This window comes from Gadus macrocephalus, chromosome 6 (genome assembly GCF_031168955.1).
Source record: "Gadus macrocephalus chromosome 6, ASM3116895v1".
Classification (NCBI taxonomy): domain Eukaryota; kingdom Metazoa; phylum Chordata; class Actinopteri; order Gadiformes; family Gadidae; genus Gadus; species Gadus macrocephalus.
Window position 1 is genome coordinate 4,957,892 of NC_082387.1, and position 144,179 is coordinate 5,102,070.

At 44.4% G+C, this 144,179-nt stretch overlaps 4 protein-coding genes and 3 long non-coding RNA genes across 13 annotated transcripts in view; 5 read left to right on the top strand and 2 right to left on the bottom strand.

Annotated features, from left to right (window-relative positions):
- Positions 1 to 42,604: 42,604 nt before the first annotated feature.
- On the top strand, positions 42,605 to 70,394 carry rbm12bb (RNA binding motif protein 12Bb). 2 transcript variants are annotated; one of them, XR_009526176.1, is made up of 8 exons: positions 42,605 to 42,632; positions 42,743 to 42,885; positions 44,986 to 48,236; positions 52,945 to 53,027; positions 54,818 to 54,873; positions 54,981 to 55,035; positions 55,483 to 55,589; positions 69,364 to 70,394. XR_009526176.1 is itself a non-coding variant. In XM_060053650.1 (2 exons), the coding sequence occupies exon 2, from the start codon at positions 45,008 to 45,010 to the stop codon at positions 46,925 to 46,927; it is 1,920 nt and encodes a 639-aa protein (XP_059909633.1). In that variant the 5' UTR covers positions 42,743 to 42,885; positions 44,986 to 45,007; the 3' UTR covers positions 46,928 to 47,301. The 2 variants fall into 2 exon arrangements, 1 of the variants encoding a protein (XP_059909633.1); XM_060053650.1 differs by lacking the exons at positions 42,605 to 42,632; positions 52,945 to 53,027; positions 54,818 to 54,873; ... (1 more) ...; positions 55,483 to 55,589; positions 69,364 to 70,394 and having other exon boundaries at positions 44,986 to 47,301.
- A 5,523-nt stretch (positions 70,395 to 75,917) lies between these two features.
- upp1 (uridine phosphorylase 1) lies at positions 75,918 to 108,129 on the top strand. Of its 2 annotated transcripts, none has more exons than XM_060053022.1 (8): positions 75,918 to 76,051; positions 76,304 to 76,395; positions 76,593 to 76,704; positions 76,795 to 76,953; positions 77,155 to 77,269; positions 107,234 to 107,443; positions 107,533 to 107,679; positions 107,938 to 108,129. In XM_060053022.1, the coding sequence occupies exons 2-8, from the start codon at positions 76,358 to 76,360 to the stop codon at positions 108,084 to 108,086; spliced, it is 930 nt and encodes a 309-aa protein (XP_059909005.1). In that variant the 5' UTR covers positions 75,918 to 76,051; positions 76,304 to 76,357; the 3' UTR covers positions 108,087 to 108,129. The 2 variants fall into 2 exon arrangements, with proteins under 2 accessions (XP_059909005.1, XP_059909004.1); XM_060053021.1 differs by having other exon boundaries at positions 76,003 to 76,135.
- LOC132458767 (uncharacterized) lies at positions 86,770 to 107,234 on the bottom strand. Its single transcript, XR_009525943.1, has 3 exons — positions 106,498 to 107,234; positions 87,501 to 87,587; positions 86,770 to 86,891 (listed from the first exon to the last, which is right to left on the bottom strand). It is a non-coding gene; the product is annotated as an uncharacterized LOC132458767 (long non-coding RNA).
- On the top strand, positions 101,136 to 103,939 carry LOC132458775 (uncharacterized). The gene is made up of 2 exons (XR_009525951.1): positions 101,136 to 101,986; positions 102,243 to 103,939. It is a non-coding gene; the product is annotated as an uncharacterized LOC132458775 (long non-coding RNA).
- An 8,389-nt stretch (positions 108,130 to 116,518) lies between the features above and the next one.
- On the top strand, positions 116,519 to 120,147 carry LOC132458764 (uncharacterized). Of its 4 annotated transcripts, XR_009525940.1 has the most exons (4): positions 116,519 to 117,220; positions 117,307 to 117,414; positions 119,835 to 119,905; positions 120,028 to 120,147. It is a non-coding gene; the product is annotated as an uncharacterized LOC132458764 (long non-coding RNA). The 4 variants fall into 4 exon arrangements; XR_009525938.1 differs by having other exon boundaries at positions 116,523 to 117,414; XR_009525939.1 differs by having other exon boundaries at positions 116,523 to 117,220; positions 117,307 to 119,905.
- A 17,529-nt stretch (positions 120,148 to 137,676) lies between these two features.
- Positions 137,677 to 142,090, top strand: stmn2a (stathmin 2a). Of its 2 annotated transcripts, XM_060053043.1 has the most exons (6): positions 137,714 to 137,820; positions 139,370 to 139,449; positions 139,578 to 139,673; positions 140,036 to 140,208; positions 140,297 to 140,488; positions 140,589 to 142,090. In XM_060053043.1, exons 3-6 carry the CDS (start codon positions 139,592 to 139,594, stop codon positions 140,646 to 140,648), a joined length of 507 nt encoding a protein of 168 aa, XP_059909026.1. In that variant the 5' UTR covers positions 137,714 to 137,820; positions 139,370 to 139,449; positions 139,578 to 139,591; the 3' UTR covers positions 140,649 to 142,090. The 2 variants fall into 2 exon arrangements, with proteins under 2 accessions (XP_059909025.1, XP_059909026.1); XM_060053042.1 differs by lacking the exon at positions 139,370 to 139,449 and having other exon boundaries at positions 137,677 to 137,820.
- Positions 142,091 to 143,955: 1,865 nt separating this feature from the next.
- hey1 (hes-related family bHLH transcription factor with YRPW motif 1) overlaps positions 143,956 to 144,179 on the bottom strand; it is a 1,836-nt gene continuing 1,612 nt past the window's right edge. Inside the window, exon 5 of the mRNA XM_060053651.1 lies at positions 143,956 to 144,179. This exon is cut by the window's right edge and continues 662 nt beyond it. The gene's annotated coding sequence lies outside the window, so the exon portion shown is untranslated.

Sequence of the window (144,179 nt, forward strand, 5' to 3'; positions counted from 1 at the left end):
GTGTGTGTGTCTGTGTGTTAAAGGGGAACTATGCAACTTTGGCCACTTCGCTGTTTTTTTGGTTTGCGCTCGCATTGAGCTCGCCCTGCAACTTCGGAGGAGATATTTTACAACACTGTCGTAACAACTCGTTGACGAACCTTCCCCATCCACTTCTACGCTAGCCATGTGCATTTGTTTTCAAAGAAGCCAGCGAATGCGTGGAGCCAGTGGTGGTTTTAGGCACGGGCGAACCAGGCAGCCGCCCGGGGCGGCATATTTGTGGGGGGCGCCAAATCACATGGGGGGCACCACGAGCAGTACAAAAAAAAAAAACGCGCTGCGTAGCGGTTATCAATGAAGTACGACATAACATTGTGTGGGGAATAGGTATTTTGGCGCCCCCTCTGGCTGCAGGCGCACACCTGCTCATTGAGAAGGTGCCGTGCACAGACGGAATGAAACCCCCACTGAAGTCCGTAGGTTCACGATACAACACCACCCCCCCCCCTTGTAGGAAGTCTTGCCCGGGGCGTAACTGGACGTAGAACCGCCACTGCGTGGAGCCATGTCTGAGATAGATGTTCATAAAGAGTAGACAAGGTTATAGCCTACATTTTGAAAGGGTGTATGTGTTACAATAAACCCATCCTTTTGTATAGTTGAGCGGGAGATATTACATCCTAGATTAGAATTGTTTTATCTTTGGTTGTTGAACAAAACGATCAGTCTAAGGGTGTTGGACAACATAATACATAACGATAGCATGAACAATTTGCACAGCAATTGTACATTTATATACCTGCTCAAGTACGTCCCTTGTGTACGGATATACAGGGAAATGGATTCAGAGATCGAGACGGTATGCTGTTGCTAATCCCCGCAGGAGAGTTGTCATATATGGAACAGCCTGTCCTCCTAGAAAATACGACCACATAGGTCGTTTGTACCGCCCCAAATTACGACCCACTGGAGCGTATCAAAATGTAGCGCCTCTAGCGATCATGCAAATGACGACATTCTGAAGTCTCGGGGCCGCTCGTGGACGCTCGTGGTTGCTCGGGACGCGCCTAGCTAACCCTCTCCCGGTATCATGCCAAGGCGTAAAATAGATACGTCTGTCCACATCGCAAGGCGTGTTCATATGGCGAGTGGATAGTGCCAGGATTCCCTGGAGAAGGATAACAACGTGTGAAATGCATGTGTGGAGAAGCTATGCCGCCGCCGTGGGGAGAGGATACACACGGCGCCGCCGTTGAGAGAGGATACGCACGCCGTCGCCATTATTTATTTATTTTTGACTGTCACGCGAGAGACTGGGGTTCGATTCCCAGTCTACATATTTTTTTTTTTCTTTTTTATTATTATTATTTTCTGGTATTAATATATCCAATGACTTGTTGATGAATAAGTTGATGACATTTTATAATAATCGTCAAAAAGACCAAAACTGTTTTAAAACAGATCTCAAAAATGTTTTGATGATTGTATGGGCATGATGTCACTTCATAGGGCAGGCCTATGACATTTTCTGTTTTCTATCTAGGCTATATTATTCACTTTCTTTTTCAAAAGTTGTAGTTAATATATAAATCAATGTAACAATGTAAATGATCACAATGGAATTTCTTTGATGAAACAGAAAACATTTGTGAATTAACAACCGCATTTATCTGTATTTCAAAGTAAATTTTAAGCATTCATCATTCAACAGAATCTGTGCTTTGACAGCAGATAATTAACCATACAAATGTTGAATTTGAGAAGGCAAGAAAGAAGAAAAACATTATTGGGCGGATAGAAGACTTCATTGTAGAGTCACTAGTTGTAAGCCAACATGTATTATTTTGGTAGACGGCCAAACAAAAGCTTTGATTGTAGTCATCCAATTAGGGCTGCCCCGAATTATTCGAATATTCGAATACTCGTTCGGAAAATTAGTATTCAAAGCTTAAATCAGTATTCGGAGCTTCGTTTTTTTTTTTTTTTTCACGTACGTGACGTTACCAGAGCGAGGGAGGCAAACTATAAGCGTCAGCGACACCAAGCAGAGAAGCGAGAGAGGTGGAGGAAGAATAGATATCTTGTTTCCCTTTACTTTATAACACAACATTAGCGGGATCTCTGGAGGAAAAGTAATACTTAAAACCTCAGCTTAGTTGTTTCTTGCTGCAGAGCGTGAGCGTCTTGGGAATACCCGGTCAATATAATGGATATAATATGGACACATAAGACAATCAATATTCGGTATTTGTTATGGATTTATTGTACAAATTCCCTGAAAAGATGCACGTTCCAGGATGAATTGAAAAGCTCCCGTAAGGGCTGAGATGGCAGAGAACAGCTGATTTGGAACGGAGCAACAGCTGTTCGCTTTCACGGGGAAAAACTAAGGAACTTCAACCTACTTAGGCCTACTAATTAATGTTCAAAAACTATTCAATCTTCAACAAAATATGCAGATACTGTCAAAATCGGTTCCAGGGAGTATATAAGGATTATTAATGTTGTTTTTGATGGTGTTTTTTTCTGGAACGAGTATTCGAATATTCGCTCGGAAAAACCAACGAGTATTCGAAACCTGAAAAATGGTATTCGGGCCAGCCCTACATCCAATAAGGGTCTGGCAAAGCATAAAAACGTGGAACTAGAACATTCTTTATTTAAAGAAGATGCAAAACATTAGCAAGAACATGCAAAAAAAAAGTGTTTAAATTGTGCTTCAATTAAGCATAACCAAAACAGGGGGACTGGATGATTCCTGATATCATTGAATCACTGAATGATTCAAAGGTGGTGTGAAGCGGCAACTTTAGAATCAGTGCACACGTGTTTGCTTCCGGGAAGACAGTGCCAGTGTGCAAAAAGTTTAAAGTTGGCTTTCCTGGGAATCCCAGGGGAGGAACTCTGTCTGCCCCAGTGACGAACATGAGGAGATGGTTCAGCGTCACTCTGTTCTCCGTGTCCTCCACCACCAATACAGCATCTCCACCTGCAATGTAAAAGATAGGACTTCAGTCAATATAATGACTCAAGGCAAATGTTTTTGCACACTTCACCTAGCCGAAAATAATCATTACAGATTAATATATCAACCTAAAAATTCTAAACAACACTTTCAATCAAATTAATGCACAATGTTTCAAATAGTTTACCGCAGGGGTGCTTTGTTGGGGCCTGCAAAATCCTTTCTGCGATATTGGGATCTTACATGAATGTCACATATTTTTGAACAAACCATAAATGATAAAAAATCCCAGAAATCCCACCAAAAATGGGAGTAATGTGACCTACATTTTTTTTTATGGACCAAAATGTCTGACGGGATAAAAGAAGGACAGAAGTCTGTACACCGCTAGGCTCCCTATGAACAACTCAGTTAAGAAGGCAATCTATCGGGCGTAGTGGATAGAGCGTGTACCATATTGGCTCCGGTGTTCGTTGAAGTGGGCGCAACGTTTGATGAAACTTAAACGTCCTCAGGCACAGTTGGTTGCCAAGCCCTATTTCATCAATTCACATTTTTCATTTCAAGTTACCAAAGTATGTATACCTTCCACATCGATGAGCCAGTCCCTCCAGTAGCCAACTGCCCGCTCCTCCTCTGACCGGCGTGAGGTTGTTGTAAGGGACATCAGAGACGCTTCTTCAGGTTTAGAACCGGAACCACAGGAACCAGAATCTGGGAGGCAGGCAGGAGAAGTGGAGGTGTGGGCAAGTGGTTGAAGAGCTGGTTTGGTTGACTCGAGAGGAAGCTCAGGAGCAGGCCTCAGAACAGAAGATGGAGCCTCTCTGGGCTCACGACAGTTCTCCCGTGCTTGTTCCCCTGTGCAGTGCCTAAAAGTATTACCTTTTTTGTATAACAAATCATTATATCAGATGACAACATGGCTACACAGGAAATGGCACAGATACTAGGTTATTATTGGCTGGGTAAAGTGTTTATAAACTCAACATCTTGTGATTGTTGCAGTATTTATCACTTGGAGCCGGGTGGTGCTTTTCTCCATCACCATGATATTAATAATAATGACTTGCCGGATGTGGGGGTATGGCTCAAACACTGGTGCCTGACTCCATATACGCGCCTTGATCCACAGTATTGCGTGTAGAGTTGGATGAAAAGTGCCTCAATCACACGATTGCAGTCAGGCCACTGTGCTGGGCTTCTCCCTCCTGCAAAGTATTTGCAAAGGTATTGAGTAGCATTAGTGTAGTACAAGACATGATGAAATGGCTTGCAGTATTGTCATGCTTGCTCAGAGTATTCATTTAGAATATATTTGTTTGTGAATGTGAGCTTAATTCAAATTTTATTCATGATTGTAATCATATACTCGTGAAAATCTGTTGATTCTTGGTATTGTACGGATAATAAATTGTTGTGTTGGTAGATCTATAGTCTCCTGTGTGTACAAGGAAATATGAAAACAGGCTAGAGAGGAGATTTAACGCTGGTTATGTTGGCTGCCATTGTCATCTTTTATTTTACACCACATCAGATATTCTTAGCATTGTTATCAAAATAAACTACTCAATCAATAAATAATCTTTGAATATAAATGTGACTCTTTACAGATATACTGTAGTAAAAGATAACACTTTTCAGTGGTGTTTAATGCCAAGTCTGTATACCTACCCATTTTAATTACAGTAAATTACCCAAACAAATTAGCAATTCATTATCTCAACTAAAACAATAATAGGTCTACTTTGAGAGTGAATAACAGTATCAAAACAGGCACCATCAAAATAGCCTACATTTAAACAACACTTTATCTGTCCTACACCATTATACATTGCTGTTCCAAGTGATATAAATGTGCTGGTTGTATAAAACACTAGTAAATCCTAAACTAAGTAAAAAAATCACACTGAAGCGCTTTGTGGCCACATACCTAGTTAAGGCGATCTCACGGCGACGTAGGGCAGCAGGCGTCTTTGTGGCGACAAACTTATCCAGACGTCGAGAGTAGACGTACATTTTTGTCTGAATTTCAGTATGTACGTCGCCGTGACACCGCCGCCGGTGGGCGGAACTTCCATGCCGTAGCCGTGGCGTTGCTGCTGGTCTCTCGTCTGCAGTCCCAATCAATCCCATTCAAAATTTCACACGTTCCCACGGCGACGTAGGGTAGAGAAGCCTGATTCTCAGATATGCGTGTTGGATGGCTAGGGTGTAGGTCTGGGAAGAACTTCAGGCCAAAATCTTGCAAATGAGCCGCTGGGTGCAGGTGCAACGAGATGGAGCACTTGCTGAGTCATTTCCTGTAGGGCTGGAGCCACAGGTTGAAGCGTATGCGTCCTTTGAGACCCCCGCCTTTGATATATAAGAGACCTCAAAGTACAGCTTACTTAAATGTTGTCGACCTGCAGTCACCTATTGCATCACTTCCTTTAGGGCTTCGGCCTCCTGATTGATCATTGTAGTATAATTGAATGCCCTCTTTCATATATATGATACCTCCACCACTGGGACGTGGCAACAATTCTCCAAATCCATATGGGGAGGGGGGGGGGGGGTGTGATGCTTGTGGACAGTAGGGTTGTACACTAGACATAAATAGGAAGCAAACTCAGGAGAAGGAATGACCTCTCACAAATATATATTGAATAAATTGTTTCAAATAACCCTGCCTCGTTAAATCATTGAGCTTGGTGTTTTGCTTTAAAAAATAGGTTATAGAAGAAGTCTAAACTGCAGAAAATAAAAACATCCAAGCTGCCTTTTAAGGATACCTTGGAATATCTGTCTATTTTTTAACCATCGGACCCTAGTTTACGACAAAAACAACACAATGGACGGCAGCTCCTTTGCCGCGTGGTTTTTAGAGCCATGTAAGGATTAGAGGGGCTGGTCGATAGCAACCACCATAGCAACCATGACGGTCAAGTGACTGGATGCAACCCCGTTGAAAAAAATAGAATACCACCCTACACACTGAGGAGAATAATGATATTCAAATTATTATGACCATGAAGTCTTTATTTGCATGGGTTTACATTTCGTTCTGTGTAGCATGGAAAAATCTGAGAAACACTCCCATTCAGAATGCATTGGGTTACATTTCGTTCTTTGGAGCACAGTTATTTTTATTTATTTATTTATTTTCAGTTTTTGTGGAGGTGCTTCAAAGATGCTAATGCAATAATCCAAAATCCAATGGAAAAACCCGTTGGCTTTTTGTCAAGGGAAACCCAGGTCGACGCTTACTTCCGGGTTGGCCAACATACGTCATCCCTCCACCACTCTATACTGTAAAAACACATGTTCAAGTTGAATGATAATGCATGAATCTATTCATGCTATTGATGACAATTAATTTGGCCATGGTGGATCCAGATCCGCTCCGGAGCATTTCTGCACCTCGGGCAACAGCACAGGGTTGCCAGGTCCTGCCTGCAAAAAACGTCCTGCCCACATACCGTTCAAAATCCACCCAAAATGTCCTAGAAGCAGCCCAAGTTGTTGTTTTAGCAGCGAAATGCATTGTGTGTGTGTGTGTGTGTGTGTGTGTGTGTGTGTGTGTGTGTGTGTGTGTGTGTGTGTGTGTGTGTGTGTGTGTGTGTGTGTGTGTGTGTGTGTGTGTGTGTGTGTGTGTGTGTGTGTGCGCGCGCGTGCGTGCGTGCGTGTATGTGTGCTTAGCACGCTATTTTATGTTGAAATGCGACGTAATCCAGTGTTCACGAAAACGTACACTGTCAACGTATGCTTTTGGCGCCTGGGTTGGCTCTCAGATAAACGGGTTTCTAACAAGATGATATTGTAGCGTCAAAGGGTTTGGGAGGAAGGGGCGGGCCTTCTGAGAGGAGGGTTCCGGGGGTTTCCTTCCGGGCGGGAGTTTTCCGGTGGAGCTGTGCCTGCCTGTCCGATTGTGGAATCCAATAAACCTGCTATCAAGCATACTTCGCTCAATACCTCGCCTGTGGTTATTACAATATCATTAAAAGTTACATAAAGTAACGGTTTAATAACACAAACGCAGGAAACACGTGAGCTGCTAGTTTAGCGAAAGCAGCGTCCCTAGCAACCTGACGTCGTTGAAACATGCGAGCGAGCCGATTAAATCTTCCTAATAACTATAAAACTAAAGATCAGACACAATCACTGACTGAAGATTATGCAAGTAAAAAGTATATTTCTCGCTAGAAATGTTATTAGAAACACGTTTAACGGTGAATCGATCCTAAAATATTGCATTTCCCATTCAGATAATAAAGATTAATAAAGATCATACACATTCACTGACTGAAGATTATGCAAGGAAAATGTAAATTTCTCGCTAGAAATGTCATTAGAAACACGTTTAATGGTGTATCTGTCCTAAAATATTGCATTTCCCATTCAGATAATAACGATTAATATGGCTACGTAACAATTTCACCAAATGCTAGGAGAACGTATCGCTGTTGGTGCTATTCCCCCATTCATTTCGAATGGAGAAGGACGCGTGTTCAGGGTGACGCTTTGGTCAGGCAAAGCGTGACCCTGAACACGCCTTGCGATGTGGACAGACGTATCTATTTTACGCCTTGGCGTGATACCGGGTATGTAATGTAAGTATAATAAAGTGTATGGGCGTTGTCCTTATACCGGGTTGTATCCTTATATCCTTATAGCCTACTCATCAAATGAATAGATTTAGCAAAAAATGTGAGTTATTTTTTCCAACCGTTGATTTGAGTTTTGATCTTAAATCATTTACACCTGAATAAAATGGCTAAAACCCTAAATGCACAGAGCAAAAACATATATGTGGCATACTTACCTCCCGCGACCTGTAGAGGCGCTCGTTTTTGATACGCTCCAGTGGGTCGTAATCCGTGGCAGTACAAACGACCCATACAGTCGTAAAATTTTGCGGACTTGTTGATGTGGAAGCATATATGTAGCAAAATTCAAATGGCAATGCAATTTGCAATTCAATAAGTCATTACATTATGCAATTGAAAATTCATTATGCAATTTAATAATGTAATTTGTAAATACATTATGCAAAGTGTATTTTAATATGCAAAGTGACATTGAAATCCTCAATAAAATTTGCAAAAGTTAAATGCAAAATTCAAATGACATTTCAATCCGCAAAACACTTTGCAAAAGATTTTGCAAAACTTTTTGCAAAAGATTTTGCAAAACTTTTTGCAAAAGATGATGCAAAACGCTTTACCAAAGATTTTGCGGATTGAAATGTCATTTGAATTTGGCAAAACACAGAGCGTGGTGAAGTGCAATGCAATCAAGGGGACGCTATAGCTTTTCAATTTGAATAAAGGAACTCAAAAGATTTGACAAAATGTTATTCTATTTTTTATTGTTATAACTTTTTCAAATTTTATTAGGGATTTCATTGTCACTTTGCATAGCCTATTAAAAATAAAATACACTTTGAATAAAAAAGAAAATCAAAATTTCTTACTTAACAAAACAAATTTACAACTCAATATCTGGTTTCCGTCGGTGGGCGGGTCCTCTTATTGGCTAGTGTGCTTCGTTGCCCTGTGCTCTTCAAACTAATTATTAATTAAGTGTGCACTCACACTAGGCCATCTGGCCGTGGTCGTTGGCCGTTTTCACACCTAACCGTGCTCAACTGGCCCCATTGTTCTCTGGCCTGCACTCACACTAGGCCATCTGGCCGTGGCATGGGCTGTGGCCGTTGGCCGTCGCAACTGTGGCCTGGGGGTATACCACGAACCTCGCTGAACATACCTTGGGAAAACCTGGCTCGACAGAGCAGCAACTCGCAATCAGAGTTAAATGGTACCACGACGCTCACTTAAGATTCAATTAGTTGAACCAGGTTTTCCGCTTTAGGTTCAATGCGCGTTCACATAAAAGGGGCATTTATCACGTCATTTGACTCACCCTTACGCAAAATGAATCGAGCGAGAGCGGTGTATTTCACCCAAGGCGAGCAGTGAATTATTATGAACTCCTACGAGGAATTCAAAGTTCAAATCAAAGCCAAGGGGAACACGGTTGCTCATAATATGGCTAGGGTGGCGTGCTGGCAAAAAATAGCCGACCGTGTTAATAGTAAGTGAAATTAATCTGCATATTGTCTAAAAAATATCATGTATTATCATGCGTTTTACCCCCATATGTGGTGCCAGCACGCTCCTACGAACATGGGGCCAAGTCAAAAATAAATATAAAAATATTGAATGTGGTAAGTTGTAAGCATCTATTTGAATAATTTCAGGTGAATCTAGCCTATGATTTGCAATGGCCTAGGCTCCAACCTTTAATCTCATGTTGATTACCTGTAGCAAATAAAAAGAAAACCCAAATTAATACTGCTCCACCGCCCTTCACCACTTCGGAGGAGCTGGCTCTCGCCAGTATCAAAGGTTGGCCGATGATGGTGGAAGGGGGGATGTCCTCTGACCCCACTGCCTCGACATCCAAGGCGTTTGTAATGAGTATTCATGTATTGGCAATGAACATAAATAATTGTCTTGCTAATCAAATGTGAAATGATTGAGGGTAAAATAATTGTGTCATTTTTAGTTGAAGGTTGAATTTTTCAAGAAGGGTTTCTGGCGTCTCCCTTAGGGATAGGGTGAGAGGCTCAGCCATCCGTGAGGAACTCGGATTAGAGCCGCTGCTCCTTTACTTAGAAAGGAGTCAGCTGAGGTGGTTCGGGCATCTGGCAAGGATGCCCACTGGGCGCCTCCCTTGGGAGGTGTTTCAGGCACGTCCAGTGGGGAGGAGACCTCGGGGAAGACCCAGGACTAGGTGGAGAGATTATATCTCAACACTGGCCTGGGAACGCCTCGGGATCCCCCCGTCAGAGCTGGTCAATGTGGCCCGGGAAAGGGAAGTCTGGGGCCCCCTGCTTGAGCTGCTCCCCGGACCCGACCCCGGATAAGCGGATGAGGATGAGGATGAGGGTAACATTATTTTGGAGGAGCCGCCGACAATCAATCTCCAATCAGAGGTATATAACTATCAAAGCAAAGTATCACGTATTCTTCTAAATGTTTAATTTTTGGAAAGAATGTCTAGGTTTCCCTGATTCTTGCAGGAGACTCTGTCGCCCTGTGACTCCAGGGTTAGGGTTAGGTGATTTTTTTTTAACAATTCTCACAGCTATAATATGAATTTGTAGAATAAAAAATGGCTAGGCCTACATAGCGGTTATATAAGGGATAATGGACAACACAGCACTTGACTATAGGTTAATGTACGTTGAACGTGCGGGGCCACCTTCGAACTTGAAACACAGACACACTGCGCAACAGTAAGTGAACGGCTTCTTTGTGTAGCATTGCCTACATACGGTCCAACAAGGACGATCAAATAACGAATACCCTCTGATGAGAATCTGTATCCCTCATAAAGAATATCGGGTTCTGTCGGTTCTGTCCCGAAAAACCCTCTGTCTCCGGAGAGACGCCTGTACGATAAGTGCGCCGTGGCGCTGTCACGTTAAAATTGTACCGGGGGCGAAAATTGTACCGGGTACATAATCAGTTGTCCAGATTACGTAAGGGGTTGTCCGTTGCCAGGCAGGTTTCAATCGCGCTCATGTTGCCGAAGACGAAATAATATAACACAGATAACGGATCGCTAGATAACACTTGTTATTACTTTATATTTGTCTCGCATTTAATTGTTTAATCGAATTTAGAGTGTTTAATGTGTATCACAGTCTAGCTAGCTTGTGGTAATTGAATTTCCTTAATTTAATTTAGAGAATAGATTATAGGTAATAGATAGATAGATAGATAGATAATAGATAGATAGATGGGTAGATAGGTGAGCAGGCATTTACTAACAGGTAAATGTTTTTTATTACTGTGTAGGGAAATAGATAAATACAATGCAATACAATACAAATATAAAGTTAGGAACGCTAATAAATGTAATTTGTAAAATAAGTGTTATTTGTCTTGTCGCGCTCAATGAACGTGTTCGCGAATGTTCAAGAACCTTCCCTCGTCGACGCGATCGCCTGTTGCCAGGCAACGGGCGACGCGATCGTCTGTTGCCAGGCAGGTTTGGAATGGATTACTATGGATGACGTAGGCCGGTACAATTTTCGCCCCCGGTACAATTTTAACGTGACAGAAGCGCTGTTGCGCCATGTCTGTGACCATATACTGTAAGGGAATGTCACAGACATTTCCCTCTCTCTGCACTTGGCTCTAGGAGTACGTGCGTCTGTTCGCGATTCACAAATAAACTACGCCAGTACAGCCAAAGAGAGAAATGTATTAGAATTATTATTCCGCCCTGAGAGTGTGACTCTGCTAACAGGTTATGGGCCCAGTGACAGCGAGATTCTAATAGTTTGACGACGGACACGTGGGATGGCAAGACGTCTGCCTGCCAGCACGCTGAGAGATAGCTAGTTAGCTGGAAGTTGTAGCTAGTTTAGCGGCGGGAGAACCGGGAAGCTAAAGCTAGGCTAAAAGGGAGCTAAGCTGAGCTACGGACACAAAAAGCCATGGCAAACGGAAGCCAATGCCGTGTTCCAATACCCGTACTTCCATGAGTATACTTAAAGATCCCATGCCATGCTATTTATGGATGCTTTAATATAGGTATTAGTGGGCCACAAACACAGTATTCAAAGACGTCCCCGAAATTCAGCCGTGGTGCAGAGTTACAGCCACTCCGAACCAGTCGCACATTGAGCTTCCCCCAAACGCGCTGTTTCGGTGGGCGTGTCAAGGCAGGTCAAGGAGGGGGGTGGGGGTGTGGCCCTGAGCAGCTTGTAGCCACAGTACCATGCGGTCTGGTTACGGTGGGCGTGTCAAGGCAGGTCAAGGAGGGGGGTGGGGGTGTGGCCCTGAGCAGCTTGTAGCCACAGTACCATGCGCTCTGTTTACGGCGGATGTATCGCAATGGCTCGTAGAAACCCATATTATACATAGATATCTATATAATATAATATAATATAATATATAATATATATTATCACCTGGCCCTGAGCAGCCCACGGTACCATGCGCTCTGTTTACGGTGGATGTATCGCAATGGCTCTTAGAAACCCATATTATACATAGATATCTATATCATATAATATATAATAAATATTATCACGGCCAAAAGCTGTGTGAGCCTCCAGACGATAGGCTATTATGAATCTCAAACGACCGCGTCTTCTTCAGATTGATGTGGAAGTGGAAGAACCAGAGACGTCGGAGAACCCGACGAAGTCCTTTGTGATTCATTATATCGTCTGGAGGTGCACACAGCTTTTGGCCGTGATAATATGTATTATTTGATATAGATATCTATGTATTATATGATATTATTTAGATGTAGAGCCCCAGGACTGTAACGCAAGTGTTGTACACTTCCTTGTTATTTGGATAACCGTTCTGCTGTTGGTGTGATGGCGCATAACACGTCGGACTCTCGTCTCTGGTATTTCTACAACGAGACTCGTAGTGGGGGTTATCTCAGCCATGGTTGAGAATGAATTGGGGGAAAGGAACTTTGGCTTTGACTCCCTAAAGTACATGAACCACGACATGGAGGAGAAGGGGATTGTTGGCCGCGAATGTATCCCGCTTGAGCCCTGCTTCCCGCCGCCTCGGCAGCGGTCGACCGCGGTCAACAATCCCTTTCTCCTCCATGTCGTGGTTCATGCCTACTTCAGGGAGTCAAAGCCAAAGTTCCTTTCCCCCAATTCATTCTCAACCATGGCTGAGATAACCCCCACTACGAGTCTCGTTGTAGAAATACCAGAGACGAGAGTCCGACGTGTTATGCGCCATCACACCAACAGCAGAACGGTTATCCAAATAACAAGGAAGTGTACAACACTTGCGTTACAGTCCTGGAGCTCTACATCTAAATAATATCATATAATACATAGATATCTATATCAAATAATACATATTATCACGGCCAAAAGCTGTGTGCACGTCCAGACGATATAATGAATCACAAAGGACTTCGTCGGGTTCTCCGACGTCTCTGGTTCTTCCACTTCCACATCAATCTGTAGTAGACAGAACCGCGCGCTGCCTGCTGCCTGCGCGAGGCACCACCGCCCGGCTGCCCGCTGCCGGGCGGTGGTGCTTCGCGGCGGTGGTGCCTCGCGGCAACCGGCGGCAGGCAGCATGTCGCAGTTCATGTACTTTGATGTCGTTCTGCCATTGCATTCAAAATTCTGTAACTAGCCTGTTACTACGATCTAAGCAACTACCATACACGTATTAGCATTAAGCACTAGCTCAATCACGACTCCTTCAGAATTATTGTGGGTGGTTACGAACCAACCAAGTGGGCAGGGCCATGAATAATAGTTTGACAACGCTACGTCACAGTGTCACCTTATCCAGATCGGCTCATTTCTTCTGCCTTTTTCCTTTCATTGCCTATTGCATTCAGCAGACAAACTGCATAGATTTCAAACTTACCACAGCTCACAAACTTATTCAGACCTATGTTATTTAACAAACAATAGGAAAAATGTGATTTTAATGGCATGGGCTCTTTAAAGGAAGTACACTATCTGCACTATCCGTACTCACTTGAGTACGCTCATTTTTTAGATGTGAGTGCTGTTCCAAATCGAGTACTCTGTGGTGCACTTACCGGAAATGACGATCACGACTGCCGCCGTGGCTCCCCCCCCCCGCAATAAACATCCCGCTTTGAACGGTGAACTCTTTACGCCTAGCAGCTATAAAAAGCTATAAAAACTACAAAATGACTCTATTAATGCAGGCTATGTGGAAAATGCGCCGACTTTGGCTCAGCCTGGCTCCGCCTCTTCCGCTACGTAGCTAAGATGGCTGCCGTTGAGTACGTTGAGTGTCCTTCGATCCACACTTCACGATTAGCCCGTTTTGAGTACGGCATCCGGGTCCTTGAAGTATACTTATTTTCGCCGGATCTGAATTGGAACGTACTGTGTACTCAAATTTTGGCTAGTAAGTGCGGACAGTACGGGTATTGGAACACGGCACATGTGGCCCACGTTCGACGGGAGAGCAGAGGAGTATGAGCTATGGGAAGAAAGGATGTTGTGCTGAATGCACGGAGTAGGACTGAAGCAGACAATCCTGAACGAGCCTCCCGGACCTCTATCAGCGGACGAACAGGCCGAAGATGACAAGCTTAAAGGGACACTATGTAATATTTTGAGTAATTTATTACCTCAAATCAACATATTCATTCATAAATAAGTCCTCATTGGTGTAAAATTATCTCTGCCAAAAATCTCACTTATCCTCCTGAGCGAAGAATAATTAATATTAATATCAATATGGTTACATAGGCTTTGACTTTGGCTTTGACTCCCTAAAGTACATGAACCACGACATGGAGGAGAAGGGGATTGTTGGCCGCGAATGTATCCCGCTTGAGCCCTGCTTCCCGCCGCCTCGGCAGCGGTCGACCGCGGTCAACAATCCCTTTCTCCTCCATGTCGTGGTTCATGCCTACTTCAGGGAGTCAAAGCCAAAGTTCCTTTCCCCCAATTCATTCTCAACCATGGCTGAGATAACCCCCACTACGAGTCTCGTTGTAGAAATACCAGAGACGAGAGTCCGACGTGTTATGCGCCATCACAGCAACAGCAGAACGGTTATCCAAATAACAAGGAAGTGTACAACACTTGCGTTACAGTCCTGGAGCTCTACATCTAAATAATATCATATAATACATAGATATCTATATCAAATAATACATATTATCACGGCCAAAAGCTGTGTGCACGTCCAGACGATATAATGAATCACAAAGGACTTCGTCGGGTTCTCCGACGTCTCTGGTTCTTCCACTTCCACATCAATCTGTAGTAGACAGAACCGCGCGCTGCCTGCTGCCTGCGCGAGGCACCACCGCCCGGCTGCCCGCTGCCGGGCGGTGGTGCTTCGCGGCGGCAAATCAACATATTCATTCATAAATAAGTCCTCATTGGTGTAAAATTATCTCTGCCAAAAATCTCACTTATCCTCCTGAGCGAAGAATAATTAATATTAATATCAATATGGTTACATAGGACGGGTAAGCTTCATGGACGCTTCCAATTTCTTCCGGTCTATGAGCTGCCGAGAGGGTCAAAAAGCACTACGTCGTACAGGAATTGCAAACGCGTTTTCACTCTGAGCCAGCGTGACGGTGGAACAGAGCTTAGTTTAGCGAGACGAGTTTTACCGGCAAATTTGAACATGCACCGCATTTTTTTGAAAGACCATAGTAATGCCACGCCACAGAAGGAATCATCGTCGCCAAAAAAACGACGATGTGTAAGCAAAGCATGTATAACATGGTTTTTCATGGCAACGAGATGCGGGGCGCTATGTTTGAGCGACTCGTCATTGAAAGGCTACTTTATTACATATTTAATTTACTTTTTCACATTTTTGTCGAGTTTAAATCGTGACAATATTCTTATGACTTATGGATACTGTCAAATGCGTTGGAGGAATTCAAAAGCCATTCTTCATCAAGTTATGGAGGTTTATTCTCTGCTGTGGTCACCACGTATCCAAATCCACCGAGACGCACTTAGGCTAGAGCGGACCTTCTGGAGCTTCAACTCGCTTGCGAAACAGTTGATTTATCACCCGAACAACTGGATTTCATACCAACAACTCTGATAAAGAAGACAATACGGAGGAAAAGAAGATCGAGAGGAGGAATTAGGAACAGGATAGGAGACGAGGAAGTAAACTCGTTGCCAGGGCGACTAACTGGCGGCGCGCACAGTCGCAGCGGCCCCTCTTGAGATCTGTGAGATTGAGATTGAATGTTTGAGTGTGAGACGTCCTACGACGAACGTAGTTTATGACAGGGAAACAATAGTAAACATTAGGACATTGAGAGCGAGTAACATCACTGGCATTCGCTGGCATCTGGACATACTACGCAAACACAGGATACTAACGGACACTGTGACACCGTGCCCGCAACTGCCCGGAGGAGGAAGCAGCAGAGACGGGGTGGACGTAAACAAACTGAACAGCTTCTCTCAGCTCCTACCCTCCAAGAAACGCTATCGCAGCTTAAGATGCTCCACCACCAGGCTGCGGAACAGCTTCCTACCTCAAGCTGTCAGGATGCTCAATGCACCAGCGTCCCAGATCTTCTCACTGGACTTTATTTATTATTTATTTATTTATTCATCATTGGGACGTTTGTTTGTTTGTTTGTTTGAAATGTATGTTGATCTTGATCCGTGAGAAACGCCTTCTCGTTTTGTTGTTCAATCAACAAAATGACAATAAATTTGATTTGATTTGATTTGATTTTGATTTGATTCCGTTAGTTACAATGTAAATTGTTGGTATTTAGAATACTGTTACATTGTTGAAATCAACGGGTTACAATGCGTTGATTAGGATGCGTGCTCAGCCGCACGCATTATGGGAATTATTGTTTTTGTTCTGGACCCTATTCGTCGCTGTTTTTTATGCTGAGGCTTTTAGTTTATCGAGCCGTCTTTATTTGTTAGTACTTCCGGTTGGACCGGAAGTGACCTTTCCGGAAATGATTCCGCCGACTACTACTTGCGTTAACACCAGAGAAATCGCATCTTCCTCCTTCTTAGTCTTGCTAGCTGTATAATCGCAATGTTTGTAAGTACTGCAGCTCGTTAGGTCATTAGCAGCATTATATTGTGTTTATGCAGTTTGAGTGCATCCCGTTTTGTAACTGATATATATTTATGCTTGTGTTTCAGTTTCACTCTTTGAATTTGAGTAAACCTTCTTAATCGGCACCACGCTTCTTGGAGTTATTCATCATCAATTAGTTTAGCTGAACTGGATAGTGGGATTGCTGCTCAGATCCACCCAGACCAGTACAGTGAAAAAACAGCATAACATTAAGCTGTAAGAAAGGAACGGCTGGAAGAAAGACTAAAGGACCTCCGTCATACTGGCCCCGAGCAAGCCTACATGACAACCTGTCCCGACGTCTTCACCTCAGTGAACACACACATCTCCTCTCACCATGGCAGAAGGGGGTTCTGAATATACCACTGTGCCCGAAGAACGTTTTGAAGAAGAGGACCACAAGTCAATACGGTCTCGTTCCTCAAAAGCATCAAGCAGTTCTTCTGCAACCCAGACCGCCATCAAAGCCAGAGCAAAGGCAGAAGCTGGTCGCTCCAACTTTGCCTACGTTCAGAGGGAAATAGAACTCAAAGTAGAGAAGGCCCGCCTCGAACTAGAAAAGGTCAGACTGGACGCCACCCTAGAAGCTCTACAAACAGAAAAGGAAATGGACGCTGCACTGATAGAAGCAGAAATACTGGAGTCAGGTTTGATAGACTCAGACCATCAGTCACACCGCAGTAGAGCTTCTAAATCTCTCTCACCCCAGACACGACTCCAGCGTACAGAGCACTATGTACGGGACCAATCCAGCCTGAAGTCTTACTCACACAATACACATGCCTCATCTTATCAGGAGTTAACACTAGCTACAAGTGACATAAAGAAGCCTGTTGCGCCCATTCTTCACACACCCCTGCCTTTGGAAACAGAGGCGCTCTGGCAGAACGATATTGGGATGGACGGGAGAGGCCGACAGCGACCCCTCAACGATCCTCATGGCAACCAGGGCAGAACGGTCAACCAAAGCAACCCCGACACCTCCACCGCCAACGACCTCGCCAGGTATCTTGCACGGAGTCAGTTGGTGACCTCAGGGCTAACCAATTTCGACGACAAGCCAGAGAATTTCTGGGCATGGAAGTCCACCTTTTATGGAGCCACCAAAGGCCTGGGCCTGTCAGCTGGAGAAGAGCTTGATCTCCTCATCAAATGGCTTGGCAAGGAGTCCTCAGAACAGGCAAGAAGGCTCAAAGCAGTAAACATCAGGCACCCCCAGGTCGGATTGATGATGGTTTGGCAGAGGCTGGAAGAGTATTATGGCTCACCAGAGGCAATCGAAAGGGCTCTGTTTGATAAACTGGAGGACTTTCCGAAGGTGACGTACAAAGACCCTCACAAGCTCCGCGACCTCGGTGACCTGCTCCTAGAACTAGAAGCTGCAAAGATGGACGGCTACTTACCTGGCCTGTCTTACCTAGACACTTCCAGAGGAGTGGCTCCCATCGTCGACAAGCTTCCATTCAACCTCCAGGATAAATGGGCTTCATTTGGGTCCAAATACAAGGTAAAAAACAATGTGGCTTTTCCCCCCTTTGCTGTGTTTGCTGACTTCATCCGCAGGGAAGCCAGAGTTAAAACGGATCCCAGCTTCAACCTCCCACCTTCCCGCACAGCAGCCGAAAAGAAAGAGAGGTTTGACAGACAGATGAAGACAGCCATATCAGTGCACAAGACACAAGTGTCCCCCACAGAGAGCCCTAGAAACATTGACCCTGGGAAGCACTGCCCCATCCACGACAAAGACCACCCACTGAGGAAATGTAGAGGCTTCAGGGAGAAGACCCTCGAAGAGCGCAAGCAGTTTCTAAAAGACAATCACATATGTTTCCAGTGCTGCTCCTCAACAACCCACTTAGCTCGGGACTGCATCACAGAGGTGGACTGCAAGGAATGTGGCAGCAACCGTCACACCTCAGCACTCCACCCAGGACTAGCTCCCTGGAAGTCCAAGTCCCCCCCCCCTGCTTCAGAGAACGGGGAGGGAGGAGAACAAGCGGACAATCAGGAAGTCACCTCCAAGTGCACGGAAGTATGCGGAGATGGAATGAGTCTCAGAGCATGTTCCAAGATCTGTCTCGTCAGCGTCTTTCCCGAAGGACGAAGGGAGGAGTCCAGAAGGATGTACGCTATCTTGGATGAGCAAAGCAACCGTTCCTTGGCGACGTCAGAGTTCTTCAACATCTTCAACGTGGCGTGTAGTCCATCGCCATACACACTCAGGACATGTTCAGGTCTCAAGGAGACAGCTGGCAGAAAGGCCCGTGGTTACGTTGTGGAGTCAGCTGATGAGAAAGCCAGTTTCCCTCTTCCCACACTCCTCGAATGCAACCAAATCCCAAACAACCGTTCAGAGATCCCAACCCCCGATGCTGCTCGGCACCACGGACACCTGAGACGCATCGCAGACGAGATCCCACCCCTGGTTCCAGACACACACATACTCCTGTTGCTCGGTAGAGACATTCTGAGAGTACACAAAGTAAGAAGCCAAATAAACGGTCCACATGACGCCCCATTCGCCCAAAAGCTGGACCTTGGATGGGTCGTCGTCGGCGACGTGTGCCTCGGGGGAGCGCACAAGCCACCCCACGTCGGAACATTCAAAACCTCCATTCTGGAAAATGGACGGCCCACTTTCCTCAGCCCATGCAGCAGCAAAATCCAGGTGAAAGAGACGTTCGCCCACGGCTACTCAGCGTTGGACAACACAGACAGCACACAGACGCTCAATGGAGAAAACCTGGGTCAGTCAGTCTTCCTTCACACAGCCAACGACAACAAGCTCGCTCCTTCAATGGATGACCTGAGGTTGCTGCAGATCATGGAGGACGAGTATCGACAAGACGAGTCGAAAAGTTGGGTCGCACCCCTTCCTTTCCAGTCCCCACGAAAACAACTGCCCAACAACAGGGAGTACGCCAAAAGCCGCCTCAACTCTCTCCGCCGCACTCTAAGCAAGCAGCCACAGATGAAAGCCCACTACCTAGAGTTTGTCGAGAAGATGCTTACCAACAAACATGCAGAGATCGCTCCACCTTTACAGGAAGGCCAAGAGTGTTGGTATCTTCCATCATTCGGAGTATATCACCCAAAGAAGCCAGGACAGATCCGTGTGGTGTTCGACTCCAGTGCACCTTACAAGGGAGTCTCTCTCAACGACGTGCTCCTCACAGGCCCTGATCTCAACAATACCCTCTTGGGGGTGCTCATGAGATTCCGGAAGGAACCTGTTGCCATCACCGCCGACATTCAGCACATGTTTCACTGCTTCATAGTGCGTGAAGACCACAGAGACTTCCTCCGCTTCCTGTGGTTCCGCAACAACGACCCGGACAGTGACATTGTGGATTACAGAATGTGCGTTCATGTCTTCGGCAACAGCCCATCCCCCGCCGTCGCCATATACGGCCTGAGAAGAGCAGCCAAGGAAGAAGAAAAGAACTTTGGCAGCGACGTGAGAAGGTTCGTCGAACGAGAGTTCTATGTAGATGACGCACTTAAGTCCTTCCCTACCGAAGCGGAGGCCATCAGTGTCCTCAGACGTGCACAAACGATGCTTGCAGCGTCAAACCTCAGGCTGCATAAAATAGCCTCCAATAGACCTGCTGTGCTAGAAGCATTCCCTCCAGAAGATCGTGCCAAGGATATCAAGGATCTCAACCTCCTCACCGATGACCTCCCTCTACAACGCAGCCTTGGAGTGTCCTGGAACATTGCTTCGGACACTTTCACATTCCAGGCCATGGACGACAACAAACCTTTCACCCGTAGAGGAGTGTTGTCCACGGTGAACAGCCTGTATGACCCCCTTGGCTTCTTAGCCCCCGTCACAATACAAGGCAGGCTGCTCCTCAGAGACCTCACCAAGCAAGCCGAGGACTGGGACTCACCCCTCCCCGGAAACAGGGAAGCTGAGTGGACCAGGTGGAGAGACTCATTAAAAGACCTACAAGAGCTTCAGATACCCCGCACCTACACGTCTTTCTCTCCCTCTAGTACTCTCCTCAAGGAGCTTTGTGTCTTCGCGGACGCGTCTACTACGGCCATCGCAGCAGTAGCTTATCTGAAAGCCACCACCGAAGAGGGACAGACTGAGGTCGGTTTCGTCTTTGGAAAAGCCAAGCTGGCGCCTCAACCAGACCTCTCTATCCCTAGACTGGAATTGTGCGCAGCAGTGCTTGCAGTCGAGATTGCAGAGTTGATCGTGGGAGAGTTGGACCTGGAGGTCGACCGTATCACATACTACTCAGACAGCAAGGTAGTCCTTGGGTACATTCATAATCAAGCAAGGCGGTTCTTCGTCTACGTGAACAACAGAGTTCAACGGATACGACAGTCCACATCCCCAGACCAATGGAGGCATGTGCCTACCGACCACAACCCAGCCGACCACGGGTCTAGGTCTATCCCAGCGGCCCTCTTAAGCAGCACAACATGGCTCTCCGGACCAGCTTTTCTTCGGAATCCACCTCCCCACCCTCTCGAAGCCCAAGAGACATTCAACCTTGTTAACCCCGCTTCCGACTCCGACTTACGCCCCGAGATTGCTGTGAACCTCACCGTAGTCTCTCGACACCTTATTGACCCCACACGCTTTGAGCGTTTCTCAAAATGGACCTCTCTCACCACCACAGTCGCACGTCTGATCCATATTGCCCGTTCTTTTGCCCTGCCGGCACAGAAGGGCAGCTGCAGAGGATGGCACATCTGTCCAAGGGGCCCCTCAGAGGAGGAGATGGATGGAGCCAGGATCTTCGTGATGAAGACCGTCCAGCATGAGCTTTATGCAGAAGAGCTGAAGAGCATAGCCTCCAAACAAAGTCTCCCCCCTCGTAGCAGTCTATTGAAGCTACACCCTTTCCTCGACAGCAATGGGCTTCTCAGAGTCGGAGGCCGCATAGCTCAGTCTAAGCTAGCAACAGAAGAAACAAACCCCATCATCATCCCGGGCCGCCATCACCTCGCAAACCTGCTTGTGCGTCATCACCATGAGGCCGTGAAACATCAAGGGAGGCACTTTACAGAGGGTGCTGTCAGAGCAGCCGGACTCTGGGTGGTTGGAGCTAAAAGATGCATCAGCAGCATTCTCTTCAAGTGCGTCACCTGCAAGAAGCTTCGTGGGAAGACAGAACACCAGCAAATGGCAGATCTGCCGGCCGAGCGTCTACAAGTAGCCCCTCCATTCACCTATGTCGGTGTAGATGTCTTCGGACCATGGGAGGTCACTTCACGTCGTACCAGAGGAGGACACGCCAACAGCAAAAGATGGGCTGTCATGTTCTCATGTATGTGCACAAGAGCCGTGCACATCGAAGTAATAGAAGCCATGAGCTCCAGCAGTTGCATTAATGCCCTGAGAAGGTTCTTCGCCATCAGAGGCCCAGCAAAACAATTACGCTCGGACCAAGGCACCAATTTCATCGGTGCCTGCAGAGAACTCAATATGGATAAACCAAGCCCCAGCTCAGAGACCGTGGAGAAATATCTCCAGGAGCACAACTGCACCTGGGTATTCAACCCACCCCACTCATCTCACATGGGGGGCGCATGGGAGCGCATGATTGGCATCGCCCGTCGCATCCTCGACTGCATGCTCCTTCAACGTGGATCATCGCGTCTCACACACGAAGTCCTGACTACTCTTATGGCTGAGATTACTGCGGTGATGAATGCAAGACCCCTTGTCCCAGTGTCTTCAGACCCGGAGTCTCCTCTCATCCTTACTCCAGCTATGCTCTTGACCCAGAAGACCTGCACAGCCCCTCCTCCCCCAGGTGACTTTGGGGAAGGAGGCCTCTTCAAGGAAGAATGGAAACAGGTTCAGAGTCTAGCGGACACCTTTTGGAAAAGGTGGCGACGAGAGTATCTCCACACACTTCAAAGCCGTCGTAAGTGGCAGGAAAAGAAGCCCAACCTCCAAGTAGGAGACATCGTCCTAATGAAGGACAATCAAGCCAAGAGAAACCAGTGGCCTATGGCTATTGTCGTGGAGGCCTTTCCAAGCCAGTACGGGGTCGTGAGGAAAGTGGACATCAGATTCGTCAAGGAAGGCACCCAAAGAGTCTTCTCCCGTCCCGTGACCGAAGTGGTCCTCCTCCTTTCTCCACAAGACTAGTACTTTTGGTTTTATCTGGGCTCGTTAGAGACCCCAGCGGGGGAGTGTTCTGGACCCTATTCGTCGCTGTTTTTTATGCTGAGGCTTTTAGTTTATCGAGCCGTCTTTATTTGTTAGTACTTCCGGTTGGACCGGAAGTGACCTTTCCGGAAATGATTCCGCCGACTACTACTTGCGTTAACACCAGAGAAATCGCATCTTCCTCCTTCTTAGTCTTGCTAGCTGTATAATCGCAATGTTTGTAAGTACTGCAGCTCGTTAGGTCATTAGCAGCATTATATTGTGTTTATGCAGTTTGAGTGCATCCCGTTTTGTAACTGATATATATTTATGCTTGTGTTTCAGTTTCACTCTTTGAATTTGAGTAAACCTTCTTAATCGGCACCACGCTTCTTGGAGTTATTCATCATCAATTAGTTTAGCTGAACTGGATAGTGGGATTGCTGCTCAGATCCACCCAGACCAGTACAGTTTTGATTATCGGTAACTCCAAGACTACCAAAGGCTATGTCAACTTTTATGTTATGACATTTTATGTAATCTGACATTAAATGACCTACTGTTATTTATCATCTGTATGGTTATTTGTCATGTTGGAAAGTCCACAACTGCTGGAGTCAAGTTCGTTGTCTGTAAGAATGCTTGGTCAATAAACCTGATGTGATTTGTCCATCTAATTTGTCCAGTTGTCCACGAACCTCATCATCACTCGAATGACTCGATGAGGTAGCCTAGTAGGTGTCATGTCACAGCTTCTTGGCACATACTGCCCACCGTAGTTTTTGGACAAGCGAGCACTATTAGTTTGAATGCAATATACAATTGTACCACTAGATGGGAGTAATTTTTACACAGTGTCCCTTTAAAGTGCGTATTGGGAGTTAATGTTTCTAAAAATATTTATACATAACATTCTCTGAAAATTGCCCTTTGAAATTAAAATACAGGATTTTATCAGTTTACAAAAGTATATCGGCAAAAAAATCCAGTTTTAAAGTGACTATTTTGAGCAAGGCTTCAAAAACCGTTGTTTTTTTATGCGATACGTCAAACGCGTCATATTACGTAGGAATTGGTAGACGCGGTCGCTGTTGCTGCCTCAGCTCTATGCGTAGTTGTGGGTAGTTACCGCGGTGAGCGGTCTTGTATTTCCCCCCCCCTGTGGTTTTGGGGTTTTTCTAATCGACGAGATGAGGTTTTGTATCTGTGGGGGTTGTTCCAACTCCGACCTCCTGTCCGACCATCTCCGATTTCACAGTTTCCCCGATCGGAGAAAGGATGGAGCAGGCTTTCGAGCCTGGGTGGATTTTGTACAGGTGAAGAGAAAGGACATTTTTTTCGCCTCTGTCACCAAATACACGTTCATTTGCGCGGCTCCTCTGCTGCCTCTGCGTGTGTTTGTTTTGCATTGTCATGAGTGGACCCAGTCTGAGCTGATAACCTGTAATAACCCCGCTGCCTCACACCGCCAGCACGGATCTGGGCTTCCTCCGACAGCCTGCAGACGAGTGGGCGTGTCCGTGTAGAACGTCTCCCTCTCTCAACACAACCATCATGGGATCTTGTGATTGATCGCAAGCTAGTGCTGTGCACACACACGCCTCCACACAACCTTTACAGGCTGCTGGGCCGGACGCCTGGAAGTCAAACGGCTGCCCTCACTGGAGATGGGCTGGAGACATATGGTCTTGGGGGGTCTAGATCCAGGGGAGACATGCAGGCCTGGGGGGGTCTAGACCAACATGCAGGTCTGGGGGTCCAGACCCAGGGTAGACATGCAGGTCTGGGGCTCTGTGTTCAGTTTGGCTCAGAATGTTAGTTTGCGTTGCCTAGCCGGTTTAGTTATCGTACATGAAATCCCCTGACACCAACGTGTTTACACACAGGAAACAACATGTCCCAAGAAGACACAACATGTTCAGCGCAAACCCTCACGTTAGTTGTACTCACTCGTTCTCCAGTAGGGTCATACACACGACCTCTTTGACGCCAGGGTTGTTGGCCTTTTCACTGGAGCAGCGCTGAAGGTCCCAGGTGCCCAGGCACACCGCGGCCCGGCCGTCCCGCGGGCCCGAGGCCGGTGCCACGCGGGGCCGCAGGGACACCATCTGCGTGGGTCCTCCCGGCGGGAGGTCGAGGTGGTCGCTCCGGAGGCTGAACGAGGTTGGGCTCGGATGGGACCGACCCGTGTAGGTCAGCCCGCCGTTGGTATTGGTGGACGGAGTTCTTGAGCGCTCCACAAAAAACCTGGAAACGGATCTTGTCCAGTAGGGAGCAGTTTATGTGATCGACCCGAACCAGGTCCTCGATGCTCTTGAACGGACCGTGTTGGGTCCGATAGGCGACAATGTTCCGGGCGATTTTCTCTGTGATGCCGCGGATGCTCATGAGCTGCGGCGGGGTGGCGGTGTTGATGTTCATGCCGCTGCAGGAGGACATATGCTCCGGGTCTCTCCGCAGGGAGGACGGGGAGTGCTGCGACGAACTGGTCCTACTCGACACGCAGATCTCCACTTTAATAATCTCCAGTTTGGTGGCGCCTATCCCACTCACCAGCGCTAGGTCCTCCACCTTCTTGAAGCCCCCGATGCAGTCCCGGTATTCCATGATGCTCCGCGCCACTGGGCGGTTGACCCTGGGCAGGGTCATGAGCCCTTCCTCCATGGCCGTGTTGATGTTCAGCCGCTCCTGGTTCACCATAATTCTCCTGACACCACAACTCTATCTCCCTCCTATTGCCATGGTGTCTCCCCCTATTAGGTGGTTGCTGTTCTCCCTCACGGCTAGCTGGCTCAAAATTGTACGGAAGTGGTCCGAAACTGTTATCCATTGTTGTTATGTTGCCTATGTAGTCTATGATGATTAGAACGTGAAATGTCTACCAATTCCTACGTCACGCTCGAAAACGAGCGTTTGAGATGCGGAAGTAAAATTGTATCACAAAAACGGCTCAAGATGCCACTTGTAGTGTAGATTTATTAATAAAAACTAAAAAATCGTGTATTCGAATTTTTTTCCTATATGATTCTTCACTGCAGTATCTAACTTCCAATACGCACTTTAATGCTGACGCATATTGCGCGTTGGCGCCTTTACTCGACAATACGAGCTTGGGACTGATATTCAGAGACAGTAAAGACAACGGCCGAGAGAGTCTCGGAGTGTTTAAAGAACATTACATCGGTAAGGGTAGGACCCGGATTATCTCCCTGTACATAACACTTACCTCGCTAAAGAAAGCTGACACAGAGACGGTAACGGAATACATTATCAGGGCAGAGCAAATAATTACGGCGCTCAGGAGTGCAGGTGAAGCGCCAAGTGAGGGACTGATGTTGGCGATGGTTATGCGGGGAATACCAGAAAAGTACAAGCCGTTCACGCTGATGGTCCGTCATGGTTTAGCGGACATGAAGCTGGGGGAGTTCAAGGCCAAGTTGCGGAACTTTGAGGCCTCAGAAGATTCAGACCCAGTCGCCGAGGAGGTGGGAGGGAGAGTGCTGAAAGCCCGGGCGGCGCCAACGAAGAACGGACCCCCGACGGACCTGGTGTGTTGGCGATGCAGAGAAAAGGGCCACAGAAAGGGTGACTGCACAAAGAAAGCCTGGTGTAGTTTCTGCCAAAGCACCGGGCACACAGACAAAGCGTGCAGAAGGAAGGAGCGTGGACAGGGCTCTCAGTGCGCTTGTGCCCAAGATGACGGCGGCGGGGGGCCATGAAGCGGACGGGATGACGCCCGGAGAGCTGCGGGAAGAGAAGAATTCACGTTCAGCACACAGACAGAAGATGCCAGCCAGTCAGCGCAACAGCTGCAGATCCAGGAAAAAGGACTGAGCGTGGACACGGGCGCGTGTCCACGGGCTGATGTAGCGCCTTATGGCACTGTGAAATGCATTCGGTCAAATAACGTGTTACGTATTTTAAGAATCTAAGCTACCCACACATAGACCCAATGAAGTAGGACCAAACATATAAGCCGTAAATACCATACATAGCCACAAGGGGAGCAAGAACTTACTGAAGGCTGCAATAAATACTTTAGCCACAGAAGGCAGCACCACAGACCAGGCGAGAAAACCGAGGGTTACCCCACATCGGCTCCCCCCACTACTTCCGGACCGCGCTGTTCAGACCATAACAGCCTACAGATCGAGTATTGTCTTCAGAATCTTCTCGGCAGCGATTAGACATAGATGGGTTTATGTTTTTGATCAGCTAGGAGACGCTCAGCACGTGTTTAGAATACATCTTCAATCTCTCTTTGCTTCAGAGTATCAGTTTACCATACCAAAAATACTTTATACAAATAAAGTCTCTTTAAAGCTATTCCTTTGGATTCGATCACTTTCCTTGAAGAACTCAGCAAACGGGACCGAGTTCACTAACAGAGAGTTTCAGACACTACTGAGAAAGAACAAAATCAATCACGAGACGTCCTGTCCTTACTCCCCACACCAGAACGGGATAGCTGAGAGGGAAGGGCGTACTCTTTTCGAGATGGCCAGGTGTAAACTTATTGACAGTAACCTACCTAAGAGCCTTTGGCACTATGCCGTTCAGGAAGCAGCCAACACCAGGAATCGGTGCTTTAATAAGCGCACAGGCACTACCCCTTATACAGCACTGACAGGGAAAAACTGTGATCTAGCCAAGATGCACAAGTTCGGGTCAGGATGCTACGCCTACCAACAGGACAGAGGTAAACTAGATCCTGGGTGTGAGAGAGGACTCTTTGACAAGGGCAGTCCCGCCTTTCTAGTTTACTACCCCAATAAAGGGAAAGTGCAAAAGCACAGGCTGGTAAAGTTTGTCACAAAGACAACCTGCGAGAACGGGACTCAGATTCAGGAGCTAGGGCTGGACCCCAAAATAGATGGTGAGGAGAGAGAGACACCACAACCTAGTGTCCTCAGCACAGATATACAGACTGGCGGTCCACTGTCACCAGAGGATGATGGCGAGAAGCACCCTAGGGTGACGCCACAGGCCTCAGGCAGTGGTAAATATCCCACCAGAGAGCGTAGACCCCCAGGGTATCTGGGAGATTATACTCAGGGAGATAGTGACGAGGAGGACAGTACACTCACTAGTATAGACTATTGCTACCGAGCACTCTGTGGTGTGCCGCTGACCTTTAAAGAGGCCATGACATCAACTGAATCAGGAAAGTGGAAAAGAGCAATGGACGAGGAGATCGAGTCCTTAGAGGACAACCAGACCTTTACCCTGACTACATTGCCAGAGGGCAGAAAGACAGTGGGAGGTAGGTGGGTATACTTGATTAAGGAGGACAGTGATGGACATGACCGGTACAAGGCCAGGTTTGTGGCTAAAGGATATAGTCAGAGGGCAGGGTTAGATTATGGCGAGACATTCTCACCTACAGCCAATCTGACAAGTGTACGTGTAGTAATGCAGAAGGCAGCCCAAGACAACTTGATATTACATCAAATGGACGTAAAAACAGCCTATATACACGCGCCCATCGATCGAGATATCTACATGGAACAACCTGAGTGTTACGAAAAGGGGGGAGAGAAGCTAGTCTGTAAATTAGAGAAGTCCATTTATGGCCTGAAACAGTCGAGGCGTAATTGGAATGAGATGCTTCACACATGTCTAATAGATGATAACTTCACACAGAGCCCAGCAGACCACTGTGTATACACAGAAGAGTCCAAACAGACAGGAAAGGTGATAGCTGTTATCTGGGTGGATGATCTTATCATTGCAGCCAACAACACTAAGAGTCTAGAGCCGGGGTCTTCAATTAAAATTGAACAAGGTCCAGTTACTAAAAATTCCTTCCAAGAAAGGTCCGAACCACGTCCTAATAGCATTCTTTTGTGAAATACAATCAACACGTCATATTACCTTATAATTTCAGATGTATTTATTTTCAATTTCCAAATAGCTTACTTTTAACCATGAAAAACTAGTAAGACAAAGTAAGGCATATTAACATTTCAAGTAAACAAAACAGGTTCATTAGGCCTGCAATTCAAGAAAACATAAAAAGTGCATAAGGCCTACATGTGAAGTAAGCAGAACAGGAACACTAGGCCTACACTTCAAATAAACACAAAGTGCATTAGGCCTACATTTCAAGTAAGCAAAACAGGTACACCAGACCTACATCTCAAATAAACACAAAAAGAGCATTAGGCCTTCATTTCAAGTAAGCAAAACAGTGTCTCAAGTGGTGTTAGACCCAACAGGACCTCACAGATCTCTTTCTTGTCTTGATGAAACAATCGCACATAAACCAAAAGCTGGGCATTATCTGTTACATCTGAAGACTCATCAATGGCTAAGGATGGGGCACTCTGAACAGCCGCATGAAGCTGTGACAGTGCGTCATCTGATAACGTTTTGGATTTTCTGGTTGTCGTTGCAGCTCAAATTGGGATTTGCTTCATTTTTTCACACAATTCATCCCTTTGTTTACCTTCAAGTAACGTCTCGGCAGCGGCGTTCAAGCACTCATTCACAACAGTCGTGTCACTGATAATTTTTTTTTATGTTGCCCCAAAATCCATGCAATCTTAAGTGAGCATTCATTTGCACGTTGCTGGCCTGTAAATGAGTGTGTGAAGACACGCGTAGACCTCTCATACTCTATTTTCCACGCTCTTACTTCTGACATCTGGGGATACTTTTCCTCGAAGGATCTGTGTTTGGATTTGTTACGTATTTTAAGAATCTAAGCTACCCACACATAGACCCAATGAAGCAGGACCAAACATATAAGCCGTAAATACTATACATAGCCACAAGGGGAGCAAGACCTTATTGAAGGCTGCTCCACCACAGAAGGCATCACCTTTAGTTGGGTGAAGAAGCCGAAGCCATTACGTCACCCCGGGCCACGCCCACTACATAGGCCACGCCCACTTGACGTTCTCTACCTGTGGACTCGAGGTGGAGAGCGGCCTGATCTAGTTTATGAGGTTCTTCAGAGTTTGTTTAAAATAGAAAGAATGCAAATAACGGTGGGCTTTTTATGGGTCCCATCCCATGCTGAAGTAGAAGGCAATGAGGTTGTCGACATGTTGGCAAAAAAGGCACTGAAACAGGATATACAGCTGGGTGTTCCATTAAGTAAATCTGAAGTTAAAACAATAATTAAATCAGAAATCAACAAGGTGTGGCAAGAACAATGGGATAGGGAAAATAAGGGTCGGTTCCTGCATAGAATCCAGAGGCAGGTGGTAACAAGGAGACAGGGCTGCTGGAACCGAAGATGTGAGGTTATCATCACAAGACTACGCATAGGGCACACATGTCTTAACCACAGTCTGAACATCATAGGCAAACATGAAACAGGGGTCTGCCCAAAATGTAATGGAAGAGAAACAGTGGAGCATGTTTTACTACAATGTGAAGCGTACAATTTGGAAAGAAGGGAGCTGTTGAAAAATGTTAAAGCTTTGGGTCAAACAAACTTGACCTTAGAGGGTTTACTCTCCTTTTCCTCACTGAGACCACCAGCATGGAAACATGTATTGAGTTATCTAAAAGCAACAGGTTTATTTGACAGATTATAATTTAATCTGTGGTGTTTTATCTATATGATTTTGTTTATTTACTTTTATAATAATGTAGCGACCCTGGGACAATTAAATAGTTTGTGTGTTATGTGTTGCATTGTATTTCATTGTCCGTTATGCCAGTTGTTCTATGTGCATGTATTGTAATGTTCTTATTGTCAATCAGGGTGGGGGCCTGCACGCGAGTGAGACCGTGTTGCCGGGGTAACGGGGGGTTTGTTTGTGTGTCGGTTTTTCTGCGGTTGTTTACATTGTTACGGGTTTTTCAGTGACCTGGTTTTGGTTGATTAAAAACTACGATCAATTACTAATGACTCGACATGATTATGTCACCGGCGAGGTCGTTACATTGGTGTCAGAAGTGAAACTATTTTATTTTTATTTATTTTTTCTCGGTCCTGCTGTGCTCGGCGAGTAGGCTGAAGTTGCGATCGCCGTTAGCTCTGTTTTTGTTGTGGCTTGTTCTCTGCAACAATAATGCTTCCTGCGGACTGTCGGGTGAAGATAGAGATGGACGACTACGGCGAGGGGGCATGTGGAGAAGCCTCGGAGTCTCTGGTGAGGGGTAGAACCAAACGGGAAACGGCCGCCGTGGAAAAAGATGATTTTTCACGCATAGTTCGCAGCGCCGACTGCCCGTGGCCACCACAAGACGGCGACAGACACGGCGGCGCCTTTCTTACATCAAGCCCGGTGTCCATCAAGACGCCTAGATACACCGGTAAGGCTGACTGGGAAGCTTTCCACGCGCAATTTGAACTTTTAGCCGATGCTGCCGGATGGTCAGTGAAGGTCAAAGCGCTGCAGCTTGCGATGTGTCTGGCGGACGACGCATTGTCTTGTTTGTTGCTGCTTAGCCCAGAGGACAGGGGGGACTATGTTGCCCTAGTGGGGGCACTAAGGAGGCATTTTGGACTATGTGTTAAGCCGGGGCTAATGCGCTCAGAACTCTGTAATAGGCGCAGGAAGCCTGGGGAGACGCTGCGGGCACTGGCCAACGATATCGAGAGCCTGTCTCGGCGAGCATACGCCCACATGCCGCCAGCCGTGCAGAGCGAACTCGCTCGGGATCAGTTTCTCCAGGCCCTTTCCCCTACAGAACTACGCATTCAGACCCAGCTAGCCCACCCGCAGACTTTGCAAGAGGCCTTGGAGATGGCCATAGAGAGGGAGCTGGTGTGGGCTGGAGCAATCGACGGTCATCCTGCTCCTCAGCCGATGGTGGGATCGGCGAGGGAGAGGAGTGAGGACTCACAGAAGCCAGCCTGGGTGGACGAGCTCACTGAACTCGTCCGCGCTGTCTCTATGCAGGCGGACCGCCGCCCCCCGTCTCGTCGAGAGCAGAGGGTCTGCTGGGGCTGCGGGCAGCCTGGCCACCTTGTCAGAGAGTGCCCTACAACTGTGAGAGCCCAGGGAAACGGGTCAGGGTCCGCGTAATTGGGGAGACGCGAGGCCCTGCCCCCTTACCCCCGCCGTCTTCGTCTGGAGGAGCCCATCATCACAGCCGGGGGGGCGGAGCTCCACCCCCCCCAGAAGCAGACGACAACATCCCGGAGCCTGTTGTCGTGGTGGGGCGGACCTGGGCGGGGGACTTTTGTCATGTTCCTGTCACTGTTGAGGGGGTGGCCTGTTTGGCTTTAGTCGATACGGGGTCTACTGTGACCCTGGTTAGGCCAGACATTTTGCCGACCTGGACGGTACTCCAACCTACAACCGTGCAGCTCCGCACAGTCACGGGGGAGAGGGCTCCCATGAAAGGGAAGGGGTTGTTGTCCATCTGCGTAGGGGGAAAGACTGTCCTCCACCCAGTGTGGGTAGCAGCTGTGCAGGACCCCTGTATCCTAGGGTTGGACTTCCTGCGGTGCACTGGCTGCCAGCTGGACCTTGAGAGGGGGGCGATTGGCTTCCAAGGAGGGCCCACAGTCTATATGGCCCCGCCAAACACCTCCTACATCCGCCCCCCACCGACAACAGCTCAGATGGAACAGTCACACGTCACCGGCCCCCTTCACCCCCTTGCAAAGACCTTCCAACCACCCTGTCTTCCCGATCCCTGTCCATTGTCTCAGTCCTCCTCCTGCAACCCTTCCCCCTCCCTCCCACCCCCTTGTGTCAATGTTTCGGCTCCTACAGACTACTCCCTTGCCACCCCAGCACCCCACCCCATGAGCCTGGGCCCCTTCCCCTGCCCTGCCCAGCTTCCTCAGACAGGTGAGGAGACTGTGCTGTCGACTGTGCGGGCAATTTGGCAGGGGCACTGTGATGGACTAGACCCTCAACAGCAGGAGCAGCTGTGGCTACTACTGGCAGAGTTTAAGGACAGCTTTGCCTTGAACGAGAGCGATGTGGGTCAGACGCACCTGGTGCAGCATGAGATCGACACTGGGGATGCCAGGCCCATCAGAATGCGCCCGCGTCGCCTGCCCTTGGCCCGCCAGGAGGCTGCGGACCAGGCGCTGTGGGAGATGCAGCAGGCAGGCCTCATAGAGCCCTCAGATAGTCCCTGGGCAGCAGCCGTGGTGATGGTGCCTAAGAAGGGGGGTAAGTGGAGATTCTGTGTCGACTACAGGCCACTTAACGCAGTGACGAAGAAGGACTCCTACCCCATCCCACGCATTGATGAGGCCTTAGATGTCGTAGCTGGGTCGTCCTGGTTCTCCTCACTCGATCTCCGCTCTGGCTACTTCCAGTGCCCTCTCGCCCCTGACGCCAGACCCAAGACTGCATTCTGCACTAGCAGAGGACTGTGGCAGTTTCGGGTCCTCCCTTTCGGCCTCTGCAATGCACCTGCGACCTTCGAGAGGCTGATGGACAGAGTGCTCGCCGGCATCCCCCGGCAGCAGTGTATCGTCTACCTGGATGATATACTGGCACACGGGGGCTCCTTCGAGACAGCACTTGCCTCGCTGCGTCAGGTTCTGGAGAGAGTAGCTGCGGCGGGCTTGAAGCTCCATCCTGATAAGTGCCATTTCCTGAGGAGAGAGGTAACTTTCCTTGGGCACAGGGTGGGGGAAGAAGGCATTAGCACCATGGAGGACAAAGTGCAAGCTGTCCAGGACTGGCCCACCCCCACTGACACCAGACAGCTGAAAAGCTTCCTCGGACTGGCGTCTTACTACAGACGCTTTGTGAGGGGCTTCTCCTGTGTGGCCGCTCCCCTGTTCCGCCTGCTACAGAAGGACAGGGAGTTTGTGTGGGCAGAGGATTGCCAGTCTGCTTTCGAGACACTCAAGGGAGCTCTCACCAAAGCCCCGGTGCTCTCCCCTCCTGACCCTGCCCTGCCCTTCATCCTGGACACGGACGCTAGTAACGTTGGCAATGGCGCCGTGCTGGCACAGGAGGGGCCGGAAGGGGAGCGGGTGGTGGCGTATTACAGCAGGACATTTAACAAAGCTGAACGCCGCTACTGCGTCACTCGCCGCGAGCTGCTGGCCATCGTTAGAGCTGTACGCCACTTCAAATATTACCTCTGTGGCCGTCACTTCACTGTAAGGACCGACCACTCCGCGCTCCAGTGGCTCATGTCTTTCAAGGAGCCAGAAGGGCAGGTCGCACGGTGGATCGAGGAGCTGCAGTCCTACAGCTTCAGTGTGGTGCACAGGGCAGGGGTACGCCATGCTAATGCAGACGCCCTCTCCCGACGCCCCTGCAGTCAGGATGGCTGCCGCAACTGTGAAAGGAGGGAGAGCCGTGAGAAGGAGCTGTGCAGCCAGGAGGAGGGATGTTCTGCGGTGGAGGTGGCGTCCCCAGTCTGCTGTGAGCTCCGGGAGGTCGACACCGCAGGATGGAGACGGCAGCAGGAGGAGGACGCAGACCTTCGACCAGTGCTCCAGTGGTTGGACCAACAGCGGCGGCCCCCATGGGAAGAAGTGTCCGTTCTCTCCCTGGTCACCAAGGGACTGTGGGCTAAGTTCGAGGCCCTGCGACTGTGGGATGGCGTGCTTCAGCGGGCCTGGAAGGAACCCGCCACCGGAGAGGTGAGGTGGCAGGTGGTGGTGCCTCACTCTCTGCGTGGGGAAGTGCTTCAAGCGGTCCATGGTGCCGTGGGCTCAGGTCACTTTGGGGTGACAAAGACCCTGCGTCGCCTCCGCCTTGGCTTCTACTGGGGGCAGCACAAGAGGGACGTCGAGGACTTCTGTCGCCGCTGTGATGGCTGCACAGCCCGCAAAGGCCCCACGGAAAGGTCCCATGCCCAGCTACAGCAGTTCCCTGTGGGGTTCCCTATGGAGAGGGTTGGGGTGGATGTGGTGGGCCCGCTACCCTGCACAGAGAGGGGGAACAAGTATGTCCTCACGGCCATGGACTATTTTACCAAGTGGCCGGAGGCGTACGCTCTGCCTGACCAGGGGGCGGAGACCATAGCGGACGCTTTGGTCGGGGGGATGATTAGCCGTTTTGGGGCAGCGGAGTCCATCCACAGTGACCAGGGGAGAAATTTTGAATCCCGTGTCTTTGCGGCTTTATGTAGCAGGCTGGACATGCAGAAGACCCGTACTACCCCCCTGCACCCACAGAGTGACGGCTTGGTGGAGCGATTTCATCGCTGTATGGAGCAGCAGCTGGCCATTGTCTCGGCTGAGCATCAGCGGGATTGGGACAATCATCTGCCTCTGGTGCTCATGGCATACAGGTCAGCTGTCCAGGAGTCGACGTCCTGCACACCTGCTCTGCTGATGTTGGGCAGGGAGCTTCGCACCCCAGCTGACCTGGCGTTTGGCCGGCCGCCCGATTCTCCCCCTGTTCCTCCCGGCCCAGAGTATGCCAGGAGACTCCAGGACCGCCTTGAGACGGCTCACTCCTTCGCCAGGGGACAGCTGCTGAGGGCAGGGGTGAGGCAGAAAAGGAACTATGATGTGCGTTCTCGTGGCAGGCACTTTGAGGCTGGGGAGCTGGTCTGGACCTACAGCCCGCAAAGAAAGAAGGGAAGATGCCCAAAGCTCGATAGCGAGTGGATCGGGCCATGCAGGGTCCTTGAGAGGATGGGGGAGGTGGTGTACAGGGTCCAGCTACCACCTCGGGGAAGGAGGGTGGCTCTCCACAGAGACCGGTTGGCCCCTTATCGAGGCACCGCCACCCCTCAACCTGCTCCAGCGAGCCCTGCAGCTCCCCGCACCGGTGCGAATGGGCCCCGGACACGCACACCTCAGTGTTCTGGCCCTGGGTCCTCACCTAACCCTATCCTTGTCTCCCCTCCCTGTCGATCACCACAGTCAGCAACTTGGCCCCCAGCCCCGCCCCTCCCTTTCCCCCTGCCCGCCCCCGGGCCTGACACTCGTGGGCCCCTCTTGCCCCCAGGCGCTTCTCCCCAGCCCCCCGTGGCCCCAACGCGGCCTCGTAGGGAGAGGAGAGCGCCGGGTCGCTTCCGGGACTTTGTTTGTTCCCTCGAGGATGAGGAACTTTGAAGGGGGGAGGCAATGTAGCGACCCTGGGACAATTAAATAGTTTGTGTGTTATGTGTTGCATTGTATTTCATTGTCCGTTATGCCAGTTGTTCTATGTGCATGTATTGTAATGTTCTTATTGTCAATCAGGGTGGGGGCCTGCACGCGAGTGAGACCGTGTTGCCGGGGTAACGGGGGGTTTGTTTGTGTGTCGGTTTTTCTGCGGTTGTTTACATTGTTACGGGTTTTTCAGTGACCTGGTTTTGGTTGATTAAAAACTACGATCAATTACTAATGACTCGACATGATTATGTCACCGGCGAGGTCGTTACAATAATAATAATAATAATAAATTTCATTTAGAGGCGCCTTTCAAGACACCCAAGGTCACCTTGGGTTTATTTACTTTCGTTTGTTGTTGCATAGTTTATAACGAATAACCTCCATCGAAGCTCTAAAACAAACAGTAGGTGGCGGTAATGCACCATATTGGTTTGCCAACCGCCAAATAAACTCAAAAGAAGAAGAAGAAGAGGTGGAGAGCGCCAGAGATTTTCAGCGACACCCGCGGAGGGTCACGGGCCTCTGCCCGTGGCTCGAAGTAGCTAGAGTTACTATCTCTCACACGTGTTCAACACGATTCCTCGACTTTCGTTCCATAGCTTCAGTTACCATACCGAAACATGCCTCCTTTAACAATAAAGTGAGTTAAAAGCAATACCGGATTTGAACCCTTTCCTTGAAGAACTATTCAGCAGATTCGTAATGCCGCTTAATATTCCCGCTTTTTATCAGCGCCGCGGTTTCAACACATAAAAGACACAACAAAGGTTTTGTACTGCCTTACGGGAGAATGAACAAGCATTGGTCAGTCCATTCATCTTTAAAATGTCTGTTTTCGGGGTCAACTTTCCTTATTTTCGAGCATGCCATTTTCTCATTCCAAATCGCTCTTCCGGTAAACAAAAAATGTGATTGGCTATTTTCTGAGTGACGCTATTACGCACATGCCGTGACAGACGGAGGGAGGGGGGGAGTTCGGTGAGTGCATGATCTTCGCTCTGTGAAGATAATTGCTTTTTGCTGTTTTTATGCTGCACTACAGACTATTCTGCCTTTCAATTTGTATTTCAGTGAGAAGTGATTTTACTAACATAATCATGCTTTGTATAGTGAAATCATTAAAAAAAAAAATATATATATATAATCTTTTTTATTATTATTATTATTTTAAATTGGTCATGGGTCCGGATAGGACCGTACCTTGGTCCGGACCCGGACCGCGGTCCGCCGTTTGGAGATGCCTGGTCTAGAGCATGTGAAGACCATGCTTTCCACCAGGTTTAAGATGAAGGACCTAGGCAGGTTAAAGCATTACCTGGGCATGGACTTCAGCCAGTCTGATGGCTGCGTGAAGATGTCACAAGGGAGGCATGTTGGAAAGATCCTGAATCATTTTGACATGCAAGAGTGTAGAACTAGGGAGACACCATGTGACCAAAAGATAGACTATTCTGAGGATGCGCCTGAAATGGCTGATGTAAAGAAGTACAGAGAAGTTGTCGGCAGTCTCATCTACTTAACTACCTGTAGCCTACACGACCTGCTTTGTGGTAAGCAGACTATTACAGCATTTCGCTAACCCCACAGATGAGCACTGGGTTAACGTGAAACATGTTTTGCGCTATCTCAGGGGTACAAGTGGTTATTTTGTGAGCATGAGTAAAGACAGCTCATTGGTCTCATGGAAAACCAAGAAGCAGCCGACAGTAGCACTATCCACGTGCAAAGCCGAATACATGGCTCTAGCTCTAACAATACAGGAGTGTATCTATTTGGAGCAACTACTGAAAGGTATAGATACCTATGTGTACATGAAAACTGTTGTTTATGAGGACAACCAGGGTGCTATTGCACTTGTTAAGAACCCTGTGCAGGCAGAGATGTAAGCACTTGGACATTAAGTATCACTTCATTAGGTCCACCATAAGAGAAGAGAAGATAACACTTGTGTACTGTCCCACAGATGACATGGTTGCAGGTGATGTTTGGTGTGTAAATGTTCGACATTTGACTGCCATGCTCTTTTTGATTATAAATGTTTGACATTTGACTGCCATGTTATTTTTGGATTATAAATGTTTGACATTTGACTGCCATGTTCTTTTTGATTGTTTATTTGAATATGTTAAAGTTGTACAGTATACATGTCATTCATAAATGGGAGTGATGATATATGTATGATTGCATGTAACTGTAGTTATCTGTTCAGAACCAAAAGGAGACGCTGTTGCGCCATGTCTGTGACCATATAAGGGAATGTCCGAGACATTTCCCTCTCTATGCACTTGGCTCTAGGAGAGCGTGCGTCTGTTCGCGGTTCACAAATAAACTACGCCAGTACGGCTAAAGAGAGAAATGTATTAGAATTATTATTCCGCCGTGTGAGTGTGACTCTGCTAACAGGCCCAATCTGGGGAGAAATCTATGCCATAAACAGAAATATTATAGGCCTTTATTACACGGGTTTCTCAATGCCGTGGAACGCTCCGTTCACTTGCATGGGTAGTAGTCCGGTAACTTGTCAACCCCAGCGTCTTCGCTTGCTACGGCCACACCAAACGCGTTAAGGCCTCCACACACCGGCGCCGCAGCGTCGCGTCAAAAAGTCTGCCCCCATTATTCCGGGTGTACTAGCCTATGCGCCGACTAGACGCGCGGCAGCGTTCCGCGCCGCGCCGCCCAACTACTCTTCGAGACGTTCTATTCCTGAGCGTCGCCGCCCCTGAAAAAAACGCTTTGTAAAAGCTGGTTTGTACATCCCGGGTCCCGTAGGCACCTCCATATCTACCCCTCACCACTGGATGTCGCCCTCTTTCGTTTGTGATAAACAATTACGAGAATGGACGATGAGAGACTGGTCGTCGAGGTGGAAAAATATGTCGAATTGTATGACCAAAGTTCCCGTCATTACAAAGACGACTCCAAAAAGGTCTTTGCCTGGTGAGCCATAGCTCTGGAGATTGGATCTTCAGGTGAGAAATCAACAATGGTGGACTAAGTACCCAAACCATTAACCATAATGGGAAATAGACGAAATCAAGTCACATATAATCACACCATGTAGGTAGAAACCAGATTACTTGTAATCTATATTTTTTTATTTAAGGCAAGGCAACTTCATTCATATAGCACTTTTAATACATGAAGCAGACTCAAAGTGCTTCACATAGAAACATTCTCATACAATAAAATAAGTAAAAGGAAACACAGGCAAAGCTCAAAAATGCATTGTCATGTATTAACTGTCTCTCTGGTATCAGATCATGTATTAACTGTCTCTCTGGATTTAAGGAAAAATAACATTAAGTGTCTCGAGCACTCAAATAAAATACACTGGCTACTGAATCCAGCACAGCAATAACATCACTGTATTTATCCCGAGGGATAAAAAAAGTATATATATATATATGCAAAAGAGTATACCAGAGAGGGATAATAACTAGATTATAGGTCATCATATAGGCTGAACCATATGGTTCTGCCATTGCACACTTAGTGGCGAATTGAAATATCGGCGTGCCTCTCAGGATCTGCACGGAGCTCCTGGACCAGATTGTGGCATACCCCCTGTTCTTGTCTCTGTTCATTGATGGGGTGCACCCAAACCCTTCGTCTTCTCCTTGCCCGCCTACAGCGCAGGAGAAGAAGGGCAGCCCCCCACTGTCTGGCAACAGTTATTTATTCTGTTGAAATAAAAAAAACTCAATAAAATGTAAAAGAGCTTGCTCAATTAAAATGGATAACTACTGGCTGCATACATGTAAATGTGTGGCTATGTTAAGGCTATATAGATGGATAGATAGATAGATAGATAGATACTGTATTGGTCCCAATGGGGATCAATAAAGCCATCCAGGAGCTCAATACAATAAATACACACAATAACAATTGGCCTTAAAAGGTGACTGCACTCTATACCAAAAAGGCTTAATAGAAGGTCCTGCAGTTATTGAGATTGTTGATGCAGTAGATGAATAATGGCAAAATATAAAATAAATAAGAAATTACAGTAAATAAAACGATAAAGTGCCCTACAAACTAAGTTGATCTGATGCTTGAAAACATACTTTCACTTTGCAGATTATACATTTTTCAAATTATTCAGCCAAAAAGATGGAAAATAAATAAACTAGGCTACAATAGGCTACTCACCCATTGCGTTTCGTCTCTTTGCTGCGGTTGATTGACAGGTGACTTCCTGATTTTATACTGCAGCGCGGCCGTCGCGCCGCCTCCTGTTGGTGCTAGGGGCGTGCTTTTGACGCGCGTAAAATACGCGACGCTGCGCTGCGGCGCCGGTGTGTGGAGGCCTTTACTCGCGTTAGGGGCGTCCAAACTCGGCATTTTTGCATAGGGAACCATTGGTATAGGCGCGTAGACGCGTTACATGCGATGAAGCAAACGACAAACGTCACGTTAGGGGCGTTACGTGCGACAGACGCACGTAATTACGCACGTAAACGCAGTAACGCGCCCAACGCACCAACGCCCGGAGTTCAGAAATCTGAACTTTCAACGCTCCAACGCGTGGCGCTTAGCCGCAATAGCCAATCAGCGTGGAGCTTGACCCGACGTCACTGGCAGAGAGTAGTGAGCTTGGACAGAAGCATACGGCCGACATCTTTCTTTATTCTGGGTGGAAATAGTAACATAGTTACGCTATTAAATGCGTTTATGGAAACATTTTTAGCGGGAAATGTGCATTTTACTTTCATAATGTTCGCTCGGTGAATGTGAAGGATGTTTGGTTTGATAGTTATGACGAAGAGGGAACGCTCCGTTCACTTGCATGGACAGAGTGTCTGGATGCTAAGCAACCTCAACGTCTTGGCGGACTATTTCTCTGCTGATCAACACTACGAATGGTGGAAACACACCAGACACACCATGTGAAGTTATTTCACCCGATTATTGTTATTTATATCAGAGATTATTTAATCTAACCCGATCTAAACTCTATCACCCAAACACGGCGGCGTTTGGGGTTCCTACCTCGGACTCCAGCGCAGCCACGGCCGACAACTATCTTTATTCTGGGTGGAAATAGTAACATAGTTACGCCATTAAATGCGTTTATGGAAACATTTTTAGCGAGAAATGTGCATTTTACTTTCATAATGTTCGCTCGGTGAATGTGAAGGATGTTTGGTTTGATAGTTATGACGAAGAGGGAACGCTCCGTTCACTCAATATCATCCGACTGCAGACACAAATGGGCGTTGCCTGCAGCTGGACCCTTCTCCGTTCACTTGCATGGACAGAGTGTCTGGAACCTCAACGTCTTGGCGGACTATTTCTCTGCTGATCAACACTACGAATGCTGGAAACACACCAGACACACCATGTGAAGTTATTTAACCCGATTATTGTTATTTATATCAGAGATTATTTAATCTAACGCGATCTAAACTCTATGACCCAAACACGGCGGCGTTTGGGGTTCCTACCTCGGACTCCAGCGCAGCCACGGCCGACAACTATCTTTATTCTGGGTGGAAATAGTAACATAGTTACGCCATTAAATGCGTTTATGGAAACATTTTTAGCGAGAAATGTGCATTTTACTTTCATAATGTTCGCTCGGTGAATGTGAAGGATGTTTGGTTTGATAGTTATGACGAAGAGGGAACGCTCTGTTCACTTGCATGGACATGGACTCATCTAGCTGCGTTGGCGCATTGACGTGTTGGAAGCGTTGAACCGAGTAACCACCACACAATGATCAAGCGTCAGGTTAGGCACGTTACTCGCGTTATCCAACGCGAGTAACGCGTTTGGTGTGGCCGCACCATAAGCGACGTCAACGTCTTTGGCGGACACTGCTGATCAACACTACGAATGCTGGTAATGAATAAATTGTAAAAAGACACACCATATGAAGTTATTTTCCAAATAAGATCTGAAAAGCTTTTGAAGTTTATTTACAACACAATTTACTTGGTTTTTGAGTAGTACACTGACATTTTAATCCAGTTCAGCGAGAAAGGCGACGAAGAATAAGAAGGGGGCGTTCCAGTCTGCGTAAACGGGAAGCCCCACCACACGAGAACGCCCATTTGTGTCTGCAGTGGGATGATACTGGAACATTGCGCATCGATTGACCTTTATCCATTTACAGTAAACAAATTATTTTTTCTTGTTGAAAGATATTTAATATTGTTTTCATATTATTATTTACTGACGGTGATTATAGAATGCGAGTGTGTGTTATATTGAAAGCGCGGCTGGGTGTGCCTATGTAGGGGCTACAGTGAGTTTTTTGAGGTGCTGTACAAGCAAATCATATTGTCTACTCTGTACAGTGACAAAGAGTGTACAGTTAACAAAGCAAACTCTTTGTATTCCAGTTTTTTTTTGTGATGTTTTTGTGATGTTTTAATGTTGCGTTGTTAATGTGTTAGACAGCTTAGATGTTCTTCGATGTTTTGTTAACCTGATTCCTCTCCCACTCTGTTTGAGTAAAATTGTGCTACTGCTGCAAAATCCCTCTGCTTTTGTTTTTTCTTTTCTTTAATGTGTTTGGAAATTACTTTTAATGATATTTACTAGAGATTATAAATGGCCTAAACACATCAAATTTGTATATACCCTATACCGTTTGACTATAAGACTTCTATAAGAATCTCCCCTGTGCAACTATTCATGCAGTCAGTCAATGATCAAACTAGTAGCATGAATATGAATTACAGTCCAAGCAGGTTAGGCAAGGCAAGGCAATTTTATTTTTATAGCCCGTTTTTACAAACAGTTTGTCTCAAAGAACTTTACATAGCATGAGCATCCTAACAACATCCTCTTCCCTTAAACCCTCACATCCAATGCGTAAAAACTCAGAGGAAAACCCTTTTAACAGGGGAAAAATTGCAGTTCGTGCAGAGGGATGGAGCTGTGGAGAATATGTGGAAACACAGAGAATGCGAGACGCCATGGCCAAACTACAAGTTGCGAAAGGTGTGTGTGTGGGGGGGCTCTACTTAAATGTAGTCTTTCTCCCCTAACCTTTATATAAAGTTAGATTGATCTAAGTGTGTTTTTCGTTGCTGCTCAATGTCTCCCAACAGCTCCCCCATCTGGCGGGGCTCAAGGCCACAACAAGAGGACTCACTCACTACAGGAACGTGGCGTGGGACGGGCCTGCATTTATCTAATAGATCAAGTTTGGTTTCTGCTGAAAGTACATTTCTCATCAGTGCTAGCCGTTTGTGTAAGTTTGGACATTTAGCTAGACCTGATTATATGTAAAATATGCTTAGATAGTGTAACGTCGGTAGCTGTGCTGAGGGGTGTAGTCGCCTAGCTAGCGCTTGAGGCCTGGTTAGCTTGATAGCATTCGTTAGCAAATACACACACCGACTTTGTTATGATGATGGCATAAATAAAGGCACTTCAATCTTTATTTATTTCAAGTAGGCTTTTATGTTAGCCCTTGATGATGTATAAAGCATTTGTTTTATTATGACTAGTAATTCCAACAAACTAGCGGTAGCTTACTACACGGTTGCCAATGATTAGGCCTGCGTTGTTTGTTAATTGTAAAAAAACTCATTTTAATCTCATTGATTTAATGTCAATCTCTTAACGTTTAGTCACCTCATGATGAATAATCATTTTTTTCCCACAGCGACGTGTTGTAATGTCTGCCTTCAACTTCACAGCTAAGAAGGACACCTGTGTTTTGCTAGTCACTGTTAGTAGTGAATATGGGAAGTGAATGATTCGTGTTAACCTATGGCCTGGTTAGAAGTGTGGCAGTTTTGCATTGATTAAAGTTAGATTGGGCTAGTTTTCATATATTTTATATGTGGTCTTGTACATTCGTTTGTAAAGGATTAGTTGTACACGTTTCTTTTGAAACCGAATGTTCAATATGCTGTTAATACTAGTTATCTTAGCTTTTAGTTATAAAAGTATTGACATGATCTGAGGAAATTCTCTCTCTGACTGTGGCCTTATACCTATGTGGAATCTCTGGATCTTGTTTAAACGTTAAGTTATGCTGTAAAAGTCACCATGATATTGGAGGTGAGTGGTAAAGTGGTGATATTTGGTTTCATCAAAGATTGTACTAATGTCACCAGTGACATCCATTGTCTCACTGGAGTTTTAATTAGGCTAGTGGCTACTTGTTAAATCGGAAGTTTGATATTTGTTTCCAAATTGCTGTCATCACATGTTTGGTCTTTTTATTTTTTTTCCAACCTTCACCAGAAAAAGAGTGCTTCAGAACTCAAAATCTATGTCAAGCAATTTGCAGAAATCCGGATTTTCCAAGTACAGCTCAAATATTTAGTCAGCATTACTGCAAGTCTAACATTTGCACAATTGGTTGAGCTGAGCGATGCATAATGTGAAACCTAGAATGAAAAATAGTCGTGCCAGGAATTCATGGCCACACCATGGTCAACTGATATCAGATAGTAGCAGTTCAGATAATTTTGTACTTCAAGATTTGATATTCTGGGTAGGGAATAACTGCTCCAATACAGATTTTGGTTGGGGTATAAATAACATTTCTTCAGATGGACTGTTTTGTAAACACACTTTGTCTTCAAATTCGCCAACCCTCAAAGGTTAAGATGGTTTGTTAATCATAATGCGTGGATTCTGACTTGTGAAGTGTGTTGGATTCTACTGTACTGGTCCTGATTAAAACAAAAGCATGTAAAGTTTTTTGAGCTGGAATGCAATTAAGGCTGGAATGCTTTTCATGAAAAACGAGAGTTCTGCCATAAGTTTAAGTCAAAATGTTTTTCAGGTTATATTTTAATACTCATGAGGAACCTTTGGTACTAAATGCTTCATTATGGAATATCATTTTTGGTTGTTGGGCAATTATTTTGAGCATCTTGTTGGTTGCATATGGTTGGTTGTGTTAACATTATTTTTGTAGATTGGTTTAATGCACTTCCTTGGCCATAGGTGAGTGTATTTACCAAGAGCCATCTCATATCACACTATTGGGTGTCTGAGAAGATAATAGGCTCATAAAATGGCAACATTTTGTTATTTGACTAATCCCCTTGGCATTTTGATAAAAGAAATGGCAACTTGATTGTATTTCTTTCATTCTGCAATCAAGAGTGATTGCTTTGTTTTTGTTGGATTTTCCAATCTATTTGTTGAGGACTGCTCTTAAATTATTTCATGCTTGTTGCAGTGGCTATCTTTAATGGTGTTCCTCCATGTATTGAAGTACACCCTTCCAATGAAGTTCAGTGGTGTTGTATTGGACTGCCTAGGAATGAATGGTGATCAAGCAAGGCTTCGTCAGCAATAATGTGATTCTGTACCCCTCTGTCTGCAGGTGCTGTTGTTTTTGCGTCGGCATGGCGGTGGTCATCCGTTTACAGGGCCTTAGAATCACAGCAGGTTCTGAGGACATTCGCAATTTCTTCACTGGCCTAAAAATCCCTGATGGTGGGGTGCATATTATTGGTGGGGAGAATGAAGAGGCTTTCATCATCTTTGCTTCTGATGAAGATGCAAGAAGAGCCATGATACGTTCAGGAGGCTGTATCAAGGGGTCCCCTGTTAACTTGCTGCTGAGCAGTAAATCGGAAATGCAGAGCCTTCTGGAAGAAAGTACAAAAAACGCAGAGCTGGATCAGAAGAGACCACTGAAGGAAGATTCAAGACGACTCCATGGTGATGTTCCAGTGGGACCTAGAAGAACTAACCACCCAGATGCAGGCAGGAGTTCGGGTGGCAGGGCAGGTCATTCTCTGACCAGGTACCGGAGGACTGCATCTCCCTCCAATGATGACTTGTACGTGTTTCTGAAGGGAATGCCCTTCTCGGTGACTGAATCTGATGTGAGACAGTTTTTTGATGGTTTGCTGGTTGATGGCATAATCTTAATGAAAAATGGGCGTGGTCAAAATAATGGGCTAGGGCTTGTTAAATTTGCAACAAGACAGGATGCAAGAGATGGCATAAAGAGAGATAGGGGATACATTGGTTCACGGTTTGTGGAAGTGTATTTGGCAACTGAACAACAATGGCATGAGCTTGGTGGTGTTGGAGGTTACAACAATAATGGCAAGTTTGAAAAAGGAAAGTCACCACAGGAACTTGCAAGGCATCCACGTCGCCTGAGATCACGATCCCCTTTAGCCATCCTGCCCAACTCTGCTTGCACTGAAGAGTTTTGTGTTTTGCTGGAAAATCTGTCTTATTCAACTGTTAAAAGAAACATTAAAGAACTTTTCCACCATGCAAGGCTTCAGGATGACCAGATACTGTACCTGCTAGACAGAGGGGGTAGGAGAACAAGATCAGCATTTGTGCTCTTTAAAAGCCTAAGCAACTACTGTGCTGCCTTGACTCGCCACAAAGAAGAATTCCTCAACAGGAATGTGTATATATCTCCTATATCAAGAGAGAAGATGCTCTCCATTCTGGAGTCATGTAACCCCAAGGATGGACCTTGTGAGGCGACGGAAAGATTTAAAGGAAGCCCTCCAAGTCGGCAAGGAGATCCATACAACTCTGAGAAAGTGTGTCTCTATGTTCAGAATATGCCCTTTGATGTGCGAAAAGTCGAGATCATGGACTTCTTCTTCGGGTTGAATATAACTGAGGATAGTGTTCTCTTGCTTCGTGACCACAAAGGAGCGGGTATTGGAGAGGCTTTGGTTGTCTTTCAGTTTGAAGGAGAGGCTATGAATGCTCAATCTCTAAATGGGCAGCGGTTTCTTGGGTCACAAGTGGTGTTGAAATGCATTGCACGGTCTGAGATGCGGGAGTTCGGTGTGGGGCCCCCAATGCTTGAAGAGCCAATGGCATGTGAAGAAAGGCATTCTGCACGGAGCAGCAGCGAGGGACCCTATCCTGGTGACATGGACTACCCAAACATGAGGGAACCATCCCATGCTGATATGCCGATGGCTAATCTCCAGGTTCAAATCCATGGCGGCAGCAGTAGGGATTCTCTTGTGCATTATCCTCAAGGGGGAGGAAATGGATCATCGCACACAGACATGGCTCCCCCTGCACAGAATTTCGATGGTCCCACTTGCCTAAAGCTTGTCAACTTGCCGTCTCAAATCAAGATGGATGAGGTCTATGACTTTTGCTATGGATATCGTGTCATCCCTGGATCTGTCTCACTGCAGTACAATAAAAATGGCATGCCAAAAGGCTCTGCAACAGTAGTGTTTGAATCTCGCCAGGAAGCATTAACGGCAGTTCGAGAACTCAGTGGAAGACCAATTGGTAATCGAAAAATACAGCTTGTTTTTGTGTGAACATGGGGTGTGGTTTGGGGTTATGGTATTTAAAACAAATGGCATATAATCTTTAATTATGTTTTCTTTTTTATTAAGCCATTGTTTGTCAAATTGATTCTTTATTTTGAGATGATCTTTAACCTTAAGTCAATGTATCGTCACTTTATTTTATTTTGAATACAAATGTTACTCATAATTGCTTCACTTAATTGAACGTTTCACGTGAGCATTATTTTGTTTGACATCTGTTGTGAAAAGATCTGACACATACATTTGGAAAGGGAATGAATTTTTTTTAACTATTTTAGGAGGAAAACCTTAATGCAAGATTTACATCTCAACATTGACAATGTAAACAATTAAACTGTGGTCTTTGCAGACAGGCCAAATAATTGAATTGGTTTGTTACTTATCATTGTGTGTATGCACATTTTTGCATAAGAAGTTGTTTAAGGTTTACTTTTCATTTCCAGTCATGACTTGATGCCCCACAAGGCAAAGGCAAAGAAGTAAAGTATTTTCAAAAAAGGAAATGTTTTTTTAATTGTAAGCAAGGTGAGACTTTTAAAATGTTACCGTCGTTTATTTCATAGAAATTAAACACAGCTAATACTGTTATTTAGCTACTACAGAATCAAATTGAAGCCCGTCATTCAAAAAGGAGCACAGGACAAGAATGGGAGCTGATCGTTCATAGGCCCGCCTCTTATTAATTGTATTATGAAGGGTTCACAGCATAACTAACCCAGGAACATTTATTCAGTTACTACGGTTAGATTTGTTTTATTAGTTGACAATGTTTGAATTAAGCCAACACCACCCATGTATTCAGTTTAATCGATGTAGTGTTATTGGTTTCATGATGCATTGCATTTCAGGTTTCCATTTTACCATGTTAATACAAATGTATTAATTGACCTGCATCCAACAATTTAACATGGAAAAAATGCAACAAGACCTTTATTTATTGGTCAATTGTTTTTCTTTATAGTAAACTTAATGTGACAAGTGCTCGGGTTTTAATAAGATTGCACTATGGAGAAGGATCCCGTTAATGCTGCAGGAAAAGTTAAATATATAAGTAATTATTCCGTTTATAGTTTTTGTTTAAACCATGCAGGATGTTCAGAATAAGGTGGATGTAATAATGTGGGCTCTAAAAGCTGTAAACATCGACAAAGTCAGTCAACCGGCTGATTGGTAGGCCTCCGTGGAGGGATATCAGACAGATCCTACTCAGCTGATTGACAAGCCACCGCGGAGGGATATCACTCATCCCGCTCTGGAAAACCAACAACGAGGGAGTGCATGTTCCCAGGAGAGACAGGTGAATGATTTATAAAGGACATTTTAATTGAATATATTGTACAAAGCAACATCGTTATCAACATAATATGCTTAATTGGACTCGGTTGATCAAGATGTGTCCTGTTCAGAGAGGAAGATTAGTCTGGTGGTCGAACTGATAAAAGTGGTCAGTCCTAGCTCACCGACCGAGGCGTGCTATCATCAGCACATCCTACTTATCACTCACAATGCCATGGTTATTGTCGGTTTACCGGTTTAAATACTTTAAACCGAAATTAATCAACTGAACAGTTTTCTTTTAATGGTTAATAAACTGAACAGTTGAATTTTACTGGTGAATTAACTGAACGGTGAACTGATGGCAGATTTCGGCCGAACTGCTGGGTAAGGGTCTATGCGTGTGATGCTAGGCACTAGGTGTTTTATCTTCATAGACCCTCGTAATGATGACGCTGAAGATGGCAGCCGATTCGCAGCAGCCGATTCGGCAGTTAAGGAAAAGTTAAGCGATTCTTAACGAGCGTCATGGAGCGACTGATTCTCCGTTCTTTAACCTCCTAAATCGCTGCGGTAAAGCCACATTAATTAGTTTACATTATCTAAGAGAGTAAACATTCTTTAAAAACAGTTTACGATTTATGTAACCTTTATTTAGTTTGTTAAAAGATTTCAGAGATTTCACTGCTTTCTTTGCATCTGGACCATATTAGAACTAGTCCTGATTGAAAACCACTACACCTAGACTCTTCAAATCTGGATTAGATTATCACAGTGAGGATATACATTATGGAAAACATAGTTTCAGATTTGTGAAACTTTTACCCTATTTGTGAAAATGCAAAGAATGCACATTTTAATGCTTTTTAGGGGTCCAGACCGCATTAGAACTGGTCCTGATTGAAAACCAGGTCTAGACTCTTCAAATCTGGACTAGATTATCACAGTGAGGCTATACATTATAGAAAAAAAAGTTTCAGATTTTTGAAACTTTTACCCTATTTGTGAAAATGCAATAAAGGCACATGTCAGACCGCATTAGATTGTCTTGATGGAAAACCACTACTCCTAGTCTCTTCATATCTGGACTACATTGATAATCATCACCTCGTGATACACAACAGCTCAATATACCTCAATCCTGTTCTTGAGAGAGAAATTATAGATGTTGTAAACAAATGCAAAAACAAAACTGACATGATATTTTGAAACTGTAAATAATCGGAAAACATCCAGGAACAGATAGAGGGCGTAAACTTAAAAAAGGTATATGAAAACAAATTTCTAGGTGCAATTATTGATCAACTATTCATACAGTCCAAAACTGTCCAAAGAATCTTAAAAGCCAGAAAAAATGTTACGGAACAATATACAGGCATTGTTTTCTGAAAGGGATTGAGGTTATAAGTAAAAAGGACAGCTAAACTTCAAGGTCCACCGCACACAAACGACCAACAAGAGCATTTGTATCAGCATCTACAGAGTTAAATTGTGGATTAAGTAAAATGTGGAAGTACAGAAAAGCCAAAACGTAAGACAGTAAAACAAATATAAAGACATCAGCTTTACAAAGTACAGAAATTTAGAAGAGTCTCTGTAACATGGTCATATGTAGATTGTAGTTTTGAAATAAACATGGTATTTGTATTTGCGCTGACTCAGTGCAGGAGTCTGCGTCTTTCCATTTCCTGTCTTATTTCCATCCAAATTTCTTCTTTTTCACTTTAAAACAAAATGAAGAAAAAGTCATTTTTAACTTTTTATAAAGTCTATTGGTTAATTAGTTCTTTCAAAGGAAATTCTTTGCATTTTCAAGAATAGAAAAAAGGTTTCAAAAATCTGAAACTATGTTTTCTATAATCCATAGCCTCACTGTGATAATCTAGTCCAGATTTGAAGAGTCTAGGTGCAGTGGTTTTCAATCAGGACCAGTTCTAATGCGGTCTGGACCCCTAAAAAGCATTAAAATGTGCATTCTTTGCATTTTCACAAATAGGGTAAAAGTTTCACAAATCTGAAACTATGTTTTCAATAATGTATAGCCTCACTGTGATAATCTAGTCCAGATTTGAAGAGTCTAGGTGCAGTGGTTTTCAATCAGGACCAATTCTAATGCGGTCTGGACCCCTAAAAAGCATTGAAATGTGCAATCTTTGCATTTTCACAAATAGGGTAAACGTTTCAAATATCTGAAACTATGTTTCCATAATGTATAGCCTCACTGTGATAATCTAGTCCAGATTTGAAGAGTCTAGGTGTAATGGCTTTCAATCAGGACCAGTTCTAATGCGGTCTGGACCCCTAAAAGGCATTAAAATGTGCATTTGTTGAATTTTCACAAATAGAAAAAAGCTTTCACAAATCTGAAACTATGTTTTCCACAATGTATATCCTCACTGTGATAATCTAGTCCAGATTTGAAGAGTCTAGCTGTAGTGGTTTTCAATCAGGACCAGTTCTAATGTGGTCCAGATACAAAAGAAAAGCAGTGAAATCTCCTCTTTTTTTTTTTAACAAACTAAATAAAGGTTACATAAATTGTAAACTGTTTTTAAAGAATGTTTAGACTCTCTTAGATAATCTAAACTAATTAATGTGGCTTTACCGCAGCGATTTAGGAGGTTAAACAACGGAGAATCAGCCGCTCCATGCCTCTCGTTAAGAATCCCTTAACTTTTCCTTAAAGGGTAATTCCGGTGTAAAATGGATTTGGGATATGTTTTGTATGATAACGAGTTGAAACGGTGGTTATGGTAAAAACGAAATCGCTATTTTAAACCACTTAAAAGGCTAGAAGTAGCCCGACACTTCTTTGGTAGTATAATAAGGGTCTTAACATATAAAACGAGGCATTGAGAACTTTAAGTGTACGGATTGTTTATTAAAAAGGACATTTTATACACACAATACCATCAGTAGAGCACCCGTCGACGCCATTTTGTTTTTAAGACTCGATAAGTAGATTGGCAAACACAGAGCTTGCGTGTTGCTGACGGATGTCACAATCTCTGTGTTCGTCAATCTACCTATCGAGTCTTGAAAACAAAATGGGGTCGACGGGTGATCTACTGATGGTATTGTGTGTATAAAATGTACTTTTTAATAAACAATCTGTACACTTACAAAGTTCTCAATGCCTCGTTTTATATGTTAAGACCCTTATTATACTACCAAAGAAGTGTCGGGCTACTTTTAGCCTTTTAAGTGGTTTAAAATAGCGATTTAGTTTTTACCATAACCACTGCCCCCATTGTTCCAAGTTTATAGCGTTTTGATAGAATCGGCGTCTATATGCGGTTTTTGAGCTCCAAAACGAACGTCTCAACTAGAGCTGTAGCGACGTGTCGATGATGTCGACGATTTTCGACGGAGAAATGGACGAAAGTCACAATAAAGGAAAATGTCCGCGCACGAAATCATCAAAGGTATGGAAATACTTAGTAGTTAAGTCCTAAACGGAAAGGTGTTGTGATTTGCACTCTTTGCCAAATGGAGTTGGCATATCACAAGAGCACGACAGCAATGTTGGAGCATCTCAAACGAGAAAGTATCTCGTGCGCACGAGAAAGTATCTCGTGCGCACGAGAAAGTATCTCGTGAGCATGGGGAAATATCGTGCGCATATCACTGGCTGTGTGTGTGTGTGTGTGTGTGTGTGTGTGTGTGTGTGTGTGTGTGTGTGTGTGTGTGTGTGTGTGTGTGTGTGTCGTCAGCGAGTAGGTGGACGAGCGAGGAGAGTGAGCGATAGCGTGCGTGTCAGTCTAGTGAAGTCATGAACGAGTCCGGTTGTGTGTAAGAATAAAGTACCCAGCCTGTCAAGAATCGGTGGCCGCTTCATTCCATCATATTCCGACCTATAAGCAGACTCACTGTCGGTCAAAGTGAAGGGTCATGCCCCCAAGAGAGCATCGGCCCTGGAGGGAACGTATCACCTGTGCTCCTCGGTCTGGGAGCCGACAGCAGGAAAGATGTAACTAACCAACTCGTAGTTGGAGGCGGAGCGCAAGAGAGTATACGCACACATTTTTTTCATGTCCCTTTACGGGTTCCGTATTAAATAAAGTATATTATTAAGAATTTTTTGGTATTTATTTGAGATACATTATGGTTTTTATTAATCGAGCAACAGAAAAATAGATAATCGTCCAATTAGTCATTAGATTAGTCGACTAATCGATAAAATAATCGCCAGATTAATCGTTTAATAAATAATCGTTTACCCCCAGCCTTAGTCTCAACTCGTTATCATACAAAAACATATCCCAAATCCATTTTACACCGGAATTACCCTTTAACTGCCGGATCGGCTGCTGCGAATCGGCTGCCAATTTCAGCGTCGTCTCGTAATGTCCGTCCGATTTATGGCAGGTCGACCGGTGCATGCCTAGTATGTTGAATAAAAAAAGACATAACGTCATTGACCAGTTTGTTCTCGGCTGTAGGGAGAAACCAAACTTTAGGCTGAAACCAAAGCTTTCACCTCTGAACTGTTTAGTTAACAACCGTCTCAGAGTGTCAATGAGTCACTAAAGGACATGTTTAGCATAAGTTAAATTTTGTCCTCTGCTAAATGTTTTGTCACATACCTTTTCCACTTAAAATACAATAAATGTGTATAATTTGACATCAAAGAGTTAAAGGTGGAGACAAAGTTATTAAGTATGACGATGTATTCCTTTGCAACTGCGAAGATTTGGATGTTATTTTGCAGTAATTCAAGTACTCTACAGGATGGAGGTAACGTTAGCGAGAAGGAGACTGCAGAAGCACCTGGAGCCGGCTCGACCCCTGCGGCGCAGCACCGTTGACCAGGGTAAAGGAGGGCATGTAGGGCATGTAGGGCTTTAGCCTGGACCAGGGTAAAGGAGGGCATGTTGGGTTTTAGCCGGGACCAGGGCAGTGGTGGATAGTAACGAAGTACATGTAATTCGTTACTGTACTTAAGTAACATTTCCATGTATCTGTACTTTACTCAAGTACATTTATTTGGTAAGACTTTATACTTTTACTTCACTACATTTAAAGCGAAAATTATTACTTTTCACTTCTTTACATTTACAGAAACACTCGTTCCTTACTCGTTCCTTTTTTATTTTTAATAAAATACCAAAAGGTCAAAGTGTATCGCGACTATAACCAATCAGCGGCAGCGCCCAGCGCGCGATTATCTGCTGAAGTTAACAACAGAGGTGCGTTCAGAATCGCAAACATAGGCGAACGTTCGCGAACGATTTTAAACATTTTCCGTTCAACGAACATAAGCAAGCAAACGTTTACGAACATAGGCAAACTGTCTGAAGAGGTAGTTCTCCACAAACAGAGATGGATCGCGGTGCTCTCTTCGGCTACGTGACATTCGTTGCCATGGCATTAAACTAAACTATATTGAAATCATTTACTCCTTTCCTACACAGAAAGCAATAGATAAAACGTTTCATATAGCCTATCTACACCCTTACTTCAACTGTTGTCTTTTGCTTCCTAAAATGCGATTTGAACGTTATATCGCAGTAAGTGGGTACAACTTCGGTGACGTAGCCCTCTATTCTTGAATTTTCCGTACTGGTTGTCTGCAGTAGGCTTTCAACGAGGTCGACCACTTGCAAACCCTCTTCTGTAAACTCTTCCATTAACATGGAGGCTGCCGCTAATACCATGGCCTTCGTATCCATTTTTTTCGTTTAGTTTGTTTAGAACGGTGTTCAAAAATCGTTCAAAATTAATTGTTTAATGTCAACGCGTTCGTTGCGAACGTTCGCCTATGTTCGCTGAACTTGAACGCACCTCAGGTGTCGTCCTGATTGTAGAATTGCAAAGTCACGCTGGAGCTGGAAGCACAAGGTGGTGTGGTCATTGAGAGAGATCATTAATATTATTTGTTTGTTTGATTAGGCAAATGTAAAGCATTGTTCACCTGTTCAAGTAGGGGTTTTGATGTGACAGTAAAGAAAAAAAAAAAAACTTTTACTTTTAATACTTAAGTATTTTTGAAGGCAGATACTTTTGTACTTCTACTCAAGTAACAAAATGAGGTGAATACTTTTACTTTTACTTAAGTAATATTCAATGCAATGTAACTGTACTTTTACTCAAGTACACAATTGGTTTACTTCGTCCACCACTGGACCAGGGTAATAAGACCATGTTGGCTTTAGCCTGGACCAGGGTAAGGAGACCATGTTGGCTTTAGCCTGGACCAGGGTCAAGGAGATCATGTTGGCTTTAGCCTTGACCAGGGTAAAGGAGAGCATGGAGGGCTTCAGCCTGGACCAGGGTAAAGGAGAGCTTTGCGAGCTTCAGCCTGGACCAGGGTAAAGGAGAGCATGGAGGGCTTTAGCCTGGACCAGGGTAAAGGAGAGCATGGAGGGCTTTAGCCTGGACCAGGGTAAAGGAGAGCATGGAGGGCTTTAGCCTGGACCAGGGTAAAGGAGAGCATGGAGGGCTTTAGCCTGGACCAGGGTAAAGGAGAGCATGGAGGGCTTTAGCCTGGACCAGGGTAAAGGAGAGCATGGAGGGCTTTAGCCTGGACCAGGGTGAAGGAGAGCATTGAGGGCTTTAGCCTGGCCATATAGTTATAGTTCTATTTACAACTACCTCCACTAGGGTCTGATGATGGACCCGCAGACACGCCTGCGGGCGCACCGGTGGAGCATGAACAGGTAAGGCTTCTTTGTGGCAAACCAGTTTAAACCATCAGTGCCCTGTATCGCTGTATTATTCCCAATCAGTTTATTAATGTGTATGCATCTTTTTGCTGTCCAAGAAGAATATTACTGTAGAGCAATTCTACAGTATAATTCGCCTACACACACCGAAGCAAGGTAAGGAAATACAGACATTTGATGGAATAGCTTACTAATTCCAATGTTTATTTTACTATGTATAAACATAAAATATTCAATTTACCGTGTAGTATGGTTAAAAACCTAATAACCTAAAACCCTAACATGTTGCCCTGTCCCAAAATAACTTGACATATAAACAGCCATGAGGCTCATGTATTGGAAATAGAAAGTTATAAGGGTAATTATTTGGAAAATGTAATCAGATTTTCATTATTATCTCATGTTGCTGCAATTTTCGGTCCATAAAGACATTAAACACTTCATGATTGGTTGGTTAAGACGTGATTGACTTCATATTGGAGTTTCTTATTTACATAAAAAAAAACTAAAAGATCACATACGAATGTATGATTCACATATTGCTGTTTACTTGGCACTGCATGATGTAATGTTTATTAAGCATGTTCACTAATTTTGTCTTAGGGAGAATATCCTACACGAGAGAGGTTCTATGTGAGCTGGCATCCTCACCTGTGGCCAAGAAAAAGCCTAAATATTTACCAGAGCACCCCATAGTTTTGGAAAAGGCGGTATGTACCAAAACCGTTGTCTTGGACCAACCCTATTCGTAGTACGGTATTATGTAGTGGTTTTACAGGTGCTGTCAGAGCTACTGTAAATACTAGTAAATTACTATTGTAAACAACTAAGCAGCAAGTAGCCGGCAATAGCTCAGGAGGTAGAGCGGGTTGACTAGTACAGGGTTCCCGCGGATCCTTAAAAAGTCTTAAATTCATAAATCTAAAAATAAGGCCTTAAATACCATTTAAAAAGTCTTAAATCCATCTTTCAAAAGCGTCCAGCTTCCTAGCCCCTCCGACAATGGCGTCACCATTTGTGGGTGTTCCCGTGGACCTCGGCGCACTTATCGTACAGGCGTCTCTCCGGAGACTGAGGGTTTTTCGGGACAGAACCGATCCCTTGGCATTGTCTGACGATATTCTTTATGAGAGATACTGATTCTCATCAGAGGGTATTCGTTATTTGATCGTCCTTGTTGGACAGTATGTAGGCAATGCTACACAAAGAAGCCGTGCACTTACTGTTGCGCAGTGTGTCTGTGTTTCAAGTTTAAAGGTGGCCCCACGTTCAACGTACATGAACCTTGGATAGTCACGTGCCCTGTTGTCCATTATCCCTTACATAACCGCTATGTCAGTGACACCAATTAGGCCAAGGCATTTTTTATTCTACAAATTCATATTATAGCTGTGAGAAATCTTTAAGAAAAACCCCTGCAAGAGACTGAGTCTCCTGCAAGAATCAGGGAAACCTATTATACAGACATTCTTTCCAAAAATTAAACATTTAGAAGAATACGTGACACTTTGCTTTGATAGTTATATACCTCTGATTGGAGATTGATTGTCGGCGGCTCCTCCAAAATAATGTTTGTACCTTCAACTAAAAATGACACAATTAATTTACACTCAATCATTTCACATTTGATTAGCAAGACAATTATTTAAGTCCATTGCCAATACATGAATACATACTCATTACAAACCACTTGGATGTCGAGGCAGTGAGGTCAGAGGACATCCCCCCTTCCACTGCTACCATCATCGGCCGACCTTCGTTATTGGCGAGAGCCAGCTCCTCCGAAGTGGTGAAGGGCGGTGGAGCGGTCCCCCTCCCAGTCGTATTAATTTGGGTTTTCTTTTTATTTGCTACAGGTAATCAACATGAGATTAAAGGTTGGAGCCTAGGCCATTGCAAATCAGTGGCTAGATTCACCTTAATTTTTTCAAATGGATGCTTACAACTTACCACATTGAATAATATTTTTATATTTATTTTTGACTTGGCCCCATGTTCGTAGGAGCGTGCTGGCACCACATCTATGGGGGTAAAAGGCATGATGATACATGATATTTTTTAGATAATATGCAGAATCTTTTCACTTAAGAATTAACACGGTCGGCTATTTTTTGCCAGCACGCCACCCAAGCCATATTATGGGCAACCGTGTTCCCCTTGGCTGTGATTTGGACTTTGAATTCCTCGTAGGAATTCATAATAATACACTGCTCGCCTTGGGTGAAATACACCGCTCTCGCTCGATTCATTTTGCATAAGGGTGAGTCAAATGACCAGATAAACGCCCCTTTTATGTGAACGCGCATTGAACCTAAAGCGGAAAACCTGGTTCAACTAATTGAATCTTAAGTGAGCGTCGTGGTACCATTTAACTCTCATTGCGAGTTGCGTCTCTGTCGAGCCAGGTTTTCCCAAGAATGCCTGGGTATTTTCAGCGAGGTTTGCGGTATACCCCCCTGTTCTGCTTTCGTTTCTATCGTGCCTCCAACCCCATCTCCGAAATCATCAACCGGGACAGCAGCAACAAATCTCCGGACAATGTTAGGTTGCACGTCAACGATGAAAGCAGAGTGGTGTCTGAACACCGTGACAAGACACCAATCATACAAGTCAAATAAGAGAATTGGAGACTTATTCCGTGCGATGTTCCCAGACTTTGATAGTGCCCACACCTTTGCATGCGGTTCCGACAAGTTTTAATGTTAATGCTTTCTTGTATTTACTCTCCTTATAGTTTTCTAAAGTTTGCTAACACCCTAATCCGGACGAGCTGGCTGTAACCCTGCGTGATTGACTCCGCTGTTGGTGTGTGAATGTGTGAATAAATTGTTGTGAGTCGCTTTAGATAAAAGCGTCAGAAAATCCCCGAAATCGAAAATCGTCTACACATTATGCCTTGTACGCAAATCCAACCCGGTATCACGCAATTGCGTGCTCCTGCGCACGAACGTTAATCTATTGAAGCGTGTTCCCGAGCACGATAGTCCGACTTTTTGCGTGTTACACAAAACGAAATGTAAACCAATGCATTCTGAATGGGAGTGTTCTAAGACAATTAACGTGCTCCACAAAACGGTACGAGAGAGAGAGAAAGAGAGAGCGGGAGGGACAGAGAGAGAGAGAGAGAGAGAGCGAGAGAGAGAGAGAGAGAGAGAGAGCGAGAGAGAGAGAGAGAGAGGCTTCAGAAAGGGTGTGCGCAGATAGTACAGTGCACCCTAGTTATGTTTATGCCAAAACCTATATATATAATTAGGCTGTGGAAATTGCAATAAGTTAAGAACACAACTTCGCACGTTGAGCACACAGCCGTGTGACTCGTTTATTTTGTAAAAAAGAAAACTGGAAAACAAAGCGTGCTGAAGGTAAACAAATCCAGCATGGTCTGTGACGTCATGAGACGCACGTAATCCTTAGGGACCGCGATCCCTGAACCACCAAGAACGTAAATGACATGCAGTAAACAACAACGAAATACTGTAGGTGAATTATGTTACGGTCACTACAAGGCTATAATTATATTATTTAGCGTGTAATGAGACAATCTATAGCCAAATTGTCGAAGATGCCCGAGAATCTTCGGGGATATCAGCATGGGAAATCGGCGAATCAGACCCATGAAGGGGGGGGGGGGGACACGTTAGTTGAAGGGGGGGGGGGGGGGGGAGACACGTTTGTTGAGGAGGGGGGGGGGGGGGGGGGGGACACGTTTGTTGAGGGGGGGGGAGACACGTTTGTAGGGGGGGGGCACGCTCGACAACGAGAGTTGGTTTTTATTGAACGCTCGACAACGAGAGTTGGTTTTTATTGAACGAGACTTCAACACGGAACAGCTGCACGAAACGATGGTCACGTCACTCTCGGTGACGGTGTCGACAATAATGAACACACGAACAATGTTAATAGAACAACACACAACCACATAACATCCCGAACCCATTAACCCCACTTAATCCTAACAACAAAACAAGTTAACAAAAGCCCCATTTGTCAACTGAGAACCCCAATTCCCAGAATCCCCCGCGGCTCCGGAACACGGCGTAGCTTATATTAATCTTTATTATCTGAATGGGAAATGCAATATTTTAGGACAGATACACCATTAAACGCGTTTCTAATGACATTTCTAGCGAGAAATGTACATTTTCCTTACATAATCTTCAGTCAGTGAATGTGTATGATCTTTATTAATCTTTATTATCTGAATGGGAAATGCAATATTTTAGGACAGATACACCATTAAACGCGTTTCTAATGACTTTTCTAGCGAGAAATGTAAATTTTCCTTACATAATCTTCAGTCAGTGAATGTGTATGATCTTTATTAATCTTTATTATCTGAATGGGAAATGCAATATTTTAGGACCGATTCACCGTTAATCGTGTTTCTAATAACATTTCTAGCGAGAAATATACTTTTGTGATTGTGTCAGTGATTGTGTCTGATCTTTAGTTTTATAGTTATTAGGATTTGATCGGCTCGCTCGCATGTTTCAACGACGTCAGGTTGCTTTCGCTAAACTAGCAGCTCACGTGCTTCCTGCGTTTGTGTTATTAAACTGTTACTTTATGTAACTTTTAATGATATCATCTTGTTAAAAACACGTATATCTGAGAGCCAACCCAGTCGCCAAAAGCATACGTTGACAGTGTACTTTTCGTGAACACTGGATTATGTCGCATTTCAACATAAAATAGCGTGTTATACACAAGCACGCACGCACGCACACGCACAGACACACACACACAAGCACACACACGCACGCACAGACACACAGACACAGACACACACACACACACACGCACACACGCACACGGTGCATTTCGCTGCTAAAACAACAACAAAAAAATATTCCCTCAAATATTATTACTTTCAAAACGTTGGGCAAAATGGCCAATAATATCATTTTTTATTTGGGATGCTTCTAGGACATTTTGGGTGGATTTTGAACGGTATGTGGGGGGCACGTTTTTTGCAGGACCTGGCAACCCTGCGCTGTTGCCCGAGATCTGGATCCACCCCGGCGTGGTGCCGTCTCCTTTTGACCTTTTGACCCCAGACTTCTGGGGGAATAGCTGAATCAATTCATTAGTCAATCAGAAGCATGTAAATATCGTCCCGGTGGCGTAAGAGGACGAACAAGGTGTCCTTCAACATCTACGCTTCCAGGCGATTGCAACGGTGCCACACATGAGCATATTCGAACATGTTTAATGGTAGTAATTAGCTGTCGAAATTGGAGGCCTTAATCAATACTGAGCAGCTATTGATTTGCTTCCCGATAAAGATTTGTCACAAATGACATGTTATTTAGCATCTACACGTTGAGCTGAGTCCAATGACACCAAGAACGACACTCTAGCTAATGGTAACATGTGTTTTACATGGTACACCTAGGTCTAGGACATGATCTCGGTGTAGCAAGAGGCCGAGCTTGATCTCATTGGACTCAGCTTAACGTGTAGATGCTAATTAACATGTAATTTGTCAAAAATCTCCATCGGGAAGCAAATCTATAGCTGGTCATTATTGATAAAGGCCTCCAAAATCGACAGCTAATTACTACCCCGAAACATATTCAAATATGATCATGTGTGGCACTGTTGCAATCGTCTCGAAACGTAGATGTCAAAGGACACCTTTTTTGCTCTGTTGCACCACCGGGAAGATATTTTCATACTTCTAATGGATTGATTCATATTTTAAGGTTCTCGGAGTGAGACTTTAAGTGGCTGAAGCAGAAGTGTTGAGACGAAAGATGATATCAAGAGATTTATAGAATATTCCCATTCACATTATGATTCTTCGTTGTAACATCCGACCAAACATCCTTTACATTCACAGAGCGAAGATTATGAAAGTCCAGGCTCAGCAAGTGCTCCATCTCGTTGCACCTGTACCCAGCGGCTCGCTTGCAAGATTTTGGCCTGAAGTTCTTCCCAGACCAACACCCTAGCCATCCAACATGCATATCTGAGAATCAGGCCTCTCTTTAATAATGACAAAAAGTTATGAGAGAAACACACATTAACTTTTTGTTATCTCATAAGCGGCGTGGTGCAGGCTCCTTTTGACCTTTTGACCCCCGACTTCAAAAACGTGGCCACAGGCCAGCTGTGTCTACACACCTTTAGCCACAAATGTACACCTCCATCCCACAAAAAATGGGGACTAGAAACTAACCTCTGTCTTATGTACATTTACTGTACTGTTGGAGGTCACGCCCCTTTGCCGACCTTTTCGAGATAGCTAGGGATGCTAAAATGTTTACACACATTTCCCGGGGCCCCGTGTACGACATATCCGAGATTTGGAGTTCTAGCCCTTAGAGAAAAAAAGTTTTCCCAAATGGAGTGTCATTTGGACAAAGCCCCTCAGAAGCCTGCAAGACCTAATGGTTCAGAATGTGGTGGAAAAACAGTTTTTGAGATAGGAAGGTCCTACCGCCCTGAAATTTTAATACCTTATTCTAGAGCCTAACTGGGACCTCCGCACCGAAACTTGGCCCGGTCGGACCCCGAGGGCAGGAAGGGGGGGCCTGCCCTCGGGGTCTGACCGGGCCAAGTCTCGGGCAGGAAGGGCCCCCCCTTCCTGCCCTCGGGGTCCGACCGGGCCAAGTTTCGGTGCGGAGGTCCCAGTTAGGCCCTAGAATAAGGTATTACAATTTCAGGGCGGTAGGACCTTCCTATCTCAAAAACTGTTTTTCCACCACATTCTGAACCATTAGGCCTTGTAGTCTACACTTCTGAGGGGCTTTGTCCAAATGGCACTCCATTTGGGAAAACTTTTTTTCTCTAAGGGCTAGAACTCCAAATCTCGGATATGTCGTACACGGGGCCCCGGGAAATGTGTGTAAACATTTTAGCATCCCTAGCAATCTCGAAAAGGTCGGCAAAGGGGCGTGACCTCCAACAGTACAGTAAATGTACATAAGACAGAGGTTAGTTTCTAGTCCCCATTTTTTGTGGGATGGAGGTGTACATTTGTGGCTAAAGGTGTGTAGACACAGCTGGCCTGTGGCCACGTTTTTGAAGTCGGGGGTCAAAAGGTCAAAAGGAGCCGGCACCACGCCGCTTATGAGATAACAAAAAGTTAATGTGTGTTTCTCTCATAACTTTTTGTCATTATTAAAGAGAGGCCTGATTCTCAGATATGCATGTTGGATGGCTAGGGTGTAGGTCTGGGAAGAACTTCAGGCCAAAATCTTGCAAGCGAGCCGCTGGGTGCAGGTGCAACGAGATGGAGCACTTGCTGAGCCTGGACTTTCATAATCTTCGCTCTGTGAATGTAAAGGATGTTTGGTCGGATGTTACGACGAAGAATCATAATGTGAATGGGAATATTCTATAAATCTCTTGATATCATCTTTCGTCTCAACACTTCTGCTGCAGCCACTTAAAGTCTCACTCCGAGAACCTTAAAATATGAATCAATCCATTAGAAGTATGAAAATATCTTCCCGGTAGTGCAACAGAGCAAACAAGGTGTCCTTTGACATCTACGTTTCGAGACGATTGCAACAGTGCCACACATGATCATATTTGAATATGTTTCGGGGTAGTAATTAGCTGTCGATTTTGGAGGCCTTTATCAATAATGACCAGCTATAGATTTGCTTCCCGATGGAGATTTTTGACAAATTGCATGTTAATTAGCATCTCCACGTTAAGCTGAGTCCAATGAGATCAAGCTCGGCCTCTTGCTACACCGAGATCATGTCCTAGACCTAGGTGTACCATGTAAAACACATGTTACCATTAGCTAGAGTGTCGTTCTTGGTGTCATTGGACTCAGCTCAACGTGTAGATGCTAAATAACATGTCATTTGTGACAAATCTTTATCGGGAAGCAAATCAATAGCTGCTCAGTATTGATTAAGGCCTCCAATTTCGACAGCTAATTACTACCATTAAACATGTTCGAATATGCTCATGTGTGGCACCGTTGCAATCTCCTGGAAGCGTAGATGTTGAAGGACACCTTGTTCGTCCTCTTACGCCACCGGGACGATATTTACATGCTTCTGATTGACTAATGAATTGATTCAGCTATTCCCCCAGAAGTCTGGGGTCAAAAGGTCAAAAGGAGACGGCACCACGCCGGGGTGGATCCAGATCTCGGGCAACAGCGCAGGGTTGCCAGGTCCTGCAAAAAAACGTGCCCCCCACATACCGTTCAAAATCCACCCAAAATGTCCTAGAAGCATCCCAAATAAAAAATGATATTATTGGCCATTTTGGCCAACGTTTTGAAAGTAATAATATTTGAGGGAATATTTTGTTGTTGTTGTTTTAGCAGCAAAATGCACCGTGTGCGTGTGTGTGTGTGTGTCTGTGTCTGTGTCTGTGTGTCTGTGCGTGCGTGTGTGTGCTTGTGTGTGTGTGTCTGTGCGTGCGTGTGTGTGTGTGTGTATAACACGCTATTTTATGTTGAAATGCGACGTAATCCAGTGTTCACGAAAAGTACACTGTCAACGTATGCTTTTGGCGACTGGGTTGGCTCTCAGATATACGTGTTTCTAACAAGATGATATCATTAAAAGTTACATAAAGTAACAGTTTAATAACACAAACGCAGGAAGCACGTGAGCTGCTAGTTTAGCGAAAGCAACCTGACGTCGTTGAAACATGCGAGCGAGCCGATCAAATCCTAATAACTATAAAACTAAAGATCAGACACAATCACTGACTGAAGATTATGCAAGTAAAAAGTATATTTCTCGCTAGAAATGTTATTAGAAACACGTTTAACGGTGAATCGGTCCTAAAATATTGCATTTCCCATTCAGATAATAAAGATTAATAAAGATCATACACATTCACTGACTGAAGATTATGTAAGGAAAATGTACATTTCTCGCTAGAAAAGTCATTAGAAACGCGTTTAATGATGTATCTGTCCTAAAATATTGCATTTCCCATTCAGATAATAAAGATTAATAAAGATCATACACATTCACTGACTGAAGATTATGTAAGGAAAATGTACATTTCTCGCTAGAAATGTCATTAGAAACGCGTTTAATGGTGTATCTGTCCTAAAATATTGCATTTCCCATTCAGATAATGAAGATTAATATAAGCTACGCCGTGTTCCGGAGCCGCGGGGGATTCTGGAAATTGGGGTTCTCAGTTGACAAATGGGGCTTTTGTTAACTTGTTTTGTTGTTAGGATTAAGTGGGGTTAATGGGTTCGGGATGTTATGTGGTTGTGTGTTGTTCTATTAACATTGTTCGTGTGTTCATTATTGTCGACACCGTCACCGAGAGTGACGTGACCATCGTTTCGTGCAGCTGTTCCGTGTTGAAGTCTCGTTCAATAAAAAACAACTCTCGTTGTCGAGCGTTCAATAAAAACCAACTCTCGTTGTCGAGCGTGCCCCCCCCCCCCTACAAACGTGTCTCCCCCCCCCCTCAACAAACGTGTCCTCCCCCCCCCCCCCCCCCCCCCTCAACTAACGTGTCCCCCCCCCCCCTTCATTGGTCTGATTCGCCGATTTCCCATGCTGATATCCCCGAAGATTCTCGGGCATCTTCGACAATTTGGCTATAGATTGTCTCATTACACGCTAAATAATATAATTATAGCCTTGTAGTGACCGTAACATAATTCACCTACAGTATTTCGTTATGTGTTGTTCTTTCAATTGTGTTGTTGTTTACTGCATGTCATTTACGTTCTTGGTGGTCCCTAAGGATTACGTGCGTCTCATGACGTCACAGACCATGCTGGATTTGTTTACCTTCAGCACGCTTTGTTTTCCGGTTTTCTTTTTTACAAAATAAACGAGTCACACTGTGTGCTCAACGTGCGAAGTTGTGTTCTTAACTTATTGCAATTTCCACAGCCTAATTATATATATAGGTTTTGGCATAAACATAACAAGGGTGCACTGTACTATCTGCGCACACCCTTTCTGAAGCCTCTCTCTGCTCTCTCTCTCTCTCTGTCCCTCCCGCTCTCTCTTTCTCTCTCTCTCGTACCGTTTTGTGGAGCACGTTAATTGTCTTAGAACACTCCCATTCAGAATGCATTGGTTTACATTTCGTTTTGTGTAACACGCAAAAAGTCGGACTATCGTGCTCGGGAACACGCTTCAATAGATTAACGTTCGTGCGCAGGAGCACGCAATTGCGTGATACCGGGTTGGCAAATCACAAGAAGTTCCAGTGCAAGCCTTAATTATTTTTTATTGTTTGCGTTATGTCTTGAGCCCAGGGCCCGGTTTCTCGAAACCTTCTTAACGCTACGTCATTCGTAACCTCTACTTTAAGCTCTACTTTAAAGGTCCCATGACATGCTATTTTATGTATTCTTTATTATAGGTATTAGTGGGCAACTAACACAGTATTCAAAGACGTTCCCGAAATTCAGCCGTGGTGCAGAGTTACAGCCACTCCGAGCCAGTCGCATATTGAGCTTCCCCCAAATGCGCTGTTTTGGTGTCTGTAGCTATAATGCAAATGAGGAGGAGCGAGGCGGGTCAAGGAGGAGGGTGGGGGTGTGGCCCTGAGCAGCTTGCAGCCACGGTACCATGCGCTCTGTTTACAGTGGATGTATCGCAATGGCGAGGCGCACACAGCCATTGTGTAAATATTCTAGAACACATGGGAGTCCTGGAGCTCTATATCTAAATATTATCATATAGCCTACATAGATATCTATATCATCTAATATATATTATCATGGCCAAAAGCTGTGTGAGCCGATATTATGAAGCTCAAACGACCGCGTTGGGTTCTCCGACGTTCCTGGTTCTTCTACGTCCACATCAATGTGAAGTAGACTGAACCGCGACAAGGAGGAGAAAGGGATTGTTGCTGGGCAGCGCTTAGGCACCTCCGCCTCTGGCGGTGGTCCCTCAGCGGGGCTCAAGCGGGAGACATTCGCCGCCAACAATCCCTTTCTCCTCCATGTCGTGGTTCATGTTCTTGAGGGAGTCAAAGCCAAAGTTCCTTCCCCCCAATAGGCTCTGTGCACAACTCTAGAAGCGAACTTCCGGTGTCGCCAGGTGTCGGCATACTAGTTTCCGGTCTACTTCCCGTATCAGTTACACGGCAACTATAAATAGTAAAAAGATGGAAAACCAGACCAAACAACGGAAATTTAATGTTAGAAGACTAAACAAGCTTCAACGGAGTGAAGGCGGATCAAACCAACACTGCTGTGTACCGTTGTGCTCAGCTTCCAGCCGGTATAATGGCAGTTTAAGTTTCCACCGCTTCCCAAAAAAACAGATTCTTCGGGCGCAGTGGAGACAGAAGATCAGGAGGACGGGGTTTGAAGTCATCAACCACACGAAGGTGTGCAGTCGGCATTTCGACAACAAGTTGATCACATCAACTGGAAAAGGGTCCTTTTGCCCAACTCAGTCTCTTCTTTATTCAACTGGAACAACTTCATTGCGAGGCAAACACGGGCTGGTGTGTGGGAGCGAAGAGAGAGACCGGCGAGTCCCGAGCCTTGCTCCGACCCCGAAGAGCCTGAGCTACCCGTTCCGATGGTCTTAGACCATGAGTACAGTGCTACTAGTACAGTGTGTGTTGACCGTGAGCACTACAGTGCTATACAGAAAGAGGCATTTTAGTGGAGTTTGAGGCAATGTGAAGCTGGTGTGTTTGTGTCTGTGTGCGGCTCGCGTGCCTGCACTGTGGTGGGCGCTCTCGGCTGGAGCTTTCTGCGTGTTGTGGTGGCTGACGAGGAAAGTGCGCTTGTGTGTACATTTGTGCTGTTTTTTTTTAAATATACATGTTTGTATTGATTATTTGATTAAACATATGACCTCAGCTAAATCCCCCCACGGACACTGTTATAAAAGAAACGGGCGTATAACGGTTTGTTTATAACGGTTTGTTTATAACGGTTTGTTTATCGCTAGCTTTAACATACACTCAAGCTGTGAGGCTTCTCTGATTACTTCATGGACCTGTGGCACGATGCTCTGATAATCACCTCCGATGTTCCCTTATCTTTGTTAGAAACTAAAAAATGGCCACACGTTAGTACAGTTAGTACAACAACGGACAGTTAAGTGTTTTAAATAGAGAAAAATGTTGTCGCTAACAAATGTTCACTAAAAAGCCGGTAGTCTGTTACCGACCCTCAAAGTTAGGCAAATAACTCGAAATATAGAGCTTAAATCCTTTTTTGCCGCTTGCTTGTAGGTGCAAGGGAACTAGCACCAACAATGCGGTGAACATCGTTAACATTTATTGTCGGTAGGTCTTGGGGACATCTAGAAAAGCCAGACATGTTCACGCTATGGACTGGGTCAGTAAGTAGACCGGAAACTAGAATGCCGACACCGTCAGTTGACTTCCGGGTTCTAGTGCACAGAGCCTATTCATTCTCAACCTTGGCTGAGATAACCCCCACTACGAGTCTCGTTGTAGAAATACCAGAGACGAGAGTCCGACGTGTTATGCGCCATAACACCAAAAGCAGAACGGTTATCCAAATAACAAGGAAATGTACAACACTTGCGTTACAGTCTATATCTAAATAATATCATATCATACATAGATATCTATATCATATCATACATATTATCACGGCCAAAAGCTGTGTGCGCCTCCAGACGATATTATTAATCACAAACGACTTTGTCGGGTTCTGCGACGTCTCTGGTTCCTCCCCTTTCACATCAATCTGAAGTAGACTGATCCGCGCGCTGCCTGCTGCTGGATGCCCGCTGCTGGGCGATGGTGCCTCGCGGCAACCGGCGGCATGTCGCAGTTCATGTACTTCAGCGAGTCAAAGCCAAAGTTCCTTTCCCCCAATTCCTTCTCAACCATGGCTCAGATAACCCCCACGACAGTCTCGTTGTGGAAATACAAGAGACGTCAAAGAACCAACAAGAAACACTTGCGTTACAGTGTGTGTATTCACACACACACATGTGGCGCTCGCACGGTCGTGTCTCATTGGCGGTCCAACGTCTCTGGGCGGGCCAGGCATTATGACATAAATAAAGACATTCCAAATCAGCGTGCTTGAGCCAGAACAGCTAGTGCTCGTTTTACACCAAACGCAAGTTTTAGCCACTGGGGGACCATAGGCAGGCTAGAGGAACTCATATTTATGTTAGAAAACCTCATAAAGTGAGATTTTCATGTCATGGGACCTTTAACAACTCACGTGTTTCACGTAACGTTCTTTGCTACGAATCTCTTTCGTACGTCTTTAGTTGGTAAGGTTGGTCTGAAGCGCTCGTAGAACCTTCTTAGCTCTACTGTAGTGATGTTTCAGCTCCTGATGCTAGCCGCCGCCACTGTACAGTAACCTTTAAAAATCCCCGTTGCGCATGCGCTATTGTGTTTCACCAATATACAGTACAGTACATATACAGTACAGTAGGCGAGGTCAGCTCGACTCGCTTCCAATAATTTCAAAAACGCTTAAAAATGATTGTATATATTTTACAATTCAAAAATGAACAAAACTGTCTTCTAAATTAAGGAAATTATACTGGGAAATTAATAAACTATTATAAGCAACGAGTAAGCGGTCAAAATACTTTTTTCAACCACTGACTCTTTCCCTTGACAGTGTGCAAAGCCCATACACAGACAGGTTGCAAGAACCAAAGCGGTCTCAGCATAAACAGTTATTAAACAATATTATAAATAAACTATTCAAAATGTAGCTTTCATTTCAAAATGTCTATTTTCATAAATAATCAACAAGTCAGACGCCTTTGCAAACAGAATATCTATTTTTGGCATGTAACGCTGTGCACTGACAAACTCGTACGAGGTTGTCAGGATGCACGATCATTGTGTGCATCCTGAGTTTTCATGGACGATAGCCTGTAGGTTTTACATACTTTTATTACCCTTGGAACAAAACGTAACGTAAAAAAACTGTGTACATTGTTTTTTGTGAACAAGTGAAGGTAATACTTACCCCATAAAACCATTGAGAACATATTCGCAATGGTTACAACCCAGTAGTTTAGCGGTTTTCTTGCATCTTATAACCTTTGTCATTATTATATTGTTTATATTGTTAATACAATGTGTCATATATTCTGTGGGTGGGTGTTTTATATGTATAGTGTATAGCGTTGTCTTCGACATTGTACGAGCCCCCGTTCCTGACTGCAATCACCGCATAATAACGTTACTCCTTTTTATTACGTGTGAATTCAGTCTCTTATTCCAGTCACATATTCATTCAACATTATGTATTCCTTGCTTTTATACTACTAAAATTACTAAATAGCACTGCTAGTGCTGTATCATATATGTATTTTATGGCATATATTCTATATCAACATATTTGTCAACATGTACAGCTCCTTTCCTCTACAGCTGTATAGGATGTGCTTATTGATTAAGTGTGTGTGTGTGTGTGTGTGTGTGTGTGTGTGTGTGTGTGTGTGTGTGTGTGTGTGTGTGTGTGTGTGTGTGTGTGTGTGTGTGTGTGTGTGTGTGTGTGTGTGTGTGTGTGTGTGTGTGTGTGTGTGTGTGTGTGTTTTTTTTCAGGGAGAACATCATCTTGTGCTTCAGGAAACTAGAAAGGAATCCCTTTGAACTTTGGGTGAAAAGAAAAATCATTTTTATGTATGGCCTTTTCTGACAAATTTGCTGCTGAATTGATTTATGTTACACAATTAAAATTGTATATTGTTTAAATCTCTTTTGGCCTACTTTTTTGAGAATATGATTCTTTGAAATTAGTTACAGGTTTCTATTTTCATTTGATTGTTTAGTTTAGTACAAGCAAAGGTAATATGAATAAATGTATACTTTGTCGCAAACAGCAATAACAAACAATGTCCATGACGAAAATATATATTTATAATAGTCGGTATCTTCTCGCTAAATAAAAAAACGCACTTCCGCTGCAGACATCCACACACAGAAACATCCACCAGCACAGCGGAAATCGGAAAATAAAAAATAAAAATCGGAAAATAAAATAAAAATCGGGCGTTACGTAGTGTGTTTACATAAATGAACGGGCGTTAAGTAATGTGTTTACATAAATGAACGTAATAAACTACGTTATAAAATCGGATAAACGCTTCCGGTTTTGGACAGAAGACTTGACACTCGCTGTTGACTTTAAGCTGGAGTTTATGGCTCTTCTCTTTCTGTAAATACACACACCTTATTCAGAATTCTTATTCAGAATTCCCTCTGTGTTATACTGCAATCATCTCAATTTAATATTTGATAAAACACAAACTGATACTCGTATTGTAACGCTGACAGGCATCAGAGATTGAGGCTAATAATTATTTTAAATACAGCAACTATGAGTGGACAGGAATAGTTAGAACAATTCCTTTATACAGTAGCTTCATCTTTTCTGACATATTTATATTAGGTCTAGTTATGTTACATTCTGTTGTCTTAATATCATAAGGTTCGACTGCACTCCAACATAATTTATTATATGTTATTAGCACTTTTGCATTCCTAAATTCTTACTCTGAACCATCATTCATTTAATATCTGGCTCTAATTGTCTATAATATTGTCTTACCGTGTGCTGCTGGACCACCTTATTTGCCCATTTTTAAATACGGCAAACTCAAGTCTGTGTTTTAACTTAGCCCTGTGAATAAGTGAATAAGTAAACTCATAAAAAAATCAATACATTGTAAACGTTTTAACACTTTATTCAGATATCCGAACTCAGTACTTACACACACACACACACACACACACACACACACACACACACACACACACACACACACACAGAGCAATGTCAATTAGTGTTCCCCCAGCGACCCAGGAACATGGCCTTGACTCGAAGATCCTCCTCAGATGCCATGTTAAGGAAGACCTCCATGTCTTCCTGAAAATCAAAGGTGAAGAGCAGGGGATACTTTTCTTCTTCATCAATTGAAAAACGTATCCTTTCCAGGAGCTCCTGCTGTCCCATGTCCATTGTCCCTTCAGAGCATGAACTTAAACTATTATTGGCATATAATTAATGATGAGATATATTTCTACCTCATACTGTACTTTACATCTGTAATCTCTGTCATTATATGTTGCATGAACTGTCCGAGCCCCAGCACCCTATAGACTGGAGGACATTGAATATTTAGAATCTGAGACAGGATAGTAGGCTATTGCATAACAATAATTCATTAGCTAGTAGTTAGCTAGTTTTGTATTTTCTTGCCTTTTTCTTCTATTAGTTATTATTTTAAAATAAATAATGGCAGGCAGGAGAAAGACCTATACTTTTGTGGAGGCATTCGCTATCATTACTAGCGACAGTGGGGCTACTGTAGTCCCTCTCGAGTCGTCATCTGACGACAGTGACTTGCTGTTGCCAGAACTTGACACGGACAACAGTGATTCAGAATATCGAATTCCATCGCCGGAAAGGTATGTAATCTCTGTTATCGATTACTTATTGATTTGGTGTCAAATTGACGATCTATCTACCTGATTAGATATTATCTATTTCGATCACCCTACTCACTCTACTCATTCCACACACTCACTACCGGTACTCTTTGCCTTATATTTATATTTATGATATTATTTGCATCAATTATCATTATCAATATTTGTACATAGTTTATTTGATACTATCTCTAACCTTTCTTCTCTTTATTCCTTTTTGCATTGTTGAGAGGACCTAGCAAACCAAGCATTGCTGTGCAAGTGATAAATAAACTTGGATTTGATTTATTATCCTGCAATGAATTTAGTAAATGCACACACTCAAACTGTTGCAAACTGGATTGTTGGTTGACTTCCCCAGTACAAGTCTTGTTTACCCCAACATAAGTTACATTCTTTTCTTTCTTCTTCTCTTTTCCCCAGTGATGATGATGCTGATTATGAGCCACCTTCATCGACTGCTCCTGCTCCAGCGTCAGCCCCCCCACCTCCCCCACGGCCATCAACAACTACCCCCACCTCTGAGCCAAAGAAAGCAAAATCATCTAGACGCGCTTCTGCTCCCCTTCCTCAGCCATGCTGTTCCTCATTTTTATTATATGTTCTCAAATATATCTGCTCCAGTTGGAGTCAAACTTCATTTTGATTGTATGGTTTTCTTTGACTGGGAAATTGTATAGGAAATGTATATGAGGTCTGGGTGAATTTTCAAAACTGTTGAATTTGTACCTATAGTGATATGTCAGTGAAATAAAATTAGTTTTACAGTCTGGTACCTTAGAAAGGTCAAATGGCACTGATGGTGCCCAAAAGTGCCCAAATGGCACCATTTAGTCCGTCTGGACCTAACTGTACTAAAACCTCTCTAAAATCACTTTATTAGCATTTATCCTGGAACAGGGTACTCATCAGATGTTGTTATATGTTTTCCTAAAGGTTCTGGGCTACTATCCCATAGTTTCAAGGTGGTATTCACTCTAAATAATGTGTTTTCTCTAGGCGAAAATGGAAAATTGACATTTCTTACTATGTTCTAGCTGAATTTACTCTGACACAGTAACATCTATATTGATTCTGACACTTCTGCAGCCACCTCACAGGTGTTACCTTATTATATGTATACCTTTATTCATATAGCCCTTGTAGTTGTGGAGGCATACTCTATTCATTATGGGCAAGTCATTTCGGGCAGGAGGCCTGTGAAATAGGCCTAGGGCTTAACAGGATAACCTCCAAGTGCAGCTGAGCCGAACGTGTCACATCTTCGTGCAGTGAGTCCCGTTGTTACACCGAATTCTGCGACCCACCGAAAAGTGTGACCCGAAGGGGCGCTGTTGCATAATGTGCAACTCGCGCTTGCGCAGTGCAAAATGACATTTCATTCTTTTTTTGCAATTTCCGGTGTGCTGGTGGATGTTTTGATGTCTGCAGCGGAAGTTCTGTGGGTGGATGTCTGGAGCGTATGGGTGGATGTTATGGAGCCAGTTTCCTGCCATAATTCAAACCTGAAAAAAAAAGTTTCAAAGGCTTGTAAGTCTGGCTTTGAAAACTCAACACCTTGTAAAAAAGGTTTTGCAACACTGAAAAAAGATTATAACCTGAAAAAAATTCAAACATCTGTAAACATGATTTTGTGTTCTATTTTATCTTCTTCATCATTTTCACCAACACATTTTCAAAGTTCAAACAATTTCACCAGCGCATTTGCAGAGTTTCAAATCTGGCACTGTTCTAACAGTGTATTTCATTGTTTCCCGGTTTTGAAACCTTGTAAATGGGATTCTGCAAACAGGTGTTCATACATTGAGAAATAAGTTTTGAAAGGTTGAATATTTAGTTTTAAAAACTTGTAAAGGTGTACGTTTACGCCATTGCAACGTATTTTTTCAGAACTGACTTTTCAGCACTGACTTTTCAGAGATTTGACCACACAGGCGCAAGCTTTGAGTCACGTGAATATTGGCAGTGGTCTGTCGCGCACTCGTTTTGAAACTCCTGACAGTCAAATCTGAAGAAAAAAAAAACGTTCCTGGGGGCGGGACCATTTAGCTCTTAACCTATTGGTTGCTCTCGGCTGACGTACATTCCAATCACGTGTGCCGTTCACCGGGCTGTGCGTGATTGACAGTGCTCTGCCGATGAAAAGAATGTGATTGGAATGTACGTCAGTACATTCCAAGGGGTCAGACAACTATCATGCCGTCGCAGTCCACCGCCAAGACTCCCCCATCCGCCAACACCCGCATGGGGATAAGAGAGGTACGAAGGATGTACACGTGCCGTTCACCGGGCTGTGCGTGATTGACAGTGCTCTGCCGATGACAAGAATGTGAATGGAATGTACGTCAGCCGAGAGCAACCAATAGGTTTAAAGCTAAATGGTCCCGCCCCCAGGAACGTTTTTTTTTTCTTCAGACTTGACTGTCAGGAGTTTCAAAACATATGCGCGACAGAACACTGCCAATATTCACGTGACTCAAAGCTTGCGCCTGTGTGGTCAAATCTCTGAAAAGTCAATGCTGAAAAGTCAGTTCTGAAAAAATACGTTGCAATGTCGTAAACGTACACCTTTACAAGTTTTTAAAACTAAATATACAACCTTTCAAAACTTATTTCTCAATGTATAAACACCTGTTTGCAGAATCCCATTTACAAGGTTTCAAAACCGGGAAACAATGAAATACACTGTTAGAACAGTGCCAGATTTGAAACTCTGCAAATGCGCTGGTGAAATTGTTTGAACTTTGAAAATGTGTTGGTGAAAACGATGAAGAAGATAAAATAGAACACAAAATTATGTTTACAGATGTTTGAATTTTTGTTAGAATTCTTTTCAGGTTATAATCTATTTTTTCAGTGTTGCAAAACCTTTTTTACAAGGTGTTGAGTTTTCAAACCCAGACTTACAAGCCTTTGAAACTTTTTTTTTCCAGGTTTGAATTATGGCAGGAAACTGGCTCCATAGTATGTCTGCAGCCAGACCCCTCTCATTTTTTCCCCGCGAAATAGGTCCGAAAAAGTCGGGTCATCTAGTATTCAGAGCGCAGCTTCTCTTCTTCGCCTCTCCCTTTAAATGTCAATACACATTCGCGGCCGCAGGTGGCGCCAGAAATTGGTTCCGGGAAGAAGTAGTCCAGCGTCCTTAACAACCAGACCGTTACCGGTGTTTAAAGACAAGCTGACCATTTAGAGACAAGTGGCTCAAAAGTGGGTCAGGTCAATCAACAACAGCGGAGGAGCTATGATGCCAATTTTAAAATAATGGTTGTCAATAAGGCAGTGTCAAGTTACAACTGCCAAGCTGCCAAGAAGTTCGGGGTCACGGAGTGTAACGTAAGAAGATGGCGAGCACAGTTTGGGAGGAGCCGGTGGAAGCGGAGCAGCTGGGGAGCGATGACAGCGAGAGCGAACACAGCGAGGCAGAGGACGTGTGTGAGAGATAGAGAGACATCGAAGTCGAAGTTTGGCGAATTTTAGTTAAGTTTAGTTAAATATGTGGCCTGTATTTTCTCTGTTATTTAAAAATGTTCACAATGTTGCTTGATTATTGCTTGATATTAATTTTGATTCATACTGTACATATTTTGCCTTGAAAGTGCCGTGGCCTTTACTGGCATTATTATTATTGTCATTAATATAGCAAGTGTTTAATTCACTGTTTTGACTATTGTTATTTTAAAATGAAATGAAGTTCTTTGTTCTGCAAATCTGGTCTGCAAATCTTTTTTTCTAAATGTTTGTGTTGAAAAACGGGGGGTCGTCTTATAATCAGGGTCGTTATATTCGGACCAATACGGTAGTTAATATATGAGGAGCTTTTTTCCAAAACGCGATAAACGGCAAATTTAAAAAAAATGAGTTTGTCATGCCATTTTGTTGTGTACTGAACCTATTCACTGCTCCATCAACGTTTAATGCAAAATCGCTATATTTACTTGTTTAAAATGTATCGCAAGATGCCGTTTTTTTCCAAACCACGACAAGCGCCAAACCTATTTTTAGCCTAAATGCGATATATCCTCTCGACCAATCAGAATTCGGTTAACGTTCCAGGCAATCGAACACGGCTGCGCTCTGAAGCCAGAAAGGTTTGTGGATCAGTCTTCAAAATGAGTTCAAACTATAATAACACGTTTGATGGCCAGGATGAGCCAGTGAGACCTCCACCCGGGGGTAGGAAACGCAGACTGGACAAAGAAAACCACAAAAAACAACTACAAAAGAAGGTTTGTCACTCAGGTTGCGGGTTAACACCTACTGTTGGATGTCAACACACGGCTACTGCGACCTGTCGGTTAAATACAGTCTCTTGTGTTTATTTATTTATATTAATTTATAGTATGAGATGATGATATCGTATGTTGTATTTTCTCTTGTTTTTAAAATAAAAATACATTAACCATCAATGGATTTACAGCTTCTTTTTTCAAATTGATGGATTTATAGCGTTTTGGAAAAAAAAATATATATTTGAATTTATAATCAACAATGTTGTGGTTTGATTTAAAAATCATTGTACAACATGTTCAGACTGAGTCAACAAACCATTTTAACAGGATAAATTGAATATTAACCAAATATGTGGGTCTAGGTAAAAAATGTAATTATCCTAAAAACTATTCAAATGGATTCATAGCGTTTTGGAAAAGAGCTCCTCATATATATCTATGGGTGAATCAGCCAGAACCGGATGCTCGGGGTTCGGAAGCGTTCGGCTATGGTCGACAGTCACGTACGCACGTGTCGTTGGTTTGACGTCAGCACATCTATGTAGTAGCAGGTTTGAAATCAGGAAGGAAAGGTAAGCGCGTAGAAACGGTGTCTTCTGCTGAAATATGTAGGCCTACTTGATATGAAGGCTATCTCAGATATAAGGCATTCCAAGGTACACCGCTTGTGCCGCTTCATTAGAATATAACCCATCTTTCTATTACTTTAATTGATGGCTTGTATTGTACGAGTCGTGGTCTGACGTCTAGAAATGTGGAGCCACCTTAGCGTTTAAAACGGTCTACGTTCCCTGTTCCTCATTCACTCACTGCTTTCTTCGTAGTTGCGTTTTGGTTTGGCTCCGTCATTACAAACAACCGATTACTATCCAGATACCATGGACCTAGGTCATGAGAACCAAGGCTCCAGCAGCTGGTGAGTGTTGATCAGTGTCATGACTAAAGTAAAGTCCTTCACATTTTAGCTTATACATTATTTATTATTTACGGGAATCAGGTGTGAAAGAGAACTTTGTCTCATCGAATCACCAAAACGTTCGACTGTATTAAATGTAAATTTGTTACAAATTGTATAGGCCTATGTTTTAAAATAACTATTTTAATCCTGCCTAGCCCTGTGTATGTGCACAATCCCCACTTGAAGACGATGAAAGAGGACGTTCTCTACCACTTTAACCTTGGGACCTCAACTCACAACCTGCCAGCCCTGTTTGGTGATGTCAAAGTAAAAATATTACCGTATAGCCTGCCATAGCCAATGGACACATTTGATCATCTACTATTGGATAATTGGCTTGTGTTTTGTGTTCTTCAGTTTGTGTGTGTCGGGGGAAGTCCCTGGAGAATGAAGTCGTTCATTGAATACATTGCTGGAGAGCTTGGCTTAGAAGACCCCAAATCAGAGTACCCAAACATATGTGCCGGAACAGATCGTTATGCCATGTACAAAGTGGGTCCTGTCCTCTCCGTCAGTGTAAGTACATATATCAATACTTCAATTATATCGGTAAAAACTAAATTTCACATACACTGTGAATAGGCAATTTCAATCACATTAAGCCTACATCAATATGGAATTAAAGTCATTAGTTACACAATAGCATAACTGGCCTGGGATGATACTTGATCTATCAATAGAGTAAATCTAAATGTCACAGCTCTCTTTGCCTTTCAGCATGGAATGGGTATACCATCCATCTCAATCATGCTGCACGAGCTATTAAAACTGCTCCATCATGCCCATTGTACTGATGTTACCATTATACGGATTGGTACTTCTGGTGGAATAGGTAAGACTTTATTTTTATTACTAGGGGTCTTACCAAACCCGTAGCAATTACTCAATCCGTAGAGCAAAGGGCACATGTGAAGCAGTTCCCTGGTTCAAATCTGACTGCAACCAAAAATTTTGTCAGAAATTATAATGAAATACAGAACACAGGTTGTAGATTTTGGAAACCGGTTTAATGCGGTTTGATATAAAAGTGTAAATTATTCAATTATTCAGTTAAATCTGTGAGCAGCATCTGCTCTTAAGACATACCCCCTACCCTTTTTAGGAAGGACAGAAGAATATTCATTTAAACTTTAGCTCGAGCTGCTTATATATATCAAACCCCATAGGCCGTGGTGGGCGCTCTCGGCTGGAGCTTTCTGCGTGTTGTGGTGGCTGACGAGGAAAGTGCGCTTGTGTGTACATTTGTGCTGTTTTTTTTAAATATACATGTTTGTATTGATTATTTGATTAAACATATGACCTCAGCTAAATCCCCCCACGGACACTGTTATAAAAGAAACAGGTGTTAACGGTTTGTTTATAACGGTTGGTTTATCGCTGGCTTTAACATACACTCAAGCTGTGAGGCTTCTCTGATTTCTTCATGGACCTGTGGCACAATGCTCTGATAATCACCTCCGATGTTCCCTTATCTTTGCTAGAAACTAAAAAATGGACACACGTTAGTACAATTAGTACAACAACGGCAGTTAAGTGTTTTAAATACAGAAAAAAATGTTGTCGCTAACAAATATAAGCCCGTATGTATGTATGTATTTTTTATTTTATTGCACCCGTCATACCATAACAGCTTCTTATACTTATGCACAGTGTGCAAACTATACTGCGGCTTTCGGGGGGCTCACTTATATGGGGGGGGGGGGCTTACTCAAAACACATCCATTATTATAAGCCTGTATGCCTACTTGCCTTATGTCAGCACATGTAAGCACATATCACACATCCAACCCTCCACACACGCATCAAATCTGACTGCGGTCGAGCCAGCTGCTACATTTTACCATACAAAGAGAAGACCAGCTTCCGGTTTTCAAATTAAAATGAGTATTAAAAGGCAATTCTGACTGGTTGCGTTATATATATTGACTTATTTGTTTATTATTATAAGGACCATTCAAAGCTAATAGAAAGAGGTCTGTCTTAATCGGCCTGTTTAGTCATGTGATCCACCACTGATTTGGAGTCATAAGGTCACATGACCTGAGCGCTATTGGGAAAAAATGCTGTATAATTCATAGAAATATTAATATACAGTATATAATGGATCTGGCTTGCATGAAAGACATACTCTGTGAGCTACAGGGCCTCTGATTGAAACTTCAGCGGAGAGACATGTCACTAGTGGTGGGCCAGGCAATGTATGGAGTCACCGTCATCAGCGGCCTCTGAGCTGTCGGCTGTTGGCGGGCTTTTACCGGCAGCAGTCCCCGCAAGTGCAGCGGTGGTGGTGTCGGTTGTCCCCAAGCTAGCATCTGCCGAAGAACTCGCCTCTTGCTGCTCCTCAGTCTTTCGTCTTCGTTTTCTTTGAAAATCCGAAATTTGCGAGTAGGTTTCCCTGTTTTCTTTTAGATAGGACTGCAAAACATGTAATACGAAATTGCGCGGGTCCAGCGGCTCTCCGATGTCTGATTTTAAGTGACGTTTAAGACATAGCGCCCCCACGCTTTAATGGTGAGGACAATAATTGCATGCAGGCCGGTATCTTTATGAAGATGATGAATCACCCTCATGCGCAAATCATACATTAAAATAGCCACATTTTACACGTGATCCATGATTATGCAAAACAAAAAGGAAATGCATGGGAAAAAACAGCATTTAGGCAAAAGAGACCCCCCCCCCCCCCCCAAAATTTCACAAATCATGTTTTCAGGGGAGCTCATGTCTCATTAAGAGGGGCTGAGACCCCCCTGGCCCCCCCGTAGTTCACACCCTGCTTATACACATGGACCATCCATTCCACATTTTCTATCCTAGGCTAGGTATTGTGGGTTCATGGTTTTGTTTAGGTGGGATATGTATGTCAGTGTTTCCGCTAGAAGAAATTGGTGCCAGTCATGTGACCGGGAAGGTTTCATTTTACCGGTCAAATTGGAAAAAAAACGGTCGGATATTGTCCGTGTTTATTGCACTTAAAAAAATTGATAGGCAGGCTATATAAAGAAGAAGAAGTGTGTGATCATATTTTGATTCGCCATGGTTGTTAAATACCGGTGCTCCGCAAAGCTTGCCGCCGGCTTTCGCTAGCTTGCCGCCGTTTAGTTCATAAACCTACGGTAGTCTATAGGGGAGCGTGTATATATGTTCCCCGAGTCCTATGTTCCCCTCTTTGTATGAGACTGGGGAACATAGGACCCTTTTTTTTTTAAAAAGGGTCCTATGTTCCCTGCTTTTCCCAAAAAAGGGTCCTATGTTCAACAATCACTTTCTCCTCCATGCTGCAGTTCACCCCGGGCTGCACTGCACTGAGTTGGCCGGTTGAACGCTGATTGGCTGTTACGTTAGACATGTCACTCTGTTGAACGCCGATTGGCTGTCATTACGCGAATGCCGCGTCAAAGTTTAAATATTTTTAAAGATTGATAGATTGCGGGGAACATAGGACCCTTTTCTGGGAAAAGGGTCCTATGTTCCCCGCTTTTCCCAAAAAGGGTCCTATGCTCCCTGGTATGTATGGCTACAGGGGAACATAGGACCCTTTTTGGGGAAAACCGGGAACATAGGACCTGCTCAATTTTGTTCTGCTCAATGGTTGAATCTCCTCGTGACTGAATGTTTGTATACAGCGCGCATGCTGTATGAGCGCAGGGTTGATGCGCTCCACTTTTTTCTGTGGAGAACCAGCGCCTTGAACATTAAGCATAAAACAAAACCGGATCGTTTTCACCCGTTTCGGCTCCGTGTGGACGGGGCCTTATTTCCAATCGGTCATTCTGACCGGAGACATTAAGAATTTTCGGTCCTCCTCATTTTTTTCCGGTCAAAGTCCGGTAATTACCGGACAACGGGAACTCTGATGTATGTATACATGTGTTGTGTTGTGCGTATGTATGCTTGCTGCTGGAACACCTACATTTCTACCAAGGCCATTTTAGCATACTTGCCAAACTCACCATGTTTCCAAGGTATCAAAGAAACTTTGTTCATAATATAGTCTGTTCTGCCCTCGGTGATGCCTGCGTGTGGTTCTATGGCGCGGCAGCGTGTGGCTCTGTGGCACGGTTGAACTATTGTCTTGGGCTCGCTAGCCAAGCAAGCCAACTATCTAATCAGTTGAACGTTTCCCTAAAAACTCCACAGCTTCTTGATGATTACATATGTTGTATTAATAAAGTAGTATTAATAATGCTAAACAGTAAGCACGAAAAGGTTAATCTACATTTCAGCTCATGATAGCGATAATACTTACAGACGTTGCTTTAACAATCAAGAATATGACGAACTGCATCGTAATTGAAGAGCTGTGGCCTGTATTACTACGAACCTCGATTAGTGGGTTAGCGAGGTATGTTGCGCTCAAAGCCTGGGTTAGCTGGGACACGAAAATCAATCTCTTTTAGCGTTGCTGTATCCCCATGTTGACTTAGAGTGCACTCACACTAGGCCATTTGGCCGTTTTCACACCTAACCGTGCTCAACTGGCCCCATTGTTCTCTGGCCTGCATTCACATTAGGCCATCTGGCCGTCGCACCTGTGGCCTGGCCACGGTAGGCTCTTTTACATATGTCATCACGTTGTAACACGTCATCACCAAGCGTCCACTGCATGGACCATAATAATATATTTGTCCCGAAACTGGGCCATTGTTCGGTTGTGTCCTCGACTTGCATATGGTCGCGGATTCTCCCAAATACATCGGAATTCTTGTGGGTCTTCTCCAACTGTGCCTGAATAGCATCGTATGCCCAAATGGCTAACAGACACTCTACTTCTCTATGGGACCAACGTGAACCAAAGGTTGAACCGCTTGACGCCATTTTTACCGTTTAATGGGAAAGAAGGCTCTTCGCCTTTATGTCCATGGTCATCGCATGGACTATACGTCATCCAGCTCAGGTTGCGTAGCCGTGCGTGTGTGTGTGTCGGCTCATTAGCATCTGTACCGTGGTGGCCCATACCGTAGCAGTACACCTCTCCCATGTGGCCAAGTTGGCCTGGCCTGGCCAGACTCGCCACACTCACACTGGCAGATTTGAGCACGGTTAGGTGGTAAAACGGCCACGTGCCGGTCACGGCCAGATGGCTTAGTGTAGGGCTGCAACAACGAATCGATAAAATCGATAAAAATCGATTACTAAATGCGTTGGCAACGAATTTGGTCGTCGATTCGTTGTGTCGCGCGATTAAGAAGTTACTCGTAGGCGCAGCACTGTTTACAGCCAGCCGCCGACAGGTTGGTTCATGGTTCATGCACGCCCACAGCGAGCTTTAGTGTGAGCGACCACAGCTTGTATTTTGGTCGTATCTTAACACTGGACTGTAGGCCTACATAAAAGTGTTGTACCTTCACTGTCTTTGGGTTAAAAAAACTCCTTCAACTCGGTATAGTCCAACCGAAAACTGTCAGCTGCTGCTGCTGCAGACGTTGTGCAGACGGGCTCGGAGTCGGCACCGCGTGCATCAACAGTCATTCAAAGTAATCACACAACCGGACGGTGTAGAAAGTCCCGTCGGTTAAAAATAGTAATGCCGTTTTTAAATCCATGTTAAAATCGGCAGGATATAGAGCTAGTTAGCTTAAAAAAAAAACTGACCAATGGTCACACACAGTGTCAAATGTGATGTGTTCAGGTCGGCTCAGTAATATGATTGATGCGTTCAAATGCAACAGAAAAAAAAAGAAAGAAAATTTAGATTTTGGTGAAAACTTGTTTTCCCAGTAATATAAAATAGATAGTAAAGATAGAATTATGACCTGTTTAATGTCCTATCTTGAACTATCATCTTATCAGCAATTAAAGCAATATTACAAGTTCTATTTCAAGGAGTCTCGAAAATCGTATCAATAGGTTTGACCGGTTAACCATGGACATCCCTTATATACATATAAAAGTATATCATACATTGTATGTTTTTTTTGTTATCCCAGTTAGTTTTTTTTAATTGTTTTATTATTTAATATTACTTTTAATACTTCTGGGACGTTGGAGCAATAACCTGGTGTTTTTACACTTCAGTCTGCACTGTGAATTTGAAGTAATGTTCAGTTTTTGAATAAAGATGCGGCAATTAAATATATATATTTTTTTATCCGATTCATCGATTAATCGAAAAAATTATCTACAGATTAATCGATTATTCAAATAATCGTTAGTTGCAGCCCTAGCCTAGTGTGAGTGCACCCTTATGCTAGGGCTGGGCGATAAACCGATTTTTATCGATTAATTCGAGTGTTTAGCTCACGTCGACTTGAAAATCGGTTTTCTCTTCAACATCCGCAAACGCTTCCCTCTCAGCTCCCGTAGTTCGGAATGGGCTCAGCCCTCCCCCCGCACAGAGCGCGCATTTACCAAAGTGATACACAAACATGGCAGCGAGTGTGACAAGTTGTATACAACAATTTATTCATATATGTATAATCTATTTTGAGGTAAACATAATTCATTTGAAATATATGTGTGGTTTAATAATTCGTCGATCTGTTGGTAATGCCTCGGGGCTCCAGTAGGGGGTTTGCGCTCCTCTTCCTCATTCAATACAGAAGAGTGAAGGAAAGAGCTGCGTGTGTGTTTTTCCTCATTCTTCTCCCGTTACCATTTCCTTTTTTAAGGTAATCACCGTTTGCAAAACACTGTATATTTATGACCAGTGTTGAAAGTTTGAATGTTATGTTGGCACTTTATCAGAAGTCCTCTTATCATTAGTAATATTTTATGTTTACAGAAATATTTTATCTTATATTTTATGTTATGTTACAGGTTACACTGTTTACAATGGCAGGGCCTGCCATAATGCTTTTTTATGTATATCGATTTAAATCGGATATCTGATTTTTTTGTGAATAAATCGGGGATTTTTATTTTAGGCCATATTGCCCAGCCCTACCTTATGCTCTCAACCAAACCTGGTTGGGAGCAGGTTAAGTATCGGATTAGTTCGGGGTGCGCAGCTACTTAGCCCCTCCTTTGACAATGGCGTCAACATTACTGGGTGTTCCCGTGGACCTAGGAGCCCTTATCGTACAGGGGTCTCTCGGACAAAGGCTCTTTCGGAGCCTCTGTCTGAGAATATTCCTGAGAATATTCTTTATGAGAGATACAGGTTCCAATCAGAGGGTATTCGCTATTTGATCGTCCTTGTTGGACCTTATGCAGACAATGCGTACCGTTTCACATTGTGTCGCCATGAGAGAGTGGTAGAGTGGAGGTAGCGCGTCAGACTTGAATTTCTGCGTCCGGGGTTCTTCTCCCAAGTGACGCGCATTTATGTGAAGCTTAAAAAGTCCAAATTCTCATGCATATGGAATACTTAATCATGAAAGGTTTTGGAATTATATATTTTTGTGCTTCTTTCGAACTTGAACCCATGTTCTCAAGGCCGTGCTGGCACCACATCTATGGGGTAAAATGCACGATGATAGACTGGCGAGATTTGAACCCCGGTCGCTGGCGTTCGGGATATATACTAATCTACTACGCCACCGCCGCTGCTTCTCAGCTATGGAAAAAATATATACTATACATTACTTACATAGGATGTATTTAAAGTGAAATCCCTAAATGATATTAGGGATATATAATAAGGCAGGTTGGACGTTGCTTAACCATTTTGAAATCCTCATCACTCTATTGTTATTAATGGCGAACAATTCTGCATTTGGCATAGTTAATACACACTGTAAAAAGTCTTTCATTGAACCAATTAAAGAAATGTAGGGTAATGGTTCACATCTATATTGAATAACTTGAGCCAATGACCAATATATAGCTTGCCTCAAACAATATTTTCTATGTCCACAAAAACAAAATAACGGAAATTATTCATTTTATCAAATCAAAAAGATATTAAATTAAAAAATATGGACATATGGACTACATCAATAATTATCATTATATCAATATTCATTAGCCTCCGTCATATCAGGCATTATTTCCACACATCCATTTATCAAGGTTAGATTTGTAACTTAAACTGTAACTTAAGCTAAGGCCACACTGCACGTGTTTTTCGGGTTAAAAAACGCATTACGCGTTTAAATATATTTACATAAATGCTTTTAATGGCGTAAATATGTTACTATTTCCACCCAGAATAAAGAAAGATGCCCGCCATATGCTTATGTGCAAGCGTCACTACTCTCTGCCAGTGACGTCGGGTCAAGCTCCACGCTGGTTGGCTATCGTGGCTAAGCGTCACGCGTAGGCACATCAAAAGTTTTTTTTAGAACTTTGCGCGTTGGTGCGTTGGGCGCGTTGGGCGCGTTGGGTGCGTTGGGCGCGTTGGGCGCGTTGGTGCGTTTACGTGCGTATGCTGCGTCTAACGCCACTAACGTGCCGCTTTAATGCGTGCAACGCGTCTACGCTTAAACCAATGGTTCCCTATGCAAAAATGCAGATTTTCAACGCCAACGCGCGTGCAGTGTGGCCTTACCTTTAGAGCTGGCATTCCAACATAATATGGATATTATTACAAAATAGTATATTATTACAAAAAAAAAATATATACACATTGCAGTGCAGTGTTCAATCTGTTTCCACAGTAATTTTCAAACAATTTGCATGTTTCATTGTACTTTAATTCAATTCAATTTTATTTGTATAGCCCTTAATCACCATTACAATACAACTTTATTAATCCCACTAGGGGCAATTAGTTTGAGCAGCTTGTATACAGACACAGTAACAATCAAACAACAAATACACACACACAACTACGGAGCATTTAGTAGTCGAATTGCAGAGGGGATGAACGACTTGGAATGGCGGTTTGTTCTGCAAGCAGGTAAAGCGTAGCGACGCCCTGATGGCAACACAGAGAATTCACTTTTAAGAACATGACCAGAAGAAGCCAAAATACATGCTGCTTTCTTAATGATTTGCCGATTGCAAAAATAACTCGAGTCCCTTTGTTTAACTCTGGTGATCTTAGAACAGATGTTGACAATACTGTTCAGGCTGTTTCTGTGAGGCTGTGAAACCAGCAGATAAAAGAAAAGCTCATACTCTCAATAAAAGATTGATAAAAACGACAGAGGATGACAGGACTTAAAGAAAAGGAATTTAGTTTGCGGAGAAGGTGAATTCACTGTTGCCCTCGCTTCACAATAGCCTCAGTGTTTACATCAAACTTAAGGTGATCATCGAAAATAGTACCCAGATATTTATAAGATGTAACTATTTCCACACTTTCCTTATGTATGATACACTCTTTGGCTGTATTTCTGTTCCGTCTAAAATCAATGATCAATTCCTTGGTTTTAGATACATTTAAGTCCAAGAAGTTATCACACCAAGAAATAAAATCAGTGAGAGCATTCCCGTGGTCTGATTCTGAGCCTTGGAGAAGGGACAATAACGGTGTCGTCAGAAAATTTGACCAAATAGCTGCTGCCCTCCTCCTGCATCCGTTAGTATACATAATAAAGAGTAAGGGCGAAAGGACACACCCTTCTGGCGAGCCTGTGGACATAATTAGAGAATCGGAGAAACTGCCATTTACAGACACTCTCTGCACTCTGTCAGTCAAGAAGTCCAAAATCCATAATACAATCTGATGAGCTAATTTAAAATCACATGGCAAACTTTCTATTAAAAGATGCGGCTGCATCGTGTTGAATGCCGATGAAAAGTCTGCGAACAAGAGCCTGACATGGGCTTGCGGCTTTTCTATATGTTTGTACAAGTTATTGAGTATTAAAAGCTTTGCGTCCTCAACACCTTTCCCTGACTGGTAAGCAAATTGAAGTGGATCAAGTTTTTTATCCACAATAGATAAAACAAGGTTTACAGTCTCAAAGGGCTTAACAGGCCAAATATTGATGACACCCCCCTTTACCCATGCCCCCACACGGGCAAGAAAAAACTCCCTTGAAATCAGCAAGGAAGAAATCTTCAGAAGAAACGCATAGTAGGGGATCCCTTCTTCCAGGGATGGTCAGGAGTGCAATGGGTGCCACAATTGACATACAGGTAAATACATGCACATCATATTAAAATGGTGATGGGGTTCTGGCCGGTTATCCATGAGGAGAGTCCAGGCATCCAGTCCAGTACCCGCAACACGCTAGAACAGACAGAATAGTGAACAATTTCTACTACTGTAATACTGAACTCAGTACTTAATAATTCCAAAACAGGCAGCCACTCAAACGTGATATAATTTACTTGGTCAACTGGGATGTTTGTGTAAATCTGAACTAAGCTCTATTGTAGAGCTGGTCATACAGTCTCTTGACTTTGTTGGTCATGCCTTTCGGGTCCAGCTCCATGAGGACTTTCTGGATATATTCAAATGTCAGTTTCGAAGTTTTGGGATAATCCAGATTGAGAGCATGAACCTGTTGTCCCTCAAGTATGATGCCAATGTCTTGAGGTAAGGCTTGTGCATCTCTGATGACAAAGACTGCCATGGTTTCCTGCTGAAGAACCATTTCAGCTTCTTCCTTCTCCGACACCTGGAAAATAATTTAGAAAAAAATATTTTAAAATCTGGTATTGATTCAGCCTTGGTTTACCACTACAGTTTTGCACATTTACCAGCATATGTAACTCTGATTTAAGTTGCAAGGAAATGCATCTTTACATGATTAAAGATATAATTGCGAATTAAGCTCTGTCATATCTTGGATGTCATGAAAGGCCATTATTGGCCATAGGTGGAACGAAGAAGTCAGTAATCTTGACCTCTTAAATAGCCATCCAACTAACTTTTTTACTCGGATGAATTAAGTTAAATAAATAATTCTGGTGTGAGCAGAAATAAGGTCACATTTTGCTATGAATGTTGTTTCCACTACTTTTGATTCTTGGGATCTCTACATGCATGGACTATCCATCGGTGGTCCATGTATATAAATCAATGGTAGGATGAGGGTTAAACGCTGCTTGGACTGCTTATTGGTTACTCCCTGTGTGGGAGATATTTGAATTGGACTTGTTAATTCAATTAATTACTCTAACTCTGGATAAGAGCATGTCATGTTATACTATAAAATGCATCATGTGTCTTATAAAGTGTACAGCCATAGCTAGTATTTTATACCTCCTAGGTAATCTCTCCTTACCAGGAAATCTTTGAGGTCCTCCACTGCTGCTCCCATGTTAATGAGACATTTGAGTGCAATCTCCCTCTTTGTTGCGATGTCAGTATCCTGAATTAAGACAGTAAGCATAAGGGTAGGGTCGGGCATTAGGGCCAAAATATATATCACAATATACATTGTCAGTTGATATAATTACGATATGATTCAATTTGTGTGTCAACACCAGAAACAATGGCCAAGAATTCTCATGTACGTCACAGATGTATGCACTTACCTCTTGTACTGTTGGCAGCAGGTTTGTCTTCTCCCGAATTGTTCAGGTATGTGCGATGTGCGTTAGGGTTAGGGTTTCTCTTTGTTTGTGTCCGACCGTAGCAGCTGCTATGAAGTTTGAGGCTGAAAAGATGCTTCCACCTGACAGGAGTCCGATATTCTGCATAAGAGGGAGAGAAGTGAGGGACAGAGAAAAGAAAGAGATTATCTCATATTCTTAACAAACATCAGCAATTAAAATGTTTTTCATCTCAGCCTACTGTGTAGACACAAATCATCTAAATTTAAAGCAACGGTAAAGAAACTGAACAATTACATGTATTTTGAACATTGACTCCCCTTTCTGCCCCCCCCACCGAAGCCGTCCGTTTCAATGGGATTTACAAAATGCCAACCGGAAACGGAAAGGTATTGTAGTCTTTTCGCTCGGTTCTAGCCCTACTGTTGATACGGAGAACCGAGTGAAAAGACTACAACAACCTACACTTCCGTTTCAAAATGCAGATTTACAAAATGCCAAATAAAACGGGACAGAAACTGTATTTCACTATGATGCTTGATAAGGAACATCAACGAACACCACTAACCACTCTGAGTTTCACATTTCTGAAAACAAACGTTTAGGGGTGTTTTTTGTATAGCCAGCGATTGTGAAGCAGGCAGGACCAATATTCGAAATTCCGGTGTTATCCACTCTACTTCATCCTTAACAAACGAGAAAGGGGGCTCAATGTTCATAATACCGGAATTGTCCTTTAAAAACCCATGTAAAATAATCTATGTGTCAAATGTATTTACTTATGCGGTCATTTGGAACAGGTTAGACATAACTCCGACCTCACGTGGTACCTAGTGCAAACATAGCTAGCAAACACCTAGTGTAATGTTTTAAACTTCACTTATCTATAAGAGAAAGTCAGTATAGAGAAAATATATTGTATACAATTAACGGGTTGCTAAACACAGCAGCATTATTGTTGATTTAACTTACTAGAATGTATCCGTAATGGAACTTGATTCCCTCAAGTTATCCAGTCTCGATGGCTGAAATCCGGTTTGGTCCAGTAGTCAAGCGTCGTTGTGTTTAATGCACATGCGCAGGCTTGTACGTAAACTTTAAATTGTACATTTGTCCGAACAAATATTTCTTCATTGAGCTCCTGATCAAATATATTTATATTTAACAGTATTTTAGAAAGAAAACAAATTATGTTTATTTGGGTTGATTGACTAATTATTAATCAGTTGAATACACAACCTTACTATTTGTCAAAATTGATATTTCTTAATGGAGCTCCTAATTAAATATATCTATATTTAACGGTATTTCTAAATGAAAAAAAGTTATTTAAAAAAGAAAACAAAATGTTTATTCGAATTGAATTACAAAATAATAATCAGATGAAGTACGGCTTAAATTTTTTTTCTCCAGTGTATGTACAATATGCAGAATCTTTTAACTTCTACGCATTTATATAGACTGCTTGATCTATCCAGTTTGTAAAGGTGAGTAAAATGTGGCGATAAACGCCCCTTTCACGTGAACGCGCATTGAACTTAAAGACGAAAACCTGGCTTGACTAATCTAATCCTAAATGAGCTTCGTAGTACCATTTAACTCTGATCACGAGTTGCGTCTCTGTCGAGCCAGGTTTTACCAAGAAAGCCAGGGTATGTTCAGCGAGGTTCATAGTATACCCCACAGATCAAACTGCTATCTTGCATGCTTCCTACGTGAGCAACATGTGCTATTGACATCCTGTTGCCTAACTAGCAGCCCCTCCCCTAGAGCATTCCCTCTTAATTAAAGGTACAGGCACCTATGCTACACACATTAAGAACAACATTCAATGCCAGGGGCAGAACACTCCCATTAATAGGGGTGGGAATCGAGAACCGGTTCCTACTCAGAACCGGTTCCAACTAACCAATTCCATCTGAATCGTACGCCTCCAACGTTATCGATTCTTCTTAACGATTCCACACCACGTTTTCCGGTTTCCGCAAAAATTTTGCGACGACCCTGCGTGCGCCGACAATCTTCAAACAACAAGGCAGCATCGTGGAGAGTAGGAAGCGATCGCAAGTCTGGCTCCATTTCACCAAACGCAATAAAAATTCTGCCGTATGTAATCAGTGCAATGCTATAATTTCGTGTAAGGGTGCAAACACCAGCAACACGCTAAAGCATTTGTCTACCAAGCATGGAATTAAGTCCCAAGAATGCCATGTGTTCAAAAGCCTGCATACGAGTCAAACAAGCTCCACTGTTTCCTCCGTTGACAACGGTAACGTTCACATTACATATCCTGCATTAGCAGCCCACTGTCGCCTTGCAACTGCAGTTTTTATAGTAGTGTCGTAGTTTTTATTAATAATGCCGACCTATACAAATTTCATGCATTTTAGATGATCGCTCTCAGGCAGCTGGCCCCTCGACATCGGCTCAAGTTACCCCTTTCACTCCCAGAAAAGGCAGATATGCTTATATTCTTGCATAAGAATTGTTGACGCTCAGTAAAAAAAATAAATCGAAAAGATGTTATGAAGGCATACATTTCATGCCTATTTAATTAAAGGTGATGTACGTATGTTCACTATTTTGTTTACTTTTTATAACCCTTCCTAGAAAAGTGTTAAACTTTAATTTAATGACGTTTGGTTTAAGCTTAGTTAAGCTTAGTTATTACATCTAAAATATGTATATAAAAGTTTAGTGTTAAATCATAATTTAGCATGTTCAATTGTAATGGCTTCCTATTTTTTTCATTACTTATTTATTGTCAGTCTAACTTATTTAGACTATATTTTCTTGTTCTTGTGTTATTATGTAGAAAATAAAATGGTTACTTTTGGTGCAGAAGACTGTAGAACTCTTTTACTACTCAGGAATCGGTAAGAGAATTGATAAGGAATTGGATCGATAGGCAGAATCGACAATGGCATTGATATTGATAAAAACTTATCAATTCCCACCCCTACCCATTAATGTGGAGTCTCGTAAGACTTGGGGTCTTACAAGACTCCACATTAATTAACAGAATCAGTCTTTGGAGACGGAAACAGGACAACTTCTGTAATAGGAGTCAAGAAAGTCTTCTTGGTTCCTCCTTTGACGACTTCAACTTTCCAAACCAGTCCATTTTCTCCTGGAAAGGTATTGGTTAGGATACCCATGGGCCATTCATCGCTCTTTGCCTGACTATCTTTCAAGAGAACGATGTCCCTATCTTGGAGACTAGGCTTCCTTCCTTGCCACTTTTGACGCAGCTGCAGTGTTTTGAGATATTCACGCCTCCATCTGCTCCAAAAGATGTCAGCCAGGCTTTGAACTAGTTTCCACTCTTCTTTGAAGAGTTGTGCTTCATCAAAGTGGCCTGGAGGAGGAGAAGGAGGAGTAGAGGCTGTTTTGAGGGTCAGGAGCATTGCTGGGGTCAGGATTAGAGGCGACTCCAGATCTGATGACTCTGGGATGAGTGGTCTTGCGTTTATTACTGCAGTTACCTTGGACATGAGTGTTGTGCGAACTTCATGGATCAGACATTTATTTTCTTCAAACACCGTCTTGCAGGACATTCAAAGACTACGTTGGACTAGCAGGTCGTCGACAAAGAGATCAGAGTTGTTGACGTCTTTGGAGTGGTCTTGAGGTGGGAATACATGAATGACTGCTGGTCGCTTTGATAAAACGTATGCAACCTGAGGTTACAGGCTGGAAGCATCTTCTGTGCTCGTCCAAGAACGCTGATGGCCTCTTCCTCAGAAAGACTTCATAGCATTGTCAACATAGAACTCACGTTCAATGAGCCTCCTTGTGTCACCACCATAGTCTGCTTCTTTAGCCGCTCTTCTCAAACCATACATGCCGAACTGGGGTGAGTACCAGCTTTCTTTCCCTACTTGCAAGGGTGGAGTGATCTCTGCATGTTCTCTGTGAAGCATTCTCTGCATGAACCCTAGAATGTTGGTCTTCATGTGCGGTCGTTTGCGGAGCGAAAGGAGGCGGTCATGCACTTTTCTCCTAATGTTGGGCAGCAGTTGTCTTGGCGATCGGAAAGGTAGGCAAGGCAACTTTATTTATGTAGCATTTTCTTACACAAGGCAGACTCAAATGCGCTTCACATATAAACATTGTCATACAATAAAATAAGATAATAAGCAAAAGAAAAAATTCAAAAAATAAGTAAAATAGATCAGCATTTTAGAAAGTGCAATGTATCAACAGTGTCTCTGGTACCCACGTCGGGACTCCAACCCGACCTAAAGGAACTTTGTCCTTTCTTTGGGACTCCAACCCAGATTCCAAGACTCTAACCAAGACGGAACTCGGGTCTCAAACCCTTCAAAGTTACCCACGTCAGGACTCCAAGCCGACCTAAAGGAATTTGGTCTGTTACGACCCGGCTCGTTATAAGAGCCGCAACACGTGATTGGGATGTTAAATGAAATGGAGGGGAGACCATGGACAGATTCAGGACACAATCGGGGGTTTAATCAACGGAAAGGAGTGCACATGCACACAGAACTACAACAAAGGAGATCTACACAAGGTTAACAAAAAAACACTGGCTGAAACCACTCAATCGCAGCCAGGCAACACATCGATATCAAACTCTTAATTCCCTAAGCAGCCACAAAAAGTAGGGAGTAACAACGAGGCGGACTGATCACTGCTTCACAGCCGCCCCGAACTGTGGACACACACGCTATTTATATGCAGCTGGCTTGATTGGAGACTCGTGATTGGTAGCTTCGATGGGATCCAGGAAGTAGGGAGGGGACCAATCATCGGAAGGGAATCACCCAGCTGGATTTGCATACAGAATCATTGACCTTCAAATGCACATTAGACGGCAGCCGTAACACTCCACCCCCCCCCTTAAATTACAAGCCCTTGCGGCTTGGCGTTAAGGTTTCATGCATAAACATAGACACACATCTCTAGCGCCTAGACAAAGCACCAGCGACCCCATTTTCAGATCCCTTTTTATGTTGGATGTCGAGGTTGAAGTCTTGTACCGGCCAATCAGCACCTCCAGATCACTTTGCTGTCCAGCAGTTAAATGCTGAAAACAGCTTGACAGGTTTGCAAGCATCTCCGAATTTGGAAGTCGGACCGGCTGATGTGTAGGAACGCGCAACGGTGAGTCATCTCCGTAGAGAGCACCCACAGGTTCTGTCACAATGAGAGCAGCAACTTTAATATACGACGGTTCAGCTACTAAGGCAGGAGCAGGAGGCTCCCCCTGAACAGGCAATAAGAAACTCTCAGCCTCTTTCTCCTCTTTGTCACCTGAGAGAACTGACACGAATAAACTGTCAGACAACAAAACTTCACGATCATCTGGGCTAATCTCATGGGAGCGAGCACGAGTTACAGCGCAGGCTGGAAATACATTCGGAGGTGTCTGATCTGATGATTGGTTCCCATCACGCTGGGGTTGATCTAGAACTTCCAGCGTGGGAGTTACCTTACCTCCTGCGATATCGTTCCCCATCAGGAGTACGATACCGGGGATTGGCAGTTCAGTACAAACTGCTACTGGGAAGAATCCAGTAACGAGAGTGGACTGAATATGGATGCGGTGCACTGGCCGTGGTACGCAACACATTTCAACCCCTCTAAGAACTGATTGGTAATGGCAAGCAGAGTTATCAGAAAAAGGAAGCGCTGATGCCAGAATAACAGATTGAGCGCAAGCAGTATCTCGCAAGATCCGTATGGAGTGTCTATCAGCTGCCTCACCAGACAGTGACACAAATGCATCAAATACGAATGGCTTAAAACAGTCATCAATTTTCTGATCAGATGAGTTAGTGTTCACCCCATGCTCTGCTTTAATCAGTCCTACCCCTTTTGATTGAAAGGAGCGTGAGGGCTGTTCTCTACGTTCTAGTGTCGAGCAATTTGCAATGACATGGCCAACTTGGTGGCAGTAATAACATTCCCTTTCCTCTTGCGACCCACGTGGGTTAGATAATCTAGGAGGAGGGGAGTGTGACACAGCAGAAAAAGCAAATTTATGAGTTAACACGTACTCATCAGCCAGTACAGCGGCAGCAGAAAGTACTCCTGCTTTCTGCTCATTCAGGTACACAACAATACGCTCAGTCAAACAGCGCTTAAAGTCCTCTACCAGGATCAGCTCTCTCAACGCATTGAAATCACTAACTTTACATGTTGCACACCATTTATCAAATAGCATTCCCTTCTCACGGGCAAACTCAACATAGGTCTGAGCAGAAATTTTCTTGTGACCTCGGAACTTCTGTCGGTATGCTTCGGGGACAAGTTCGTATGCTCGTAGGATAGCCATCTTAACAGTTTCATAATCTAAGCTATCTTCAACAGGGAGTGCGCCCATAGCATCCTGAGCTTTACCATGCATTTTACACTGAAGCAGAAGCGTCCATATTTCAGGTGGCCATTGTAAAGCAGCAGCTATTCTCTCAAACACTTTGAAATAGGAGTCAACTTCACTATCCCGAAATACAGGTACTAGAGCCACATGCTTACTAAGGTCAAACACCACTTTAGGTGAGCTGGTGGAGGTGGTGGAAGGTGGTGACATAGCTGAGCCTCTATGAGCACTCCGCCCTGTTTCAGAAGCCTCAAGCTTGAGCTGTCTCAGTCTCACTGCCGTCTCAGCCTGAATTTCAGCTCTTCTTATTTCCAACTTAAGCTGGAGCTGGGCTTGCATCTCCCGCTCATGAGCTTCCAGTTGCAGCCGAGCCAGACAGACTTTAAGCCGTGCCTCAGTACTGCTAGTACCGCTAGGTGGGGAAAGATCATACCTGGGCATAGTAAACGGGGTCTTCCCTCGCTCACCTGCCTGGTAGGCTTTCCCCGAGTCGGAGGGCGTCTCAGCACTTGGATCAGTCGCTGCTTCTGCTGAGGCACTGGGAAGAGACATGGACTCCAATGGCTCAGTCATAGTAATCACGCCCTGTTCCACCAATCACTCGTTCTCTAATTTCTTTTTTTAGCATGGACCTGATAATGGGAATGTTGAAGTGGATAGCTATCTCCACTAAATCATCCTTCCTACAATTACACACTTGTACAACAGTAGGATGTTCAACAAATGTATCGAAATTAAACTTTTCTGCCATGGTTCTCAGATGGTTTTCATTTAGATCCCGGACGAGCCCCCAATTGTTACGACCCGGCTCGTTATAAGAGCCGCAACACATTAGGGCTGTCACTTTTTATTCGAAGTTCGAATATTCGTTCGAAGGTGGGGTGAAAAGTTCGAATTCGAAGTGTAATTCTCCATTCGAACTGTAAAAATGCGCTATAAAAAAGAGAGTGGCGAGTGGCTTCTCCTCAATAAAGCGGCCCTCCTGGATCCCCGCTTCTCCCGGTTAGTCCACCTTTCCCCTGCACAGAAACATCTCGTGACTGAAAGCCTCTCACACGAGCTCACTGAAACGGAGACCGACACTGATCGCACACGACAGGGAGAAAAGTCCGCTGCTGCGCTGGGCGCGATGGGCAGCCTGTTTGGGGACTTATAGGCTACAGCACGGCTGACACAAGCAGCTGCAACGGTAACGGAGAGCTGCGAGACTACTTGTAATTTTCTTTCCGTAAGGAATAAAAAGAGCAGCATGCCGTGTTGGAGGTCGGCCTCACAGATTGTTCGTTTATATAGGCTGTGTGTGCCATGGACGACATGCGCTCCGCATATCGCGCTCCGAGCAGTTATTGTTAATGTGTAAAAGACAGCCGCACTTGTGTGTCGGAGCTTCCTCTTGTTGTGTTTACAAATGTGTTATCAAAGATGTGTTTTTATCCTGTGCTGTTATGAATTCAGTAGGTATACGTGAGGTATACGAGAGCAACATAAAAAATCAAGACTGTTGTCGTGTTCTATGGGGGGGGGGTCGAATGTATTCGAATGTATTCGAATTAATTATGGACATTCGAAATTCGTTCGAATTTCATTTTTGGAAAAAGTGACAGCCCTACAACACATGATTGGGATGTTAAATGAAATGGAGGGGAGACCATGGACAGATTCTGGACACAATCGGGGGTTTAATCAACGGAAAGGAGTGCACATGCACACAGAACTACAACAAAGGAGATCTACACAAGGTTAACAAAAAAACACTGGCTGAAACCACTCAATCGCAGCCAGGCAACACATCGATATCAAACTCTAATTCCCTAAGCAGCCACAAAAAGTAGGGAGTAACAACGAGGCGGACTGATCACTGCTTCACAGCCGCCCCGAACTGTGGACACACACGCTATTTATATGCAGCTGGCTTGATTGGAGACTCGTGATTGGTAGCTTCGATGGGATCCAGGAAGTAGGGAGGGGACCAATCATCGGAAGGGAATCACCCAGCTGGATTTGCATACAGAATCATTGACCTTCAAATGCACATTAGACGGCAGCCGTAACAGGTCCTTTCTCTGGGACTCCAACCCAACCTAAAGGAACTTGATCCTTTCTCTGGGACTCCAACCCAGATTCTAGGACTCTAACCCAGACAGAACTTGGGTCTCAAACCCTTATCCTTTCTCTCTGGTATCAGATAATGTATCTTACTGGTAAAATAAATAAATAAAGGCAAAGTTAAGGCATATTAGTAATAAAATAGAAAACAAAGGCAAAGTTTAAAAAGCGTTGTATTTAAGATTTAGCAGAAAGCTAAAGCAAACATAAAAGTCTTCAGTCTTGTTTTAAAGGTGGACAGAGTTGGGGCAAGTCTTGACTCCTCAGGGAGTTTATACCAGCTATTTGTTGCATAGTAACTAAATTCTGCTTTCCCATGTTTCGTGTTTACTCTGGGGATAATTAACAGATTGGTCTCAGATTATCATAGTGGTCTAGAAGGCTTATGTAGTGGACCCATATCAGTTAAATATTTTGGCCCTAAACCATGTAGGGATTTATAGGTTAGCAACATCATTTCTCTGACCTACAGGAAGCCAATCTAACGATTTAAGAATTGTTATAATATGTTCACATTTTTTGCTCTTTGTTAGAACTCTAGCTGCAGCATTCTGGACAAGTGGAAGTTTCCTTTGAGTTTTTTGGGAGACCTGTAAGGAGACCATTGCAGTAATCAAGCTTACTAGTGATAAAGGCATGAACAAGTTTTTGTAAGTCTTCAGTGGACATGAGCCCTCTAAGTCTTGCTACATTTTTAAGGTGATAAAATGCAGATTTTGTAACTGATTTGATGTGACTGTCGAAATGTAAATCAGAATCCATGATAAGCCCTAGATTTCTGGCTTTGATTTAGGTTTTCAGGGACAGAGTGAAGGTGTTTGGTTACTTTAAGCCTTTCCGTTTGACCACCAAATACAATTATCTCGGTTCTGTTAGTTGAAGGAAGGCACATCCAGTCTTTCACTTGCTCAATGCACTGGCACAGCAGATCTATGGGCCGATAATCATTTGGTGATAGCGATACATTTGCGTTTCATCAGCATAGCAATGATGATCAATATTGTTATTTTGCATGATTTGCCCTGGTGGGAGCATGTAAATGTTGAATAAAGAGGGTCCTAAGATGAACCTTGTGGGACTCCACATGTCACGTTGGTTGATTCTGATACAATTTGCCAATGGAAACAAAGTTTTGTAGGTAGGACCTGAACCAATTTTAGACTGTGCCTGAAAGCCCCATCCAGTTTTCTAACCTGTCAAAGTATTGTATGGCTCATGGTTTCTCAACGAGGGCGGTACCGCCCCTTTGGGGGGCGCTGGGAACGTGATTCATTGTTTGTTTTTTTTGGGTGAAAAAATTGCCTACCTGAAATAAATAGCAGATTTTGATTTATTGGTTTCTAACCCCTCTACCGTCTCAGCTACTTTTTACTGTCTATGCGCAGTGGAACAGTGATAATACAGCGCGGCGGTTCGGTCCTGCACACGCCCGGACTCCCGTTACATCAGCTATCGTCATGATCTCTATAGTAATGCTGATAAACATAAGCCAAGTTTGCGGGTTAACAGTTCAATAACCAACATGACACAATCAAACATGGCCGTTGGCAAGAAAAAAATATCAAATTTTATTAGCCCGTTTTCCTCCTTCGTCTTTCTGTTGTTCAGTCCCAGCTGCTCTGAGTGTAGTCTCCACGAAAAGGCCATTGCATTTCAAATACAAAATATATAGGCCTAATTAGGCCTCTGCAGGCGATCTGTTTTTGCAGTGTCAGCGTTGCCCGGGCCGTGGTGCCCGTGGTTCCCGGGCCATTCATTCATTCGTTCACGGGAGACGCGAGTGTGGTCGAGGGCCCAAGGTCACGGTGCCCGGGCCGCAGGGTGCCGGGGCACGACGGGAGTTGCGGGAGTGCCCGCACGGCGGTCACGGTGAATGAATGTTCAATCCAACCATTTCTTCCTCAACTCTTCTTTCTTGGCAAATAGATTCTCGCTCTCTCGCTCTCTCGCTCTCTGTGTGCGCGCGTGCAAGTTTAATTGGGTTCATTACAATGATGGACAGTGCTGTTAGCCGCATGTCATGAATATTCATATATTTTTTGCACCAAAACCGACTCAGAGGGCATTCATTGCTATTAGTGACCAACGCAAAATCAATGATAAACAATGCATTGACAACTTTAAGCAATATAACACGAGTGTGAGTGGGGTTGTTAGTTTATTTAAAAAAAATATATTTGGGGGTGGGGGTGGGGGGGGGGCGCCAGAGGATCAGGGTAAGGTCAGGGGGGCGTTTGCTCAAAAAAGGTTGAGAACCTGTCGAATGCAGCACTGAGATCTAGTTGCATTAGTATTGAGGTTTTGCCAGAGTCTGTGTTAAGACGGATGTCGTTTACAACTTTAATAAGGGCGGCCTCAGTGCTGTGCGGCGGTCGAAATCCTGATTGGAAGGTGTCATGGCAACCAGTTGATGCCAGGAAGTGGTTAAGTTGCTGGAGGACAACTTTCTCAAGGATTTTACTGATGAAGGGTAGATTTGATATTGGTATGTAGTTGTTACTAATAGAGGCATCTAGGCTCCGCTTTTTTAAAAGGGGTATAATAACTGCAGTTTTCTAGGCTTTTGGGGAATTGCCTGACTGGAGAGAATTGTTACCTATTTGCAATATGTCTATTGCTAGGCAGTCAAAAACATTCTTAAAGAGGTTGGTAGGTTAAGTATCAATGCAACAGGTGGATGGCTTTTAGAGTAACATTAAAGCCTGTCATCATTGCCACGTTACTTTTGCCTGAGCAGGGTGGTTGTCTAACATTATTGTTTGAAGTGGAGATATTGATGGCGCATCTGATTCCTTCAATTTTATCAGTATAAAAAGCTGCAAACTCATTGCAGTTCTGCGTAGAATGGAGAACAGGTGGAATTTGTGTTGGGGGGGGGGGTTTGGTCAGTCTGTCAACAGTTGCAAATAGTGTTTTTGCATTATTAGTATTGGTTTTAATGATATGGAGAAGAATGTTTCTCTAGCACTTTTTAAGTCTAAAGTTTTGTTTTTTGCAAGATGCGTTCAACCTTCCTGCATTCTTTTTTCTGTGCTGTTACAGAAGCAGCTTCTCTCCAGGGTGCCTTTTGCTTTCCAATAATCGTCTCAACCTTTATAAGGTGCAATGACATCTATGACTTTCAACATTTTCTAATTTAAGTTTTCTACAAGATCATCAGCAGAACATGGGTTGAGAGTTGGTAGCAAGGAGATGGCCTTTTTAAAAAGTACATTAGAATGTTCATTGATATACCGTTTTTTGACAGTATTTGTTTGTATGTCGGGAATAAAAGATGTATTAAAGAAAACACAAAAGTGGTCAGACAGTGAAGGATCCGTCACAGAGGGATCAGAAACATTGAGGCCCTTTGTGATAACCAGGTCTAGAGTGTGCCCCTTACAATGAGTAGCCTCTTTCACATGTTGAGACAGTTCAAATGTGTCCAAAAAGCTTTTTTGCACACTTTTTTGCACACAGTCTGTGGAGACGCCAAACAATAATTCTGTAAAGTCATTGAAAAAATGTGCAGTGTGTGTGTGGCCTGTAAATAATTAATTGGAGAACTCTTGGGGAGCATTTCAACACAGCACAAAGGTATTCGAATGATGGAAAATCACCAAACCCCATCTGTTTCCCCTGAAATACAATTTTAAATATAGCAATAAGCCCTCCACCTCTTTTTCCAGATCTTCATGCATCAAAAAAGTTATAGTTGCGAGTAGCTGTCTCTATCAGAACGGTTGCACTGTTATTTTGTTCCAGCCATGTTTCAGTTAAAAACATAAAATCCAGTTTAGAAGTGGTAATAAAATCATTACCTAAAAATGATTTGTTATTAAGAGACCTAACATTAAGTAAACCCATCCTGATGGTGTTGTTGATAGGCTTTAAGGTTGTTTTTGGTTTGGAGGCAATAGGTATGAGATTTGTGAGGTTAGCAGTGTGTCTAAGTGGTTACAGCAGGAATGCAAAAGTTGCCATGTTTTAACGTAGGCAACCTTGGGTTCAGCAGATTATGCAAAACTTCCTTTATACTGTGTCCACGGCTGAACCCTTTTTTTGTCTCAGTAATACTCAGGACTACTATCAGTACAGGGGGAGGGCTGGGGCTCCCTCCGCTTGGGTGTTATCAGCCTGTGGGCACGAGGTGGCGATGCCATCATTGACACAGATGCAAGTTTGATGCCAACGTATTCCAGTTTCTTAAATTCAGCTGGAAAATCACAAGGGGAGCAAACAGTGGAGCTGGAGTTGTTGTTGTGGCTATGGAAGAGATGAGGCTGGAGGTCATCGTTGCTGGGGGAGTGCAGAGGAGGGGGGTGGCCATTCCTCGCCAAGCCAGCATCAGCGATGGGGGAAGGCATGGTGTCGATGGTGTCGGGCGGGCTGTTGTCTCTCTTCACGGTCTGTGTTCTGTCTGCTATCTGTGTGTCAGATAGTGGCAGAGTAGATGTGTGGGGTTGGCTGTAGTCTCGCCTCTTCTCAACCTGGGCTCTTACAGTGGCCTGTGTGTCAGACCATGGCAGGGTAGATGTGTGGGAAAGCGAGAAGAAGATCTGCTCTGAAAAGATATTTGCAACCCCAAAACAAGTTGAAATTGTCAATAAAGCACCTTCCTCTTTCATTGCAGACTCTGGAAAGCCATGTATTCATTGCAAGTAGACGACTGAATCTGTTTATTTCCCTGTCAACTGCTGGTGTGGGTCCACTGATGAATGACTTAACGTGTATTTTGTCCAATGTGTCCAATAGATCAGTGCAATCCCTCTTCAGAAGTTCTGACTGTTCTCTTCAAATATCATTAAGTCCTGCATGCATAATTGTGGCTGGTTTCACTAACCATCATGTCTGTTTTGATCTTCTTACCGGTTACATCCTTTATGGTTGAGTCTCCTACAATCAGAGTATCTGGTTCATCTGCCTTCTGTGAGATCGGCCCTTGTTGGCTTGAGGTGATGGTGGCAGACGCATGCCCAGCTCGCCTCTGTGGCGACTGGTACTTTTTCCATCTCTGTCTGCACCGTGTGTCCGGACACGTCTCGGGGATGCATGGGTGGCCGACGCATGCACAGCTCGCCTCTCTGGCGACGGGTTCATGGTCGGTCTCTGTCCGCACCGTTTGTCCGAACGCGGCTCAGGGGTGCATGGGTGGCAGGCGCGTTCGTGGACTCTTGAAGTGGCAGGAACCGGTTCTTCAGCGCTAATCCATATTTGTCTGAGTTAGCTCAGCAAACTCACCCATCGGCACTGTATCCTGGAGGAGTCCTTTGCATTTTTCTAATGCTGCTAGGCTCGTTACAAATAAAGTCACGGTCTGTCGCAGTTTGGTGCAGTCTGTGCATTTTCAAGTCTCCGTGCCTGAGATATCCGAGTACAGAGGCATGTTGGCGATAGAAAAGTCCAAGGCTTTTGCTGCAGTCTGATCCGGGAGTCATAAAAAAGTGTAATGTTGAATCGAGCGATGGAGGTCGACGGAAACAAACTATATATTAAGTATTATCATAAAATATAATAAAATAAAGTAGATCTGAACGATAAATTAAGTTGTTTTTCCACTGCCTAGTGGAGCTTCGGGAAACATGACCTCTCTCTCTGCTGCCTCTCATCGCCACCAGGTAACGGTCCGACACAGCTTTTGGAGCTGCCTTGGTGGAACTCGGTATCCATGATGTGAAGGAACTCTAGATCCTCCATGGAAGGTGCAAGTCTGTGATCATCGGCAGTATGCGTGAAGATGGATTTGCCTAAGCCGTCTTTGGCGAACTTTGCTGAGCTGATGTGAAGGTAGATATTGGATGGTTTAATATGTTGGTGCTTGACTGAAGACCTCTTTCACTTTGATCTGGTTGTTGCTGTAGATGGGTAGCACAACCGTTCTCTAGGATGGATGTTTTATAGCTGTTCACCGGTGGTGGTCTGTGTGCGCCTCCAAGACAAACATCGCCGATGACGACCCGCCCTAGGTCCAACCCATTTGTTCTTGGTCAAAGGGTGCATTGCCTGGGACATTAATCTGATCCCTGACCTTGTGTAAACTCAGGATGTCTCTACCCAGAAGGAGAAGTACCTAAGCATCGGGATCGAGAGGTGGTATTTCATCGGCAATGCATTTCAGGTGAGTATGGTGGCATGCTGCGCCCGGGGAGGGTATCTCGGATCTATTTTCAAGAACTTGGTTGCGTTCGATAAACGTAGCTAGAGGAAAGCTTCGTTTCTTGGACACTTACTCAATAGTGTAACCATAAGCTCTGCTCCCCGCTGTCTCTTTAAGCCCTGAACATGTCTTGAGGGTGTATACGTAGTAGCACCCAGAGATCTTAAAGGCATCGTAGAACTCTGACCGTGCAAGTGAGCGGTTACTTTGCTCATCAAGTATTGCGGTCATTCTCTTGGACTCCTGTCTGGGTCCAGTGAGGTACACGGTTCTCACAATTAATCCTTTGCCACACACTTTTGTGCACCTCGAAGTGACCACCTGAGCCTCTGCTTTGTCCTCCTCGCTATGCTCTGAATCGGGAGGGGACGACTTGGACTTCCATGTTGCTGGTTTGTTACCCTCTTTACTCAGGCTTGTCCACTGAAGAGACTTGGGACTTGTGCACGTATACAGGCGCCTTCATAGGCCTCTCCCAGTAGTAATTTCTCCCTGTTGGAGCTTGTGTGAAGAGGTTAAAGCTTGGGTCTATACAAGCTTTTGCTTCTTTGTGAATGAAGTCTACAAACACAGAGAAAGGATGGAAACTGACTAAGTGGTCACGTTTGTATCATGATCCAATGTAGATCCACTTTTCCTGAATGTTGTGTGGAAGTTTCTTGACTGTTTGACTCTTATGAAAGGCCGGTGAAGTAGCTATTTAGCTGCTTCCAGATCAGACAACAGATCTGCTAGATCTCCAAGTCTCCTTGGGTCCTTTCTTATGATTTTGGGGAAGCTTTCCAGTTTACCAAAGAAGGCCTGTTCGACGACCCCGGTGAGCAATATAGCACGTCGAGCCGCTCCCATCTCATGGACAATCCAGTGGGAGGATGTCTGATATTGACTGATTTATTTATTTGAAGCTTTCTGCAGACTCTCTTCCAAGATAATTGGTACGAAGGTCGAGCTGTTCTCCGTCAGACAGGTCCAGGTGGTCAATAGCACTATGGAACAACGTTTTCCATGCCCAGTAGGTCATCGGGTGTTCATCATATACATTAAGTTCCAATTTCACGAGGCGGCTGCGGGCCAGATATTGAGCGAGGTCGTTGGAGGTTTGGGAGTGGTCACATCTATCTCAACAGGGTGCTCCAGTGACTGAAATACAGGGGATGGCAAATGCTTATGTAACACTTGTGTTGCTTAGAACTAGAAAATGATGCTACTGGGCCAGTCATAGGTTTGTGGGGAGTGCTGAAATCAAACATAGAAATTAAAGACTGGAGGAAGGGTTTATAATAATAAATCTGGCAGTTTGCTTAAATAAGAAACTATTAAATATTAAATAGATCAATAAATAGATAGGAAAATTAAATTAAATAAATAAATATTTGCAATAAAAAATCTACAATAAATATTCTATAAACCCTTTTAAGAATCCCTTTTCCTTTTGAATGTGTTCAGGTGTTAAATACTGCTAAATATTAAATATATAACATATTAAATTAATGTTCTATTGCATAGAGTTTTTACAACTATATGTGTTCTTCTAAATAAATATTAAATATGTTATATAAATATTAAATATATTTAATTAAATATTAAATATGTTATATAAATATTAAATATATTTAATTAAGTAAAATACAATCAAAATGTGTATACAATCAACTGCATACAAATGTGTACACAAACAACAACAATCTAATATCTATCAACTGTGTATTCAAATGGGTATACAAACAACAATATAATATCTATCAAGCAATATTTCAATGTTCAATTGTTCAATGTTCGTGGTTCAATGTCCAATGGTCAAACCGTATTGATAAATCGGCTTCTTTGGATTCCTTTGGGTAGGCTCATCGGGTCATTGGATAAGTTCGCCATCAAAGTTCGGTTCAAGTGAAGTCCTATGTTTGTGTGCGCTGTCCCGCGGCAACACGGACGTGGTTCTAGGATCTTTTCAGGGTTTCAAAAAAACTGACCTGCACATCAGGCCATGCATAAAAAAAATAGCACAGTTCACCGATCACTGATAGAAATTCTCTGTCGCTTTTTGGCTATGGCGGAGGAATGCTATTTCTCTCGCTGCAGACTGTATTACCATGGTAACGTAAAACTAACTGACAACAGACACTCGACCATATAATAATTCACAAACGTAAAACAAGACCAAAAAACGTTTCCCTTTCTAACCTAAAACATATATAACATAAAGTCATACATAAAACAACGTAAATATATTCCAAACTGAGTTGACTTAGTTGTGACGGTTTATATCACTGTAACATCATTCAACCCGGTGTACGGGTACTCATAAATTATGCCAAAACTCAACGAAACAGTCTTTGGCACTCGTTTTGTCGATAGACGCGAGGCTGTTGTGTAAACACTCTCGACTTGAGATTGAAAACGACCAATAATAATATAATATAAATTATACAGTTTAGTTTTAGTTTTACTATCAGTGCCTCTGATTTTGTATCTGAATCATTTAACGGTTCTTCAAGCTTGTGTCTGCTACAGAAAGGCGTCTTAAAAGGGCAGTGACGTTATTAAAGGGATGTTTGAAAAAACCTTTTCTAGATATTTTATATATTAAATTGTAGATGTATTTATTATAATATTATCTATTTTTATGTATTACTATTTAATATATAATTAAGACTCAATTTGAGCTATGGGTTACACTTATTTAGGCTATGATGTGGCAATGCTTTATAATGATAAGGGACTGCTTTAATCTGTGCTTGTTCCACCTTTAATGGTTCCATGACATGCTACCAGGTGTTGTGTGATTAGCCGTTACAAGCCGTTTTGGAAATCTGCACCTTATGACATCACAGGTGGGCGTGTCCACCTAGATGTATGCTGGATAGATCAGTCTACCAGCCTACCCAGTGGACTTTAGAAAACGTTGCTCATCTATCCGTCGCACATCTAGGTAGACATGCCCAACGGCTATTCAAACCACACCTGGTGGCATGTCATGGGACCTTTAATTCAATTTCCCTTTTTGAATGTGCCGCTCTAGCTTGCGCTGCTTCAGCTTTGGCCTGGCCATGGCCACTGCCATAGCCGCTTTGCACAATTTAACTCTGTAGGATGGGGGCCTGCCCGTAATTCCGACACCTCATTGTTCCGACGGTTCAATGTTCCGAAAATGGAACCCATTGGTCCGAAGGTCTGTTTGCCTGACTTTTCAAAAAGGAGGCGCATTAGGCCGACGGTTCAATATGCCGAATAGGCCTACATATAAAGAGTTTTATACCTCGCTCGCGCTCTCGCTCTCTCTCGCTCTCTCTCAGGGTGCACTCAAACTAGGCCATCTGGCCGTGGCTGTTGGCCGTTTTCACACCTAACCGTGCTCAAATGGCCCCATTGTTCTCTGGCCTGCACTCACACTAGGCCATCTGGCCGTGGCCGTTGGCCGTCGCAACTGTGGCCTGGCCACGGTAGGCTCTTAGGTACATACGTCATCACGTCGAAAGTAACACGTCGTCACCAAGCGTCCGCTGCATGGACCACAATAAAGTCTGCCGCCAGTCAGAGTGCTTATGTGGATTTATGTTTACCGTTTAATGGGAAAGAAGGCTCGTCGCCTTTATTATGTCCGTGGTCGTCGCATGGACTATACGTCATCCAGCTCAGGTTGCGTAGCCGTGCGTGTGCCGGCTCATTAGCATCTGTACCGTAGCGGCCCGTACCGTAGCAGCACACCTCTCCCAAGTGGCCAAATTGGCCTGGCCTGGCCAGACTGGCCACATTCACACTGGCAGATTTGAGCATGGTTAGGTGTGAAAACGGCCACGGCCAGATGGCCTAGTGTGAGTGCACCCTCACTCTCTCTGCAAAATACAACATAGGCCTACATATCACGTTCACGATGAATATTGGAGAGCAAAGTGACAACGCTTCACTTCATTTCGACAGGGTGTTTCAGCCCCATGGACAGAGAGCGTAGGTCTAATTCTCAACACACACACACACACACACACACACACACACGACTAAGTACACGGTATGAGGTATAAGTTTGACTAAATCAATACCAGCGAAATTATTTAGGCTAAAAGCCACTGTAAACACAGTAAACAACATATATAGGCCCACACACAGCTACTCAAGATAAAAATTGTATTTGTTTTTCACTCACCGTTTGACTTCTTTACAGATAAAGTATAACGTGCGCTTCATAAATTCACCTCTTGTGACCGTTCAAGCCCACAGCAACAGTCTGGCTTGGTGAAGTGCACTGCTGGAACTTAGCCTATCGTCTTTTTATTTTTGGTTTCATCATCACACATGTGGAATTGCGCCTTGGCCTATTCGGCATATTGAAGCGTCGGCCTAAAGCGCCTCCTTTTTGAAAAGTCAGACAAACTGACCTTCGGACCAATGGGTTCCGTTTTCGGACCAATGGGAACCGTCGGCATAGTGGCATGTCGATCTAATGGGAAATATTTCGGACCATTGAGACGTCGGAACAATGAGGCGTCGGAATTACGGCATGGCATCGTTGAACTGCATCGTTTTTGAAGAGCTGATCAAACTGCTAATCTTGCATGCTTCCTACGTGAACATGTGCTTTTGACTTCCTGTCACCTAACTAGCAGCCTCTCCCCTAGAGCATTCCCTCAATTAAAGGTACAGGCACCTATGCTACACACATTAAGAACAATATACACTTTCAATGCCAGGGGCAGAACAACCATATTTTTGTTTTAGTATTGGCACACTGCGCACTCAAGATAATGTATAACCCTACTTTTGAATGTTCAGCAAAAACAGATGTTCAATGAAATGAATACTGTTTACAGAATGACCAATTTCAGTCAAGGTGGAGGAACAGCAGAAATGAGGTCCCAACATGTTTGTCCTTAATGATTCAGGGCTTGAGCCCGGAACGATCGTCATCACCAAGCAGTCTGTGGACGCCACCTTTCTACCCAAGTTTGAGCAGGTGATCCTTGGGAAGAATGTCGTACGCAGCACTGACCTGGACACAGAGCTGGCTGAGCAGCTGCTGCAGTGCAGTAACAGGCTCAACCAGTTCAAATCAGTTATTGCCAACACCATGTGCACCATGGACTTCTATGAAGGTAGTCCACAGGTCCTACTACTCAAATGAATCCTTATATTGTGGGGTTATGGCTTCATTTGAAATGACTGGTGGATGATTTGGACACAGGCCAGGCCCGCCTGGACGGAGCATTCTGCTCCTACACCCAAGAGGACAAGCAGGACTACCTTGCCAAAGCGTATGCATCCGGAGTTCGCAACATCGAAATGGAGTCCTCCGTATTCGCTAGCATGTGTAAACTAAGTGGTTTGAAAGGTAGGCCTGCAGTATGTTTTGAAGTCTTATAAATGTCAAGAGGAATGTGCATTTTGTTTGTTCAATGTGCAGATTCAGTGCATTATATTTTTGTAATTATGCATGTATCTTACTGCCGTACTAATTCACTTCAGTATTCTACAACTTGTATCATTGTTTTGGTTAAGGGTTTTGTAAGTAATATAATCATTTAAATTATACTTTTACATCTTGCTTGAAATGCCCTCTTGACCTATTTTTTTCTCTTGCCTTCCCAAGCTGCTGTGGTGTGTGTCACACTCCTGGACCGCCAGAAGGGGGACCAGCTGAGCGGCTCTCATCAAGTCCTCCATGACTTACAGCAACGGCCTCAGATTCTAGTTGGCCACTTCATTAAAAGTCAGCTAGAGTCCTCAGGGAAAATCTAAGCTGAAGATTGTATTGGGAAAATCTTAAAGTCTTTGAGTGGAATGCATTGTTTGATAGTTTTTGTTTCTGTGATTTTATTAATTGTGCGTAGCTCAAAGCCTGGAAATCCAGAAAGCTGTAGGGTCTGGCAACGAGTAATGAAAATGGCCCAACTCGAGGGGCGTCATCAAGCATGCATTTGAAAATATCACTGCATGCAATTGGATAACGCAACAACCAATCAGGAAAAAACATGGGGTGACGTATCCAGTGCGACACTCTCTGATCTCGCCGGCAGGGATGTCACGTGGTTCATGTAAACCTGTATGATTCCAAAACACGTTGTGTTGCTGTGTTCTTCAATGGGACTGACGGCAGCGATTGCAATATTGAATGGTAAATATAAATTAAAAATGTTTTTAAGTTTGAGGGAAAGCTTAACGTTCGTGTTAGCATGGGAAGCAATAGGCTGACTTTAGTGTCTTAACCTTAACTTTTACCTTATATCTGTTCTGATTTCAAAGACGATTCAAGATGTTCATTTTTGCGCAACTGGACTATTGGATTTCCTTGATTCACTTTCAGATTCAGATTCAGATTCAGCTTTATTGGCCAGGTTTGCGAACAAACGAGGAATTTGACTTCGGTCCCTTAGCTCTCTATGTACAACACTTAACCTACACAACACACAACATTTAACCTATTGTTAATATCTAAAAAAGAGAAAAACAGAAAACAGTACAAAAAAAAAAATATATATAAATAAACGGTTAAGTATACAGAATAACAATACAATACAATAAATAACAATAATTATAATAATATAATAAAATAGAGGGTGGGGGCTAATTCTGAGCGTTCAACAGAGAGACTGCTTGGGGAAAGAAGCTGACTTTGTGTCGGCTGGTTTTGGCAAACAGTGCCCTGTATCGCCTGCCCGAGGGTAGGAGGTTGAACATTTTGTGACCAGGATGTGAGGGATCTAGGGCGATTCTTGTTGCCCTTTTCCTGACCCTGGACTGGTACAGGTCCTCAATGGTGGGAAGGTCAGCTGCAATGATCTTCTCCGCAGCCCGTATTGTCCGTTGCAGTCTGGCCCTGTCCCGTTTGGTGGCTGACCCAAACCAGACAGTGATCGAGGTGCAGATGACAGACTGGATGATGGCTGAGTAGAAGGTGGTCAGCAGCTCTTTAGGCAGATTAAACTTCCTTAGTTGTCGCAGGAAGTATAACCTCTGCTGGGCCTTTTTCTGGACAGAGTAAATGTGGGGACACCATTTTAGGTCCTGTGAAATGGTTGTACCTAGGAACCTAAAGGAATCGACAGTGGACACTGTGTCGTTCTGGATGGTGAGGGGGGGGAGTGGGGGGGGACTTCTCCGAAAGTCCACTGTCATCTCCACAGTCTTGTTGTGGTTTAACACCAGGTGGTGCTGACTGCACCATTGGACCAGCGCTTCCACCTCCTGTCTGTAAGCAGACTCATCACCATCCTGGATCAAACCAATGATGGTGGTGTCATCTGCAAACTTCAGGAGTTTTACACACGGGTTCTTTGAGGTGCAGTCATTGGTGTAGATGGAGAAGAGCAGCGGGGAGAGGACACACCCCTGTGGGGCGCCAGTGCTGATGGACCGGGTTTTGGAAGAGATGCTCCCCAGTCTGACATGCTGCTGCCTGTCAATCAGGAAGCTGATGATCCACTGACAGGTGGTGACAGGCACTTCGAACTGGGTGAGCTTCTGATGAAGGATTTCAGGGACGATGGTGTTGAACGCCGAGCTGAAGTCCACAAACAGGATCCTGGCATACGTCCCTGGGTAGTCGAGGTGGTGCAGTATGTATTGTAGTCCCATGTTGACAGCATCATCCGCCGACCTGTTTGCCCTGTAGGCAAACTGCAGGGGGTCCAGCAGGGGACCTATAATGTCCTTCAGGTGGCTCAACACCAGTCTCTCAAAGGATTTCATGACCACAGACGTCAGGGCGACAGGCCTGTAGTCATTTAGTCCTGTGATGGAGGTTTTTTTGGGGACTGGGATGATGGAGGAGCATTTAAAGCAGGAGGGCACTTCACACAGCTCCAGGGACCAGTTAAAGATCCGCGTGAAGATTGGCGCCAGCTGTTCAGCACAGACTTGCAGACAAGAGGGGGACACACCATCAGGTCCTGGAGCCTTCTTGATCTTCTGCTTCTGAAAGAGCCGGCACACATCCTTCTCGCAGATAGTTAGTGCAGGTGGGGGGAGGGGGATGGGTGATGAGGGAAAACCTTTTGTGCGTGAGGGGTGTGACAAAGGGTGCTCTTCAAACCTGCAGTAAAAGTCATTCAGGTCGTCTGCCAGTCTGGGATTTCCTGCAGGGTGGGGGGATGGTCTCTTGTAGTTTGTAATTTGTTGCAGGCCTTTCCAAACTGATGCAGGGTCATTCGCGGAGAGGCTATATCTTAGTTTCTCACTGTAGCTTATTTTGGCTACCTTGATCTCCTTTGTCAACTTGTTCCGGGCCTGCTTATATAGGTCCCGGTCCCCACTACTATGGGCCTCCTCTTTAGCTTGACGCAGCTTCCTAAGATTAGGAGTGAACCAAGGTTTGCTGTTGTTGTATGTGCAGAAGGTCTTGGTCTGCACACAGAGGTCCTCGCAAAAACGGATGTAAGATGTTACCGTGTCTGTGAGGTCGTTTAGGTCTGTAGCTGCAGCTTCAAAAACGCTCCAGTTGGTGCAGTCAAAGCAAGCCTGCAACTCCAGCTTTGATTCCCTTGTCCATTTTTTTAAAGTCTTTGCCACAGGTTTAGAAGTTTTTAGTTTCTGCCTGTAGGTTGGGATGAGATGAAGCAGACAGTGGTCGGAAAGTCCTAGAGCTGCCCGGGAAACAGCGTGATAGGCGTCCTTCAAGACTGTGTAACAGTGGTCCAGTGTGTTTTTGTCTCTGGTGGGAATCTTGATATGCTGTCTGTATTTAGGGAGTTCCTGGTTGAGTTTGGCGTTGTTAAAATCCCCAACAATAATAACGAGAGAGTCCGGGTGTTTTTTCTCTATGTCCGTTATCTGGTCGGCCAGCTGTTGCAGCGCGTCTGCGACGCACGCTTGTGGTGGTATGTAAACACCAACCATAACAAATGAGGAGAACTCCCGCGGAGAATAGAAGGGTTTACAGTTTATGAAGAGAGACTCTAAGTGAGGGCTACACGTCTTTTCCAGCACTGTAACATCTGTACACCAACCAACGTTTAAGTAGAAGCAGATTCCTCCGCCTTTCGTTTTCCCCGAAAGCTCTGTGTTGCGGTCCGCCCGGATGAGTTGGAAACCGGGCAGCTGAAGTGCGCTTTCCGGGATGCGTTCACAGAGCCAGGTTTCGGTGAAACACAGGGCAGCGGATCTGTAAAAGTCCGAGTTGGTTTGATTGAGAAGCAACAGCTCATCCATCTTATTTACCAGGGACCGGACGTTTGCCAGGTGAATGGCTGGAAGCGAGGTGCGTAGTCCCCGCTTCCTTAATTTCACAAGCGCTCCTGCTCGTATCCCCCGTCTGCGTCTCCGGCAGATGCCAAGGATAACCGTTGCTCCTCCGACCAGGATTTCAATAAAACTTGCCGAGTTAGTAAAAACTGGAGAAAAAAATCCTGTAGAGGTATGCCGGATGATTAAGAGCTCCTCTCTGGAAAAAGTTGCTGGTGAAATACCACCGAAAACATAATAAACAGACAAAAACAAACAAAGTACTAGAGAGCGAAGTACCGAGGCTGCCATCCGCGGCGCCATCCTTACCCGTGGTCAGAGAGCGCTTGAGAAAGCAGAGTAGCAAGAGTCCATTTAGCATTTATTTTCCAACTTCTTCTGATGAGGCAGGAGCTCACCACACAACCATGATACTTTTAAGACTAAGCCATACAAAGTATCGCATATTAAAGAACAAATCATTACGCTTGGAGGAATTAAATAGTATTTCTTTATATTAAAGGTTGGGTATGGAATTCGCTTTTTTGGCCATTTTTGCAAAATTACTTGAAATCCTTATCATAACCCGCTTACAGCCACTGAGTTAGAAGTACTGACATGAAAATTAAACAAGTCAATCATCTGTGGAACGGGCAGGGCTCGAAAAACTCCAGCCAATCATTTGGATTGCCACCGAGTTGCATTGGACAGTAAGTACGTCAATCAAACGGTCGTACTGCACTCCCCCGCGCCCCGCGCGCGACCCCTTCGTGCAGTACTCGTGACCCAGAGCTCGTGACCCAGAGCAAGCTCCTGTTTGTTGTTATCCTGCGGTAGCTACTGGAACTAGTTAATCCACATTTGGACCTAGCAGTAGAAGACAATTTCGATGGCAGACAAGACGCCACCATCCCCACCACCACCACCACCAGCAAAGAGAAGGAAAACTCTTTTTCAGAGAGTAATTGATGATAAAAACGCTGAAAGAGAAAAACTGAAATCAAGAATAATCCTAGGCGCTGCTTTCGAACGTTGGCGGCAACTGAAGGACGAGAAGGGTCTAAAAACCGATGCTTGTGTGGCGGTTGACCTAGTTTCAAAGTTTATACCGTTTATGCTCGGTAATACCGGTGTTGAGACGAGTGTATTACTCGGTGTGAAAATGTCCACACCGCGGCAACCCTAGTGAAAACCAGGACTTCCAATACAATTATATGAAACAAACATACATTTTCTAAAAATAGTAATGATTTATGTGACCGTTTAATGTTTATAACATCTGGTGCAACCATAGGGAACGTATTCTCAGCAGGGGGTGCTGGAAAAAAAAAACTCAGCCTGCACTAGACTCGCAACTCGTTACATTGATAAAAAAAGATATATAGCAGCGCAGCTCAATTACACCAGTGCATGCGCGCACAGTTGAAAATCGATCGTTGTGTTCACTTCCTTCACACCATGGTTCACATCCAGCTGCTCACAGAACAAGTTTAGCGCACCACCGCTACCCTCACACTTTTTCATATAACCTTTTTTCAGCACTAGGTCATATGAGCATTAAGTAAATGCTGCGTCTCAAAATGCCTTGGACAGCAGCGAGGATGACTCGCTTTGCCACGGGCCGAAACAGTTCGGAGCGACCACAGCCAGAGCGAACACAGCGGGGCAGAGGAGTGTCAGGAATAGTCTTTGGTGTACACATCAGTACGGCCTATTTGCGCTACTGTTTAGTGGCAATGCAGTGTTTTATTCTATGCCTTTTTATTTTCGTATATTATTTCAATGAATACAATTTATTTATTCATAAAAACAAGATCTGGTCTTCAAATCTTTTTTCCAAATATAGGTCGTCTTACAATGGGGTTCGGGTTTATATTCGGACCAATACGGTACAGCGGGCGCTCACATGACGTTAAGCATTTCCTGGTGCATAATGTGACGCTTCAGAACCTAAAATCCCGTTTCTCCCCGTTGACACGACAACACATAACCGGCGTTTTCAGAAATCTCCACTTTGGCCGGAGTTTTTTAGAAAGGATCGTTTTCTGTGATAAGACAGGGCCTCGGACAGGGGGTGTTGCAGCACCCCCACTTCTCGCGGTACTGGGTGCAACTTACAGCTGAATGTAGTGCCATGTTGTTAAACGAAAACCTACGCTAGCCTGGCTCGCTCTCGCGCATCTCTGTTCGCGCTCGTGCATGATTGCGCGTCCAGGTACTTGGAATGGGTGGAGTCAGAGTCAGCGTTGAAGGAGAGGGGGTAGGACCATTTGAGTTGTGTATTTTCAAAATCTGCTGGCGTTTCGCAAATCCCATACCCAACCTTTAAACAATCGGTGAGACAACAAGTATGTGTGTGTGTGTGTGTATCCAACTTAAAAAACCAGAACAAAGTGAAGGAACAGGGATGAATATTGAATATATAAGTGTTAACGAGAGGAATACGGTGAAGCAAGACAATTAAAGCAATACAAGTAAAATGGACCACTGGTTATAAAACCCTCCAGCAAATGCAGATTCCACTGCCTATCATCTGCACGCTGCAAAGGAGGATACACCATGTAAAGCTGGACCCAGTGTTTGAGATGCAGAGTGTTGTGAAAAAAATCACAAAGATTCTAAGAACAACGAAGCAAACATACAGTAAGTGTTGTTGCGTTTTTTCTTGAAGAAAGTGGTCCAATCCTTGGTCGCTTTTAACTCACTTTATTTGTTAAAGTAGGCATGTTTCGGTATGGTAACTATGAAGCTTAAGGGAGGGAATTGTATCTAACGCGTGGAGAGGAAAATACCGTGATCTACTTCAAGCCCCCCGGGCTTAGGCCCGGTGGCTCTCCGCCGTCTACCTATTGATCTCTGTCCCCTCCAACTGAATCACGCGCTATTGCCCGTCAAGTGGGCGTGGCCTATTTGAAGTGGGCGCGGCCTATGTGACGTTTAGCCTCGGTTCCCCACCTGTCTAAGGTGCTGCCTTCTGTGGATGGAGTAGCTATTGCAGCCTTCAGTAAGGTCCTGCTCCCCTTGTGGCTATGTACAGTATTTACGGCTTATATAATAATAATAATAATACATTTAATTTAGAGGCGCCTTTCAAGACACCCAAGGTCACCTTACAGAGCATATAGTCATCATTCAAAACTATGTAAAACAGACTAGGAATAGAAGGAAAACAGAGGTTAAACATGAAGAATAATAATAATTAATAACACTCAAAGACGCCTAAAGTGAAGGGGGGACCTCACTAACCACCACCAATATGTAGCACCCACTTGGGTGATGCACGGCAGCCAATCGGTGCCAGAACGCTCACTACACACCAGCTTGAGGTGGAGAGTTAGGGATGAGGTGGAGATGGTGGTATGTTCGGTCCTGCTTCCTAATGGCTATGTGGGGGCAGCTTATGTGCTTAAAATACGTAACTGAACAAGCTGGCAAAGTAGAGCCAGGGGGTATCAATAAATAAAACAAATTTAGTCATGTGGAACAAGAACAACAAATGTGCAAACAGGCGTGTGTGTATATATTAGTGCTGTAAAGCGATTAAAGTATTTAATCGCGATTAATCACATTAATGTCATAGATAAAAAAATTCTATGCTAAATATCCCTTGATTTCTTTGTCCCATCAATTTCTCATTTTAATGCTCTTATCAACATGGTGCATTGGCTTGCCTTGTGCAAATGTTTTTTTTATTGATAACAACATTGCCATATAGGCCTACTGATCAAAACAGGACGATACAAAAAAAAAGCCTATAGTGCAATTAAACGATGAACATACAAACATACTGCCTTGAACATAGCAGTCAGGCTACTGCTTCTTTGTTTTGAGCCAAAGAAAAAAAAAAATGCGTCAATCGCGCGATAAAAAAAATTAACGCCGTTAAAATTGGTTTGCGTTAACGCCGTTAATAACGCATTTAACTGACAGCACTAATGTATATCTAACTTGTAAAACAAGAACAAAGTTAAGGAACAGGGAGGAATATTATTAACTTCAGCAGCATCCACCATCAGCCGCATACACCAGCAGCAGCCGCCGCTAGTACCAGCAGCCACCACCTGCAGGAGAGTGAAAATAATCAGACAAGACCTTGAATAGCCTGTAGGTCAATGAGTTTCCCACACATGAAAAAATTGCTGCCAAGTTGGGGAAGGGGTGGACAGAAGCTTACATTAAGAAAAAAAAAGAATGACACTACTGTCTGTAATAACATTTGAAAGCTCGTCATTATGGCTTATCTTTTTTGTGTGGAATTATTTCTATTCATGTATGTAATCCAACAGCCTTTTCTAGGGTATAATTAAACAAAGGCAACCTTATTTCTACTAACTATAGCTATCTATATACTATCAGACACACAGTACTCTAACACCGTAGCTAACACCGTCAGGTTCAGCAGGTTAAACCCGTCGTTAATCAACCTTATTGATCCTATTAATCCTACATCAATAACTAACTAAATAAAAGTTGAGATTCACTACTTAACTTCTGGTGCAGTGATACCGTCACAGCTGGCGAAATCGAGCTGACTAACTAGCAGGCAAGGACTGAAAATCGGTCGTAAAAATATGTATAATTATGCTGTGCACATACAAATAAAGATCAGTATATACTTCAAAAAGGCCCTCTGATATAGAGGGTTGACAATTCAAAAGAGGTAGCCATTTAATAAATTTACCCCCGGAGATACCTTCACAGATGGTGAAGTCACGCTAACAAACTAGCAGGCAATCGGTTGTCTACAAAGATAAAAATATACATAATTACACTGCATATACAAATAAATATTAGTATATGCATCATCAAGTGCCTCTGATACAATATAGACAGTTGACAATTCAAAATAGGTAGCTATTTGATGCAGTGACTTACCTCAGAAGTTACTCGACGGCCAGCAAGGGAAATGAATCATCTACGCCGTAAATGGATGTTTTGGTACTATGCGAGGCTCCATACCCGGAAGTAGGCGGCAAAAAACGCTACAACGGAGTCCAATGGAAGGGTTGCCACTCTGTTATATCTATCACTCTGCGCTAAGCTACCAGCGGAGCTAACCGATAGATTAGACTCTTGCCGTATCTGGTCGGTAAAACAGCAAAAACGTCCTTCTTGCAAAGGAAAGCTTTGAGCGCTGTCTTCTGTTCCTCTTTTAGAGGAAAAGCCAAGTCTGACATGTCCACACGTAGCCATCTTGCGATGTTTACTGACAGATTCGTAGCAGCTCTGTCGTCATCTGTTTAGCTCGCTTCTTGCCCTCCTATATCAGATACACTGATGTGATTGGTTAATGTTTGGATCCAGGGGAAACGGGGAACGTTGGTGTAATCCATTTGTATGGTACGCCGGTGCGTACAACCGGTTCTAGCGAGAACGTGACGTACTTTCCTGTTTTGCAGCACTTATAGCATTCCCGTTTCCCATTGGCTAGTCATTGTTTTGTTAGCTACATTAGCCTCTTTAGCAAACCAGCTCGAAAACACAACTTGACTTTGTATTGCGCAAACAGCTAGACCGTGCAATGCATACATTGACTTCACAGGTGGGCATGTCCACCTAGTACACATCTAGGTGGACACGCCCACCTGTGAGGTCATAAGGGACAGATTTCCAGAACGGCTTGAAAAACGGCTAATCAACCCACACGTGATGGCATGTCATGGGACCTTTAAGAGAATAGCGATTCCAGCAGCTGTGGGATTTTAGTGTTGAGGGTAAACATGCTTGTACTAATTGTACAGCCATTTATAAGTAACTTACTTATTAACTTACTGTTACCATCTAAAATGCAGTTTCGCAGTTTGCAGATGATTATCTCCGGTACGGAGACATCAGTGATGTCGAGACATTTCCACGGGCTGTTCATCAGGCACGGTTGCATGTTGCTACTGAGCTGCTTCAGTGTAAGGTCAGTGGCATCAAACACTGCACGAGAGCAGTGCCATCAAAATAGTTTCGTAGTCAAAATCCATACAAATTCCCTCCCCTCAGTCACATAAGGTGATCAGTCTATCAGTCAGGGTAATGTACTATAAACTTTAATACTTTTTCAAAGAGCCCATGCCATTAAAATCACATTTTTCCTATTGTTTGTTAAATAACATAGGTCTGAATAAGTTTGTGAGCTGTGGTAAGTTTGAAATCTATGCAGTTTGTCTGCTGAATGCAATAGGCAATGAAAGGAAAAAGGCAGAAGAAATGAGCCGATCTGGATAAGGTGACACTGTGACGTAGCGTTGTCAAATTATTATTCATGGCCCTGCCCACTTGGTTGGTTCGTAACCACCCACAAGAATTCTGAAGGAGTCGTGATTGAGCTAGTGCTAAATGCTAATACGTGTACGGTAGTTGCTTAGTTCGTAGTAACAGGCTAGTTACAGAATTGTGAATGCAATGGCAGAACGACAGTACATGAACATGTACATGAAGTACATGAACTGCGACATGCTGCCTGCCGCCGGTTGCCGCGAGGCACCACCGCCGCGAAGCACCACCGCCCGGCAGCGGGCAGCCGGGCGGTGGTGCCTCGCGCCCGCAGCAGGCAGCGCGCGGTTCTGTCTACTACAGATTGATGTGGAAGTGGAAGAACCAGAGACGTCGGAGAACCCGACGAAGTCCTTTGTGATTCATTATATCGTCTGGACGTGCACACAGCTTTTGGCCGTGATAATATGTATTATTTGATATAGATATCTATGTATTATATGATATTATTTAGATATAGAGCTCCAGGACTGTAACGCAAGTGTTGTACACTTCCTTGTTATTTGGATAACCGTTCTGCTGTTGGTGTGATGGCGCATAACACGTCGGACTCTCGTCTCTGGTATTTCTACAACGAGACTCGTAGTGGGGGTTATCTCAGCCATGGTTGAGAATGAATTGGGGGAAAGGAACTTTGGCTTTGACTCCCTGAAGTAGGCATGTACCACGACATGGAGGAGAAAGGGATTGTTCACCGCGGTCGTCTCCCGCCGGAGCCTCGCTGCCGATGGACCACCGCCTCGGCTTCAGGAGGCGGTGATTAGCGCTGACCGCTGCCGAGGCGGCGGGAAGCAGGGCTCAAGCGGGATACATTCGCGGCCAACAATCCCCTTCTCCTCCATGTCGTGGTTCATGTACTTCAGGGAGTCAAAGCCAAAGTTCCTTTCCCCCAATTCATTCTCAACCATGGCTGAGATAACCCCCACTACGAGTCTCGTTGTAGAAATACCAGAGACGAGAGTCCGACGTGTTATGCGCCATCACACCAACAGCAGAACGGTTATCCAAATAACAAGGAAGTATACAACACTTGCGTTACAGTCCTGGGGCTCTACATCTAAATAATATCATATAATACATAGATATCTATATCAAATAATACATATTATCACGGCCAAAAGCTGTGTGCACCTCCAGACGATATAATGAATCACAAAGGACTTCGTCGGGTTCTCCGACGTCTCTGGTTCTTCCACTTCCACATCAATCTGAAGAAGACGCGGTCGTTTGAGATTCATAATAGCCTATCGTCTGGAGGCTCACACAGCTTTTGGCCGTGATAATATATATTATATGATATAGATATCTATGTATAATATGGGTTTCTAAGAGCCATTGCGATACATCCACCGTAAACAGAGCGCATGGTACCGTGGCTACAAGCTGCTCAGGGCCAGGTGATAATATATATTATATTATATTATATAGATATCTATGTATAATATGGGTTTCTACGAGCCATTGCGATACATCCACCGTAAACAGAGCGCATGGTACTGTGGCTACAAGCTGCTCAGGGCCACACCCCCACCCCCCTCCTTGACCTGCCTTGACACGCCCACCGTAACCAGAGCGAATGGTACTGTGGCTACAAGCTGCTCAGGGCCACACCCCCACCCCCCTCCTTGACCTGCCTTGACACGCCCACCGAAACAGCGCGTTTGGGGGAAGCTCAATGTGCGACTGGTTCGGAGTGGCTGTAACTCTGCACCACGGCTGAATTTCGGGGACGTCTTTGAATACTGTGTTTGTGGCCCACTAATACCTATATTAAAGCATCCATAAAATAGCATGGCATGGGATCTTTAAACATAACTATTTATTACACTTTTAATTTAGTCATTTGTTCAGTGCTGAAAACATAATGCTTTTAGTGTCTTTATAGCATAAACAATAGGGAGGTATTTGTGACACATGTATATATTTAAGTATACTATGTGTGTGGATACTTTTTTGAAATGTATTTTCTATTTTATTCACAAATTATACATTATAGTGTACCATGATTTATTTACTCACAGAATGATTGGAGTTTTAAAAGCTTATGAAAACCTTTGTTTCTAGGGAATGCAGAGGACTTCTGTGTGGTGTGCTCCTTTGCCGAAGAAAATGCAGATGAGAGCATGATTGAAAAGGTAAAGTATCACGTAAAATATGTGCTTTGTATTATTAATTGACTCAAAAATGTGTGTGCATAATACCATACAATGTATCTCATTGTAAATTGTAAGCCTCTTTTAATTGTTTGATTTGGTAGGTGCAGTGTGGATTGTGCAGTCGGTGGGCAAATTTTGAGTGTGCCCAATATGCCCATGAAAATAAGGCTGTATATATTTGCAAGAAATGCCTTAAAATAAAATAAAGATTTGAGATCTTTTGGCGGTTTTTATTATTGGATCTTTTGAATAATTATTATCTATTGCACATATACGCACACAGAATCCCATTCACAAACATATTTCTTACATTACGTACATTGCACATACTGTACCGCTGAAATATTCAATATACGTTATTAAACAGCATCAACAGTGTACATAGGGTGAGTGTAAAATAACATGATTCTGCAGTGGGTGCATTATTTGATAGAGGCTATTGGTCTATCCATATACGGTACTCCTATCTTAAATAAAGACGTTATAAACAAGTATCAAAATATGCTCCCCATATTCTTACAGTGTACATAGGGTGAGTAGTGGTTTCAAATAATCTGATTCTGCAGTGGGAGCATTATTTGATAGAGGCGATGGTCTATCCACACACGGTACTCCAGCTATCTTAAATTAAGACGTTATAAACAAGCATCAAAATAGGCTCCCCATATTCTTAGTGTACATACGGTGAGTAGTGGTTTCAAATAATGTGATTCTGCAGTGGGAGCATTATTTGATAGAGGTGATTGGTCTATCCACATACGGTACTCCAGCTATCTTAAATAAAGACGTTATAAACAAGCATCAAAATGTGCTCCCCGTATTCTTACAGTGCACATAGGGTGAGTAGTGGTTTCAAATAATGGGATTCTGCAGTGGGAGCATTATTTGATAGAGGCAATTGGTCTATCCACATACGCTACTTTACCCCTGCTATCTTTAATAAAGACTTTGTATTGCACAAACAGCTAGACCGTGCAATGCATACATTGACTTCACAGGTGGGCGTGTCCACCTAGTACACATCTCGGTGGACACGCCCACCTGTGAGGTCATAAGGGACAGATTTCCAGAACGGCTTGAAAAAACGGCTAATCAACCCACACGTGTTGGCATGTCATGGGACCTTTAAGAGAATAGCGATTCCAGCAGCTGTGGGATTTTAGTGTTGAGTAAAGACGTTATAAACAAGCATCAAAATGTGCTCCCCATATTCTTACAGTGTACATAGGGTGAGTAGTGGTTTCAAATAATGGGATTCTGCAGTAGGAGCATTATTTGATAGAGGCAATTGGTCTATCCACATACGCTACTTTACCCCTGCTATCTTTAATAAAGACGTTATAAACAAGCATCAATTATGCTCGCCATATTCTTGCAGTGTACATATGGTGAGTAGTGGTTTAAAATAATGTGAAAGACGTTATAAACAAGCATGTATTTCAGTACTCACCATTTAACTAGAATTTTTAAGCATACCTCCTAAGGTTTAATTTCTGGGACTTATCAAAGCCATCCGGGAATGTTCCCAGAGGCAGGAGGTCAAACGGTTGTTTCAATCTTTCCTCCATAGCTTTACAAACAGAAGTATTTAGAATTTATGTAACATGATAAATATCTTGTTATGACAAGACAAGAGGCCCTCCCCCTCAAACGACAAAATCTTTCTCCGCTCCCAGACCCGTATTATTTCGACATTCATCAGAAGTGTGCACATATTTACGTGCTTAGAGGTGAAAATGCGCAATGTTAAACATATGTGTAAGATAATTGCACAGTTAAAAACATGTTTTAAAGAAAATACTCCCTATCAGCCTAAAAGGTAGCGGAAACTGATGGGTGCGAACGCAGGATCGTTTTTTTCAACCACTCGGTAGCAGAATTTGTTCGTAGCAGAAAATGGCAGAACAACAGTTCTCCTGCTATCGTAAATAAAGACGTTATAAGCAAGCATCAAAATATGCTCCCCATATTCATACAGTGTACATAGGATGAGCAGCGATGTAAAATAACGTGATTCTGCAGTGGGAGCATTATTTGATAGAGGCGATTGTTCTACAGATCACATGCGCCTTACGTCGCGCTTGTGACGTATAGCATTTTCTGATGGGTAGCATGATTTGATAGACTCTGCTAGGGCTGCAACAACGAATCGATAAAATCGATAAAAATCGATTACTAAATGCGTTGGCAACGAATTTGGTCGTCGATTCGTTGTGTCGCGCGATTAAGAAGTTACTCGTAGGCGCAGCACTGTTTACAGCCAGCCGCCGACAGGTTGGTTCATGGTTCATGCACGCCCACGGCGAGCTTTAGTGTGAGCGACCACAGCTTGTATTTTGGTCGTATCTTAACACTGGACTGTAGGCCTACATAAAAGTGTTGTACCTTCATTGTCTTTGGGTTAAAAAAACTCCTTCAACTCAGTATAGTCCAACCGAAAACGGTCAGCTGCTGCTGCTGCAGACGTTGTGCAGACGGGCTCGGAGTCGGCACCGCGTGCATCAACAGTCATTCAAAGTAATCACACAACCGGACGGTGTAGAAAGTCCCGTCGGTTAAAAATAGTAATGCCGTTTTTAAATCCATGTTAAAATCGGCAGGATATAGAGCTAGTTAGCTTTAAAAAAATAAAAACTGACCAATGGTCACACACAGTGTCAAATGTGATGTGTTCAGGTCGGCTCAGTAATATGATTGATGCGTTCAAATGCAACAGAAAAAAAAAGAAAAGAAATTGAGATTTTGGTGAAAACTTGTTTTCCCAGTAATATAAAATAGATAGTAAAGATAGAATTATGACCTGTTTAATGTCCTATCTTGAACTATCATCTTATCAGCAATTAAAGCAATATTACAAGTTCTATTTCAAGGAGTCTCGAAAATCGTATCAATAGGTTTGACCGGTTAACCATGGACATCCCTTATATACATATAAAAGTATATCATACATTGTATGTTTTTTTTGTGTTATCCCAGTTATGTTTTTTTAATTGTTTTATTATTTAATATTACTTTTAATACTTCTGGGACGTTGGAGCAATAACCTGGTGTTTTTACACTTCAGTCTGCACTGTGAATTTGAAGTAATGTTCAGTTTTTGAATAAAGATGCGGCAATTAAATATAGATATTTTTTTATCCGATTCATCGATTAATCGAAAAAATAATCGACCGATTAATCGATTATTCAAATAATCGTTAGTTGCAGCCCTAGACTCTGCTATCGAGTCGCACTACTGTAGCAAAATCTGACAAGGGAGCAGAAATTGGCAGAACACCGGCCAAAAGGGGGTGTTCCTCCGCGAAATGTCGCAAGAAAGCTGGGAGATTTACAATTTACGACTAGCACGTTCCGGCGTACCATACAAATGGATTACACCATCAGTATATTACTCATTCCCGGACTGACTCGCTGAGCCAATTCAAATTGAACTCATGAAAATTTGTGAGAACTCTGGATTTCCAGGGTACATAGCTCACTAAAAATCATAATGAATCTTAATCACACTTATTTATAATGTAGGTCCCCTCGGTGCTATATAATGAATGTGATCAGGTTTATAATCTATATTTTGCCAATCATCATTGCCATGGCTACCAGAGAGGACGCTGGCGTTGTTTGTTCGCCGCTTCTCTGATCACGACTTTTTTCAATTTTTGTGACTGATAAAATAGTTTTCCTGTGCTTTTTTTTCACTTTAATTTTTTCACTTTTAACAAGCTATTGTTACGAACCCTTCCAGTTTTTCGGGACATTGATCTTTAGACTCACCGGTGTTGTAAGCTGGGTAGCTAGGCATCTATTTGTTTCTGACGCCTTCCAACTGTCAATCTTTGCCTCACCGGGAAAAGAGCCCTCTGGTTCCAACAATCTATATCGCCTTGCCGGACAACTTTCATCCACTTGCCTCCCGAACTCTCCTAGTGGGTCCTCCTCGCTCATCTATCGAGTGCCGGCTAACGCTAGCTGTTCCGTCGGCCAAACCTGGTCAGATCCATCCTCCTCACTCTGCATGGTCTCCCCCCAGTCAGTCTTTTCCCTGGTCCATCTCCTCCTGTCTTGCCGTGGGTAATCCTGGTCTACACCGCTGTCATCCATCTCTGCGCACCGGCCCGCGGCTAGCCGCTACCGCCGAGCTGTAGCTCCCTCCGCCCGGCAGCATCATGCTCACCTTATCGCCTGCACAGCTGTTTGGTCTTTTCAACTACTCCCTCCCATCATCCATCTCAGTCGTCAAACAACTTGGACTCCTACGTCGTCGCCGTTACATCCACAAGAGCTTAGGCCATGCCCCTTTCCCCTCTCTGATCACAGTCTTTTACGGTTCACCATCCTTTCCCCCATCTCCCGCCCCCGCCCCCTCAGAGAAATCACCTTCCGTAGCCTAAAATCCATTGACCCCCACCATCTCTCTGACCTGCTCTCCTCCACCCTCCCCCTGGACTCAACCCTCATCTCACCTGATGCGCTCAAAAACCACCTTAATGCTACCCTGTCTTCCTCCCTCAACACCCTGGCCCTCTTCAAAAGCAAAACTGTCTCCTTTAATACCTCCTCACCCTGGTTCACACCTGCACTCCGCAAATTGAAACAAACCGGCCGCCAACTCGAACGACTCCAAAAAAACCTCACTCATAGTCCACCACCAAGCCTACAAACTCCACCTCACTGCCTACAAAGACGCCCTCATCACCGCCAAGTCTGCCTACCTCTCCGCCATCTTTTCTGACCCCTGTATAAACCCCAGAACCCTCTTCTCCACAGTGAGCAACCTCCTCAAACCTTGGACCAGCACCCTTTCCACCTCCACCCCAGATCTCTGCAACTCATTCCTCCAGTTCTTCGCCGACAAAATCACCGCAATCAACCATTCACTCTTCCCTGTACATAACCCCCCTGCACACTCAATGGCCCCTCCCCTACCCATCTCTCTGGACCTCCCAACACCTCCTCCCCATTGCCGTCTCACCCACTTTGACCTGGTTACCCCTCCTGCACTCTCCAAACGTATAGGCTCCTCCAAACCTACTACCTGCTCCCTTGACCCCCTCCCCACTCCCCTGCTCAAGTCCTGCCTACCCGTTCTCTGCCCTTACCTCACTATGCTCTTCAACTCCTCTCTGTCCCATGGAACTGTCCCCTCTGCCTTCAAATCTGCTGCTGTCACCCCCACCCTCAAGAAACCTGGTCTCGACCCCTCCTCCCTCAGTAACTACCGCCCAATCTCCAACCTACCCTTCCTCTCCAAAACCCTTGAACGCATCGTCACCACACAACTCCAATCCCATCTCCTCGCCAATAACCTTTTCGAACCCCTCCAATCTGGCTTCCGCCCCCTCCACAGCACAGAAACCGCTCTCCTCAAAGTCCTCAATGACCTCCTCACCTCTGCCGACTCTGGTTCCCTCAACTTCCTCATCCTCCTTGACCTGAGTACAGCCTTCGATACCGTAAACCACACCATCCTGCTCACCAGACTCAGCAACCTCGGTATCGAAGGTACTGCACTCAGCTGGCTTCACTCCTACCTCTCCGACAGATCTCACTTCATCTCCCTCCACAACCACACATCTGCCACAGCCACCGTCACACAAGGCGTTCCCCAAGGTTCTGTACTTGGCCCCCTCCTCTTCATCATTTACGTCCTCCCCCTTGGTCAGTTACTCCGCCATTTCTCCATTGACTTCCACTGCTACGCCGACGACATGCAGATTTACCTCAGCACCAAATCCCCCCACAACCCCCCCTCTCCCACATTGAATCCTGCCTGTCTTCACTTACTCTCTGGATGCAAAATAACTTCCTGAAACTTAACAGCAACAAAACTGAACTCCACCTCATTGGCTCCAAATCCACCCTCAGTAAACTTGCAAACCCCCCCACACTCACTATTGACGGCTCCATGGTCTCCCCCTCCCCCCAGGCCCGCAACCTTGGCATAATCTTTGATTCCACCCTCTCCCTTAAACCCCACATCCGCCACACTGTCAAAACCTCCTTCTATCACCTCCGTAATATCGCAATCCTTCCTCACACCCCACGCTGCAGAAAGACTCATCCATGCCTTCATCTCCTCCCGCCTTGATTATTGCAATTCACTCCTCGCCGGCATGTCCACCACCTCCATCAACAGACTCCAACTGGTCCAGAATGCAGCAGCCCTTCTCCTCACTCACACTAAAGCGTGGCACCCCATCACCGCAGTCCTCAAGAATCTCCACTGGCTCCCCATCTCCCACCGGATCCACTACAAACTGCTGGTCCTCACCTACAAAGCCCTCCACCATTTGGCCCCCCCATATCTCTTTGACCTTCTCTCCCTCTACCAACCCCCCGGGGCCCTCAGATCCTCCTCAGCCGGTCTCCTCTCCACCCACACATCAAATTCCATAGCCTTGGTGACAGAGCCTTCTCCAGGGCAGCTCCCAGGCTCTGGAACTCCCCCAAAATATTCGTGACTCTGAGTCCCTCACCATCTTCCAGTCCCGCCTAAAGACTCATCTCTTCTCCTCTGCCTACCCCTAGATCACTCACCAACCCTAGCCCCATCAACTAAAAAATAAATCTTGTTTATCTATTGTTATGCCCCTATGTAAAGCGCTTTAAATGTGAGAAAAGCGCTATATAAATTGAATCTATTATTATTATTATTATTATATTTTAGGTTATTAATGTTTTAGTCCTCCAAGCTCGATTAATTATTAAAATATGCACTACCACGTCCAGTATTGTCTTGCCAACCCAAAGAACAATGCTGTTTATAAATGAAATAAAACTTTGAAGTGATTCGCTTATATATTTATGTTACAGGAAAAACACCTCTCAGATGTTAACCACAACAAACCAAAGACAAACATAATACCTTAACATAAAACCTTTAGCCAAATATCTAGCCAACAAGCCACATTTTATGTGAGAGATTAATGTGTAGCCTACTATGCTTAAGGTGTTCAATCAATAGTCTAATCTTCCATTTTTTTAATTTCTTAACAAGCAATTAAATCTTCCACTTCCAGTATAGATTCTGCAACCAGCCCTAATAGTCTAGTTGCCAGGGGTCTCATTTATAACCGTTGCGTACGCACAAAACGGGGCTGAAAGTGGCTTACGTGACTTTCCACGCCAAAGTTGTGATATACAAAAAACTATAGTTATGATATTATAACTCTAGTTCTATGATTGTAGGCGTAACCGTCTAGGCTTCGCCTTATGGGCTTGTCCCATGCGCGTGCTCGCGCACACTGAAATATTTCAACTATGCACCAATCAACGTGGGCACCGCCCACATTTCCCACGGCACCGCGTATATAAGGCGGCGCAAACCGCCGCCCATCCTCCACGCTATTCTTTCAGCATTTGGATGGTACAGCAGGTGGGAAACTAAACGGCTACGCCTACAATCATAGAACTAGAGTTATAATATCATAACTATCCTTCTATTTCATGTAGGCTACGCCATCTAGGTTTGCCTAATGGGCTAAGGTGGAGCTGCGAGCGGAGCCCAATCAATGTACTCCTGCTGGACCCCAGTCAAAGTAACTTAAGTCACCAGGGCACATAAGACTCAAAAAAGCAGAGGATGTGCAAAACACAACAGCTTAATAAAAAACAAATTCCTCCTAGATCAACGGTGGTGATGGTAACGGTGGTGATGGTAATGGTGGCGCTAAGCCCTGCCGAGCGTAGGCTAAGCAAACACCCTCACATATCCAGCGAGAAAACTGCTGTTTAGAGAGAGCGCGGCCCCTGCTAGCGTCGCTATAAACCAAGAACACGGCCGAGCGTTTCACGTACATAGCCACCGCCCGCACCGGGCACAGGAGATGCAACCCCGCCTCCGCCTCACTAGAATGAGGCGGGGGGTGAAAAAACTTAAGCACAATATCTCTCGACCGGAAAGAACTATTAATGTTCTTAGGGAGGAACGCAGGATTAGGTCTGAGCAGCGCAAAAGAGCTGTCCTCGTTAAGCAACAAGCAACTCGGGCTGACAGACAGACCGGTCAGCTCACAGGCCCGCTTGGCAGAAACCAAAGCCAATAAGAGAGCCGTTATAAAGGACAGGGCATCCAAATCGGCCTGAGACAGGCTCGAAAGGGTCCCTGGACAACCCGCGCAACACAGTGGGGACATCCCAGCGTGGTGTAAGCACGCGCGAAACAGGCCTAACCCGTCTAGCCCCACGCAAGAACCTCTTGACCAGTGGATGGCTGAAGATCGGTCCACCATCACAGCCCGCATGGCCAGCCGAAACAGCTGCCGCATAGACCTTGATAGTGGAAAAAGCCAAACCCTTCTCCAATAAGTGCTGTAGAAACGCATCCCATCTCGCAATGGGATGGTTCCTGTCACACCAAGAAAGGGAAGAGGTAGAAGGTGCACGAGCACCCTGGATAGTGTTGATAGCCGCTTCAGGCGAACCTTTGCCCTGCAGGATCAACCTCTCAGGAGCCAGACCAACAGCCGTCCCGATACATCTCCGGCTCCGTCTCCGGAGCCACTATAATCAGGGACAATCTCTCCTGTCTGACCTGTTCCAGAAGAGGAAGGATCAGCTGGAGCAGAGGAAATGCATACAAGAGAACCCGCGGCCAAGGTGTGCGCACCAACGCATCCACCCCCAACGAGGGTTGAGAGAGAACCACCACCTGCAGTGTGTGTTCTCCCTCATGTCTCGCGCCGCGAGACATGAGGTCCGCCCCGAAGTTCTGGGCACCCGCGATATGCAGGGCTCTCAGACTGAGGAGATACTGATGAGCCCAAAGCCAGAGCTCGACCGCTTTTTGGTGGAGAGCAGAGGAGCGCCCTCCCCCCTGTTAGTGTACGCCGCCGCCGACACACTGTCTGTCCTGATCAGAACGTGGCGGCCACGTACCAGGTGAAAGAAATGCAACGGCACTATCCTCACAGCGGAGAGTTCCAACACATTTATATGGACTGTAGGGGGCGTGTGCCACTCTCCTCCCACTGAGTGAGAGAGGCACGTTCCTCCCCAACCCGTCAACGAGGCGTCCGTGAAGACCACTACGTAGGACGTCACTGCCCAGGGGAACACCCCTGAGAAGGGCGGGGGTGTTTCCCCAATATTCCAGATCTGGTGACACCGAACGGGGTAGGAGGAGCACATTGAGCTTGTGTCGCACGGGGTCCAACCGTTGGCGAGCAAAGCACCGCTGGAGTCTGCGCATTAAAAGAGCAGACCCAGGGGCCCTAACAGGCGCATGGTGGACAGCGCGGACAGGACACGTTTCTGAGAACGCGAAAGCGGGAGAGTGCCAACAGGATGGCGTCTCGCCGAGGAGGCGAGAGCATCACTGTCATGGCGGCTGAGTCTAGGCAATGCCCCAAGTAGACTATCTGCCGGCCGGGGAGCGGGAAGCTTTTCTCCCAGTTGATGGCAAAACCCAGGAAAGAGAGATGGTTTATCACCGTCATGGTGTCCCTTCTCGCAGCTTCCTCTGAGTGGCTCAGAATAAGTAGGTCGTCGAGGAGGAAGGGAACCCTCTTTACCTGACGCCTGAGTGGTCCCAACGCCGTCTCCACACACTTCGATAAGGTGCGCGGGGCCAGGGAGTAGCCGAATGGCAGGCACTGGTATCGCCACCCCCATAAAGGCAAAACGGAGGGGGACGACGACGACAGTGATGGCCCCCTTCTCCAAGTGATGGGCCACCTCTGCTGCCAGAGCCGGGCTTGCCGCTGGGTCCCTTAGCCTGGTCTCCACCAACTACATAAAGGGTGGGGGACGGCGCTTGAACTGTATGGGATGACCCCATCTCAACGTGTTGTCCAACCACGATGGTAGAACGCACCGCTCTAGCCAACACGCATAGCGGTCGGAGAGACTGAGGGCGAGCTGAACGCTGTCCAGGAATAACCTGTATTCCTCGGCCCCTACCGCCTCCACACAGTGTGTGGACCAAGGGGGGCATCCCATGAAAGGGAGGAGGCTCAGCGAGAGTGGTAGACGTTACAGAGCTAGTCGCTGTACAAACAGCGAGCTGTCTAGATGCCGCGCTCGTGTCCGCTGAACAGGCAACGAGCCGTCTAGCCGTAGCACTCGTGACCGCGCGTGGTCCGCTGGCTGTAACCACAGCGCGCAGACCCGTCTTCTCACCTTCCACAGACTGTAGAAGGGAGGTAGAGGAGATAATGTGGGAAACTAGGAAACTAGTACAAGCATCCGTATCCACGGGCTCGTGTAATGAGTCTCCAGTCCGCCCACGAAGCTCAAAGGGACACCGCTTCTTAGAAGCAGGTGAACCAGAGGTTATGTAAACACGCCGTCCGGCCGCCACCCTACAGCCATCTGGCTGAGGGGGGAAAGAGGTAATCTAAAGGAATATCGCTCTTTAGGGAGTAATAACTGCCGTTCGGTTGAACGGTCTTTCTTTTCTTTATTGGGGTAAGAAAAAGTGGGAGTAAGTTTCCGGAACCGCAGTGTGAGAGAGCCATATGGCCCTCTGGTTCATGGTGGCCCACGCCATATGCCGGCCGGCCGAAACGGCTATCGGCTGGCATAGCTGAAGGATGGCGCTGGAGAAGCGGGAAACCGACCGTCAGCCATCTCACGGCCTCCTCCGGGCCGTAAGCCTCCCTGCCAGCCGACAAGGAGACCAGGGCAGAGGAGAGCAGGGCGATGTTGTTGACAGACGAACACCCTGTCCGTCAGGCCGGTAATCTGCTTCTGGAGGCGGTCGGGGGGCAGCGGCTTCTCGTCAGGACACCATCCGGCGCCCGGAGAGAGAAGCGCTGCTCGGGAAGGCTCCAGGCGATGGATCCCCCTCGCCTGAGTATCAGCCCACCCTTCCACGTTGGTGAAGTCAGTGAAGGCCCTCACCGGGGCCTTCAAAGTAGAGGGGTCCCCACCTGCAGCGGTGAAAAGGTGCTGAACAGGGGGCACTGGGTAGCCCGCCGGGAGGAAGACAGGGTGCGAAAACACTCACCCTGCATGTCATCCGACATGGGGGCGAGAGGCGGGGCTGGCATAGGGATGCCCTTGATGGCCGCCGCCTCACCCATGATCTCGCCGAAGAGATTGGCCATCCGGCGTGGTTTCTCCCTTGAGACGACAGTGGCTTCGGTGGAAGCCCGGAGCGGGAGAACTCGGACGCAGAACCAGCAAAGACGTCGTCAACCTCGAAGTGCTCGTCGTCTGCGTCCTGGGCGTCCAGAACTCTGAAGATGTCGATGGCGGCCCTGAAGATGTCGATGGCCTCAGCGAGGTCCCCCGACAGGGAGAAAAAGAGGTGCCTGGAGAGGAGCCCCTCTTCAGGCAGCGCACGGCAGGCGGCGCAGGAGGCGGGAGCAACCAAGGCAGCCACGGCGTGTTCAGCGCCGAGGCACCTGAAACACGCCAGGTGCCCGTCACCCGGCACCAGGGAAGCGGGACAGAAGGCGCACTGAGGCCCTGAAAAGGGCCCCCCAGCTCTTATAGGAGCGCTCTCCAGTGGCCCTGAAAAGGGCCGTTGGTCCGTGGCCTCGCCCAAGCCGCTCGCCCAAGCCGCTGCCACCGGTCATCTTAAGGTTGGAAGTCATTTCTTCGTTTACCGTTGATCAGTATAAATGCTGAAAGAAAAGGGAGGATGGGCGGCGGTTTGCGCCGCCTTATATACACGGTACCATGGGAAGTGTGATTGGTGCATAGTTGACATTTTTCAGTGCGCACAAGCACGCACACGGGACAAGCCCATAAGGCGAAGCCTAGACGGCGTAGCCTGCATGAAATAGAACTAACTTGACGGGAGAATGTGCACAGCCCTAAGAAAACTCTGACCCATGTGTACGCCTGGTATGGAGGAAAAGGGGAATTGGCGACACAGACGGTGTGGTGGTGAACTGAAGTCAGACTGAAGAAATGTAGAGGGAGAAGAACGACTATGTTTTATCTTCGCCCTTCATACGTTTTATTTCAACCCATATCATGCGTTAAATCTATGTAATCATAATAATTTAAGTCAACTGCGTTATTTCTCAGTTATAACTCCAGAAACATCTCCTTAGAATCTAAATAAAAATTCAAAATAAAAATTCTCTATATTTAATACCGTCACTCCAAACTGTGCACTGACGGCACGACTGCATGGATAAAGCATCTGTCCAACATGTGTCAATAACATAATATTTTCATGTGACACTGTAAACACATAATCACATGTCAATTCAATCCCAAGTGTGGAAAACCAAGCCACATACTCCTCATCACAATCGTTATATTATTGTCCGTTCCTCTTGATGCTTTTCATGACATATCAGGCTTTAAAAAGGGGTTGTTCAAGAACATTTTACGTGGGTGATTACAAACTGATTATCCAAGGTTTTCTCGCGGTCAGTCTTATTACCGTAACCCTATAAATACAGCGGTGAGCCCCATGCGTAATGCTGCACCATGGCACTGCTGGAGGACCATGCAAATGGAAGGATTGGAGGGAGAGGGTCTTCAGGGACCATAACGATTTATTGGTACATAAAAATATGTACCTTTATGTCAGACCAATTCTTTTTTTAATTCTCGGACTGTGCGCTCTGTGCCACTGGTAGAGTTCACTGCTGCAGCAACATGTTGCCACTCACTCTGCTGTTTGTTGTTAGTGATCCCAATCCCGTGACCGCCGAACAAAACTACTTTTCGGGTCTCCACCTCACCCACAAGTGTCTCCACTTCAACCTCCGGGAAATTTCGCTTTTTTGCTTTTCTCAGTCCTTCTGACATTGTTTCCGACAAGACATAATACTTGCATCTGAGTCTGTTTTATATGCAAATCGCATTCATGAGGTTGTTTGCATTGACCATTTATGGTTAAAAAGGGGCGTGTACAGGGCGGAACGTGAAGCTGATTCAGCTGCGCACACTTGGGCCCAATCCCGTTTCTTTGCTCACTGTCTCAACCCTACATCTCAACCCTAACCCTCATTGCTCATGCTCATTGCTACCCCTCATTGCTACCCCTAACCGATCCCCTACCAAATGGGACAACCCTACCCTGTGACGTCATCATGGCCTCCCCGTGCCCCCTAGCAGATAACCAGACCCCTGGTAATGTTACAAGAGACAGACTGGCTGCCATTGTCTCGGGCAACGAGCAAGACCCATTGTAAAGATGTTTAACCTGAAATGGTATTTATATTTTGTAATTGGCATGTTTAAATAAAGTGTTAAAAAAAAAAAAATACTATTTGTCCCTCGTAATATACCTTTATTTTGAATGTCACTTAGCTACATGTTAAAGGTGGTATTAGGGTGCACTCACACTAGGCCACCTGGCCGTGGCCGTTGGCAGTCGCAGCTGTGGCCTGGCCACGGAAGGCTCTTGTACATGCGTCATCACGTTGTAACACGTCATCACCAAGCGTCCGCTGCATGGACCATAATAAAGTCTGCCGCCAGTCAGAGTTTTAACAACAATGGACAACAACACAGAGAACACACCAACAGTTGAACCGCTTGACGCGATGTTTACCTTTTAATGCGAAAGAAGGCTCGTCGCCTTTATTATGTCCGTGGTCGTCGCATTGACTATACGTCATCCAGCTCAGGTTGCGTAGCGCGTGTCGGCTCATTAGCATCTGTACCGTAGCGGCCCGTGCCGTAGCAGCACACCTCTCCCAAGTGGCCAAATAGGCCCGGCCTGGCCAGACTGGCCACACTCACACTGGCAGATTTGAGCACGGTTAGGTGCTAAAACGGCCACGGCCAGATGGCCTAGTGTGAGTGCACCCTTAGATAATAATCGGTTATGAACAAGAACACTTTAGAAGAAACACTTTATTTAAATAAGAAACACTGAACCACACATCTAAAAATACACACACACGCATCTAAAAATACACACACGCACACCTAAAAATACACACACACACACACACACACACTCTCTCTCAGCTTTTGAGAGAATGGTGGAGAATCACATCTTCTCCACCATTCCGCCAACTTTGCCTCGCTCTCCTCATGCCTCGCCTGCCCCCTGGCACTCTCCTCTTGGAAGGGGTGTCTGGGGTGGTGGAAGAGGTGCCTGGGGTGGAGGAGCATGAGGGAGAGGTGGGGGGAGCTGGTGGCAGTGGACTCAACGAAGTCCTGAAAGAAAACGAATAAGAAGGAAATAGGAATTATATGCCAGAACTGGTTGATATGGCCATATGTTATGTACAATATATAATAGCTATGTACACAATATAGTACTGCCAAAAAATACATTGATTAACCATGTAATATTACTAATATAATATATTAGTATAATAATACTTATAGAATATTACTAATATAATATAATATATTAGTATATATAATATTACTTATAGAATATTACTAATATAATATAATATATTAGTATAAAGCTTATTTTTAACCTGGAGTCACTAGAACATGGAAGATCTGGATATCATACGACATGATATCCAGCCCGGTCGTATGCAGCCCGGTCTGCAGCCCGGCCGAGAACCGGGGTCGGGCGGCCCGCGAAAGTCGGCCGCGGACTTTCGCGATCTTCCGCGAAAGTCGGCCACAGACTTTCGCGATCTTCCGAGAGTCCGCGGCCGGGCTGCAGAGTATAATTAATAAAATAATTACTAGTTAATTACAGAGAAAACACTTACATTTGTGTTTTTCCAATCCTGTCGCATCTTTTCGCCCTCCATCTTGTCTAGGATATTTCTTGATTTTCCGTTTTCTCGCAAGGTATTGTGGGAGCAAGTCAGAACTGAAGCGCTTTGAGGGTGCCCATCGAAAATCTCAATTTTGAGGGGATGTTAGCCCTCCCCCTATCCCTTAAGCTACCTTTAAACTGGTATTGGGACATGGCTCCACGGCGCATGAACGCGCAACAGCGAGGGTTAGGGCTGAGATTTTGAAGCGAGCCAAGTATGGGATTCAACCTTGTAGGCACTCTGTGATTTATAAAGCAAAGATTGCTTAGAGGTGTGCGTACGCAGGGTTTTATAAGTCTGAATATTTTTTGCCGCACGCAAAACTTGGCTTTTGGGCGTACGTACACTTTTAGTAACGATCCTAAGCACAGTTTTATAAATGAGACACCAGATGACTAAATTTAGGTGAACCTTGCAGTTGGGTATGTACAAAGTTGTATTGCATCTTCTGGTTGTTATATAGTTACTCATTCAGAATCAAGACAATGCAACTTTGGCACCATTAAGCATTTTGATTTATGACCTTGAAAAGTATTCACAAAGGTCAAATGAGCAAAATGTCATAGTACACATGATTTAACAAGTTCTTACACAAAAAGATTACAAAGAAAACGTTGCTAATTCATTTTTTTACCATACATTTACTTAAATGTAACACATCAAATATATCTTATAACTGAGTACTTAAATAATGAATCAACTATTATATAATGCACACAGTAGTTACTTGTCATGGTGCAAGGGAGCAAGGTCAAGCGGTACACTATCAATTCCTAGATTTGCTGTAATGTGGTGTAATCCTGAGAAAGTGACCCATTAAGACCCCATCAGCATGCATACAGTTTGTGAGATAGTAATCGCAGTGTTCATGTTCCTCAATAGAAGATACAGAATGATTCTCTCATTGATGAAATATATACAATTCTTCCACGAATGAACATCTTACTTTAAAGAAAAGTATGATGTAATGATGAAAAGTAATCTGTGTAGTCACAAAGTCCATTATTTCATATAACAGATGCAAAGAATGTTTGAACAATGTTTTTTCATGAAACATGTACCAATAACCACGAGGAGTCATCTCAAGCCGTGCCAAAAAGAATCAGCAGTATGTTGCAAGTAAACAAAGGGGAGATATATTGCACATTGAGCTAGAGAGCAAAATTCTAGCAGCTCCTGATTGTTTCATATGGTGTCATATATCCTGTATTTCATATTTTACATCCTCTTGGCCTATATCCAGAGCAATAAGATAACGTGGCTCAGTTGAGAATATTGAAACATATCCTATAAACAACAAACAATGTCGCAGATCTGACACTGAAGAGGTTGACTTTAGGAAACATTGTTTAATTGGTGGATTTATAGGTGAACTGAAGAATCCCAAGCATTGGAGAAGAGTGGTCAAGTGCAGAACAGATCGTACTGGTCAAGACACTCATCTCCCTCTTACCAACACATAACATGCCCCAAGTGCGAGTCACTAGATCCGTCTCCCTGGCCCTCCACCCAGTGCCCGCATACAATAACGGCTATGGGCAGAGGTCCTTCACCCATACTTTCACCTAAGTCTGGAATGGCATTCCCCATCACATTAGAGCATTACAATCCATCACACAGTTCAAAAAAAGCTTATAAACTGTTACTCCTCAACACATGCACTTGCAAACACTGACTTATATAGATCACTGTCTGTGCTCAGTCTGTTCTCTATATGATTGTCCTACTGATGTCTGACGTGCTATGTCCTTGTTATGTGTTGTATGTAAATGTGACGTGTGATGTGCCTTGTCCCTGTTACATGTTATGTGTGCTGCAGAACAGGAACCTGCTGGAAATCAGCTATTTTACTGAGACAGGCCCGTTTTAAATTGTAACTTTGTTACTTTTAATACTTTCCTGTATAATAAATATAAAATAAAAAATAAACAGTGTGAAGGGATAGCCATTTAAGTTAACCATTCAAGTTAGAGTAAGAATCGCTGGTTCTCCTGCTGATCTTCAGGCTGCAGTCGGGCAAAACCATCAAGACTGTTGGAAGCAACTACTCTTCCGTTGTCAGTAAAATAGATATTCAAGCTGCAAGTATGTTTGTAGAGCATCAAAAAGACAATAATGATAGCTTTCTAAAGCTAGTGAGTGCTATATCAAATTATCCATCTAAACTGGAAGTCAGTGGAACTGCATCTACTAAGAGACACAAACTCCTCTCTCGCCGGCAATTGATGACAAAACTAAATTCTTAATTCATTTCAATTCAATTCAATTATCACAAAACTCAATTTGTTGATGCTCTGGTGGAAATACACATAAATGGGTTAGCCATTCTTGTATGCTTACATAATTGTCTTCCAAAAAACATACGGCTTGTGCAAACAGATGAAGGGGATGATTTAGTTGATAGAATTGTACGTACAATTATTGATGAATCAAAACCGCTCCAAAAAACGGTATGAATACGACAACAGGTAAATGCAACACAAAATGTTGGTTCATCCCTGTTGAATATTGTAACAAAGCTTGTTTCATCTCGAAAGGTCACAAAGAATTATTCAGTCTAGCCCAAGCAATTCAGAGTCATATCTCCAAGACCCCAAATCACACAACCCTTGGTTTGGGAATCAGAAAATTAACGCTGTTAAAATTGGTTTGCGTTAACGCCGTTAATAACGCGTTTAACTGACAGCACTTGATTCCTGCATTCTTCCATCCTTAGACTGGCCAATACACCAAATGCTGACCAATAAGACGCCCCTCGACAGAGAGCAGCGTTTCTGTCCTACATGTAATGTTCAATCAATAGATGTTGGAGCAGGATATGATCCTGGACATGACCTCCAGTCCTCCTCCTCCTCCTCCTCCTCCTCCTGATACTCCAGTCATCCTCCTCCTCTTGATGCTCCTCCTCCTCCTGATACTCCAGTCATCCTCCTCCTCCTGATGCTCCTCCTCCTCCTGATATTCCAGTCATCCTCCTCCTCCTGATGCTCCTCCTCCTCCTCCTCCTCCTGATGCTCCCCCTCCTCCTCCTCCTGATGCTCCTCCTCCTCCTCCTCCTCCTCCTGATGCTCCTCCTCCTTCTTATGATGCTCCAGCCCTCCTCCCGCTCTGCGCGTCAGAGGAGGGTCTCCCGCCGCAGCTCCTCCTCCTCCATCACTTCTCCCGCTGACTCAGTGCCTTGAGAGCCTCCCGCCCAGCTCAACACACGCATCCTCCGCCGAGAAGCACCAGCCATGGCCAAAACAGCGACCGGTAAGCATTTGACAAATGAATTGTATGATAATACCTATTATTATTATTATTATTATAGGCCTATGAAATGTAAGCTATAATATGGGCGGACTGAATGGGACGTCGTGAGCAGCATCCTTTAGTAGGCCTGTAGCGTAGCCCGGTCGGTGGAAGATACAAACATTCCAGCAATAAATATTGTATGCCTATTTGTAAATGGATTGAAGATGGCTCAATTGAGAATAGATATTCGGCGTGTTGACGTCTTTCTTAAATGACGATCGATGTTAACATACATTCTGGGAACAAAGACGCTCTCCACAGATCTTCGCCTGCCTTGGACATAAAAAAATTAGCATATGCCTTTTTTCTATAAATGCGTGAATGCTCCTTATGTAATCGATATGGTCCCGGGGTGGTTTAGGTTCTGGGGTTGTACAGGTCCTTGTGTGGTCCGGGCCGTGGAGGTACCGCAGCATAACGCAGAGTGACCCCACCCTAAGAACAGGGAGGCCGACCATCCAGCTTCTAAGGCCTACAGTCGCTAGGGCAGAATCTGTGTCGTCTGAACATCCTGAACACAACCTCAATTCCTCAAACGACATTTGTTTATTTGAGAAAACATCATTTTTCATGGCACCCTAATATAAATTAAACATTTCGTCCATGGGAATAGCTTAGGACCTACCTTATGACACATCATTCTATAGACGATATTGAGGCTATACGAAATACCATCAATAGTTCCATCTTTGTCAATGCTGATTTTCTTCAAGAAGTGGGCATATAACCAACCTATTCGTCCTAGAAGCCCTGATCTGGTTTCTATAGACTGGATACACAAAGGCCAAAGGTATATCCAGAAGAAGTCATTGGGTGTTTTTATGAGCCTCTTTGTGCCATCGTGGCGTTGAGGTAGAGAGGGTTATATTGCAGGATGGAGGTAGAGAGGGCTATATAGCAGGATGGAGGTAGAGAGGGCTATATAGCAGGATGGAGGTAGAGAGGGCTATATAGCAGGATGGAGGTAGAGAGGGCTATATAGCAGGATGGAGGTAGAGAGGGCTATATAGCTATATAGAGGGTTATAGAGCAGGGTGGAGGACAGCAGCGAGGACCTGCTCCTCTTGCGTCTTGCAACACTGGGCTGACGGTCCTCTGTGGTCAGGACTTTTTCCACGTCTCCAAAGGCACTGCACAGCGGGAGAAAGGAACGTTTACTATACATGTGCTCGAGGATTGTAACCATCCTTATGACTATAGATAAATAAGTAAACAATATTAAACAATGCAATCTGGGTTGTTTCAGTCATACTTAACACAGTCATACTTTCACCAAAAACCAAGGTCTTCGGTGTAATAAAGACTGAATCAAGACAGAGGATACAGTGATATGTTTTGGTCGGAGGCCAAGACCAATAGAGAATGACATGGGTATTAACTATCATACAAAAAACCTGTATTGACTGAAATTTGTCTTTTAATATCATCGGATAGATGTATGTTATGACTCTACAGCCTCTCATCTCATTTGTATAACCTTTACATTTACATTTACATTAATATTTAGGGCATTTAGCAGACGCTTTTATCCAAAAGGACTGACAATAAGTACATTTGTCAGAAGAAAGAGAAAATCACTGCCACTTGGTAGGTTAACCCATTCCCTGTATACAACAAAGTTAGCTAGGATAAGATGCTCCAGAACGAAGTACTTCTTTGTATAACCCCTCCTCCCTCATCTATTATTGAGTTGAGTAAATATCCTGTCCCCTCAGCCTACAAGGAGAAGATGAAGGAGCTGTCTGTCCTTTCCCTCATCTGCTCCTGCTTCTACCCCGAGACCCACAACAAGCTGCTTGGACAGTTTGAAGGTATGGACCCTGAACAATTCATACCGAAACTCAAGTAGAAATATATGTATGAATGTATGTGTAGCATATTGGGTATACTGAGATTGACTAGCCGGACAGACGTTACTCTTGACATATTTATTATCAACCGGGGAACAGATGGCACTTCAGCAGAGCACTCATTCATCAACGGGGGTAGCTCAGGATAGCTAATGATCGGATGTCAGTATACCACTCTACTACATTCCTCCCCCCCTTAAATCTGAACTAACTCATTTAGTTAAAACTTTTTCAGATTAAGGGTTTTAGTTCAACGTTTTTTTAAGGTTAAACCTGTACCAATACAGTACAGTACAACTGTGTCTCTCTCAACGTGTGAGCAGACATGGAGGTGAAGCCCATCAACAAGCGAGCTTCTGGCCAGGCCTTCGAGGTGATCTTGAAGCCTCCTTCCCCGGTGTCGGATGCTGTCCACAGCCTGCCGTCCCCCCCAAAGAGGGACATCTCCCTGGAGGACATCCAGAACAAACTGGAGGCGGCCGAGGAGCGAAGGAGGGTACGTAAACATGAAGAAGGCAAAGTAAATGCCATCAGAGTTCAAGAATGGCTACATAAACGGTGGGTTTGTTCCTCTCTGCTTTTAGTCTCAGGAGGCCCATGTACTGAGGGCCTTGGCGGAGAAGCGAGAGCACGAGAGGGAGGTGATGATGAAAGCCGTGGAGGAGAACAACAACTTCAGCAAGATGGCAGAGGAGAAGCTCCAGATGAAGATGGATCAGATCAAGGAGAACCGCGAGGCCTACCTGGCAGCAATCATGGAGCGCCTGCAGGAGAAGGTAAACAACAACACAACATGGGCCACATACAGGAAGGATTCATATAAAGGCAACAAACTCTTTTCCATGTGTATGAAAGTCTGGTCTGATCTTCCCCTAGGAGAGGCGTGCAGAGGTGGTGCGGAGGAACAAGGAACTCCGGGAAGAGCTGACAGCATGAGCCCCGCGGTGACACCGGGATGGACTTGGGACTCTGTCTCCATCTCCACCTCAAGCTCCGTCCCGGCCCCCCTTCATAGACGCTCCTGAGCAGGCATCCCACGCTGGACCTCTGGGGGCTGAGGACAACACTGACCCACTCAGCCCCCCCACCCAACCTCACTCCTCCTCCATCAGTATTATCAATTATCAGTGGATGCAATCATGGATGACCCTTATATCGGAAATTGAATGAATGTAATAGATTTAAGAGACAGAAATCACAAGACAGAAATCTGGTTTATGGTGTGTATATAATTTATTTGAATCTCTTTCGAATCGATCTGAATCTCTCTCTCTCTTTCTTTCTTTCTTTCTTTCTTTCTCTCTCTCTCTCTCTCTCTCTCTCTCTCTCTCTCTCTCTCTCTCTCTCTCTCTCTCTCTCTCTCTGTCTCTCTTTATTTACAGTAAGTAAAGTAAAGTAAAAGGATGCTGATGTCCGACTCTACCTGAATGATATTCTTTCTCCCTGTAGTTATAATGTTTTTGTTTTTTTATGTTGAGATATGCTGTTTACGCGTGAAAAGCCTTCAGTGTTGTGAGTTGGTCTAAGACAGACATTTGCAATGTTTTTTGATGTCATGATGATGATGATGATGATGATGATGATGATGATGCTGATGATGATTTATTTCCTGTCTCTTTGTGAAGAATGCAAATTGTTGTTACAAACTCCCCAAGATATCACCTGGTCTCCATCACAGAAACACAGCCGCTCTTGTTGCACATGCTTACAGGTATTGTAACCAATAATCCTATATGCATAGATTCAAAGAGCCTCCTTTCATGAAGGGATCACAATGGTCTTTATTCTGGTTAGGAATGTGTTACCCCAACAGAGCAGCTGTTTATTCACTTGCCCATTCCTGTTCACTTTGAGTTAATGCCAAAAGAACACAAACATGCGTAGTCACTCCACTGATCTACAGTACACAGTATTTGGAGTTGCATCATCCTGGTACCATAAATGGTGTTATGAAAAGTGAAATGTGCTGTGGCTCCCATCTTGATATTTATAGTTTGAAACCAAAGTGTGCTTGTGTGTGTGTGTGTGTGTGTGTGTGTGTGTGTGTGTGTGTGTGTGTGTGTGTGTGTGTGTGTGTGTGTGTGTGTGTGTGTGTGTGTGCGTGCGTGTGTATGTGAAAAAGAGGGAGGGAAAGTGGTTGCATGCAGCCAGATGTGTAGGGCATCAAAGTGAAGCATCAACAGCTTCATCTGCTCTCTTGAGGTAAGACAGAGGATGGATGGAGGATGCTTTGCCCTCAGCACAAGTTGTTTTTTTGTTTTGTTTTGTGGGGTTGCTATCCAAACCCACGGACAACTGCCTGCATACTCTATTGCCTGTGTTACCCTTCATAGCTCTCTGTGAAAACTCTTCTCAATAAAAGAGTGGGGTTATGTTCACAGGGTCCTTCCCTTCAGTGATAAAACAGAAGGCCTTCGTCATGTTTTAACACTGTATAACCTGATTACTCCGGAGCAATGGTGTAATTAGTTGCACAAACAGTGTACAGTACATACTATCATTCAATTATAAGGTGCTATGTATGACCTAGTGCTTTCAGTTAATGGAACCTTCCCACCACCCCTGGGTTGTTAAGCCCATCAAAATGTGGAGGAGGTTCAGTGAGGAGAAGATGATTGTGACCAGTTGTCCACCTCCTGTGTGTTCTGTGATTTTTCATTAATGCTGATTAGGGCGGCTGGTATCACGTTCATAAGTGTTTATATCACCCTTTATATATTTAGATAATATATATTTATATATATTTTACTACATGTCCCCTGGACCTGAGTTCCCATTTAAATGCACAGATGAACCACATGGATATTTTAATTACCCCCCAATTATAAAGTAACAATATAGTCTGCCTGTTTATTGGTTAGAAGACAGAAATAATCTTCCCTGAAACATCCGGAGCAGTGCTCCATACTATGGTCATACATTCCCTGCAATGAAACCCGGTTGAATAATAGCTACAGTAAAAACTATTTGAAAGATTCAGATTGATACTCCCTTATTCCATTACTTCCCCAGTAGGACTACCTACCTGAAAGCTTTGGTCCACCGATAGTAGACATCCACAACATGACCCTGGTGCTGTGGAGGTCCACCGATAGCAGACCTCCACAACATGACCCTGGTGTTCTGGAGGTACACCGATAGCAGACCTCCACAACATGACCCTGGTGATCTTGAGGTCCACCGATAGCAGACATCCACAACATGACCCTGGTGCTCTGGTGTCACTGCGCTGCAAGGCCGTCATCTAAATCATCAGTATCAAATCACTTTGGAACTGCAATGATACACACTGAAAACGGTCCAAAACGAACCTCTCTGCACGATACTTTTACATTAACAGTAACTAAATTCACCAGAAAAATACAAGCCGTATCCTATTCGTCCAGTAGAAGGCGCTGATATATTTATTTTGGAGTTGGAGCTAAAGCACTAGGCAGGCTTCACGTAACAACCTAACTAGACTATTTAGAAATTGTGCTCATTGTGCAAATACAAAGGCGTGAGGTGTAGCTTATTCATAGGTATCAGTTTCGTAATAGTTTAGATGCATTTTGTTATAATTTATCCTGTTTTCAGAAGATTGTCCCCATATATGAATGGAAAAAGGATTTATGGTGAACTACCAAATAAGATCTCACATCTATATCTAAACTCAACAAAGAATTAAAGGGGCAGGTTTGCGAACAGCGAAACCCAAGATTAAGACAGTGGTTATATAGCCATCAAGGGAATTCGAACGGGTGCACCAAATCCAAGAAGAATTGAGCTGACTGTAGCCTATTGGTCAACGGTCTGGGTGCTGCCCGCCTCCTCCCGCTCCCTTCATTCTCTCTATCCGGTTAACACTATTGTCTCCATTGCAGACCGACCCCTGCTTGTGAGGTCAGAGGAACATTGTATAGGATTTCCTCTGGGTTTTAATGATTTCCTGGGTATTCAAGTTGCCAACAATGCGATAGGATCTGGTTACCTGGCACACATTGCTAGATAAGAGACATCCTTTTGAGTCGCTAACGGACTCATTAAAAGGTGGCCCCCTGCTAGCCGTTGACAGGGCACATACTGGAGAAAGGTGGCTGCTCAACATGGGAAATTAGTCCTTTCTGGGTCCTTTCTGGGTTGAGAGAAATAACAAAAGTAGAATGGAACGATTGTGGTATAAATCATTTGAACATCAACATCAATCTTCTTCCTCGCCAGTTCGTTTTTTAGACAAACTACTGGAGAATTAAGTAAATACAGATCATTTCAGGTATTTTATTGGTAATTTCCAAAAGTGAGCATCATATCCCTCCTAAACTTGGGAATATGCATATTTGACCCAAAATAACCATTTGGTGAAAAAGACTGCTTGATCAAGACCAGAACACTATCCAAACAGCAAATAATCATTTAACCATCTCCTCATCCATTTAGACAAATAAAGTTAAATAACTAAAAGCTGTTTATGCCATATAAAAATAAAAG

Bases quoted from the DNA above. Each gene is read 5' to 3' on its own strand.
- rbm12bb (XM_060053650.1), top strand. From the start codon at position 45,008: ATGGCGGTGGTCATCCGTTTACAGGGCCTTAGAATCACAGCAGGTTCT.
- upp1 (XM_060053021.1), top strand. From the start codon at position 76,103: ATGAAGGCTATCTCAGATATAAGGCATTCCAAG. The intron at 76,136-76,303 runs GTACACCGCTTG...CTTTCTTCGTAG, and splicing joins CAGATATAAGGCATTCCAAG to TTGCGTTTTGGTTTGGCTCC. The intron at 76,396-76,592 runs GTGAGTGTTGAT...AATCCTGCCTAG, and splicing joins AACCAAGGCTCCAGCAGCTG to CCCTGTGTATGTGCACAATC.
- stmn2a (XM_060053042.1), top strand. The intron at 139,674-140,035 runs GTATGGACCCTG...ACGTGTGAGCAG, and splicing joins GCTGCTTGGACAGTTTGAAG to ACATGGAGGTGAAGCCCATC. The intron at 140,209-140,296 runs GTACGTAAACAT...CTCTGCTTTTAG, and splicing joins CGGCCGAGGAGCGAAGGAGG to TCTCAGGAGGCCCATGTACT.